Source organism: Lissotriton vulgaris, chromosome 2_1 (assembly GCF_964263255.1).
Source record: "Lissotriton vulgaris chromosome 2_1, aLisVul1.2, whole genome shotgun sequence".
Lineage (NCBI taxonomy): Eukaryota > Metazoa > Chordata > Amphibia > Caudata > Salamandridae > Lissotriton > Lissotriton vulgaris.
In genome coordinates this window covers 706,003,687-706,147,865 of record NC_141687.1, presented here as the reverse complement: position 1 = coordinate 706,147,865, position 144,179 = coordinate 706,003,687, and the positions used below count along the sequence as shown (strand labels likewise).

At 46.4% G+C, this 144,179-nt stretch overlaps 1 pseudogene; it reads left to right on the top strand.

Moving 5' to 3' along the window:
* The first annotated feature begins 87,321 nt into the window (after positions 1–87,321).
* On the top strand, positions 87,322–124,971 carry LOC147731011 (uncharacterized; annotated as a pseudogene).
* The last annotated feature ends 19,208 nt before the right edge of the window (positions 124,972–144,179 follow it).

The following is a 144,179-nucleotide window of genomic DNA, read 5'->3' as shown; positions in this document are numbered from 1 at the left end:
AGGGCGAAGGCCTCCTCTCCAAGAAGAGAAGATGAGGGAGCTACGTGTTAATCCATCAGCAGCTGTCACCTGGTGCCAGGCACCAAGCTGCTCTGGAGAGAAGGCAGCAAGGGGGAAGGGGCGTTTTTCAGAGACCATGTGGCATGAGACCCCTAGATGACACCATCTTGAACAAACCCAGAGGCATGTGCAGAGAGGAGGGAGCAGGGGCAGAGAAGTGATGTGTCGCTGTTTGATAGGGCAAACAGAGACTTCCTGCCAGCCCCCTCCAAATTCTTTAAAACGAGTTTGCACAGGAAGAGGAGCTCTCTCAGCGTTGTGGTCTGCCGAGGAAGACTGGTGCTGGAGCCTGGAGCCATGTGTAGCTGTAAGGAAGAACCTCCAGGATGGCCCACGACCCGGACTTGCGCCACAAGGGAGACCAGGACCAGTGAGAAGAAGCCTGGGCCTCTGCGAAAGGAGAAGAGAGGCCCAGGACGAGAGCCAGGTGAAAGGCTGGGGCAGGGAGCCAGTGAAGACCGCTCCCTGCTGAATTCACCCTTGTGAAGACCAATAAAGCAAAATAAAGTGCTCCCAGTGGCTGGAGAGCACCACCAGGAGCAAGAAGAGGCCAATATGGTACAGATCGGTACCCTGGGGGCTGAGATATTCCCCCTAGAATGTTGATGACCTTAGACCTCTACTGAGACCAACGACGAAGCACGTGGGGCTTCGCCGCGGGTCTTAGTTGTACCCCCGGGGTGGGTTAGGTCCCGGGGGCTGCCCCCAGAAGAAGTAAAGTCAGGGAGTGCCATTGCACTCCTTGTGAATGAGCTCGGGTGGAGGGGGCAGGAGCCTACCCTGGCCCGATGAAGAGAAAGTCGGGGTACACCGTCGCGCTCCCCGTGAAGGTGCCCGGGGGGGTACCAGGAGCCCACCCTGGCCCAAAGAGAGCGAAAGGAACGGAGCACCATTGTGCCCCATGAAGATAGCAGAGGGGCCTGGGTCCCCAACTCCGGGCCCCGGTGTGAAGGAAGAAGAGGGAGAGTGCCATCGCACTCCCCCACAGTGCAGGAAGCGAGGGGCCCGGGATCCCCAACTCCAGGCCACGATGTGCCCGACGAGGGAGGGATGAGTGCTGCCACACTCCCCCGTGGCAGGAAGAAGGCATGGGAGTGCCGTCGCACTTCCCTAAGGTCCCGCTGGATCGACCACAGCCTCTGCGTCTGCCCGCAGGAGCGGGCAGACCTGAAATGATGCCTCGGCTCCCACTGCAGCACTCAAGGGTGCTGGCCAGGTGGGGAGCCGGTGGGAGCCGCCGGGATGGGCACCACGCGTGGCTCTCCAATGATCATTGAGATGCTTGGGGGCCCGGGTGGGATCAGCCCCCCATGAAAGAAAGCGGAAGGAGTGGCCTGGGGTGAGCTCCCCAAGGCACGCAGCCTCATTTGCCATGAGGGGTCCGGGTGGGGCCAGGCCCCCATGAAAGAAAGCGGAAGGAGTGGCCAGAGGTGGGCTCCCCAAGGTGCGCAGCATCACTTTCCATGAGGGGTCCGGTGGGACTGGGTCCCCAACGGGATTCAAAGGGGTGTGAGACCGCCCGAAGATGGAAGCGCGGCTCTCCCCAAGCAGCAGGGCAGCCGCTGCTATGTTATGTATGGAGCCGGGGAGAAGCGCCTCATAATACTTTGCAGAGCCTAAAATAGCTGCAATGAAAATGGCTATTTTTCGGCTTGTGGTGGCCCCAGGAGGACAGGGTCACCGCCAAATGCATGAGCAGGTGCAGGGGGAGCTACAGGAGCAACACAACCTCCCCCAGCACAAAGAGTCAAGTTCCCCCTAGGTCTCGGGGGGATTCCCAAGAAATTACCCCTTAAGGGCTCAGTCAGCAATCAACTTTCTAACAGGCTGGGACTTTTGTTTTACAGTTGGGGTGTGCCTTAACACCTTGGCTGCTAAGCAGATTTCCCTCCTGTGCTGAAATGTTCAGAATGCCCTTTTACATGGCGAGCTCAGCTCGTCATGAGCACAAGAGAGGTGTACCTCATGACGAGCTGAGCTCGTCATGAGCATCGAAGGGGTTAAGATTGCCTTAATGTGTGGAAGGCTGTGCTGGAGATGTCTGGTGAAGGGCATCCTCTGGTGATGAAGAGATGCAAGTGCATGAGAAGTGCATTTACCAAGTTAATTTCTATGGTGGGACTGTAAGTCACATGTGTAATGTGAAATAATAAGCAAAGGAGGGCTCTGTCGCTGGATATTCCTGCTAGGGTGTCTGGCTGTATATGCTTAACCCTGTGGTTATAACTGTGATGCCTTTTAGGGACTGTGATTCCAATGCAGTACAACTGTTATCAGCTATGTTAAGTACCTCATTTAAAATGATGTCTAAACATGTATTCTTGCTGCTGCTTTAGGTGAAGAACAGCCCAGACTGTTAACCCCTACGAAGTAGAGGTGTATACTGTATGGACAGTATAAGATGCTCAGTCAGGGTTATGTGTCCTCAGGGAAGGTGTATCTATTTTTAATGCTTGTTGAGATGATGTGGGGGTCGCCACTGGGATTGTGCCAGTGGGCAAGGCCCTTGCTCCAGGTGATGCCAACCCACTGCATTAGGGGGCAAGATGATGTGTATACATAGGAGTGGTGGTACTAGACCCCACGCCCCCACGGGAGGGGTGGAAATGTTATGCAATGTCACAAAGTAATTCCAACAGCTTATGGATATGTGTAAATTGGTGCATAGTATTGAGTAGTGTGTATTTAATAAATGTACTCTTACTTTTATAAAGCAAAGTACAGACTGGACAATCAATTATTGAATGTTATCTCTGCGTACTTGTAAATGGCGATTACTAGCCTACACCACCTCCCTTGAGTAAGCCTTAGACTGCTCTGCAACGCTACCCTCTGAGAGTCACACACTAAAACAGGATGTTTGGTCCCAGTGAAGGACAAATGTGACATGTGATTTGTGCAATCCTCACAGATACTGCCTCGTATTCCAACAACACTCCTTCTCCTTTCTCGTAGCTAAAGACTGGAACCTCCTCCACCACCACCTCCACACTTCGACCTCACTGACCAACTTCAGGATGGGGTTCAAAGTCTGACTCTGTGAATGAGACCTACAGGAAGCACCTGGATACCCTCTCGGGTGACAAGACACACTTTACAAATAATGATTGATTGATTGATGAAAAAGTAGGCGAAATTCAGAATTCAGCAAGGGATCATATGTGTTTATCCTTCAAGGTTTTTCCAAAGAAACTAACTATTGAAATGAGAATGAAAAAATGGCCATTTGTGACAATGTTTTCATCTGTACATTTTTGTCACAATTGCCAATTTAGAAAAGGAGTAAACTATTACATCCGTTAAACCCATCTGGTTGCTGGAATGTATAGAGTTTGCAGGTTCTCCAAGTTCCCGAGGTACCCAGAGCCAACAACTGAGGTGCACCATACAATGGTTTTTCATTGTGTACCGAGTATTGGCCAATTCATATGGTGAAATATGTAGAGTGAAAAATGGGTATCAAGGAAACCTATGTATTTTTTAAATGGACACAAGATATGAAGTTTAGGAGCACTGGATATTCATACATCTCTGAATTTGTGGGTACCCGTACTAGCATATGATTTAGAGGATATTTTTATTAATGCCTTCTTTCTTACACACTGACTTACACTTGGAAGGTAAAAATTCAGTGAAATCCAATTGGTAATTACACGTGTTCTACTATTCTATGCTCCCACATGTCTTCAGATAAAATTGGTACCTCACTCATGTGGGTAAGCCTAGAACCTGTGACAGGCATGGGCCCAAAACGCAACTTGGACACATCACATTTTTCCACTCAAAACTGAGCTTTTTTTGCAAAGTGTGCAGCTGTGTATTTAGAGCCCTAGCTCTGCCGGCACCTAGAGAAACCTAGCAAACCTGCACATTTGAAAGAACTATATACCTGGAGGAAGTACCTAACTTGTGTGGGTAGGCCTAGTGCCCGCGACAGGAAAGGATCCAGAACGCAACATGGACACATCACATTTTTCCATTCAAACGGACCCTTTTCTTTGCAATGTATGTAGCTGTGAGCTTTAGGCCCTAGCTCAGCCGGCACCTAGGGAAACCTATCAAACCTGAAAAGATTTGAAAACTAAACACCTTGATGAATCTAGGGTAGGTTCACTTGCATGGCTCGCCCTAGGTTTTCTTACCCAGAATCCCTTGGTAACCTCAAACTTTGACCAAAAAAACTCACTTTTCTCACATGTAAGTGATGGAAAGTTCTCAAATCTGTGGTTAGCCACAAACTTCCTTTCACTGAGAATTTCCACCAGTCTCCTCATAAAAATGGTACCTTACTTGTGTGGGTAGGCCTAGTGCCCACAATATGAAAGAGCACAAAACACTGCATGGACACATCATATTTTTCCACTCAAAATTGACTCTTTTTTTGGCAAAGTGGGCAGCCCCATGGTGTGCAGCCCGCACCACTACATTTTCATTTTTTTTTTTCTCTGGCATCTAGTGAGACTAGGGTAATTACCTCCATGTGCCTCCCTGAGAGGGGCAGAAAGACTTGCCACATTTTTGGGGCAGCCCCCAACCCTGTACTTTATTTGTTTACAAAATGTCCCTGGTGTCTAGTGAGCTTTTTGCCTCCCCGTGGGTAGATTGGGGTAATCACCCCTTCTGTCCCCCAGGGGGCACAAAGACTGATGCTTCTTTTTTCGGGTGGCGGCATGGCCATACCATTGGTGGGCAGATTCCACACCTACATTTTTTTATTTTTTATTTCCCTGGCGTCTTTTGAGCTTTTTGCCTCCCTGGTAAGGGTGGGATGATCTATGTAATTACCCCCATAAGATCCCAGGATGGCAGACAGACTGATGTTGCCTTTTTTGGGGTGGTGGCATGGGTATACATGTGAATGGGCAGCCCCCACCTCTGTACATTTTGTTTTTTTACAAAATTTCCATGATGTCTAGTGGGCTTTCTATCCTTACAGCTGGGTGGGGGGCGGGGGGGAGTATTCACCCCAACTACTGATACCATGTTTTTTGGGGTGGGGTTACGGCCATGCCCATTAGGGGCATCCCATACTTAATTTTCTTTTTTTTAATTTTCCCTAGCATCTAGTGAGATTGGGTTCATTACCTCCATCCGCCCCTATGTGGGGTTACAGAAAGACTTGCCACATTAATTGTGCTGGGGGCATGGTCATGCCCATGATGGGCATCCCCCAAACATGTAAATATTTCTTTTTGCAAAATTTCCCTGGTGTCTAGTGGGCTTTTTGCTTCCCGGGGTAGAGTGGGGTAATCACCCCATCTGTACCCCAGGAGGGGTACAAAGGCTGGGGTAGAGGCATGGCCATGCCCATGGTGGGCAGCCATCACCCCTGCACATTCTTTTTTTACAAAACTTCGCTGGTGTCTAGTGGGCTTTTTGCCCACCGGGAGGAGCGAGTAGATTGGGTGCAGTCACCCGCATGCACCCTTTGGGTGGCCCGAAAGACTGTTCATGCATTTTATAGGGATTGGGGCAGGCCCATGCTAATGGTGGGAAGTCCCCACCCCTACCTTCCATTTTTTCTAGTTTCCCTGGTATCTAGTGGTCTCTCTGAACCCCGGGTGGCCCCATCATCCCCCTGGGTGGGGCCAGAAAAGCTAAACTTTTCAGAGTTGTGGGGGGAGCACGGGCCCTTGCATAAGAGGTTGCTCCCCATGTCTCTGGGGCGTAGAGAGTGAATCCCTGCTTGAGGATCAAGCTCCTGTTGCAAACCCAAACAGGGATCCACTGGGCAGAGGTGCCATTACAAAGGGGAGATTCTCCCCTTTCCAACAATACCTCTCCCAAAGCAATTAGTGCTCAGGGAGCTGAGCTATGCCCTCTAAGCACTGATGGCAGTGACAGTAAAATGAGCCAATGGTGTCAGGAACTTAGGTGAATCCGTTCCCTGGGGAAGAGTTCCTGTAAGAAGTTTAAGTTGTGGTAAAACCCTTGTGTGTTAATCCGTGGGAGTGACGTTGAAAGGATAAAACGCCATTACAAGATGACCACCAAAAGTACCTAGCATTTATAGTCAGTGGATTAGAGGCACGAAATCTCGTGAGACTTGAGGATTCGAGATTCGTGCGTGCGCATTCCACTGACTACTTCCATTTGCCTTTCGTGTGGAGAAGTTAGTTTCTGAGACGCTCTTCCAGATAACTACCTAGGGAATAGCGTAAGTTTAGGAATGTCCTTGTTTGTTCGGAGACTGAGGTTAGAGTATTCGTTGCCACAGTTTGGAAATCTCCCCTCATTTCACCAGACTCCTGAATAGAAGAGTTCGAGATTAAGTTCACCCCCCTTTGACCGGAACTCGATTTCAGCATCGGAACAGTGTTGAAGCCTCTGTATAGCCTGCCTTCACAGCGGGTCTCTGGTAGGCTTACCGTAGAGCGTCAGAGTGCTGGGCACTAGAGAAATGAAGTATAGATTCTTCAAACCTCAAGTAAGCGGTATTAACTCCAATTGCAGCAGCTCCGCTTATAGCAGCATATAGACTTCTTCAATTTGCCTACCCAGCGTCTTTCCTTTCTCTGTCCTCCCTCCTCTTCCTCCCTTAACCCCTTTTGCGCATTACCCTCCTTGAAACTGTGCCTTGGAAATTGTCTGAAGACAAAAAAGTGAATCTACAGTAAAATCTCTGAATAAGTGAGAGAAGGACTCACCCAAGTAGCAGAAAAAACTTTCACATAGAACTATTTAATGTAATCTGATATTCCATTGGGACATTTAATATGAATATTGCAAGAACCAGCATATTTTCAGCGGGTAGGAATATGTAAATGTTTTGTAGTTAGAGCCACAGAGAGAATAGGAGGGTTCACTTTGACATGATTTATTCTCTGTGTATTAGGATACACCAGTCAGAATAATCTTGCTGATGGTACTATCGAATGAATAGAAGAGGAGCAAGTACTCAAGTTGAACTAGGTTGGAGAGGGAAAAGTAGAAAAGTATTGAGAGAGAGTAGAAAGGAAAAGTAGTGAGTCCTAACCAAAGATCTCTCCTTCTGTGCATTAGGATTTCCAGTACTGCCAGTCCAGGTAGAAGAAGAAGCCCAGTTTGGCATGAGTGTCTCTTCTCTGTCCCAATTCCCCTTTCCCCCTTCCTAGAGCAGTTGCTTTACGCAGTGTGTTCTGGAGAGTGGACATTGGGAAAAAAGCTGCGTTCTGCCTCCGTGGAGATTCGGCACTTGACAAATAGTCTCATTTTACTTTCCTTTTACTGTAATGATGCTAGTGCACCCAGTGCCCTGATCAATCAATCAATCAAAATAAGCTTTATTTGATTGTGAGAAAACAATCCTAAAAGCAGAGTAAAATGCAAATTACAGGAGCAATTGATATTTAAAACTAGTTCATAGCAGTTAATTTACTCGTAATTTATAACATTTCCATAAAATAAAACTTTGCTAAAATCGACAAATCCCCCTATTGCCAGAAAATACAAGCTAAAACAAATTCAGATCAGTTAAAAAATACATTTAAAAAATTATTATGAATTTGAAAAGAATTAATACCCATGTCACATATCACCGGACACCATCCACCCCCCTCTGCTCCTTACTATCCCAACACATTGTTTTCCTGATTCGGAGCACTCTTTTAATGTATAAAGCAATCCTTCAGGCAATATGTACATTTTCTAAGCATTGCAAGCGAATTAGCGCTATACGACAATGTCTTAAACCTTACGCTTTTAAAACGGGTACAAGTAATGCTTTTCTTTGTGTCACATACCATTTACAGAAGAACATCACATGTAATGTTGTCTGAGTTGATTGGGAAGCACACGGGAAAGCAGATAAATTATGCGACCAGTCATTCATTGTAGGAAATGACAATAGTCTGTGAATGGATCCTAACCTAAATCTAAAAAGCAACATTCTGTCAAACCCACTAGAAACAAAGGACAGGTACGGCTCCATCCCTCCAGTTGTAAGTGTTACCTGATGTTTCAACACACTGGGTTTAGAAACTTTCCTAATGCCCTCTCTTCAGCTAGGTACGCAAGGCCCCTAGATTTTAACTTCTTTCTCAGTGCCCTGATCATTATTACAGTAAAAAAAAAACACTCAGGCTATTCGAGAAGCTCATCCCGAACAGCCTGAGGATAAAAGGATATATAGGACTCCTTCTGGTACACGGTCAATGAACGGCACACACACTCTGGAAGTAGTGCAGGTGTCGGCCATTGGCCAACACACTCATCTAAGGGGTTAATAAAATAACATCCTACTTATCTGTGCACTCATGCAAAAGTTTGAGATGCAACCAAGGACACTTTTCTGGATAGACCCGTTAGCTTGAAATCTTTTTATTGAGTAATCAACGAACAAGATGCAGTGAGAAATGAGGCCTAGGTCATAGGCCGGCGGCTGTTGTTGTGCTTCGCAGAGCATCAAAATAATACAAAAATGAACTTCCCCGCCTCCCTCCCTCCCTCTCCGCACCCTCTCCTCCCCCACCCGTCTCCTCCCCATTCCAGACATTTGAGCAGCAAGGTGAAAAGCAGACCCAGCACTCCATTACACAGAGGAGTAATGTTTAGTTTGCACTTTGACTCAATTCAGGAAAACGTAGCACCCATGGATATCTAGGGCAGGACAGCTCACAGAATTCAGTGTACAACAGGGAAACAAATGGCCGCCACACCTCAGGAAAGGAGGCCCCGTCCCTTTGAAGCCAAAAGGAGATGCGTTCCATGCCAAGAACATACTACAATCGGTGTAACCATCCCTGTACATTTGGTATTCTGTCTACGTCCCAGTGTGATATTATATTCTGTTGCGCCGCCCCTAGAGCTATAAACCTTATGCTTTTAAAACATGGTATTAAAGTCATGGTGGAGTGGTGTTGCTCACTGGTTAGAGGCGGCAGACCCGGAAGCAGAGGTCGGCCCGGGGCCAGGGTTCGATTCCCGACGCGGCAGGGTCTTGGGCCTTAGTCAGCGAACTTGATAATTCTCACCTCGGTGACTACTCCAACCATGGGTCCCACTCAGCAACTCTGGGCAATAGCGTGCTTAACCTCTACTAACGGCCCCATCAGCGCCAGGGATGCTTTTCTTCACCTTGGAGAAGCCCAGGAGGGACCATCTCACAGGGAAAGCCAGGATGGGTTCCCCAGCGGTATACAGCGCTGGGACGCCCCTTTGCTAGGGCAGCTGTGCGCTTTACAAGTATACGACATTTAACATTTATACCTACTTGCCTACCTTTACGGGACTTGAGGGGAAAGGTAAGCCTATCAGACACCCCCAGGACCACATATTTGGGGAAACGTAGTAGCGTAGTGTTGAAGTGGCTGTCAATCTCGTCCAGAACCTGCACCCAATAGGTAGCAAGAATAGGGCATTCTCATAGCAGGTGCAAGAGTGTGCCTTCAGCATCACACCCCGTCCAGCAGGTAGGGGAAAGGTTGGGGTTGCTCTTGTGGAGTTATGGATATGTCATGATCTTAGTGTCTGTTTCAATGCTATTTATATTACGGCTGAGTGTCGGGCTCTGCAATGAATATCTGTCCATTCTTTAAGAGTCAGGGTCCAACCTAGCTCAACCTCCCACCGTCTTTGGACCGCTGCCTTAACCGCCTGTTCAGGGGGACACAAGATGTGATAAAGTGCTGTGATAAGTCACTTTGTGGATTGTTTCGAGAGCAGCCAACGCTCTTACAATAAAAAGTTGTGTCACTTTTGGGGCTACGAGTGAACAAAACGTTTAATTAAAAAGGGCGGTGAACCCGTCTGGGCCGGGGGATTTAAGAAGTTAAGTCGAGCTATGGCTGAGATAACTTCTTTGGACTTGATGGGGCTATCCAGAGCCGCTTCCTGGTCAGCTTGGTGAGTGTTATGTCTTGACAGTACCTATATGGGTTCTGGTCGGGCAAAGACTGTGCGGAATACAGAGTTGCATAGAAGTCTTGAAATTTATTTGCTATGTCCTTACCCCGTGTGTTCTCGATGCCCTCGTCAGTCAGAATGAATGGGACTGTCACCGCCTGTCTCACCACGTGCAATTTGTGGGCCAATAAGCGGCCGCACTTGTCCCCCACAGTATAAAATGTATGCTTCAAATGAAGTGCAGCATATTCCGCCCTGTCGAGCTCAAGGCTGGCCAGATGCGCCCTGGCTGCTTTTAGTTTCCTCCATATTCGAGGGGCCCCGTCCTTTTATGGATCCCTTCTATTTCAAGTACTTGCTTAGAAAGTTCATCCCTCTTCTCTTGACATGCCCTGTTATCAGCAGCCGGCGTAGCTATGAAATCGCCCCGGGCCACTAATTTGAGCGTTTCCCAAAGGGAGACAATAGAGGTGTCATGAGTGTCATTTATAGCTAAGAAGTATTCTAATGTTTTAGTGAGGTGTGTGACTACTGCAGGGCAGTGGAGGAGTGTATCCCTAAGTCTCCAGGAGTATGGCGGTCTGGTGGTGGGGGAGAAAAGTAGAGTCGTAGTCAGGGCCGCATGGTCTGAGAGCGCTTGAGGTTCAATGTCTGAGGTCTGCGCTATCTGGAGGAGAGAATGAGTCGTTAGGAAGTAATCCAGTCTTGGGTAAGTCTCCCGGGCATGAGAGTAAAATGTATAGTCAAGTGTATGATGGTGAAGGTGTCGCCACAAATCCACCAATCCCAAATCATGCAACCATTGACAGCAGGCTTCAGAGAGGGCCCGTCAATCCCTGCCTCTGTGCGGAACAGTCAAGCTGACCATTGAACACGATGTTCAAGTCACCCCTAATAAGGATTTGTCGATCAGGTGTGGAGGTTAAGTTGCCTATCTCATTATGTAAAAAGGTCTCCTGTCCCTTGTTTGGAGCGTATATAGTGGCCAGTGTTAGGATGTGCCCCCCTATAGTCACGGAGTGCGCCAGGAGCCTCCTCTTAATCTCTGTCACCTTGGCTCCCACCCTCCCAGGAAACGTACGCGCAACCAGGATGGCTACCCCGGCCTTCTTGGTAGGGATGGAAAAGTAGTGTTGGTGCTGGAAAGCCTTAGAGCGCATTCTACGGGTGTCGCTGAGTATCAAATGGGTTTCCTGCAGTAAATAAATATGGCCCCCAGAAGCTTCCATGTAAGACAGGATAGCTCTACGTTTAATCGGGTTGTTATGTCCTTTTACGTTTAACGTAAGAATCTTAACACTCATCTACACTAAGTGGGGTGGGGCAGCCCTGTGTGGGCCCACCTTGTTGGTGTGATCCAGCTTGACAGGGAACTCCAGGGATTCCTCTAGGATGGAATGAAAAAGGCCTGCCATGAGGGCCTCCATATCACCATCACTGTTGTCGTGCACCATACCTTTGATGCTGATGTTGTTCCGCTGGGACGTGTTTTCTAAGTCCTTGGTATGGGCCTGTAAGTCCAGGGTCTGGTCCTGCAGCCAAAGAACTTCTTGTTGGAGGTTCTCAATGTCCTCATCCATTCCAGTTTCATGTTCTTCCAGCATGTGGACTCGTTCTCCCAGAGAGTCCACATCGCGACGTACGTCCCGCAGGTCCATCTGAAGTTTGTGCTTCATGGTAGCCAGATTGTCTCGGAGAGAGGAAAAGAGGGACTCCAAGAATGAGCGGCTGACTGGGGCCTCCGGGCCCTCGCTCCCCTCAGTTTCCTCTGCGCCCCCCGGACTCATCTGGCGTTCCGGCTGTTGAGTGGCTTGAGCAGTAGGTCTTTAACAGACCTGTCTTTCCTGCCTTTGGGGGCAGCCATGGCTGCCGCAAGTGTTGGGCTCAGTACCTGGATGAGAGCAAAGTGTACAGGGGTCCGATGTTGAGAGAGGCCATGAGAAAGCGTTGGAGAGTAATGTCAGGCCAGAGGGCCACAGCTGTACGTCCTCTCACTTCAGCCCCCCGGTCACCCCATCATCTCAGAAGCATGGTAAATGTCAGAGCCCTACTTCAGGGCCTCTTCTTCTCAGTGCTGTCGCGATGGCTTCTGGGATTTTGCTTTTCTGCTCCGGGGGCCCCCCTGCTAACAAGAGGTTTGGTCAGCAGCAACCAAGGTCTCTGGAATCTTTGTGGCCAGGGCGGTACGTGGAGATACCCCACTGTGTCACCCAACCGGGAATGGCTGCGCCTGCAGGAGATGGTTTGCTGGGGTCTGGACGGAGAGCTTTCCTGTCCTCTGGTGCTTTTCAGTCGAGTACCCACGGGAGTGTGCTGGGCTGATCTAGGGGCCCCATCAGGATGGAAGAGGCCGATGTCAATATTATGAAGCCCAGTTATCCTTCCCCGCTGGGCCGATATGCAGGAGGGCCCAACCAGATGCCCCCGTTGGGCGCGCTCACCTCCGGGCCCATAAAGAGGACTAGGCCGGGTCTCAGAGCCTCTCGAGTTTGACGAGGCCCGTGTATGCTCCTCTTCACTTCTACCTTCCGGAGCTACACCAACTCTGAGCAGGGGGCCAACAAGCAAGCATCTAGAAGCTCCCCCGAAGGCCCTTCAGAGAAGAGGCACAGCAAGTGATGCGAAAATTGCAGGGCGCCGTGTAGGCCGCAGGCACAGTGGCTCCTATCCCGCCAGGACCTTGAGGGTGAGGCATTCACTCAATTATGGTGCCGGGGCCTCGCATGATTGATGCACCCGGGTCCACTCGAGCAGCGCCACGTTGGGTTGGCCTCAGCTCCCCAGGAGATGCATTGCAGGAGGCCCCAGAGCACACGGGGGAATGCCGCGGGAGGCCGGTACCTTGCCTTCTCTGATGGAGTCGTCGTGAGTTCCTATGGGCAGTCGGCAGTGCCACAGTGTGTTCCCGCTTAGCATTGGAGCAGTGGTGCTGCCGCACCTTCTCCGTAGGGCAGGACTGCTCCGCAGAGGCTCTCTGCCTGAATTAGCACCCCTGCACCGCCGAAATTGCCAAAGAGCTCGGTGGGAGTGAAGAGCCCCGAAAGCGCGTTCTACCAAGATGCCATCTTGGACATGCCCCTGGATAGACCTTTTAAAGAAAAGAAAATAAGTGAACGACTACTGGACAGGTCATGTAATCAATTTTACAGTCATAGCTAGTTCAGTCCTCCAGTTTGTACCAAAGAGCAGACTTGAATAAAGGTCAGTACACCTCTTTCTGTTTGCAGCATTTCAACATAATACACAAGAAACAATTTCATGCACTATTCACAAAAGGTTTTCAACAAAACTAAAAAAAGTTACAAATTACTAGACCCAGTCAGTGCCATTTTACAAAGTCTTAGATGCATGTATATATTTAATTAGGCTTTTCCAAGTTTGTTAGAGATGAAAGTCCTGATTTTGTTAAAGACATAGAGGTGAATATTATATTGTCTTACCTTCTTGATTTATTTACAGCAGCCTTAAAACCAAAGAAAAGGAAAAGAAAACTTCATTTCCTAGCAATTCAGTGGTGTGAAACTACAGGATGATGGAGAGCATAACAGCCTCAATTCTAGTCTATAAAAAGTAGTCCTTGTCAAGCTGAAGCCTCTCCCTTTTCTTGATGCAAGGAAACTGACAATCAATGAAGTAAATGAAAGACCATCAGCAGAAGAAATTCCCTGAAGAAACAGGATCACTTCGATCCTGTAACTCTCAAAAGGTTCTTCAGAATCCAATTTAAAAGGTGTAGCTTATGATTCAACTTCTGTCCCATTCAAGTACTCTTTTTGCAGGACCTTGAGTTGTAGCAGCTTGGACTAGAATCGAACAAAGAAACGTAACAACAGACCAAGACAGGGGAAACATAGTCTCCTAATATAATGAAGACAGTGAAGTGATAGTGTTGGCTTCCTTGCTTTTAAAAGGTTTCGGGACTTTTCTTCACTAACTAGCTAGGAAAATATGTATTTTATGGCAAGAGAGCAGCTTGATCATGCTTGTTTAAAGCTACTTCTATCAAAATATGGGTGAGCTCACCAGCTTGCAATAAAACCTTCCAAATGTAGAAATCTAGATGCATTGGTCAATCTAAGATTATTCTCTAACCTTGCCCAACATGCTGTAGAACCCATAGCACCTCTTTCTTAGTGCTTAATTTGAGCCTGTGGTTTTCCGTGCTCAGCACCGGTGCTTTTCATGAGCATCAGTTAAGGACACATTAATTTACGTCGAGATTAAGTGACCTGCGCAGAATCACATGATGATTAAGTTCATATTCCTTTAAATACTGTCACACGCATAATTTTAGGTGACAGTAAAAATATGAATACTCAACTGAAATAGAGGCATTTGTTGTACATCTTGTAATCAAATATAACAACCCTGAAAGTCAATAGTCTTGCAGAAATTTCTAAAGCCCTTACACTCTTTTAAAAGAGACCACTCATGAAAAGGTAGTCAGCTTTGCAGACAACATCTTAAGGGATAACATTTTTATCTGGCCAAGTTTAGACTAATTAGAGTACTTGATTAACGCCCCATAAAGATGACTGTAGGGGTTTACACAAATTGGATTATCAAATGCCTTTTATTAATCTGCAGACTAAGGGATGTTCACCTACAGGTTTGCCATCAACCAACTCATGACAAAGAAAAGCTGTGGATCTGCATCTGTTGACTTTCCTAAATCATAGATTCCTGCAGTCAAACTGCCTAACAAATATAATTGTTGTGACATCTGCTAAAATAGGATCAATATTTTCCAAATGTAGGCTCGACCAAGGTCCCCAAGTTGACTTGTAAACTCTAGAGGTTCCTGGGGCTCATGAGAACTGTATGAAGCTAGCAGCTGAATCCAAAAGTTATGGAAGAAACCAGGCTGCCGAGAAAGGTTCAAATCCATCAACTAAAGGCTGCCCAACAGAATTAGAATGCGACTACAAGCGTCCAGATCTTGCAAGAAGGGGAGAAAGGGAGTTCACTCATTTTAGTTCCTTTTTTTTCAATGTTATCTTGGACTCTGGGAGTTGCAAAATCTCCTGATTTCTGTGCATCCTGCACCCCAGAAACTCTATCTCCTGAGGGGGGAATTCTTCCAATTTAGGATAAATCCCTAATCCTTAATCACACAACTTCAGTTACCTCAACAACAATACTTGGCTGTGGGCTAGAAAAACATGTTGTCAATGTAGATCAACATACGAAGTCCTCATCTTTGAACTACAGTTACCAAGAGTTCCAGAAGTTTTCGAAGCACCAAGCAGAGGACAAACCAAAAGTAAGAGAAGCGGACTAGATTTCCCAGTCTTTACTTTTTCTGCAACAATGAAAGAGTGGCACATAGATGTACGTATCCTTCAAATCTAATATTATAATTAATTTCCCTGTGCTATACTTCTTGTTCTTCTTCCTGACCAGGAATATATTGCTTACCATCCAATGAGAATGTAAAATACACTCTTCTATGGCTCCTTTGGAAAGCAGATTCTACAAATCATTTCTAACATGGGAACAATGATGCAAAAGTGGCACAGGGGGCTTGTAAATCTACCCCCAGGAGTTTAAGTGGCTTGTTGGAAAGGTGATGGTGTGACCTTGTATTATTAGGAATTAAGTACCCCCTGTCATACATAATAAGGATACTGCAAGTTACCTCAGAGTTCCATAACCTTATAAAGGAACTCCTTACCACTTACAATATTCTCATAATGTTTGGCGGGGGCTTTAACCCATATACCTTTAACTTGTTAAGCAAATAATAAAAAAACAAGACAGTCACACGGTTGAATAAAAGGCAGATTGAGTTTTACTGTTGGCTACCACCTTCATGGCTCTGTAAGGTGTTTGGGTCCACTTCCTTGGTGCGCTCGGGCTTGCCCAAACCATGACTTTGTGTGTTTGTTTGGAGTGCAGCCTGCACTTTCTGTGGTCCTGTTTGTGTTTGTTTATGGGGAGCATCCTGTCAGGGTTGTGTGGGTGGGTAGTTGCAGTCTGCACCCTCTAGGGGTATGAGTGTGTATTTGTGCATGTGTGTGTGTCTGGAATTTTCTGTGGCGTATCATTTTTCTAAGACCATTGACCTTTTTGCACTGCTGTGCAGCAGATGCACAGGACGTTTCTGGTTGGCTCAAAATCACTTTTGCTAGAAGTGACTGAGCTGTGTTTTCATTGCTGCTATGTGATAATGCAATTGATATTTTATTGAGCATATTTTAGAAATCTTAAATTCCATTTTCCTTTTTTCAAATGAGGTGTTATGGAGCATAGTATTGCTTAGTTACCACTAAGTATCTATGAGAGTTCAGGGTGTCGATGGGTGTTTACAATGGGGTACGATTGAGAACTCTCGAGTTGAAGGTGAAGACAGTGCAGGCCTCTCGCAATGCCTGGCACTGGATCAAAAGGTGTTCAGAATAAATGCTGATCAAATCCTATGCAGAGTGCAAATTGCGCCGGTCACGTATATGCCGATTGCAAGGGGAAGTATCTGGAGGAGGCACGCAGCTGCCCAAATATTTTCAGGGCCAAAGGAAAATACAATGTTCTGTTTACAGATGGGGTTTGTTAATGCAGAAGGAGGCAGTGAAAAGACTGTGATAAAGAGAAAGAAGACTGTGTGGGACACTGGCAAATGGAGGGACTTTACAAAGATTGCTATAGGGAAAAACGTGTAAGTGACTAATGAAGAGGAAGATGTCATAGTAGAGGGAAGTGATGTGAAAGGGAAATTAGGGGAGAGGTGCAGGGCGGGTTTGAGTAAATTCAATGGAGCATTCGGTGGCGCCTGCACGTTGTTTGCTTTCCTTCAGAGCAGAAACCTGCAGGAGGAGAAGAGTATCAGATTCCAGCTTTACCCATAACAAAGGCTGAAGTTAAGGGGCCATCAGGCCGCCTTTTGCTGGAGGGAGTATCCTGGCTGGGAGCTATGGGCAGCCTTAGAGGATGTAGCGATTGACCTGGAAGCTGGGCGACTAGTTCGAGTCTCAGCAACGGCGCTCAACGTCCTGTGATTCTGGGAAATTACTTTATCTCCCTGTGCCTCACAAAAATGAATGTGTTCATCTTTAACAAAACTGGTGCTCATGTAAATCACTCTGATACCTGATATCTTCGGGTCTAGTTTGTGCTTTATAAAACTCTACAAAAAAATGGGTGGGAAACAAAGGCACACAGCTTATCACTTCAAAGGAACTTGACAGAATCATGCTTTTGGCTTTGTTCAGTTCCTGTATTTAAGAGATAGGCATGCACTGTAAAAATGTTAGATGCGATGGTCTACCCCAGTATTTGCACAAATAATTTAAATACCACAATTTTGTTTCATTGATTTTATAAGGCTATAGTGATACTCATCCTATTGCAGGGTGTCAGAGCGCTTTACATCATACGTACACATCATACATTGACAATTAATAATGTGAATAAATCAATGTACAGGATGTGTTACATAAGACAGTCAGGGTTACAAGGTGTAGGAGCTACATGTCCTTCTTAGCTCACTGTGCTACATTAGAAGGATTACAATTTATGAACTTCAGTTAACTAAAGTATCTCTGGGTTTTAAGCAGTAACCCACTTATCCATTTACAAAAAATAAAAATCTGTAATTTGCAAGTTGTGCTTTGCAAGAGACATTATAACCGTTTATGCTACTAGATAAAACACATATCTCTCCACCAAATATTTTAACCAACAGAGTTATCTTACCATTATTATTATTCTGCGATATAGTTGACAAACAGAGTTAACTTAATCTTATTAGCATTCCCTGAGATTTAGTTGGCACACAAAAATCTCTGCAGCAGGAGCCTTAAACCCATAAGATATTTTAAAATGCAGACTTTGCAAACAAGAAATCAGAACAGTTTTACTGCTACATTTCTCCCTATTGCCAATTTCTTTATGGCAGTGTTTTAAAAAATAAATGTATAAAATGAGACCCAGAATTTCCATCTGGTTTGCATCATCGTCAAATATTTTAATGTGCTTAAATGTACTCATGATAGACCTTCTAAATACATGAGTATGGTCTTAAGTTGTGATGTCACTTCTTGTGATGTCACTTCTTGTGAGGTCATGGGTTGTGATGCCACTTCCTGTGATGCTACGTGTGATGTAATGCACCGTGATGTCCTGCATAGTGATGTCACGTGCCATGATGTCATTTGCATACTGCCTAACTTGGTTTGTCCCCTCACAGTTTTTTAGGACTTGTGCTCTGGAATGGCTCTCCTTTTGTCTCCTGGCTCAGAATTATTGGGTTTTGAGTTTGCAGGCCTGATAATTCCACCCCCAAAGTCACCTCAAATGGCAAATTGTGGTATTTAACCCCAAGTTGCCCACTTCGGGTGAAATACCACAACTCCTAATCAGGGCCTCAGTACACCCCTCTACCACAGACATTTGTATTGTTTAAATCAGATTCTCATATTTCCATAGGTATTTAGGAGTATTTCATGAATTTGTCAAGGATAGGATTTTTGTTCCCATTTTAGGCACTGGTCTTAATTACAAGCGACACGCTTCTTGTAAAGGATTTCTACATACGCGTATTTACCCGCGACCCTTTCAGAGACCTCCCCTCCCCTTTCATCCCACTAGAAGCACTGGCTCAAGGACAGCAGCCCTGCTTCTGCCCGAGATAATACCAGCTAGCATCCCGCCACGGTTCCTCAAGCTACCCTTGGGTTCACCTCTTCATTCCTGCATTTTGTGTTTACAGTGGGTTGGAAATATTCTCAACACATTCTGGGCAGGCCAAGGCCTTCATCTGCTGACATGCCAGGGATTTTGATGTAAGCAGTTAATAATGTGCTTTATCCGGACTAGGATTCATAATTGCTTTCAAGCAAGACCAATGTTTTAATGTTTCACAATAATACGGTATTGTATTTTTATCCGCACTATTTTAGGATTATATAAACATCTCTCGAGATCTTCCTAGCATCTAAATCCGTAACAATGCAAAAATGGCACATTACAGAATTGAGCAGAGCTGTCCTTTAGTATGTTTCTATTTCTGACCATGTATTATGGCCGCCTCCATTTATAGCGCATTATTTCAGTTACTTTAACTGCAACAGTGGAACAGGCTGTCCAGCCGACGTTTTCTGCTGAATCCGTGAGCTGAGAGCGATTATAATTCGTGCATTATGCTGGAAGCAGTCGACCTCAGGAAAGCAAAAGCTATTCGGCACCGTGCAATGTGGTGGGTGGTCTGCTGGTAACAGGCTTGGCACCTGCCTTCATATGGACATGCCAGCCCACCACAAGTGGGCTTCTGTGACACCTCTTGAAAAGAACCTCGAATTCAATATGTTAGAGAAATAAATCACTGTGTATGTAGTCCGAAGAAATCGATTACATATATAAAATAACCGGTTTTTTAAATAGAAAATAGTTGATTTATCACAGAAATGTTTGGATGTGTAGTTTATATGTAATACGCCACACTTAATATCAAAAGCAACACTTAACATCAAAAAATTATATTCTTAGAGAAGAGACTACATTGAAGCAAAATGAGCAATGCTCTCACCCTGCCCTTGACTCTTTCGAAAACTTTGAAGCTGCCTGAAGCAAACTTGTGTAATGTGCATGTTAGGGACTAGTGGTTAATTCTCAAGAGTTGAAATTTTGGGGGTCGTGCTGAGTTCCTGAGTGAGGGGTTGAATACTCCCCCAGAGGGAGCTCTAACCTTACTGGGCTATGGAAGTGTGGGCCTGGCCATGCTGGTTGTTCATGAAGCAGTGACTTTCCCTGTTGCTACCTGTGCCTGTGTGCCTGTACCTGGCCTGCTGTCTAATAAACGTGCCTGTGTGAGGCATAACACTGCTGTTGATCAGAGAGGTGCTGACACTGCCTACCCAGTCTGTACTTGTAGACATAGGTGGCTTGACTCAGGTGCACACAACCAAGTCAGAGATAAAACTCAATGAATACAAAATTAAAACAGATACCTCCATCTGAGAATTCCTCATTATTCGTTGGGCAACCCATTTTCCGCAATTGTAATTTGTTTGAAGTCTTATTTGAATCTGACATAGCTATAGTCCCACAAATATCAAGTCTGCTCATGCCATTTGTGTCTACTTAGGCCCTCTGTAAGAAACTGGGTTGTTGGTTGAAGAGGTTTGTCAGCCTTTCTCAAGCAGCAGCCACAATTCTTGTTGGGGTAAACTACAATAAATAACAAAATTAACCTGTGCTGAATCCTCTGGTAATATAGCACAAAGCAGTCAGGCTTAACTTAGAGGCAATGTGCAAAGTGTTTATGCAGCACACAATCAGCAATAAAGTGAAAACATAACGCAAGAAAAATTCCTCACCAATTCAGAAAAATAGAGCATAATTTAGTAATTTATTTGACACCAAAACGACAAAAAATCCAATCAGTTGAACTGAAGATGAGCAATTTTAAAGATTTAAGCTATGTATAGTGCTTAAAAGCAAAAAGTGCCACAAATGGTTGTCTAGTTATGCTGTGCAAAAGTCACAAGTTCAGGTAAACCTAGATGGAGCAGGGACAAAGTTAGTCCAGTTGAAAAAGTTACTTCTTAAGTTCAGCATAAAGAGTTCTGTTTTTGGTGGAGGAGTCTGCGAGGAGCAGGGAGAGTGGTGCAGATGGTCATCGCCGTAGAGTGAAGAGCACGCTGAGTAGCGTGGACAATTGTCATTGTAGGGCGAAGATTTTATCAGGCATCGTGGATGGTCGTTGCTGGAGCTTCATGTTGATAGTTATTGCGGGCTGTTGATGCTGTACTGCAAAGTGCAGATCTCCCGTCTCCGATCATCGTTGGTGGTTGCTGTAGTGTGAAGAATTAGGTTCACTGGAGCTTTGCATTGGCAGTCGGCAATGGTAGTAAGATCTTGACATGAACGGGCCAGTTCGTGGTCATGAAGAGCCCAAAGCTTTAGGTTTTCTCCTTTTCTTCAAGGAGGAACTCAATGGATGCAACACCAAGGGTCACGCACCTGGGAGGCACCTTTTGTTGATCAGGAACTCACTCCAGCAGAGGCAAGCAGGAATCAGGCAGGTACAGTTGCAGGGCCAGACAGGTCCAGTTCTCAGCAGGTCAGATGGACAGATGCAGAGGCCTCTGGAGCTTCTTGGGTCCCTGTAGCTCAGAACGGGAAGTCAGTCAGCTGACCCTTAGAGTCACTTCAGCCTGGGATGAAGGGTGCAGGTCTAGTTTTTCTTTTCAGACCGCAGGGCAGACCTGAGGCAACAAGGTAATGCTCTGACAGCAGGACAGTTCTTCTTCTGGGGGCACAATAGGCTAGTGTGTAGTCCTATGTGTGTGAGCTGGGCCAGAAGTGCAGGTGTGGTAGGTGACAACTCCGCCCTCCCCCTCCAGCCAGTCAGGATGGACCATCCTGCCAATACCCAGACCCTCTATTGTGATACTGTCTCAGAGATATACACTACGGCCTACTGCCAACTACACCATGTATTATATTTAATAAGGTTACCCAAGGTAATCCTATGGGAGAGGTAGGCCTTGCAATAGTGAAATCAAATTTGAGAGTTTTTCACTACCAGGAAATGTATGGTTTAAAAGTACAAGACCAACTTTAAAATACAGCACATCCAGCCCAATGGGTTGTGTATAGCCTACCCTAGGGGTGACTTATATGCCCTATGGGCTTTTTAGGGCCTACCCTGTGAGTGACATACATATTAAAAAGGAAGGTTTAGTCCTGGCAAAAGGCTTATTTTGGCAGGTCAAAATTGCAGTTTGCAGCTGCACACAAGGGCTGCATTGACAGGCCAGAGACAGGTTTTGAAGGACTAAGTAAGTAGTTGGCACAATAAGTGTTGTAGGCGTGGTAGTAGTATTTAATTTATCAGCCCTGGGTATATGGTATACCCAGTTACTCGGGATTTAGAATTAAATTAAATATGCCTATTGTGTGTAAACCAATTTTACTATGGTTACAGGAGTGAGCACAAGCATTTTAGTACTGGCTAGCAGAGATAAAGAGCTCATAGCCCTAGAGCCAATGAAAACGAGTTTTGCAAATCAGGAGTGAAAGCAAAAAGTTTGGGGTATAGGGTGCATGCCAAGGATGTCAGGTTTAACACCCTCATTGTGATTGCCCACTTAATTCTGATGAGGCTGTTAACATTAGTTTACTGCACCATACGAAGTATGAGAACTGTGGAAACACAGCAGATCTGTTTACTTTCAACCTGAGATATCAGATGCTGTAAGCAGCTAAAAGCCCAGGTGAAGTCAGTGGCAAAATGAGTTGGACCTAGAATTACTGATTCCCCCAATCATTTCTATTTTCTTAACAGACCCCCACCCCAATAGGGTCAGACTCATAAAAAGTTGGATTATCCCGACACAATGTTTCCAGTATCCCTTTATTGTTAACTCCATGGGTAGGAAAATACTGGCCAATATCCCTGGCAAGTCATAAGTCCTTAGCTTGAGTAAGGACTTTTGCATTGTGGTGGGGGTTGATGGGTACTCAGCAGTGGCTACTACAATGTGATCTATACAAGAGTATCAGAGTGTTGTATAGTGTTTTAGGATCCGAGCGAAATTTACAATTATGAAAAAATACAATTCACAAAAACATAACAAACATCATTAACATACAAAGCCACAACACATTGCGCAATGTGTTGTGGCTTTGTATGTTTATGATGTTAGTTATGTTTTTGGGAATTGTATTTTTCTGACTTTTTGTGGTTTTGGTATGTATATAGACAAATTGGATCTGGATTCTTTGTAATTGTATGAATTTTATGTATGGAATATGTATTGAAAAACTATTGACTATCAAATATATGAAATAATGATATATATATTTTCTGATAATAAAATACCAAAAAAGTGATTTATTTGTGATGCTGTCTGTGTGGGACTAGTTTAATGTTATCAGTACTGAGGGAGCTTCCTCTAATGTTAATTGTGTTACTGTTTCCCTGAATTTGCCCCCTGAGATTTGCTTTTCAGGGTCCCTCTTTTGTTTTTTATAAGCAGTTCAGTTTACTTGCATGAGAAAGAAGACTGTTCAATAAATCCTTTTATTGAAAACGCCCGTCTCTCTATTTTCTCTGCACCTCTAATGAAATGAAGCATGCACGATTGACTAGGTAAAATATCTATCTATTGTTTCCACGACTCTGAAGATACGTTTATTCTTGGGGAAACAAGTTGTCATGTTTATGCGGTTGTCAGAAACTAATCTCTTTTTGTTCATTCGAGAAAGTTTCTAGTGACCTCTGAGCTAGCTGGCACTCACAGTGAAGTCTAATATATCCGATAGAGACCTAGTAGACATAAGTCCTGCGTCAAATCTATAGGATATATTATTCCAATGTGCAGAGCCTATTGGCAATATAGGAACTACACTACATGGCACCCAACGTTTGGTAAGGCACTAATTTAACGCTAGATACTAGAGTAACTCAGTCGTGCTTTTCACAGAGATCCCCTTTTCCCTTAAAATACTCCAATAGACGTCTGGAGTGGGTAAAAGGATAAAATATCTACCATAACTGAGTAGGACGAAAATCCTTTGTATTAGTTTTCGGTTTGATTCAACGTTGAAGGATACAGTGTTCCAAAATACTGTGCACCGTATCTTTGTTTCCTTGAAACTTGCTCTGCAAAACTTTCAGCCAACAAAATGACTGAAAACGAGACCGGTGGAGCTGAAGGAACTGCAATTAATCCGGGCTTAGACGTTACAGGTTTCCAACAAAATGACCCGGATGCGATACTCATTCTGGAAAACCTAAGAAAAACCATCACTATAAAGCTTATAACAAATGGCCTATCATCAAGAGGTGGTAGGGTAATTTTTGTCAAAGAGGCACACGAATATCGGCAGACAGAGGTATTCTATTCATGGATAGTCTTCCCTGAAGCAAATGTAGTAATGCATGTGTTTCACTTCTACAAAGTAGAGGCTCCTCCAACGGAATACGTTCCTATCGAGGACATTGAAATTCCACTAACTTACCAAGAGCACCAGCTCTGCTTTAAAGGCGCCCTACAACATCAAAACCACATTACCAGGCTCGGTCCACTAGGTAGACCAGGAGGAACATGGCCGGTACTATCCAGTTATACACCACATCCTGACATTGAAGAAATGACAGGTGATGAACTATTAGTTCAACTAAAACAACTAATAAAAATACATAGACAGTTTGTTCAATATGTCATGTGGACTATAACAGTCCAACCTCCTCTAAGGATTCCACAACAGACCCCTCACCAGGGGAACACAAATAAAATCACACCACAGACTATACAATCAGTCATTGGTAAATTACCCGCAAAAAGGGAACAAATTCCATTCTGGCTAGCTCAAAGAATTACTCAAATCAAGGCAGTATTTCCTGACAGTACACCTTATGAGAAACACAGAATTTTAACAATCTGTATTCCAATGGGGATCGCACCACATCTGGAGGACTGTGATACTTGGGGTACAGTCTTTGCTGCAATCTACACAAAAAAACATGGTGTTCCGACTATGGCGGTTATACCAGATGTCCTAAAACAGATTCAAAATGAATATGGGGCAAAGCCTGCTTTAAATCTGGGTATGAAATTACTGAAAGATTTCAAACAGGTCTCAGCTATACAATTAGCTAATATTAAAGGTGAAGCAGCATCCAAGGCGATCCGGCAAAAAATAAGAGAAATTGATATAACTGAGCAACCATATGAACTGGCCAGAATAATTGAAAAATCCTATGAAGAACTAGGTAGAGATAGTTTGGGAGGGAAACCAGTAAAACCCCAACTAACAGAAAGTCCTGAAAAGGTCTTTATTAAAAACATTCCCACTACTCCTAAAAAGAAGTGGGAAAATACTAAACAAACTTCTAATGAGAAGCATTCTCAGTCCCGAGGAAGGTCTCATCACAAGGAGCCCTCTGAAAAGAGGTATAACCTCAGGAATAGGGATAATTTGAGAAAACCTGATAGATATCAAGATACTGATTCACGTTCCTCTCGTACCTTTCAGACTTCCTCACAGAAATCGGAAAGAAGAGGAAGGTCAGAACACAAGGAAGAATGCATGAAGTCCAAAGACGATCAACACTTTCCAAAATATAAGAAAACCCAATTCACCTAAAGAAGGTAGCAGGTCTAAAAATTAGACATGCCGAGGATCTTGAGTACACAACTCAAGAACGGGGAGTGGGACCAGACAATACTGAACAGAGCAGTAGAAGTCACCATAGCTCGCAAGATCTTGAAGGATCATCAGGAGACAGTGGACTTGAATGAGTACATTCAAGTAGAAACTGCCGACACCAGGGTTAGTGTACCCCATAAGTTATATGAAGTGGATGAAGGGGGACATAACTAGGGAAATAAAAGCACTCTTTTGGGAGAAGCTATCTAAGGGTTATGACATTCTTCTATCTAAAAAATACTGCCCACCAAAATCTGTCAGGGAGTGCCCACATGGCGAAGATATCATTATGCCAGCCTTCTCCAATCATATTCAGTTTCAGTTAAAATACACCTATGCCAGAAAATGGGCTGTAGCCCAGGTTCCAGCATTATATAAAAATCATGTAGGATGGGATGAGGATTCCCCTCACCATAAAATCCAGTTAAAACACAACCAACTGCATAGAGGCAGTATCCAGTAAAAGCAAGAAGCTAAAAAACAGGTCAGGCAGATATTAGATCAACTTGAATACCAAGGGGTGTGAAGTACCAAAAAAATAACATAAAGGGCTATACCTACCAATAGCCCCAATCCCATCACCAAATAATCAATCAGTTGGCAGTGAAGAAAGTTCAATCATTTATTAAGCAAATATACTCTATAGAGGAGCCTCTCCAACCCTCACCCTTCAGGTGCGCGGAGAGGACTGTTGGCTCGTATTCAAACATATAATAACTGTAAAAGGAAAAACACCAGTTGGCCCTCGAGCTCCAGGAAAGGACCATATATGGCACACATGATTAGTTCAAAGCGTAACTATTTATTACTGGGAAGGTCAGGAGGGGTGACTCCCTTTCGTCTTGGTGCACAGGAGTGTTAGGCACAGTGCCTCCAGGAATGCGCTTATCGCACCCAAAGCCAGATGCGACCTTGAGTCTCAGGACAGTCGAGTAGACAGCCTACGTTCAGCTGCTCCCAGTAATTCCGATGAACTGGGGCTTGACAACTGCTGGCAACTAACACGTGATCACAGCCTGTGTTCGAGCATAGGTGAGGAAAATGGCGTCTGTATGGTTCTCGGGCTACTCTGTTAGCAATAGATACGCAAAGAGCAAATAAACGTTTACCCCCTGCAAGCGCATATAAAATGTATACATATAGTTTTAGCAAAAGAGGGTACGTATAGATGCATCATGCTAACATAATATAAGTCTGATGCTCCTTATGTATGGGAAATCTATTTTTTATCTCTCAGAACGGCCCTTTTAGCATGATGTAGCTAACTAGAACAGCTCAATCTTCAAATATTCCCTCATCAATCATCATTAAATCTTTGCGCTCCTGCTGAACTAATTTAGCCTTTACTGCTGCTGGGGATGGACCGGCCATGGAGGAGGTGAGTTTAGTTGCGCAATAAGAGCAACATGCAGGTTCACATTGTACACAAAGGCAGCACGTGAATATGATACCGGCTATACATGCCAGCACTATCAGAATTTTCCATCCCCAAGAAGACAACAGACCTCAGAACCAAACAGAGAGGGACCATGTACCAGTCTCTACATGTATTTCGGAAGCCAAACGATGTAGCTTCTGGATAGCCAAATGAACGGAGGGGGGAAGTCAGGAATATAAACACAGCAAGAACTGCCGATCACAAGGCATGCTCCTCCTCGATCTGCCAAGATAACATCTAAAACCATACGATTTTGAAGCGAAACGAGCCTGGTCGCTTGTAGCTCTACTGTTGTATTAGTCAATATTCCTGCAGTAGTGTTAATTACCCCTTCAACTACTCTGGACAAACGCTGTACTTCTTTGCTGGTTATTATAGGCCCCCAAATGGGAAACACTCCTTTTATAATGTCAGTAAAATGCTGCAGTGGAGTATCTGTCTGATCCATATCAGTAGTATCTATCTCTCTTTTTTTCCTCCTTATAAGCACACTTCGTTTATCTAAGCGGCGATCCTTGTGATAATTAGAAGGGGCAATATAGACTGGAGGGTACAGGAAGAACAGGTAGCAACGTCCAGCTCAATCTTGTGGAAGCCAAGTATAGGCATTTTCTCCACAAACAAAATATACATCAGGAGGGGTTAACAATGGATGGCTGCTAAAAGTACGCATCTGATAAGTGTAATTACATCGGCTTTCTCCTACTGATATGTACCCTACTCCCTGAACATAGAACGCAGAAGTACTATTTAGCATAGGCACTGGAATAGCCCTATCTTCAGTAACATTACGGTCTTGAAAATGTCAAAAATACTGAGTGAAATTAAACTCAACAAAATCCAAAATCAAATTTTTCAACCAAGTGGTATTTTCATGCATTGTACAAATATTCATACATGCATTCGGATCTAAGGTTCCCTCTCCATTATTCCCCTCGGGGTTGAAATCCTGATGAACCTCAATATATGCTAAAATCATTTCATAATCCTTTTCCGAAAACCTTTGAGTGCCCACAGTATAATGCATATACATCATTGAAAGTAATTTAAACCAAGCCTCACAACTCCCCAGATGAGACAAGGGTAGGGATATGAATAAGTCGTGCTTGTGAATAACAGATGGTAAAAGACCACAAACCCAACAATTTTTAGTATTGGTGGCACTGTGTGTTTGATGAAGCATTTCAACAAATACATTTTTCACATAAGTCTGATGATGCCTTTCCTTATGTGGGGCTAAAGTATGAAACACGTGTTCCGGAGGTGGGGCAGTTGTACCTAAAATAGTATGCATAGGGTGGCGAAATTCTAAATAGATGAATACTCCCATCAATGTGATTAGTAATATTGCTATAATAACTATAAATAAAATTTTAACTTGTTGGGTCCAACTAGAAAAGACAGGTGCTAGAAATGGGGATTTCTGGTTGGCTAAGGCTTGCGCCAAAGCCAGGCAGAAACCACCACTCTAGTCAGGGCAAGGAAGTCATCCGCCAAGATAACCCCTGCTCACCCCCTTGATAGCTTGGCACGAGCAGTCATGCCTATCTCGGAGACAATGTGTAAAGCGTTTGCGCGCGCACCCAGCAACAACACCCAAGGCCCACCACAAAGGAAACTCCACACAAGGGCATATATAAAAATAGGCTTTGTATTATACCAAACACATTAGATAATAAACACACAATTTACACTGTGCCACTGGCACGGGCGGAATTTACAGCGGATTATATACACAGGACAGGGCCACATGGACCACTGTCAGGAATAAGCGCTTGGTAGAACTAGCACTTTGTAGAAATAGCACTTTTAGAGCATAGAATACTTGTAGCACCAAATAGCACATGTAGCACGCAACCAGTAACCACTGGTAGAAGGTAAGTACACCCTACGCAATCCTAAAACACCTTAGGCATATATCACGCAGGGAACCATGAACTCATGAGCATAACCCATACTAGGAAAAACAACCTCCTGAGCATAAACACATTTAGGGGTATAGACAAAAAGGAATTGTATAATATGCAGAAATCACATTAGGCAGGTAATCACATTTGCGCCAAAAAGTACACAGAACTGACACCAGGCCAACCTGGCCTCTCAGGGGCTTACAAGCCCAATGTCCAGAATGTCTGGGCTGGCTGCGCAGGCAGCCAAAGAGGATTCGCAAGGGCCTAAACGAAGCAGCTGCCTACTAAGTGCTGGGCAGCTGGGGATAGGAATGCGACCTGGGCTCTCTGTAGCCCTGTGACTAAATTGTGCCACGTTGGAGCCCTCTGGCTCTGGATGCTCACAAATGCCCCCAAATCACGTGGGAGCCACGGGGCTTTGAATCACCAAGGAATGCTCCCAATGGAGCCACGCAAGGCTCTAGGAATAAATACGCCCTTGGAGCCTTCCAGGCTCTAGAAATCAAAATGCCCCCGTTCACATTGGAGCCTTTCAGGCTCGAAATAACAATGTCCCCAGGAGCCTCTCGTGGGCTCTAAACAAATGCCTCCTTCGTTGGAGTCCCGCTCGGGGGACTCAAGAGCCTAAAAACCAAATGTGCCCCTTGACGTCGGAGCGGCCCGCTATCAAGTGGGGCCGCTCAAGGAACCAGCCAGAAAAACCCTGAGACCCTTCCTTACCGGTCTGCTCCCTGGAAGCGGCGGGGGACTCTGGCTATCTCTTCACCCATGAGTGGGGTGGGCACCCGTGCACCCATGCCGATAATCAAGGGCAGGGGGGTCCCCACGCCGGGGAATCCCTCAGACAGGCGATCGCAGATCCGGGCTGCAGTCAAAAGTAGAGGCGTTCTCAGCACTCAGGACATAGCGCTCCTGAAAATAGAAACAAGGCGCTTCCCAGGCAAAGTCCAGCCAAGTCCAGCAAAGTTCTTAGGAAGGCAGGGTGGGGCAAAGGCTGGGCCCATGTGCCAGCTCACAGGGCCCTCCAGGCAGGGAGGCAGTCCCCAGTGGCAGTCCTTCTGGCGCCCAGCAGCAGCAGGCCCCCCTCAAGGTAAGTTCAGGAAAGTGAACATTTTACATGGGGTCAAAGCTCCTTTTTATACACATAACTCCTTTGTCTCAGGCTGCAGGGTTAAGGGAAAACCAGACGCAGCTGGTTTTGGAGCACTCTGTTGTGCTCAGCCCCTCTCCCCATTTAGAGGACAGGCTAGGGTCATCAGTCGCAACACAGGGGGCGGAGCCAGCATTGTGTAGGGAGGGCCCTGCCCTATTCAGGTCCCAGGTGCACTCCTCCCACCCATCTGGCTGTCAATCTCTCTATTCACCACCGGGGCAGACACATCCTGACTCCTGGAGCCAGGCACATCAGCCAGCTCCAGCCAATCACAAGCCAGACAGTCATTTCACCTTTTTTACACAGACCTGCCAACTTCTAGAAGTGGGACTTCCACACTAGGCACACTAACGCTGCACACATCATCGTGCAGCATTTAATCACACGAGTTCGCACATACCAAACTTGACCCTGCACTCCCCACGCATCAGAAACTACCATGGACACATACACTCCCCATGCATTCCTATGGGAGGGCAGGCCAATCTCACCACACGCATTCAGAGTGCGCATGCACTTTACACTGGGACACAATGAAAGTGCGCAGAAGACAAAAACAACCAACACCAAGTTACATATCAAAGCAAAAAGGTTAGGGGTGAACCTGCCAGAAGGGCCAAGTCCAACAACATGCATATGCGCAGGGAAATAACGCGGTACAAAAGGACGTTCCTCTTCAGGAACGAAACGAGCAAAGGGATACATACTAACTAAAAGTCCAAAAATAAACTCGGGCGATGCAGTCCAACCTGCCAGAAGGTGCTTCTTTCCTGTGTCCGTTTAGAACCTAACAGGCAGGCTCCTATCATTCATCACAAATAATATCAAAGCAAGCTGCTCACGTTGGAGTTATGTTCTCAAACAACCCTTGAAGATAACACAACCTGGGCCTCTTCAAACAAGAAATTCAGTCTTTCTTTCTGAACAGAGCAAGCAAATGTTCAAGGCTCTCAGCGTGTTCAGTCCAGTGTCTCGCTCAGTACCCCAGAAGCGCATCTAACAGACATTTGTGGAACAGGTCTGTAACCTATCACTCAAGAGAACGCATTTAGCTGAACGGATAACCAAAGCTGAAAACTCTTCTAAGGAGCTTCACCATATTTTAAAGGAATTTACTTCCTTTAAAAGTCCACAATCAACACCAAATACTGAAGAATGGACGGAAGAGCTCTCTAAATTCCTAGAGGATAAAATCACAAATATATGTATTTCCTTCGGACCAGACACTGTATCCATTCAGCATCCAGATCAGGACTCATATATAAATGAATCTTCATATATAAACGAATCTTCCTCGAGGTGGGCCACTTTTGAATTGTTTGATAATGAAAAAATCATGCTAGTAGGGCGGAAAATTAAATCAGGCTCCCCCAATGATCAATTAACTTCTAAACTATTTGCCATCCTTGCCCCGGCGCTAGTGGATTTTCTTTCTAGCCTTTTAAATAAATCCTTGAAAGAAGCGGCGGTTCCAAAAATCTGGAAGGCGGCAAGAGTTAGACCGATATTAAAAAAACCTGGCGCGGACGCAAATGCTGTTACAAACTATCGTCCCATTTCCTTGTTACCATATTCAGGGAAAGTGTTGGAAGCATTTGTAAATGAACAACTGGTTAACTACTTGGAGACTAATGACCTATTTGATCCATCACAGTCAGGTTTCCGTGCTGCCCACAACACGGAAACAGCACTGATTGAGGTTGCTGACAATATTAGGCTTGCCTTGGCCAAACGTCAATCTTCTATTCTTGTCCTTTTAGATCTGTCGGCCGCCTTTGACACCATCTCCCACCAGATCTTGATTAGTAGTCTGTGGGAGTGTGGTGTCAGAGGGCAGGTATTGAGATGGTTTGTCAGTTACTTGGCCGACCGGACGACTACAGTACAAGTAGATAAAACCTTGGCCAGTACTCGGCCTGTCATAAGAGGTGTGCCTCAGGGCTCTATTTTGAGCCCCTCGCTCTTTAATGTTTCCATGGCCCCCCTGGCCAAAGTGATCACAGCATGCGGCTTTGACGTGCTGTCGTACGTTGATGACACACAAATACTGGTCACACTTGGCCCGGACGCAAATGAGACAAAAAGGCGTTTTGGAAACTGTATGATAGAGGTAAAAAACTGGATGGGCCAAAACCAGCTTCAGCTAAATGGCAGTAAGTCTGAGGTCATGTTATTTGAGAGAGCAAGTGAGTACTGGACCCAGGACTGGTGGCCTTCTGAACTGGGGGAGTGTCCTGTCCCAAAGGAATCAGTCCGCAATTTAGGTTTCCGCATGGATAACAAGTTATCCATGAAGGACCAAGTTAACCATACTGTGGGCACCTGTTTCGGAATTATGCGTAGTCTACGCAGGGTCTTTAAATGGATACGAGCTGAAGCACGTAAAATTCTGGTTCTGGGCCTGATTGTTAACAGACTAGATTATGGCAATTCACTACTCCTTGCCATAAACGAGTGCCATATCAGGAAACTGCAGGTTTTACAGAATACGGCTGCTCGTCTGGTCTTAGGCCTGCCCCAAAGATCTCCTTCATTGCCGTGTCTGAAAATCTTACACTGGCTCCCTGTAAAAAAAAGGATTACTTTTAAGACCTTATGTCTGGTTCACAAATACTTGTATGGACAGGGACCAAAATATTCGACCCAAAAACGTACATGGTATATACCTGGCAGGCAGTTGAGATCGAGCACTAAGTTACTGCTCACACCTTTCAGAGCTCAAACCGCCAGAAATGGTGGTCACACCTTTTCTTTTATGGCACCATCCCTCTGGAACAAACTACCTCTGAGTCTTCGTACTATCGTTGAACATATGAACTTTCGAAAAAAATTGAAAACCTGGCTTTTCTGCTAAATCTATTCTATGGCTCATCTCCTTCTCAGGACTGTCTGCATGCGCCATGAGACTACTTTGGACGTGATATGTGAGCAATACAAATGTCCAGACTAGATTAGACTAGACAAGTCTCTCCCTAGCTCCTACCATATTCACCTGGAATACTGCGTTGTTTTTCTGGGCCGCAGGTTGTATCGTTGATCAGAGAACAAAACAGAGGATGATGAATCTGGTGAAACAGGGGTAGTGCGAGCCTCTCGTTTGACTGTAGGGGAAACAGAATTTGGGGCAATCACTTGTGCTGATGACAGAGCCCCTTGTAAAACAGGGTGTGGCCAATCAAGCAGTCAATCAGTATTTCTTAAGCGTTGCTAATCACTAGTGGTGGTATCCACGCATTGAGAGCCAAGCTGCTTGGGAAGAATCAGTTGAATGGTCAGGTCTTGAGTCCCCTTATGAATTCCTGAAGAGAAGATGAGGTACAGAGGTGAAGGGGACTTCGTGGTGGGGTAGGAGAAGGACCATCCTCCACTGTAGCTTTGGCAGGTCTGGGGTATGCGTACGAGGGAGAGGGAGGTGGAGTGCAGGCGACTGGAGGGTCGATGGAAGCTCGGGCAGTGGTTGTTGTATGCAGGTCCTTGATTGTGCAGGGCTTTGTAGGCTTGGGTCAGCATCTTGAATTGGCATCTCTTGTGGACGGGGAGCTAGTGGAGTTTTTTCAGGTGATGGGTCATGTGGGTTCATTTGAGGAGGTCAAGGATGAGTCTGGCCACTGAGTTCTGTATAGTCTGCAGTCTCTTCAGTAGGTGAGTGATGACTCCAGTGTAGAGTGCTTTGCCGTAGTAATGGTGGCTGGTGACGAGGGCTTGAGTGGCGGTGAGTCTGGTGGTGACTGGGAGCCACTTGAAAATGTTTTGCAGCATGCGAATGGTAAGAAAGCAGGCAGAGGATACTGTGTTGATATGGTTTTATATGGTGAGTTTGGTGTTCAGGATGATGCTGAGATTTCGGGAGTGGTCTGTAGGAGCAGGCGAAGGTCCCAGTTCAGCAGGCCACCAGGAGGCATTCGACAGGGAGGGGATGTTCCCGAAGATCAGAACTTCTGTTTTGTCCATGTTGAGTTTGAGGCAGTTATCCCGCATCCAGTCGGTGATGCTGGTCATGCACAGGAGGAAGTTGGCCCTTATGGTGGATGGGTCTGCAGATAGAGAGAGGATGAGCTGGATGTTGTCTGCGTAGGAGATGATGTTCAGCCGATGGGTTCTGACGATATTTGCCAGGGGATCATGTGGGCGTTGAACAGGGTAGGGCTGAGGGATGAACCTTGTGGGACATTAGAAATTATGTTTTTGGGTTCCGTGGTGAAGGGTGGAAAGTGCATTCTCTGAGTTCTTCTGGGGAGGAAAGGTGCGATCTATTTGAGGGATCCCTCTTGGACTGCAATCTGATGAAGACTCTGGATTAGGATGTGGTAGGAGAAGGTGCCCACAACTGTGCAGAGGTTTCACGGAGGCCACTTTTCCCCAGCCTAGGAGGGTTCTAATGTCATTGGTGGCTGCGATCAGGGCATTTTCAATGCTGTGGTATGTGCAGAATCTAGATTGGGATGAGTCCAGCAGATTTTTGTTCTCCAGGTATTCTGTCAGTTGATGGTTCATGGCCTTCTCAAGGACATTGGTGGGAAAGGGGTGCAGGAAGATGGGCTGTTAGTTCTTGTGCTTGTTAGGGTCTGTGGACTATTTCTTGAGGAGGGGTTTTACTTCAGCATGTTTCCATTCTTCTAGGAAGGTGGGCCGAGGTGATGGAAGTGTTGATGATGGCTGTGAGCTTGTTGCTGACAGTCCTCTTTCTGATGTTGAACATGTGGTGGGGACTTGGGTCTAAGGGTGGTTCTGTGTGGATGGAGTCCATGATGGTTGTGGTGTTATGTGTCGAGAGCTTGCTCCAGGCGGTGATCCGGCGGTCCAAGTTAGTGTCTGTGGGGACAAGGGGCCTGAGGATGTTAGAGGCTAGGGGTTGGGTTCAAAGTATTTGCAGATGGTGGAGATCTATTCATGGAAGAATTCTGCCAGGATGTTGCACAGGTCTTGGGAGGGGTGATGTTGTTTTCTGTAGCTAGGGGGTTGGAGAACCCCTTGACGATAATGAAGAGTTCCTTGCTGTGGTTGTAGCTGGCTTTGATGTGGCCGACTAGGGTATTCTTGTTTCTTTCTTTCTGGAGTCGGTGGTAGTGGTTGAGTGATGTTTTGAAGGTGGTGCAGTCTATGGTCTCCTTGCTGGTGCACCATTGCCTTGCTAGTCGCTGGCAGTTTCATTTTGTGGTTCTCAGTTCCACGGTGTACCAACTGGCATGTCTGGTGGATTTCTTGAGTTTGGTGGGTTTGATGGGGGCGACTCTGTCGGCACAGTCAGTGCTCCAGATGGTGAAGTTCTTGATCGACTGTTCAAGGTTGATTGTGGTGTCAGAGTGGTAGGTATTGAGGACGTCGGTCATTTGGATTTTTTTGTTCCAGCTGTGGTGAGAAGGTGCTGGGGGCTGCTATGATGGTGAAGTGGACGATGGAGTGGTTTGTCGAGGTAAGCTCGGTGACATAGCTATACTTTACTCTGTTGCTGGCTGTAAAACTGGGGTCGAGCTTTTGTTCTGCATTGTAAGTGGGCTTTGTGACTTGTTGGGTGAAGCCGATATTATTCATGCTTTCACAGAGGTTGGCTGTGTTGGTCTCATTATGGTCGTCAAGGTGAAAATTGAGGTCTCAGAGGAAGATGTAGTGTTCGCTATCAATTGCTTGTGGTGCAATAAACTCGGAGATGGTGTGACAGAAGCTGGGGCAAGGTCCTGAAGGTCTGTAGGCGAGGGTGCCTCTGATGATGGTTTTGCCATCTGTTTTGAGTTGGAAGTTGAGGTGTTCCATAATCGGAGTGGTGTCATCTGTGGGATGGTTTGGGGATGATGGCAATCCCACCACTGTGTTTATTGATGCATTGGTGTACTATCTTGTAGCTGTTGGGCATGGCGGAGGCGATGTTAGGGGCGGATGCAGGGTTGAGCCAGGTCTCGGTGAGGAAGATGACATTGAGAGTGAGGTGATGGTGTTCCAGATCTCAGTGGCTTGCTTGCAGAGTGAACGGATGTTGAGCAGGAGGCAGTGGAGTTGTGCAGGGAGCAGTAGTGGTAGGTGTGGTGGTGCTCCAGACTTTCAGGAGAAGAGACAGTGGCAGCAAGCAAAAGTTCCCACTGTTGAGCGCTGAGAGGTGCTGTAGCAGTTGTTCTGGAGTTTGGACTCCAGGTCTTTAAGCTTGGCGCTGGTATGGCTGAGGGTGTTGGGAGATCCAGGGCTCCTGGCACTGGGCATGGCCCAGGCACAGATGGGCTTAGACAGGCTTGTCTGTGGTTCACCTTCTGTGCGATTCGAGCATCCACTGTGCAGCCTTGCTACAGCCTCTATTGAGTAGATCCTGGGAGTGGTTCTGTGAGGTGGGAAGCAGGTGACAGGATTGACAGGAAAGCTTGCGTCACGGTAGGCTAGCTTGCAGGCACACAACCAAAGCACAAGGAAACACAATATGCTAGGCATAAAGCCAATAAAACAGGCACAGATGACAAACTAATGGGGAGAGAAAATCCCAAAAGAGGTATACAAACAGCCGCACAAAGGAAAGTAACAAAATAACAGGCACAGCAACCATATAATGGGGCACAGAGGTCAGCAAAAGGGCAGAGGCAAACAAATGAAGCAGAGAGCTAGAGTGGCGAGGGGAACTGGCACAGAGACCTGTTCCTATGGTAGCACCCAATCATTTACAGACAGCATATTTTCCATTGAAATGGCCACTAAATTTGTACAGCCATGCAGTTTTACTACTAAACTAAAGATATTGTGTGGATATTGGATTTCATGAATATCTATAATTTGAACTTTACTAAGTAAAGTGCCTCAATTTGTTTTGATCACATTAAAATCTATATTTCATTCACACTTCAGAATTACAAAAAAGCACTTAATTTGGGCTTTGTGAACTATTGATGTTATTTGCATAAATTGTTACGCTAAATTGCAGGTATTTATATTTTTGTGTGTTAGAAAACAATTGACGCCCTACAGCCTTTCCGCAGCAAGATTGTCCCATAGTTCACTTTACAAAATACACTTACTTTAAAGTCAGAGAAAGAAAAGTAAACACCGATATCCATGTTAAAACAATTAGCAGCAATTTATTTGACAAAAGACATATACTGACATTCGACCTCTGTCTATAAATGCACAGCTGATAGGACAAGAAAGATGAAAACAAATTTTAAACACATCTTAACTGCTCATTCACCTTCCGAGCTAAAGTTTTTTGGCGGGGCTGGTGCAGCACCCCTACTTCCAGCACCTATGACTGGTGACTGAAAAGCCAAAAATTTCATAAATCACAGTGCCACTTATTAGACTTGTGAAAGGCAAAATAATATTTTGCTTCTGACTTTCTGTCCTTTTTCAGGTTGAGCTTAAGCAGCACCCATGCGCTGTCTGGAAGAACTGCTGTACTCACTATGGGTCATATGTATCATTCAAAATTGCGATTGCAAACGCCAACATTTCACAGAATTTCTGCGTTTGCGATCGCAATTTAGATAATGAGTGATTCCTTATTTTGCGATTGCATTAAAGGAATCGCAAATTGTTATTCCTTAAATGCAATGTAAGAGGCCCAGAAAAAGTGCAATTTAGCCTTAAGGAATCGCAAATTACCACCAACTTCAAGTTGGTGGTAATTTGCAATTTCTTTGAAAAATGCACTTTTATGCATTTTTCAAAGTGCCATGTAGCACACATACATGCCCTTAGGGCATGTATGTGTGCCACATGTTCACACATGTACATTTCAGGGGTGCAACAGGGTGTCCTTTTGACACCCTGGTACCCTTGAAATTGCATTCTCAATTTGCGATTCTCTAATTGAGAATCGCAAATTGAGAATGTCTTCCTATTCATTCCTATGGGCCTCTAGGCCCATAGGAATGAATGGGGAGGTATTCCTTAATTGTGAATTACAATTTGAGATTCGTAGTTAAGAAATATGTAAGATTCACAAAATTATTTGCAAATTCTACATACATAAGATTTTTGCCATTCTCAAATAGCGACTCTCTAAAAGTTTCATACATATGGCCCTATAAGGAGTGTAATCCCACCTGCTGTTTACCATTGACTCCAGTGTTATTCTTCTTTGGTGGCTCCTCATTGGTTTACTTAAAATTGTTGCTTTTCTGCCCATCACTGCTTATGTTCTTTTTATTTTTATTTTGCAATTACACAGGTATCGGAGAACTTTACATTAAATGATTTATGGAGACATTGAAGATGTTGTGCCTCTGAGACTCGAACCCTGTTCGCCAGCCTCACGGCCAGCCACTCTAGCACTTACACGATATCCACTTCCCTTGACTCAGCAAGTAAGATGTCTGATACTCCTTTGGAATGCACAATTATAATGCATTTTCATTATGCGTTCCAAAGCATGCCAACCATTTTGTTTACTACTGCTTGTCTGGGAAGGGGTGCTCATGGTCGTGTGGGTACTACAGTGTGGTAGTTTACCAGCAGCTCTGCTTGATACAAAGGTTTTGACAATGTGCCTACTATACGTCCATGTCTACGTTCATCCATTATAATTTACAACGCCAACAGCTCCTACTCTTGCAAAAGCGAGACTTATTGCATTGCAAATGGTTGTTTTACTTGTTGGCAATCAAGGGTTAAACAGCCAGTGGGTAAGAGGGCAGAGATAGCTTTCTAAATGCAAACAAGAGCATATCACTGCTAATGGGTTAACATTAATATGCCTTGGAAAATCAGCATGCTAACCAAATGTTATTTAACAGACCAATGCGAGCAACAAAAGCTGTATCTAAAGAGACACTGAGAAAGGAAAAACATTGTGTTGCTACCCCTCTTCCTAAGCCTATCCTCAGCACAGAAATTTGTGCGATTTAGGTGGCACTTGATCAAGGCTCCCTGCCTTTAACAAGCGAAGCACGGGCTGCCCTGCTAGTCCTTGAGGCCCTATCTGGGGGATATAGACCATGAGGTGGATAGGTTACCTGAGCATATACACCAAGATAAGGTGGGTATAATCAAAGAGCCGCCATAGAACAGATTGCATTGCAGTTAGTTTAGCAGTTCAGGAAGATTATCCTGAATATCAGGTTTCAAGATAGATCATTCAAAATGTATTGACCTCCGGTTCCCTGTGAATACCCCATATCTTGCGGAAATAGTGCACTGAATAATGTTTCCCTAGAAAACTTGGGTGTGAAATTACTGCTCATTTTGACGCACTTATATGAATGGAACTCATAACTGCTCTGCTCTGTTCAAAGATACATAACAGTTTTAGAACTCAAATTCGACCCTTTAATTCTACTGTTTTATGACACCGGAGACACTTTAGAGAACCAAGTTACCACTTTATTAGGTAAACTCCTTACTCATATGTTACAGGAGACAAGACTTACAATTGCACAATCCATGAAGCTACCTGCATCTTCACTCTTGAATATGTGGTGCGCTAAAGTATGATCTTTCTACCCAATGGAAAAGCTAACTTCAGTAGTTTGGGACAAAATTAGTCAATATTAAAAAGTACAGGCTCTGCTTCATACACACATAAAAGATGTTGGTCATCGCATAGGGATCCAGGGTCATATGCCAGTGGTGTTGCATAGATTAGTACTTAGCTCCTCTTCTGAAATCTTGTTGTTGAATGCATGAATATTTGCTTGTGCACCTCCCTTGCATGCATTAATAGTGATTTGTTCTACTGATGTTATGTTATGATCTTGCAATATAATTGATAAATGTTTGCTCTGCATACCTCTCTGTACCGAAAAATGTTACATACGTTTTTGGAGATAAACAATATCCAGTGAAAAAATGTAAGTTGCCATGTTATCTTAGGAAATATTGAGGAAGCAAAATATGGACAAATAATAATCATAAAACCAATGAAAAGAAATTATAAAATGTAAATGAACCAATTAAAAATATTTTCCCCAAAAGAATAATTGTCCAACATTACCTTAATAATCCCAGGAAAAATCTAAATTATGGTAAAATAGCGAACACCTTTGTAAGTGACCATGACCTAGGTAAGTAAGCTCTCAGACCAGCTTTTTAGCCCTTATGATCAAATACAAGGTTGGGGGTATTTGCCCTGGTGAAGGATTTCACTTTTGTACTTAAATGATTTGCACCTCTAACCTTTTCAGTTGAATGTATGACGTTACAACGCATACATTCACAATGCATGCCTTTACAACGCAGTTTTTACACTGCAACATTCCTTACAACGCATACATTTACATCGCATGCCAACACAACAATTTTTTTTAAATACCTTTACAACGCATTCCATTTGATCGCATCATACCTTCACAACACATACCATTACATCGGATACCATTACATTGCATTTAAAGTGAGTATTTGATAGTGTAGGGGTAAAAATTACTATTCTAACTCCAGGAGGTGCAACAGTAGGGTAAGTGTTGGATAGTGTAGGGGTACTATGCATTGTAATGGTATGCGTTGTAATGACATGCAATGTAATTCCTACGTTGCAGTGACATGCAATGTAATGGTTACGTTGTAGTGACATACGTTGTAAAGGATGTTGCGATGTCATGACTGTGCTGTAAATGTAGTGCAATGTGATGACTGCATTGTAAAGGTTGTTTCCCTTTTCAGTTGGACCTTTCTGGATTTGGTATCTAATTTGAATTCTGCCACACCAGATACCTCTTGCAGAAGCTCTCTGTCATCCCTGGATGTCCATATGAGATAAATCCACTTTCTGTTGAACCCAATTCAATGCAGGGTGCTAGCTAGAAAACAGAATCACCAGTTTAAGCATGGCCCTTAGATTGAATATAAAACTTTAGGTGAAGCAGTTTTCTTTTGACTAGTCATCTTGAAATTTTCCGGCCAGATCTCAATTGACCATGAGTGAGACCAGCATGTACGCTAGCTTAAGTGTCCTTCATAAACGGAAGCCTCTCCAGCCTACTCCTCTACTGACAGACCATGGTCTAGTTTCACCACACAAGTGGACATGCAGAGGGCCACTACTTTGCATAAGGGTCAAATAGGCCGGCTTTGCCACAAAAGAGACCAGAATGTACCCTTCATGGCTTCCCTTCCAAAAGAGGAGCACCCCAGGACTACTTCTGCATTGAAACCTAGACCAGAGATGTAGCCCCCAAAGTCACATCAAGCCCACTGAACGTCTCCATGGAGGGTCATGCAGGAGATTCCTTACACCTGCAACAGGAGTGTAGATTGGTCAGTAAGACTGAGGGGGTGTAAGCTCGGATTTCCCAACAATCACGCTGGAATATCTTGTTAAAATACATTACGATAAGCATGAGGCTTAAGAGGCATTGGGAAGAGAGAGGAGTGAGGATTGTTAGGGGGACCTAAAACACAATAGGTTTTAAACTAACCAAGTTTTAAGGCATAGATGAGAGAAAGTGTGTGCGTTTTTTGTCAGTGTGGGCATGTAAATATCTAGGGTGAAACCCGACAAATAGCTCACCATACCAATTATTTACTACATAATACATTTTAGAAGGCTGTAACATCCCCTATCACTGCCTCCTACCCGATGCTCTGCCCCTGACCTGTCCTTCAGTCGCTCTCATGTGGGAATCCTCAGCCACATGCTATGCTCCATGACCCATCCTTATGCCATCACATCGACTGTCTCTGAAGGTCCTACTCTAAGACCAGTCCTTCACCCCAGTGGTGTCTTTCAGAGACTGGATTACAGCATGGGCCATAGAAGGTGATACACCTTCCCATGCAGGAGTCTGCTTGACCTGGGTCTCCTGTTAGCATCCTTACGGACAGAACAGGCAGCATTTAGTCTCAGTGTGGTTTGTCGCTATATCATGCTTGACTCAGGAGTCCATATAAGAACCACCAATCCTAAATTAGAGTCTCATGTCACATTTACAAACAGACTTAATAGTGGCGGCTACACTGGGAAATTGAATGAGGCGGTCCCAATAAACTTTCTGACATACTCAATAGACAAACTCTATACACTACTCCTATAAAAGCCAGCACAGAATCTCATTCAGACACCCAAGTCTGATCACAGTAGGGTCGAGAGGGAATATTGAACTGCAGGCAATGCAAAGTGACATCGATGCATTAATAATGCTCATTGTGCTTGTTACGTCATTGCTATTTTCGTATGTAACTTACCACATTTAGTGAAACATCTAAAGTGCGAATACGATTGTAATTTCTCTCCTCTATTTTGTTTAACGCTAGTGGAAAATCAAACCAAATGGTGACATTAAAACAGAAAGCGTGAGTCGAAGCAATATGCTTGACAAAATTGGCAGCCCAAAATCATGAAATGGAAGCAAAGTAAATAATATGCCCTTTAGACTACTGTATTTACTGACAAGTACTTTATATTACGGCCTTTTACTAAAGCAACAGTTGTGCAATGAAACCTGAATTCAATATAATGCAAAGATTCGGCCTTTTATTTACCCTTGGTTGGGTTCTGAAAATAACCGATGCTCTTTGTTTGTTCCATCGCAGCGTTGGTGACGAGAGAGATTGCTTTTGATCGTGTCGTTTGGCAGGTTCGGTGGGATGGCACAGGTCCTGACTCATGAGGGTTTCTGTAGGTAGGTCACATGCAAATCTGCCTGCCTGGGTAGAGACATGCCTGCCTCTGCTTGTTTCTAGCTCTGCCCTTTGATGTCGTCAGGGAGGTTTCAAAAGGCCTGCTTACGAAAAGAAAGAAACGCACGGAACCTTCATTGTTCACAGAGCATGAGCACTCTGCGGATATCACTTGCTCTATGTGCGCATGCGCAGTGCTCATGTTGTAGAGTCAGCATAGTGATCAAGCTACCTCACATCAATAATGAATACTCGCATACCGATGGTCTAAGGACAGCGAGATCCATGAGAGCCTCATTACTCAAGCATGCATGCATGTTGCCATCAAAACCAGCACATCCAAGTATGAGTACTTTTCGTTTTTTCTACATTTATCATTTCCGATGTTGGATAGGGGTAACAATAAGGAAAACACTTTAGCAGTTGCTCTTTCTTAATCACTGCCATTTTAGGTGGCCTATAAGAGTAATTGCCTTCATGGCTAGTAATTCTTTCCACATCTTTTCTTCTGACGAAACCAAATTCTCATTGCTTCCTGGCGGTTTCATGCAGGTTTCTCTCCAAATCCCATGCCAGTTGATGTCACTGACATTGTAAACAAGCATTGGCATAGCCAATAGGTCTCGCCTTTGGGACCTTATAAGTGTTTAGCCAGAGATATTGTCTTTGCCTATGTGTTAAAGCTGTGCTGTACAGAAGTCTGCAGCATGCTGAAAAGTTATAAAAAGAAGTGTCAGAAGCATTTTTGTTACCTTGTATGCGACCAAGAAAGCATTATGTACAACTGAACGACCAAATTTAAAAAGTATTAACAATAAATATTGTCGATTTGTTTTTGTCCTTTTAATGCTGGTAACTTTTTATCTACCTGCCCCAATGGTTGCTTGTTATGGATTTTTTGTTACAGGGGGGGGCATAAATAACAGGAGGATGAAGGTCAGTCAGTAGGTCAGTGAGAGTGAGAGAGTCAGTCCGTCAGTGAGAGAGAGTGAGAGTCAGTCAGTCAGTGAGAGAGTCAGTCAGTCAGTCAGTCCACAAACAGCCCACAGGTTTATGCAGCTTTTCAAAAATGTATTTGCAGCCTGCTGATCTGAGCTATTTGTAGCTGCCTAAATCAATCATTCTTCTATTGTCGATGAAAAATGAAGCATTTTTGATTTTGTGATGTAAGCCTCTGTGATGCTCAGCATGTTAAAAGCCTGTCAAACATCAAGCATGGCTGCATTTGAGAAACCCCTGTCTCAAATCTAAAGGTGAACAGAGACTGACTGTCCAGACGTAAAAGCGTCACCGATACAAACAATTCTGTTGCTAGATAAGGGCTATTCAGTGCATTTAGTTTGTCAGTTTTCTCCCGCTGCAACCATGGAGGCCTAATTAATTTTTCAAATTTGCCATGAGTGCCCTCGCTCTGAGGATACCTATGGAGGGTTCAGCACCCACTTGTGAGGATAATCACACAAAAAAAGACTACGTTTCTTTCACATACTTCATTTTTGGCTCCTGTAAATTATTTCTACTTTTTTTGCTTCTACGCACCAAATCTCCCAGGTCAAAACTGTTCTTTGCTACACCAATTCTTCATCCTAAGTCTTAAAGCTGCATTACCCATTTTCCTGCATACTTGTGTGATGCTCTTAGCAAATGGTCATTTAGATTTCATCTCTTGCTATTAAATGTACCCTAACTAAAAAACAATAGAGCAATCACAACATGGGTCTCCTGAAGGGAAAGACTGTCGGTCCTGCAATGAGGAATTCAAACAGAATACGGAGACAGTTCACACAGCCTTAAATCAAATTATTAAAAGCACATTCCCTTGCACCCAGTGCGTAAAAAGTGCATCTGTTTGCCAGGTATATTTTCAGTTTACAAACAACTTTTCAGCCTGAGACTCACCACTTTGGCATGACTCACTTTTCATCTGGGTTTATGTGATACTCGGTTCTCTTTTGTCTGGGAATTCGATAATTCTGCGCAGTCGCCTCCAGCTGACGAGTGAGTCCCTCACTTTGTAATGCAGCCACATATCGTTTTCATCGAGGAGTGCAATGCATTTTATCTCCACGTGATTAAGGACATGGGTGAATAGCTGAACCTGGAAAACTCCTGTGATTGATGTCTGTGGGTTTAATCTCTTCCCGTCTCATTCCCTCCCCATCCCATGCTGGCACAGACAGCAAGCACCCGGAGCAGTTACTCATGAAACCGCAAACCCCACACAGGCACTAGGTGCTCATTAAGTGACACCACCGACTTCCTCAGGTAAACAGTTCAGGCCAGCGGCGGGAGTCTGAACCATAAACTGAAGGAGGCGCGGGAGGATGGATGAGGGGTTCAGTCAGGGAGCACAGACTATACAGCGAAGCAGGGTAGGAATGGTCGATTAGGACTCCTGTGGGGGCGAGATGCGAATGGAAGCAAAAAGGCAAGTAAAATAAAGCAAGAATCTGAGAGTGTGAGGAGCGAGAGATATGCAAAACCAACGGCCGCGGGTAAGATTTATAGTCGTTCTCGTTGTGATAGCAAAGAAGGCTACTGGAAATGTAACAAGCACGTGAGTGGTGCGCGCGTGCCACAGCGAGACATCTGTTTTGCATTATCGCGCATGCGTCTGGGCATGATAATTCAAAACAGATGGTGCCTGTGTGGGTAGCCACAAGCAATAGGGCGTCACACACGCACAAGCGTGTGGTGAGGTTGTTGAAGCCCCTTACAATAAGTCTCGCAGCGCCCATTCTAGGCTCGACCTAAAAATGTAAACAGTCATCTTAAAAATACAAAAGCAACCCAGAGGATCCGTACCTCCAGGCATTGGCGGCTGGCATGTACCAAGGGTGGTGGTGGGAGGACGCAAAACAAATAATAAATAAAACACACTTACCTTGAGACACAACATCTTTCTCCACGGTCATCTCTCTTTAAGGCAAGTTCCAGCATGGGAACGAGCCAACTCCCCTAACCAATCCTGGTGCTGCTCCCACCAGCATGAGAGCAGCCCCAGGATTGAAGGCAGCAGCCTCACTCAGCGCTCTCAAAAGCTCTGGAGGCCTGCACTTTCACTAACCCAGCTGTCTAAGAAAGCTAGGTTAGAGAAGTTTAAAATGTGCATGTCTTGCTAGGTGTCTCAAGACTGCAGGTCAAATTGACGTGCATTTTACAGCGCACAGCTCCCGGCTGCCACTTTACAGCACTGGTCCCACCCCGTCTTGTCACTCAGTTCAGGATGGGTCAGTTGCTGAAAAATAAAATGGCAATAAATTACCATTGTATTTTTCAGCTCTGGCCTGGGGCTTTTCTTTGTGAGCCGACGCTCCTCCACTAAAAGAGAGGAACCACCCTTGCCCCCAGGCCTCAAAAGATCACCTATTGAGTCTAGAGGAGTTTCATACTGTCTTCTGTCACTTTCAACCTCCACATGGAAACACTTGGTGCTCTACTCACAGATACAGGCATCACGATTCACCAATATACTACATAACTTTACTTGAATGTTTCCCCTGCTTCAGACATCCATCACCTCAAACACTTCCCTCACATTATCCAGACCTGCATATCCAGCAGCTACCTGAAGCTCAACCCAACCAATAAATAAGTCCTGTTATTTTGCAAGAACAACAAACAAGGAACAGTACAATCTTAGCTCAATGACATGAAGGTTGACAACTTCAAACCCAAACTTTCACTGAATGCCAAGTCACTTAGTTTCAACATGGACTCCAGCCTCACCCTCAAAAAACACATTTCTTCTAAAGAAAGTGAAAACATTTCTTTTAGAAAGTAACTTCAGAACTGCTGTTGAAGCCCTTATACTCTTGCATCAGGATGTTGCTAATGCCCTGCGCCAGGGCCTTCCAGACTTCAAGCTGTCACCCACCCCCCCTTCTACCTTCCCAACCTCTCATCTACACTCCAGAGAACAACTCATCCAGGGACTGAAGCAATATGATCTTATCAACCCAGCCGGCACCAACTTCAAAAACAGCATCTTCATCCACAAACCAATCACGACCAGCACTATTTACGTTGCAGACAAGCTCACCATTTCTAGTGGTTCTTGGCAGACACACAGAAGAACACATTCAGATTTCAGACTAAGAACTGTAAAAAAGAAAAAACAAGGCAGCAAGCCTTTTCCATATATGCACTCAGGATCTGGGAGTAAAAGTTGAAGACTCATCTCTTTAACATCTCAATGCATTAACCCGCCATAACCAATCCACCTCTCATATGACTCAAAAACTTTACAGTGGTCTTTGATCGTTTTGACCTACATTGACCTACCTAATCATCCAGACACAATTTCCCTGCTCTCTGATCTTCTGATATTAGGACTGAAAATCCAGAATAGTGGCCCAACGCACCTGGGTGGACATACCCTGGATCTTATTTTAACCAACTGCCCTAAAATAAAATGCTGTTCGCCAACCCCTGTTAGCTTGGCTGACCACTATATGGTAGGATTCACCCTACTAGGTCTTCATTTGCCACATCAAAAGTCACTCCCTGCAGTATGGCGTAGACAATGGTATAAAATAACCTTTGAAGGACTTCAGAAGGTTTGGAAAGAACCCTCTATCTCTGAGAATGACAATGTTGAAACAGGTCTCTTTAAGTTTAATAAAGCTCTTTTAGAAGCAGTGGATTCGCTTGCACCTCTGAAACTGCATAAACAGTATCCCAAAGGTAAGCAGGAAGTATGGTACTCAGAAGAATTGAGGGTAGAGAAACAGGGGTGTAGAAAGTTGGAGAAAGCCTGGAGAAAGACGCACACACCCAGTAGTAGAAAGTCGTACTTGGAGGCCCTAGCCAACTATCATAAAAATATAAAATTGGATAGGAAAAACAGTCTTGCTCCACAACTAACGGATGCAGGGAACTCCTCTAGAGAACTCTATAAAATTCTCCAATCATTTGTAAAACCTATGGCTTGTGAAAGCCCTGATGATTTCACTCAAATCTTATGCGATGACATCTCTGCATTTTTTCATAACAAAATAGAGTCTATATATGAGAAAATAACACAACCCTCAAACTTTAAGAGCAATGCTGACTCTTCTTCCTCTCGGAAACCAATGAATGAAAGCAGACGACTCACTACGATCCCGGAGGTTAGTTTGTCTGAGGTCACAGCTTTGTATAGTCAAATTAAATCAGGATCCCCAACCGATCTCCTGCCCGCTAAAATGATAACTCCTCTGGGAAGCCTGCTCTCCCCAGGTTTTCGAACATTAATCAACCTCTCTCTTAAGGAAGGGAAAGTGCCCAATGTCTGGAAAAAGGCGATTGTGAACCCTATTCGTAAAAACGCGGAGTTGCCATGGTCAGACTTGAAAAACCTCCGCCCGATCTCCCTCTTGCCCCATCTGAGTAAGATGACTGAGAAACATGTCAATACACATGTGTCCAAATACATCGAGGCAGCGGACGATCTGGACCCTTCTCAATCTGGGTTCAGACCTAATCACAGCACCGAATCAGCTCACCTCTCCGTGACCGATACCATCCGGATGGCACAGGATAGAGGAGGCTCCATGATTCTGGTGCTGTTGGATATGTCCGCTGCCTTCGACACGGTGTCACATGACATTCTTATCAGTCGTCTGAAGAGGGAAGGGATAGGCGGAACTGCTCTGGCATGGCTAGAAAGTTTTATTACTGGCCGCTCACAAAGTGTTCAATTGGGCTCCCACTTTTCCATCTCTAGGGAGCTCACCAAGGGGGTTCCACAGGGCTCATGCCTAAGCCCCACATTGTTCAATGTGTATGTGGCCCCTTTGGCTGAAATTGTGAGAGAATAAGGGTTCACACCAATATCTTACTCAGATGATACGCAGCTTCTGTTCCCTTTTCAAACATTGACGCCAGCAGTTAAAAACTCCTTCACTGCTGGAATGAGAGCTGTATCCACCTGGATGACCTCCAATTGCCTGCAATGCAATGTGGGCAAGACGGAGGCCATGCTCTTCGGAGAGGCCCCGCTCTTATGGTCACCTGAATGGTGGCCTCCCGACTTAGGCTCTGCCCCTTGTCCCAAAGAGATAGTAAAAAACTTGTGGGTCCGACTTGATCAATCTTTGATACTCAAAGATCATGTTAATCAAGTAACAGGATCCTGTCTTAGGGTCCTTGAACTCCTGAGAAGGGTGTTCCCCTATCTAGCGGACAGCTATAGGAAGACCTTAGTTCAGGCATTGGTTATCAGTAGATTAGACTACTGTAATGGGCTGCTTATTTCTGCCAATGAGGAGCAACTTGGCAGGTTACAGGTAGCCCAGAATACAGCTGCTAGACTGATCCTGAACGTTCCATCCAGATCCCCCTCTCGTCCCCTGCTGAACAGACTACATTGGCTACCTATTCGCCAGAGGGTGAAATTCAAGATATGCTGCACAATTCATAAATGCCTGTTTGGCACTGGTCCAAAGTACTTATCAGAAAAATTTAGACCTTATGAGCCAGCCCGCTCTCTGCGCTCTCAGAATCAATCTTTGCTTCAGGTACCACGTATCAAAAAGGAAAGACAGGGAGGCCGAGCTCTATCCTATAGAGGCCCTACCCTCTGGAACTCCCTGCCCCTCGCCCTTAGGCAAAATTCTAATTTAGCCACTTTTAGGAAATGCTTAAAGACACATCTGTTCCTGACCATACACTTTCTCTTCCGGCCCTGATTGTCTTTTATTTGGATATAGCTTTGGTAATGAACACAAGGGCGGAGATACCCCTCCGGGGGTCGAATTCCTGCGCTATACAAGCGATTTAATAAATAACGGCGCTCCACTACTTTTTGGCTGGATATTCGCTATTGTCACATTCATACATGCCCTTGAGACTCCCTGCCTTGCAGTGGCACCTCTAGCTGCTGCTCCTTCAGCCTCATCCGAACATGGTGATTATATACTTATCTTTGGCCCTGTACAGAGTTTGTGCCTGTTGACTATGTTCGTGTTATACAAATAACAAATACATAAATATACATAAAAAAATCCTGGGCTATGCCCAGAACACTTAAGCGCAAGTACCCCTTGGCAAACTAAACCTGGTAAAGGGTGGCTTGAATTCCCCCGAAACACTCTAAAGTGGACAATCCTGACCAATAATACACTTAATGCATTTAGGACCATAATACCTGACGCGGTCCGATTCGAATGGACTATCCTGAAAAAAACCTGCTTGTGATTGATAAAACTCTTCCTCCTCTGTCCAGGTGCTCTGTACTTTGGGGCTAATGGGTCGATTGCAGAATTCCTTATCATCTGTGTGACCACAATTAATGGACAGGGCAACTCTATATCCCATAAGGAAAACTCAGTGTACCTTGGACACAATTATTTCCCAATAAAGGTATTTAACAACCACAGAGTTTTGCGGTTTAGCTAGAGTCGTACTGTGTTAAAAATGAGTAATAGGCAATGAAGGCCATGGGTTTCATACTACTTAATACTACTTAACGAAGACGCAAGTTTAATGTGGTTTCACAGCTAGACTGCCCACTTTGGAGCTGGTAAAACCAAGGTTCGAGCCTGGGGGTCGACTCCACATCCTCTGATTCTGGGTAAATCACTTAATCTCCCTGTGCCTACCAAAAAAAATGAATGTGTCCTTGTGTAAGGTAACTGGTGCTCATATAAAGCGCTCCAATAACTAAAGATAACATATGTTAAGGTACCCAATGGAGGTGCAGAGTAATGCTCAGAGCAGTATGGGGGCTTTTAGAGAGAGGTCCACTGATCCCTTCAACATGAAAACAGGGCCTTCTTTCAACTGAAAGCAGGCGCTGGCGATGCGGTAAACTCCGCTGACAATACTCCGCTCTACTAATATATAATATTTATTACTAGCTCGCAGGAGGCTTCTAGCCGAACGGCTGCTGCCTACATGCACCTCCGAGAGAGGTACTTAGCAGGACCTCTACTTTACTGTAAACACGGCATAGTGCTGGTGCTGCGGAACGCAGTGTTCTGTCCTCGCCTATCCTTTCTTGAAGATTGGAGCCTGCGGATCAAGGGTTTCAAGAGGCCACCCAGTGGAAAGGGTGAAAGCTTCAGCAAACAGAGAGCAAGGGAAATATAGCAGCTGCACATAGGCAGTCAGGGAATGCCTAAGTGAAAAGTAACAAGCCGCGAGTGGTGCACGAGAGCGTGAGCGCACTTGTGTGAGGGAGCAGGCCATCTGTTTTGCATTATGACGCACGAGTCTGGGAACGATAATGCAAAACAGATGTCGGCTGTGTGGGTAACAGACACCAATAAGCCATGGGCGGGGCAAATGCAGGACATGCGCCTGCATTTTCTCAATTGCGTGCTGTCTTTGTTAGAAAGGCGCACCCAATGCCCAATATCCTGCAACGAAAACAAAACTACACGCACGAGTGTGTTGTCAGCTTTCAGAAGCCCCTACATGAAGTCTTGCTGCGCCAGCAGTGCTGCGCACTGCAACGCTGGGCGCAAAACCTAAAAAGGATGCACCTTGCACCCCAACATCAGTTCCCCTCACCCACAGGGAAAAAGTTCAAACATGTAATAACTGATTTTTATAGAGCATTAAATAGGGAATGGGAAATCTAGACTCCTTTGTAGGGTAAACCCAATTCTGGTCTTAAAGCGAACCACAGGAGAGCAGTCAGGATTGGAATGATAGGTTGGGCATGAGATTTTAAACAGTATAAACGCTCGGCAGACTGTAACTGAAAATGCCGGAAATAACTACAACAGCAATAACAGAAGAGATAAAAGCAATGAACAGTAGCTGGGTACCTTACAGTCCGAGCTATAGAGGTGGGAAATGTCACATTCTGACTTCTCCTGTAGTAGATGCCTTAAAATGCTTTTGAACTACCAGGATTCAGCCTTGTTGCTTGCAAGAGGCCAACATTCTCCTGAACGAAGAAAAGGAAAAAAACTTCAGCCACAACATCAAGCTATGATCCTTAAAACAAGGACACAGGGAAAACGCAAAAAAATTGAGGTATTTTCGTAGGGTGCAAACTGCTCTGAATGCCAAAGAACTACAACAAACTGGTTGCTTACTGAAACCTGAACGTGGCATCATGGCTAGTGAGGTGCCTGAGCATGTGCAATGGGTGCATTACCCACTTTTCAACACTCATCCTCCAAGTACCACACCTCCACATTTGCCAAAGTGTGGATGGAACTTGCCACGGGGTTCTTAGTCTCGATGCAGCTCCTGATAGCCTGCTACGTGTCAGATGAGTGAGTCCTGACAGATCCTAACTTTTAGTGATGAGTTTGGAGCCACAGAAGGCCAGAAAAGCTTTCCAGCAACTGTCCCTTGGAGTTCCTCAAACTTGTTAGTAGTAGTTGCCAAAGCACAAACGGTTATTTCCCTGCTCAGCCCGAATTATTGCTGTAGATACTATTATTATTTTATTATTCGACCAATAACATGATCATACTCAGCATGTAAAAATCTCATACTCTACTGTAGATAGTACCTTTGGGTGTTATATTTCATTTAAACATGTCTTCTGCTCTATATACCAATTCGACTTACATAAATCGAATACATATTGCCTCCAAATTGCACCCCAAAATTGAAATTGCTGTAGTGTGGACCTCCATCCCTCAAATCTAGCTGCACAAAATATCTTCCAATTTGTCTCCTCCAGATTTAAATGAGTATGTACTGTGTACAAAAGGTACAGCAATACCTCACAAATACAAAGGTCAGAGCACAACAACTCTAGGGAAACAATATGCAACCCTGTTTCTCGCATTAATTTTGGATTGCTGGTATCAAGACTACAACAACTCAACAACAATGGCATGTATGCCCGCTAAGGATAGTCAAACATCACATGTCTATTCTCAGGAGGGCTGGGAAGAGTAAGGGTGAAAACACATTATAACATTATCACCAACTTCAAAACAGGACATAAGGCATAGACCCCAAAAGGGTATGTTTTCATATTACAGCAGATCTCTGCATGTCCTGTTCATATGTGGGCAAAAACAGGTGAGTTATTTATTTTGCCAATCTGAGCTACCATTCACACTCTGTTGTTATGAGGCATGCAATTCTGGATACGCATGATCTGCACTAGGCTGAAATATTCTTAACCTTTTGCAGCACTCAATTTCTGACAGTGAACCAAAGTTGTGCCCCTACTCCCAAGGACACCAAGATTTTATTTACATTCTGCAGGTCTTGCCAACTGCTTGCATGAGGCAGCTCACAATAAAATCGCTAATCTGTTACCTTTCAGATTCAAATCTCAAATCCTGCCTGCAGCTTTCAAGATGAATTTACACTTTTAGTGGGTCTCAGACCTCCACAAACACTCTTCCCATCTTTGTACTGCTAGGGGAGCCTCTTGTGTGAATCCAGGTTTGCCTCAGGAGTCAGGACTACTCTAAAAATATAACTGTTTAGGAAGCATTGTACGGCCTCCTTCATATATTTCCCTTCAGTAGGTGGAGGCATCCACAAATGATGTTCATCAGAGCATTTTTCAAATGCTTGTACTTTGTTTTATAAAACGTAAGGAAGGAAACATATCGATTGTTTGTATATTGATGTCTTTGCGACACCTTTTCAGTACCCCACACCACCTTCTCCATTACAGTCATTTTTGTCAGAAAGCATTGGGGAAGCTGGGATTTTTCATCTAGATTTTCTTACCCAATTCTAGAATCCCAAACCAGGTCAACTGGACCTTTTTTCCTGTTCTAGAAGTATAAAAGGAAGATTTCACAATGATAACTTTAAACAACTGTACAACTGAATCCAAATTTTGACTCAAAAGATCACTAACTACGACTGAAATTTTGAAGATTTATTACAAAGCCAAAACTAGTTGAACATACAAACATCTCAGCAAGAGGTTCTGGAAATAGACTGGCACTAATACAAACATAATCCTACGCAAGATTCTCAGACGACTCAGAATAAAAAGCAAAGTCAATTCAAGTAACATTAAGTAACCGAGAATAGTCCCTGCTTGAAGTTTGGACTGCATTTACAAAAGGAAAGAAACATGATTAGTCTGTCCCTATGTTTATGTTTATGCAATTTTTATAGCGCGCAACTACCCGGGGGTGTCTCGGCACTCAGAATACAGAACCATAGCTATGTCAGAAATTTATAATGAAAAAAACCACACTATTCTAAAGTTACATCCCTACTTAACATTCCCATCAAGCAAGAGTAAAGGTGTCAGCAGTGAAGACTTCCAAAGAAGTTCATTCACTTTCTCTAGACAGATAGTCTAACTATCAAGCTCGTTCTACGATGCTCCTTCTTACTCCCCACTCTGCCCTAAGTTCCCCAAACTCTCTCTACAGCTACCTACATCCTGCTCTGTCAATCCCCTAACCAAAATCTGCTCTCCACCCTCGGGTGTGATGCCTAATACAAAATCCCAAAAACTGTTGACATGCCCAGAGGTACACCCCTCTGGCAGGTACAGATCTTCAGACTTTTCCATCATGACACCTTTCCATCAAGCGTCCATTGGTGTGTCCTTGGGTAACAGGCACCTTCCTCGCTAAATGTTGCACTCCCAAATTCTTTGGCAGCTCCTCTGCACTCTCGCCTACTATCCTAACTCCTAAACAATGGACCCTTCTACCTAACGAGCCTTGTGGCCTTGCACCTGTAAGCTGAGATACATGGGAACATCTCTGCAAACATTCAAATTTACAACTTAGGATTTGCTGAGGACAGCTTTTTTCCCAAAGAGAGAAAATCCTTCCTTCTCGACTAAGGCTAACAAAAGAGTACAGTTAGGCCTCTACTGGCTTCAGCATGTCCCAGGCCTTTGCACGTTTAATACAATATGACATTACATTTCACCACAATAGAGCATTGATTCTACTTTCGATGTAAGCACTATCTTTCATATTAAAAGCCTACGTTAATTCACTAATTAATAAGCATGTGTATGCTTCAAAAGCATTTAATTAGTAATACGACATTTCACATATAATCACATTTCTACATTAGGCAACACTGCATTTCGATTAAAACACTACATCAGTCTCTAATTAATAAACTCATCACTACATTGTGCTGATTTCCATTCTAACGTTATTTTTCTAAACTACATTAGTAAACCCTCTAAATATGTGGGTGCTGACTACTCAAGATTATGGTGCACCCCTACAAATTTCAAAATAACATGGCGCTCTCTCAGTTCCCCCCTTTGATGACCCATGTCATCACACACTACACCATCCTTAGGGAAGAACCGAGTTATACAGAGCTTGTTGCCATCTTCCCTCTCCTGAACAACTCCATGTTCTTCGGGCTTTGATATTGACTGTCCTGCAGTCTCTCCAATCGTCTTGCTTGCATTCTCATTGACCTTTCCAGTCGGCTTGACTTGTACCACTTGTATGCTCTAACTAATCCCCACAATCCAATCATACAAGACACCACTAATATTATGGGCTTCAAGATGTAACCAAGAATCCCTTTTCCAAGATTCGTAAACCAACTTCCAACCTTACCAAAACCCTTTCCAATCTTTTCCCACACAGTTTCTCCAGTCAAGTCTTCAATCTTATAATGAATTGCAGTAATGTTGCTTATATATTTCTCCTGATTCTTGCTAATATCTTTTATATAAGTACAACATTCTTGAACCTTTAAAAGTTTGCAGACTCCTCCCTCTTTAGGTAAAAGGACGTCTAAGGCAAGACGGATTTGGAAAAACCCTAGTCCTTATCGACAACATCTCACCTTCAATCAACACTAATGACTTAGCTGTAGTAATTGACGACTCGTCCACAACAGTCGCCAACCTTCTTATTTTCACATCATTCATGATCAGTCCTAAAGTTGGTACCATTGCTCCAAAAATATCCCCAACTATGGCTCCTGCACTTTCACCTCTCTTCCCTCTCACATGTTGTCCTCCCTCCAGCAGTTCGAAATCTTCTGTATGATACATTTTAGGGAAAATGATCGCTAAATAACACGTTCCATACCATTTCTCAGGCAATCGCACATTAGAATTCCTCCCACAGACAAAGTACACAGACGGAATCACTTGCACCACACTCTGCAAGAAATCCTTTGCATAATACTCCAAAGAAAAAGTATGCTCACACGTGGTGTGACCTACATTGACATTCTCACAATATGTCTGTGGTAGGTGAATGCACAACTTCCCTTTCTGTACCTCATTTAAAGCTATCGGACCATAACTCCCTTTAGACTTGTGCAACTTCTCTTCATCTGTCCAATCCACTTTGCCTTGTCCCGAAACTCGCAACTGTTTTTGTGTTCGATATCTATCTTCCACCTGATCAATGAATTTCTTCTCTGTATTTGACAACAGGCATGTCAGATTATGACGATGTGCATAAGCTGTATCCAACACCTGGGTCAGAATAAAATACGTTCCAAGTCTGTCCTCCGACTTATAATAATCATACTTGTTCGAATGCTTGTATGCCGGTACTTCAGGAAGCACTGCATCATAATTCGAAAAGAAATACTCGAAATGATTGCGACCATAAAACATGCTAAGCAGCAAACTACATGAAATTCCATATGCCAATGGAAGATGATGGTATCTAATACCCTCGTCTACAGAGCAGGAAATTGCATACACACATAGCAATCTTTCGCATCAATTTACTCATACAACAACTTCGCATACGCATTAAGCTTGAAATTACCCTTAGAAAGAACTGCATGTAATTTACGACTCTCTTCTAGCAGCAAAGCTCTGTCGTGTCCTACCTTGACCTCTTCTTTGCTAGGAGTAGTGGGTGCAGGTGTTCCCTCAACCTTTACTGCCTGCTCATGTGGTGCTAAATACGAAACTACAACTACTAGTATAATAAATAGTATCACTCCTCCTATAAGTGTGCCTACAATGCACCTAGCTCTACGATTCGGGTTTCTAGCCTCCATGGTCTCAGGACTTGCTTTTCAATATAGTCGTTCAACAGCAGTTTTCAAAAGTCTTTTTCTCCTTCTTCCTGCAGAAGCACTCGAACCACACCCTCAAAGGCTGAAAGTCCCCTTTCTTTATTTCAGTTTATTATTTACAGCGAACAATAGACTACCCTAACCCTTCTCCATCCTCTATGGGAAGTCCCTAAATTTCTTCTTCTTCCACTCGAACCTAGGTTTATTTACAGCAAGTATTTTCAAATGTCTCATTCATCAATAATAAGATTTGTTCCAACCGCTTCTAGCACATATTCCAAAAGTTCAAGACGAATAACAATAGATTCTTGAGCTGATATTTCAGGGCCAAATGTAGGAAAAAGCCATCTACTCAAAATCAGATGACAAATTCTGCTTAAAATCGGTGGATTTGGAACAGTGATAGTCAGTACACCTTCGATCTCAAGTCCCGGTACCAACAATAGCACGTCCAGTTTGATGCTAGGACGGTTACTGATCACTGTCACTACCCTCACCCTCCCCGATCTCAATATGCCTGGCATCAGTCACAGGGTAGGTCCACTCAGGAGTCACATACCTCTGACAAGGCACCCTCTTTCGCCTTGATCTTCTCAGTCCCCCACAAGCTTGCCCTTCCCCGTCTCCATCTGATTCTGACTCCTCAGACACAGGTGCAAGGTCCCTCTCAGACACCAGCCTCAGGTTCAATCACCTCTGTCTTTCTGGCCACTGCTCCCCTGCTCTGCTGGTTCACTTTGCTCACAGTTTTCTTCGGCTGAGTTTAGCTTCGGGTCACCTTCACAGTCACTTCCCCTTTCCGAGGCAGTCTCAGATTCACTTCCGTTGTGACCCTCTTCATTTTGATTTAGTGAGTAACCAGCTTCATCAGACACCCTCACAGCTTGGCTTGTCCCCTCCTGTGGCCCTGGCCACTTCAGCTGGATTTTCGTCAGGGAGAGGAGCTGTTTCTTCCAAGGGTGCTGGAACTCGACGGGTTTGTGAAGCATGCACCCAATTCGGTAGCCCTCCACACTTCACAGCAGTGTTTAAAAAGGATGACTTGGTAGGGTTCCTTCCAACGAGCATCCAAGCAGCTCTTTCTCACGTGCTTCCGAATCAGCACCCAGTCCCCCGGACTTGGGTCATGGAAGAGATCACTGGAAGCTGGAACCTCAGCAGCCTGCACCTGATGGGACACAGAATGGATGACATCAGCAAGTCCCTTGCAATAATCAAGGATCAGATCATCTGTGACACTCAGCAAGGCTGTCGATGGTACCGCTGGTAACCTCATTACCCTCCCCATCAGCACTTCATGAGGCGAGAGACCTGTGCTTCTCTCTGGGGTACTGCGCATACTCATTAGCACCAAAGGCAAGGCATCTTGCCATTTAAGAGACGTGGATGAACACACTTTTGCCATCCGAGCTTTCAAAATTCCATTGATCTGTTCCACTGTTCCAGAAGCCTCTGGTCGGTAACTACAATGGAGTCTCTAATCAATGTTCAGTGCTGTGCAAAGCATCTTCATGATCTCACTATGGAAGTGAGATCCTCTGACAGATTCCAAAGAGGTTGGGACCCCGAATCTAGGCACAAGCTCCCTCAACAATAGCTTAGCTACTGTAAGTGTGTCGCACCTGTGCGTTGGGTATGCCTCCACCCACCCTGAGAATACACACTACCACCAAAATGTACCTCAAATGATTGCATCTAGGAATCTCGATAAAATCCAATTGCATCCTATTGAACGTTTCCCCAGACCTCCAAATGTGACTCATGGTAACTGCAGTTCTCTTTCAAACATTTATTTGTTGACACGTAACACACCTTTGACATACAGCTTCTGCTACTGCACGAAACCTTGAGTTGTACCACGTCTGTCTGAACACTCTTATCATCGCATCTCTTCCCAAATGAACTGCACCATGAATTTGTCTCGCCATTGGACTCAACAGCTCATCTGGCAACACTGCTCTCCCATCAGTTGAGACCCAAATATCCACATCTCCTTTCATGCAGCCTGAATTGATCCACACATTTTTCTCATGGTCTGACACCTGTTCCTGCATGCACCTGAGCTCATCCCAAGTATCTGCTATGGCAAGCATCATGTCTAACTCGGTTCTTTCCCCGCATCCTTCATTATCTTGTTCAGTGAATGAATAACCTTGCTCGGCACAGAATCGTGCAACTTTGTCCGCATAGCGGTTTCTAAGTGACACGAAATCTGTCCCTTTACCATGAGCTCTGCACTTCACAACAGCGATCTCTGCGGGTTCCTGCAATCAATCAATCAATCAATCAGTCATTTGTTAAGCGCACTACATACCCGTGAGGGTCTTAAGGCGGTGGTGGGGGGGAGGTGGGGGCCGCTACTGATTGAACCGCCAGGTCTTTAGTATCCTCCTGAAGGTCAGTAGGTCTTGGATCTGTCGTAGGCTCAGTGGGAGGGCGTTCCATGTCTTGGCGACGAAGTGGGAGAAGGATCTCCCAGCGGTGGTTGTTCTTCGGATGCGTGGGACGGTGGCGAGGGAGAGGCCGGCGGAGCGTAGCTGGTGGTTGGGGGTGTAGAAGGAGAGACGTCTGTTGAGGTAGGCTGGGCCGGTCTTGTGGAGTGCCTTGTGTGCGTGGATGAGGAGCTTGAAGGATATCCTCTTGTTGACGGGGAGCCAGTGTAGGTTTCTCAGGTGCGGGGTGATGTGGCCGTGTCGTGGTACATCGAGGATGAGTCGCTGCAGTCTCCCCATTGTCTAGCAGGGTCCTGATGTCATCGGTGGTGGCGATGAGGGCGGTCTCGGTCCTGTGGTTGCTGCGGAACCCTGACTGGGAAGGGTCCAGGATTCTGTTCTCTTCGAGGTATCGGGTTAGCTGTCTGTAAACGATTTTCTCAATGACCTTGGCCGGGAAGAGGAGCAGAAAGATGGGTTGGAAGTTCTTGAGGTCTCTTGGGTCTGCCTTGGGTTTTTTGAGTAGGTCGTTGATCTCTGAGTGTTTCCAGATCTCTGGGAAGGTCGCGGTCTCAAGGGAGAGATTGATGACGTTGCGTAGGTGGGGTGCGATGGAGCTGCTTGCTTTGTTGAAGACGTGGTGCGGGAATGGGTCTGACGTTGAGCAGGAGTGGATTGTGCTCATGGTCTTGATGGTGTCAACGTCGCTCTCGCTGGTCCAGGCTAGCAAGGGGATGTGGTCGATGGTGTGCAGAGGGTCGGTTGTGTTGCTGTCTGTTGGGGCTGTCTGGGTGTTGAAGCTGTTGTGGATGTCTGCTATCTTGCGGTGGAAGAAGGTGGCGAGGGAGTCGCCCAGGGCTTGCAATGGCAAGGCTTCTAGAAGCTGCCTAACAAATTCTCCATTCCGGATTGGTGACCCTGACGAAGTCATGTAACCTCTCTGAGACCATAGCTGTCCATAGTCATGAACCACACCAAACCCGTATTGTCTGTCAGTGTAAATGGTAATCCGAATTCAGGCAAGCACGAGTCAAAGCTATGAGTTCGGCCACCTGAGTGGAGTATACTCCTTCCAGGCATCCAGCTTCAACAACTCCTGAAATGGTGCATACAGCAAATGCTGCTCTCAACTGACCAATACTGTCTCTTATGCACGAACCGTCAACAAAGAAAATCTACTCAGGGTCAATCAGTGGTTCATCGACAATGTCAGGTCTCGGTTTGGTGCAAAGTTAAGTCACATCAAGACAATCATGGGCCTCACGATCTTCATCAAGTGTGTTTGGCAACGGCATCAAGGTGGCAGTATTCAAAACAGAGCACCTCTTAAGGGTCATGTTCTCCGCAGCAAGTATAACCTGCTCGTAGCGCGTGAGCCTATTATTCATCAAGTGCTGTGTCTTGGTCCTGGTCATTACTAACTCAACTGAGTGTGGCACATAAACAGTCAATGGATGACCCATAACAATGCTTTCACATCTTTTAACACCTGTTGCAGCAAAGGATTTGAGACATCCGGGCAACGCTGAAGCTACTGGATCTAAAGTAGCTTGGAAATAGGCAACTGGTCTACGGACACCTCCATGATCTTGAACTAGGACTGCTAATGCACAACCTTCTCGTTCACAGCAGAACAGTGAAAAAGACTTGTTGTAGTCAGGCATTCTCAGTGCCGGAGCACGACAAACGTCCTCTGGCAACTCAAGGAAAGCCTTCATACAGTTGTTGTCCCATGGTACCGGATCACTCATGTCCTTGTGCGTCAGTCTCTGCAAAGGCTTTGCCTTTAATGAGAAGTAGGCAATCCACGGGCGACAGTAGCCAACCATCCTAAGAACATCCTTACCTCTCTCTAGCTTGAAGGCACCAGCATGTTCAATATTGCCTCAATCCTGTCTGGTGATACCTTCCTTTTGCCCTTCTCTCCTGTTCCCCAGATACTGCACCTTGTTCAAGCAGTACTGCAACTTATTTGGCGACACCTTGTGTTTGTTCTCTGCCAAATAGTTCAGTAAAGCAATGGTATCAATCCTGCACGCGTCCTCAGTCTCTGATGCAACAAGGAGGTCGTCTATGTACTGGACGAGAACAGAATTCTGCGGCAGTACTAGACTCTCAAGATTCTTTTTCAGGATCTGATTGAAGATCGATGGGTTCTCCGAGTACCCCTGAGGGATACGACACCATGTTAAGACATGACTTTCCAGCTTGAAAGCGAATAAAATTTGGCTCTCCTCATGCAAAGGTATCGAGATGAAAGCCTGACAGAGAACGATCACAGTGTACCACTCAGCTTGGCACGGGATCTGAAATAATATTACAGACGGTTTCGGTACCACTGGACAACAGGGAACAACTATGTTGTTCACTCGGCGCAAATCCTGCACAATCCTGAACTTCCCGTTCGGTTTCTGCAATCCCATGATTGGCGAGTTACATGGACTCCCCAATATCTCCTTCAGTATTCCCTGTTTAATCATAGACTCAATCACAGGCTTTATCCCTGCAATCGTTTCTGGGGTCAAATTTAAGGGTGGGCGTAAAATCCGTTTCGCGGGCGAATTTGCATTTCCGCGATTTCGCGATCCACGAATCTCGCGAAATCGCTGTAAAATCCGCAAATCAGCGGGGACGAATTTCCAGCCAAGCAAGGGTTACAGCAGCAGGTGCAAAAGTTGAACCTAATTTCTTTGTAACCTTTTACAAAAGGGTTACAAACAAATTAACTTCAACTTGGACACCTGCTGCTAATTGCTTCCTGGCGCCTCGTTGCCTACTTGCAACTATTCTCTGACCCTGCTCTGACCCTTGAAGCAGGGTCAGAGAATAGTTACAAGTAGGCAACGAGGCACCTGTCCAAGGAATTAAACCTCATCAGGAAGCACTTACAGATATAAAAAACAGGAAGAAGGGAGAGGATGGCAAATACACCCATTTTGAGTTGTCAGGAGGGGTTAAACTAAAAGAGACCTTTACAGCACAATTTTCATATGCATTTTGCTAAAAATAAAAAGCTGTATGTTCTGTAGGGGCAACTCAGGAATCTGGCCCTTCAGAGATCCGGCCTCTCTTTCTTTCTCTCGTTCTCTCTCTCTCTCTCTCTCTTTCCCTCTCTTTCTCTCTCTTTCTATCTATCTATCTATCTATCTATCTATCTATCTATCTATCTATCTATCTATCTATCTATCTCTCTCTCCCTCTCCCATAAACGACTGAATGGGTAACTTCGCTATGCAAGCAGCTCGCGAAGACGCAAAAAGCCCCGCGAACACACAAAAAACTCCGCGAACACACAAAAAACCCCGCGAACACGCAAAAAAACCCAAAAATCTGCAAATTCGCGAATTTTGCGGATCGTGAATTCGCAAATCTGCAAAGTCGGGGATCGCGAATTCGCAAAATTCGCCCACCTTATACTGAGGTGTTCGGGGGAAATCAACGTTCTCCTTGACTTGAATCTTAACTGGCTCAACACCTTTAATCAATCCTATGTCTTCCCCAGTAAAGTCCCACACCACCTGTGAAACTGAGTCTCTGAAATCAAAAGGAAGCTCTTCCACTATCAAGGCAGGGTACATTTCTATGCACACATGCTGATTCACGACCTTAAAGGTAGCGTTGTCATCATTAGTCTGTAATTCCACTCCCTTAGGGGTGCAATAGATTGTACAATTAAGCTTGCACAGGAGATCCCTCCCTAGCAAACAAACAGATTTGATTTGATTTGAATAAAATTTATATCACGCAGACAATAACCCGAAGGCATCAAGGCGCCTAACAAAGCATATCATAAACATAAGCATGACACCATTACAGATAAGCCTGCACAAAAAGATGCGTCTTCAGAGCACTTCTGAATGCCTGAAGAGTGGGTAGGGACCTTAGTTCCAGTGGGAGGGCATTCCACCACTTGGGCGCCAAGGTGGAAAAAGCCCTGCCACCCCATTTAGCTCTTCTGAATCGAGGGGCTGACAAGAGAAGTCTACTAGAGGAACGCAAATCCCTAGAGGGAATATAGCGGGACAAGATAGATCCTACACTAGTAGAACTATTTTTAGCAAGAGCTCTAAAGGTCATACATAGGGTCTTGAAGTGGATACGGTCCTCAACAGGTAGCCAGTGTAACAGCTTTCTGGCCACTGTGGCTGAGGCACGTTTCGGGAGATCCAGCACAAATCTGGCAGCAGTGTTCTGGACTACCTGCAAGCGCTGCAGTAGACTTTTATTCAGTCCCGTATACAGCGCATTGCAGTAGTCCAGCCGAGAGCCAATGAGGGCAACTGCAAGCTGTTTCCTTGCCTGCAGTGATAGATAGTGCCTGATCCTCCTCAGGATGTGGATGATGCCCCAACAGGTAGAGATGGTTCTGCTAACCTGTTTACCCAAGTTGAGGGCAGGATCAATCATAACCCCAAGATTTTTTGCAGAGGATGTAGGGGTAGGGCAAACTCCTAATGAGTCTGGCCACCAGCAGGATGACCATATGTCATCTTTCCCTCCAAACACTATCACCTCCGTCTTCTTTCCATCCAGTTTCAATGAGTTATGGATCATCCATTGTCCGACTGCCTCCATACAAGATCTAAAATTGGAGGCAGTCGGGGCACCTGACTGGGAGAGAGAGACAAGGATCTGGGTGTCATCCGCATAGGATACTATCTCCATCCCATAAGATCTAATGAGCCTGGCAAGTGGGGTCACATAGATGTTGAATAGGGTCGGACTAAGAGCCGACCCCTGGGGGACCCCACATTGCACAGGCAGGGATGGAGATAGATACTCCCCCAACTTTACTCTTTGCACTCGATGATTGAGGAAAGAAGTGAGTAGATCTAAAGCTGAACCCTGAACCCCAACCTCCCTCAGCCGAGCTGTTAACACTGAGGGAGAGAGGGTATCGAAGGCCGCCGTCAGATCCAGAAGGATCAGAAGGGTGGTCTGGCCCCCATCGACACACGTGCGGATATTATCCAACACTATGGTGAGGGCCGACTCGGTGCTGTGTTCCCTCCTGAAACCATGTTGGGAAGATTCAAGACAGCCCGAGTTCTCTACAAATGCGGCAAGATGTTTGTTAAGATGTGCTTCCAGCATCTTTGCTGGAGCTGGAAGCAGTGGTATAGGCCGGAAATTTTTTAGAACCGCAGGATCCAAAGAGGCCTTTTTAAGTAAAGGTTTTACCACCGCGTTTTTCCATTGGGTGGGGAAAAGGCAATCCCTCATGGCTCTATTCATTATGTCAACCAGAGGGGGCAGGAGAGTATCCCTACACTGTTTGAGAATCCTGAGAGGGCATACATCCAGGGGTGAGCCAGATTTAGTTTTATTGAGGAGGCTATCCAAATCCTCTAGAGAAAGAGGGGGGAAAGAGTCTAGAGTTCCCAAAGGAAGTAATTCTGCAGGGGCATGGTCCATAGTCCCCAGAGCAGGAGGCCCACTGATGAGAGATCTTTGCAGCTCCAAGGCAGAGTAAATGTCAAATATTTTTGACTGGAAGAAAGAGGCAATATTATTGCACAGCTCTTGGGATGCTACTACGGGATCTGGGGTTTGGAGGGTTATAAGGGAGTCCACTACCCTAAAGAGCTCTTTAGGAGAAGTCAGTGAGGTTGTCAGGGCCATAAAATGCTCTTGTTTGGCCTTTATGATTTCAGCCTTGTATTTCCTCAGCAGAGTCTTATGAGCTTCCTTATCCTTTATGTCCCAACCAGAATGCCATAGTCGCTCCCGCCTCCTCACTTCTTGTCTGAGGAGTCGAAGGTGTTCCGAGAACCAGGGGGCTGAGGGCCTTTTTCTGGCTCAGTGGCATAGTTGGATCGGGGCTAATTCATCCAGTGCCTCAGTCACTGTCTTTTCAAACTGTAGGACTGCTGTAGAGACACTTTCCCCTTGAGGTGAGGACAAATTGTGTACCCACGGGGTAAAGGAGCTATTTGAAATGTTCTTGAAATTCCTGCGGCGTTCCTTTTTGCTCGGAATATTTTTGGACGTTTGGATATGCGGGCAGGCTAGCTCAAATGGAACGGCCAGGTGATCGGACCATGACAGGGAGATAGGGTCCTTGATCGTCAGCCTCTCGTCATTGGAAAAGATTGCGTCGAGCGTGTGGCCTGCTCGATGTGTAGCCCCTTTAACCAACTGGGCAAATCCACAGGCTGACACGGCGTCAAGCAAGGAGATGGTATCCTTGATGTCATGCCTCTCCAGATGAAAATTAAAGTCTCCCAGAACTGTGAAATCTTTCCGACCAAAGTAGGGTTCTAGGACGTGGAGAAGCCGTTGTCCAAAATCAGTACGTGAGCCAGGAGGACAATATGCCAAGATTCCGTTGAAGAAGGCTCTATGGCCACTTTTTATGGAAAAGAATAGAGCTTGGAAGCTGTCCATGGGGGCAGAAATAGAGGCAGTGTGGCAATGGAAGTGGTCCCTATAAAGAATTGCTAGCCCTCCTCCCACCCGGCCCAGTCTATCTTGACGAGCCAAGCAGTATCCTTCTGAGACAGCTTCAATAAGATCTCGACCGGAGGAGTCCTTTGCCCAAGTTTCCGTAACAAAAACCAGGGAGGGCTTCCTGTCTGATACAAATTCCCTGAACAAGATGTTATTTTTAATAAGCGAGCGGGCATTTAGGAGGATGCAATCTTCCTTCAATGTCCTGACTCTGGGGGAAGTGGGTAGTTTAGACATATGACTAGATGGAGGGGGTGTGGCACTTCCCGTATCTGATATCCGGCATCCACACAATAGAGGGCGTAGAATGTCGTCAGGCGAACATGTATTAGAACATGTGAGTCTAGGTGGTTTAAGCTTGAGCAAAGTCTGAATGGGATATCTAAGGTACAGGGGGTCGGGGTTCCCTAAGCCATACGTCCAGCCGTCCAGCCCGTCCTTAGCGCGGACGGGCGCACACGGGCTGGACTCTGGAGTGACTCCGGCGTCACGGCGGCGCACTCGCAGCGCGCACACGATGCGCGCCATAGTAGTCGGTTTAAGTAGGGCTCTAGTCAGTCCACCTGACTGCTAGAGCGCGAGTCAATGCAGCGCTTCCCAACACCCACCCAAGATGGCGCCCACCGAATACTGAAGCGCGAGGGACCGGCCCGCCAAAATAGCGGTGATGGCACTATTAATGTGTAGCAATGCGATCCAGGGATAAAAACAGAGGAAAAACTGTCGGCAAAAGAATTTAAAAGATTCGACAAAACTAGAGTTTTTAAAATAAGCTAAAGCGTCCTAATGCGGGCGTAAATGCAGCAGTGATGAGCCTAAGCAGAGAGAGCCTACATCCTGCCTTCCTTAAGTAGTGAGCTCGGAGCAGCCTCTAGTCAGTCCAACTGACTGCTAGAGCGCGAGTCAATGCAGCGCTTCCCAACACCCACCCAAGATAACGCCCACCGAATACTGAAGCGCGAGGGACCGGCCCGCCAAAATAGCGGTGATGGCACTATTAATGTGTAGCAATGCGATCCAGGGATAAAAACAGGGGAAAAACTGTGGGCAAAAGAATTTAAAAGATTCAACAAAACTGGAGTTTTTAAAATATGCTAAAGCGTCCTAATGCGGGCGTAAATGCAGCAGTGATGAGCCTAAGCAGCAGGACTTGAATCGCACACTACGAATTGATGTCTATCCCTGAACGTCCCTATTTTCACAGAAATCGGTCCTGTTAGAGGATTTGTCATTCTCCTATTGGCAACACCTACAACTTGGATTGTCTGTCCCGAGAGGGGTAGGTTGGGGACTACTGCAGATCTCACAGTAGAACGGGTAGCACCAGTATCAACCGGAAAGGTTGTAGGATGACCATCAACATCAGCTTCTACTAATGGTCCCCTCTGGTCTACCTCCAAGACTGCCCCAAGAGTGCAGTCCTCCTCCCCTCTCAGGCACCGTCATGCCAATGAATCTATGTAACAATCATCACTCTCCTCAAAGAGAGGCATCTGCCGGTAAGTCCGAGTCCCTGTCGATATTCTTGGTGGCTGGGGAACCTGGACTCGAGGAGCTGAAGTCCTCCCTTTTATCGATTTATTCTTGGCTACTGCTGTCGTCGTCACCTGGGGTACCTGTTTCTGAACCACTTCCTCCTCCTGCTGTTCCTGATTTGCAGGATTATAGGGACACTCGCGTCTCCAGTGTCCAATATGGTGACACTGGTGACACTCAGTAGTCTTTTTCAACGTCGCTATGTCTACCATTGGCTTGGAGTCATCCCCATTTCCCTTTTTCTGACCATTCTGTTTCCTTCCTAAAGTACCACCCTTATCAGCAGATTGCATCTGGACCAGCATCAGCTTGTCCTCGAGCTTTTTGTGCTTCGAGTCGATTTCATCACTACAGTATCTAACATACCTCAAAATCCAGTCCAGCAGTTTGTTCTGCCAAAAAATCAAATGTTGGTGGATCATAAGACAAATGTCAGGCCTCAACCCTAGAACAAACTTTTTTTTTTAACAATTCTTTTTAGTAAAACATAGCATCAGTCAAACATACACAGTACAGAAAAATGATTGTCACACTCAACCCATTACCCGCGGGGGTAGAGGATATAAGAATACATGCACATTAGGAACGTTACGGGGATGGGGGTACATCAAAAATGGCATTACTAGGTGGTACACAGATCTCTCCTCTATATTTATTCCAGGGTCCCCATATTGAAGCCCACCTCCGAGGGCGGCCCCTTGCCACAAAAACTGTTTTTTCCCGGAACATGCTCCAGTTGAAGTTACTCTTCCAGCTCTCAAGGGTGGGAGGCTGTTCTGAAACCCATTGCTGGGCAATGTTCCTTTTCGCTATCATGAAACTCAATGTGACCGACTGTGTCTGTGCGTACTTAAGGTCGGTAGGTTCCCATATGTTAAGGAGGCATCTCCTCGCCTCTGGTAGTAAGGAAACACCTAGAACCTCATGAATAATGTTATGGATCTCACGACAGTACTCAGCGATATATCGACATTCTGCAGACTCCAGTATCAGACAGACCCATCTGTACGAGGCGGGGCCCCGTAACATAGACCCTATGCAATATTTTTAATTGAACAAGCCGTAACCGTGCAGGAATGACCACCACTTTAGGAGAAGACACAGCAGATTGCCAGTCCTCGTCATCAAGTTCTATTCCGTCTCGTACCCACTTATCTCTCAACTCTATAAGTAGTCCGCCCTGTGATTAATTAATTTCTTATAGATCAGGGAGATCGTTTTTTCGGGGAGGTGACCGTCTAAAATTCTATCCTCGAGGGGAGAGGCCTCCGGAAGGTCAGCGTCAACAGGCAGGGCCGCTTGTAGTGAGAGTACAAACTTTGAAACAAACTGTCCCTTGTCCCTAGGATCCATCACATCTAACCCACTGTACTGCTTAAAGACCTGCAATAGTCGTTCGTAATATTTATGCACTGTCTCTTTAGGCTCCTGAACCGTCCGATCTATCTTCACCCAGTCAATATCCTGTGGTGGTACCTAAGACTTCAACCAAGTAATCTCTTGTTCGTATTTTTTCATTACAAGAAGTGATGGTCCATTTGTGGCAGCCTCCCACTCTGGCTCCATAGTGGGCCATTCAACAGCAACCTTGCATGCTACCCACAAGTCGCCTGGAACCACAATGTCAAACAAGGTATTCAAATCAATCCACAGCACCTTTGAAATCTTAACCAACCTCTCTACCTGCTTGTACCATTCAACTGGGCTCTCTTGCAGATTTGGGAAATCATTTGTAAAGACAGCCAAATCTCCCCGACTCCACGGCACATGTACATATCCTCCATTGGCCACCTCCCGCAAAGGGTATGCTTCAATTCCTGCTATCCCTCCTCCCGGAGGGGGCATCTCAGTCGCACTCCTTCTAACACTCTATTTCTTTGACCACCTTTCTTCCCATTTGTCAAGTCTGCTCCAAGCTCGTATCCCTATAATCAGTTCTCGGATGTGAGTCTTTAGTCTGATCACCCGCTTCTCTTCTAAATCTTGATCAGTATATTTCAATCTGTGATTACCCTGCAGCATTTTTGTCTAAGACAAGTCCACATCATATTTATCTGCTAATTCAGTCAGTTTCTCATGGGTCGACCTAGCTTTCTGAGTCACATCCTTCGCTACAAACAACAACTCAACTGGTTCGTAAAGCTCAATCCTCTCTAAAGGCAAGTTTCCTTCAACAATCTCATCCACTTCTGCTTTTAATCGCATCACATCAATCTTTTTGCCTTTATTTCTGTACTCAAGGTACCTCTACTCGAGCCACTACTCCTTTCTTCACAGGCACTGTCCTGTTCTCTGCACCTATTCACTTCAGATACGCCTCTGAATGGCGTCCTGTTCTCGACGCTCCCCTTGTTCCAGTCCTCCCTTGGCATGTCACTCTGAGCCCCTTCAACTGTCTCCCTTTTTCTCAAATCTGGCTTCAACTTTCTGAAAGATTTTGATCTCGGACCCCTCAAGTCCATCGGACCCCTCGACGAGTCTGCTGTCGCTGGCAATGGGGTACTCCATTCTGTAGGCCTTGGCATTTGACTCACCCCACTGTTCCTTTCACTAATTATGCTCCCTTCCATACCCGTCCGTGATGGTCCTCCACTTCGCGTCTGCTCTGGATTATATGCTGACACTATAGGGCCAATGGTAACCGGTACTGTAAGAGCATCCGGCAACCTCTGAGAACTGACACTTTCTACATTCTGTCCTTCTCCTGTCGACAGCTTTCCCAATACTTCAGTTCTAGGAGGAACCTGCGGTACCCTCACTTCCTCTTCTGGGGCTGACTTCTCCTCCCCTGACTCTGGGTTGTATGGGGGTGGTCTCTCTGATAACAGCCTTTCTATCAGGCTATCATCCGTATCATTGTCGTCGTCCTCTGTGCTCTTTTTCTATGCGCCCACTGTTTTAACCAACAGTGGATACAACCTATCTCCTTCGATCGTCTGTATTCTCCATCTCTTTTCCAATGCATCCCACCTCGCGTCTTGGACTGCCCTGACTGATCTGTTCACTCTTTCCTGTCTCCTGTCCCTGTTTCTTTTGTGCGCCGCCCTGATCCATGCATTCAATGCCTCAAACTGTGTCGGCCTAGGTAGAGGTCACAAAGAAGCCATAATCGCTTTCAACTGATACAACACTTCAAATCTGAATGTTCCGCATCTAGGGAAAGCCAACTCCTCATTTCCATCTGTCATCTTAGCTCAATTCTAGAGCCACAATATAGTGTGCAACCCAACATTTGTAGCCATATAATGAGCTGGAGTATCCTCGGGCGGGGCCTCTTCTCCCCCCTGGGGTTCTAACCTCTTTTCTTTTCTGAACAAATCTCGCAAAACTTTAAAACATTTCATGATGAAAACCAGCGTCGTTCGCCCGCAGCGCTCTTTTACTTCCTGATGACTCTCCACCAATCCCAGCGTGGCTTCACACCAACCGACCTATCCCAGCACGGCAACTTCTGATGTCACTCGCCTCCGCTTCACAGCAGTTCCCTTCCTTTACACTTTGTCTCTCACTCACACACATGTCCCATACATACACTAAAATGGTCACTTCCGACCAAGCAACCACTTCGCTGACTGTAGGTCCACAGTCTGACTGTATGTCCACAGTCACGTAATTGTCTCCGAACTGGCAACTGTCTGTCCACGAAACGACCGGACAATCACCTCAACGGATAGGTTACAGACACACAGCAACTCACGATCAGCGTCAGTTACTCACACACTCACACATTCGTTTCCCCTATCTCGGTCCAGCGGGTGATCGATGGTACCTCACGATCCCCTTAACAATGGTCGACAATTACTATAGGTGTTCGATACAATTGAACCACTTAAGCTTCTCCTTGAGCATAAGATTTTTCCGGGTTGCCCACGCTCACAGGCTGATCTCCTTTCATACAACAGGCATTCCAACTCCGCAAGACATTACAACACAACACAACATAAAAACACCGCAATGTAACAACATATAACCCTATTGATATTCACTCTCCTACGAACTGCTGCTTTTCGCCGCACAGTCACTCTCCGTCGGTTTCCATGGAACGCTGTCTTCCGCTGACAATTCACTGGGCAATCATTTCCTAATTTCTGTGGGCCTTGGGAAATTCTGATCCTTATCTAGATCAGATCTTCCCTCACTCCAGAAAGGGAGCCATCCTTCTCTGCTACCAACTGGGAAAGCTGGGATTTTCATCTAGATTTTCTTACCCATCTCTAGAATCCCAAACCAGGTTGACTGGACCTTTTTCCCTGTTCTAGAAGTATAAAAGGAAGATTTTCGCAATGATAACTTTAAACAACTGTACAACCAAATCCAGATTTTGACTCAAACTACAACTGAAATTTTGAAGATTTATTACAAAGTCAAAAATAGTTGAACATACAAACATCTCAGCAAGAGGTTCAGGAAATAGACTGGCACTAATACAAACATAATCCTACACAAGATTCTCAGACGACTCAGAATAAAAAGCAAAGTCAATTCGAGTAACATTATGCAACCGAGAACAGTCCCTGCTTGAAGTTTGGACTGCATTTACAAAAGGAAAGAAAACTTAATAGTCTGTCCTTACACTATTCTAAAGTGACATCCCTACTAGGCCTGGGCGGTAAATTCCATTCCGCTCACGGAATTTGCGGAATTTGGGTAATTTCAGAAGTACACCAATGTGCCATAAGCTTAGAGTGAGACAGTGTCCTAGGTTTGAACCATCATGGGTACCACATTTGAAGGGGTAACCTGATGGGTCAAACCTAGGACACAGGTGGGTCAAGCCCACCTGGGGCCTCTCCCAGTGGAGACAGGGAGAGGCACCCAGAAGGATCGGCCCTGCTACTACGGGAGAACCTTCCAAAGTGCCCTCACTGATCTCATGAAGTCCTGACTTTAATATTAAGGGAAACGCTACTCCCTTCTACAAACTTGGTGGCACTGGTTAGTTCAGGCCGCCACTGATACTAAAATTGATCTTTCTTTGGTCCTGAAGAAGCCCTTTGAATCTCCTTCTGAGCCCACATACAGCGAAACATGCTGACCATTATATATATTCATTAGGGACCTATACCCAGCTACAGATGGACATAATATCCCCTAGAGCAGCACTACACATTTTGTTTTAACAATGACAGAGGACTCACCCTAATAAATAGTACCCACTCTCCCTCCAGTCATTTTTTAACACACCACTTTAGACTTCACTGCCACTTACCCCCATGTACCCAAATGGCTTCTCATCAAAAGATCTCTGATAAAAAGACCCTTCGGGGGACCCGTAGGGCATTGCAGCGCCGGCCCAACGAGGAGCAAAGCCCAATGATGAAGCATGACATCCTTCAGGGTGTCTGAGGGCATTATAATGAGGACACACCGTCCCCCACAGTTAGGTTAGCACACAAAAAAAAGTTTCTTCCTCTTTCATCCTCTACAAGGAACAGTGACTCTCTTTGTGTACTGGTAAAGCAGAGCTATCCAGCGCAATATAGCTGACCTAACTCCATTCTCTTCAACACTTTCACCAAATAGGACCAGCCAAGGGTGTTGAATGCCTTCTCAATGTCAAGAGAGTGGGCTGCGAGTTGGTGAGGTCACCTGTGAGTTTTCTTCTATGAGTCAAAAGAGACATCTTAAGTTTAAGAATGTATTTATCCATGGGATGAACCGTTCTGGTTGTGGTGAAAAAGAGTGGAGAGGTGGGGCAGAAATCTATTGGCAAGGATCTTCCTGAGGGTCTTATAACCCGCATTGACAGGGGTCTGTATGAGTGCGCCTTCAACGTATCCCTTCCCGGTTTGGGCAGGACTACGATAATCCCCTCTCGCATTGACAGTGGAAGTGTCCCCTTGTCCCTAGCCTATTGGTACACCCAGAGAATATTTAGAGTGAGAGTGGCTCTGTAAATGGAGTACAACACCACCAGGAGTCTGTCCATCCAAGGAGTTTTTTGTGTGCTGTCTGGGCGATAGTTAGACAGATTTCCTCCACAGTCAGCGCTTCGTCTAGGGTGTGACACAGTAAGGAATCGAGATGAGGAATGGGTAAGTTGCTCATGTATTCCTGCAATGAGGAACCCCTGAGGAATCCTCCTGATAAATCGTGATGTAATAATGAAAAATATCCTGGTTGATGTCAGGCTGTGTGCTCCCTGCTCCCATCCACCCCCAAACCTGTGCCACAAGTATAGCACATTCAAGATGAATAAGTTGCATTTGCAACGTACGTTGTACCCCATAGGATGTTTGTATGCACTTAGCCCGTATCACAAATTTAAAGGCGTCCCACACCAACCATGTGCTGGAGGCGTCCCCTTGTTCTCCTCAAAATAGTTAATAACATGTGTACCCTTCGTATTGCGTAATGCTCCGTCTTGCAGTGCCAGTGTATACAATTTTCAAGTGAGTATTGATGCTTTCCTTTTCCTTCTCCCCATTGCAGCGTCAATTTAAGGGGGTTGTGGTTGGATAGTGTGCAGCCCAGGTACTCTGAGGACAGGACCCGAGATGCCATGTGGGAGGTGGGCGGGGGCGGGTTGCATAGGAGTGCATCAATCCGTGTGTGTAATTGGTAGACAGGGGAGAAAAAAGAGTATTCTCTCATGGTGGGATGTATGTACCACTAAATGTTGCTGATTACTGTTGGGTGCATAAGGCACCAATGTAAATAGGTCGCTTCATCTAATATGCCGCAGATAGGAGTAGATCATATGGGGACACCTAGGTTTGGCAGTTCCTGGAATATTCCATGAAGTAATATTGCACATGGGCTCTCGTTCAGGTGGGCCTGCTGTTATGTTGTATCTATGTTTCAACATACAGCCTCCCTGCTAGCCAAACCCCGACAGACCCCGTGAAAGCCACCCCTAAACTGTGACAGTGTTATGATATCGTAATTCCCCTGTGTATAAACTCAGAACTCCCGTTCCCAAGTCTGGACAGGGGCTATTCCGCAACCATATAGAAACCATAACAAGTAAACAAACAGTTTGTTCCATTTGAAATTGGTTGGTGGGGGTCCTTGCAATAATTAACAGTTTGGTAGGTGAGTGTTTGAAATATGCCTGCATGTGGTTGTTACAGATGTCCTCTTTGATCTCTTGGCCACCTAACCTAACACCTTGGGAAGAGTTTACAACAGTCATGGTGCCGGCCCAGGGCTTCATATCAGTTGGTCAGATGTCATCGGGGTAAGTTCAGGGCCAGTTACAAGTTCTGCCGGGATGTTGTCCAGGGCAGGTGCTAGGCCCCGCTCAGGTAAAACAGTTACAGGGCTGGTGGACGATTGGGACAGGAGGTGCTGAGACTCCAGTTCCACCACAGCCATGTGTTTGTGTGCTGCCTACTCACTAATGAGCTTGCTCCTAAGCAGCCTGCGCAGTCGACTTAAGCACAATAGGCTTTAGCCTCCATCATGGCGCATTGTGCATGGCAACGGGGACACTACTTTCGACTCTAGCCATTCCCACGTATTGTGAAGAAGTGTGTGGTTCCAGCATCCACTACCCTTAGTTTGGCCAGGAATATGAGGGACTTTTTCAGGCTCATTTGCTGCAGTAATGGCTTAAACAGCATAAAGGACCCTCTAAGTTGCTGCACTTCTGCAGTGTTGCCTGGAGAAATGTTCACCAGTCTGTTATTCACTCTCCAGGGACCTTGTGTTCTTGCGACCTGCAGGATGTGGTCTTGGTCTCCATAGTTGAAAAGGTAGGCCACCAGCGGCCTTGGTGGGGAGCCAGTGGGGGGCCCGACCATGGACTCAATGGTCCCTCCCCACTGATAAGGAATATAGATATTTTGCACCACAGTACTGTTTGAAAGAGCCAGTCCTCTAGGAAGAGTTACAGATTGGGGCCCTCCACCCCTTCTGGGAGACCCACGAATCGGATATTATTCGATTAACCTTCCACATCTTCCACTCTGCCACATAAATGGGAGACCTCAGGCAGCAGAGCTTTGATGTGTGATTGCACTTCTAGCACCGCTGGATGCATCTCTTCAAGCATAGATTCTTACCCCTAAGGTTGGTTTGATCGGCTCATGAAATTCCTATGTCAATCACCAATGCGTCCAATTTGAGCTTCAGAAAGTTTTTAAAATCCATGCTGTCATGGAGCAATAATGAAATTGTCCCCCTTGTGCCTGTGCGACCAGCTGGGAGACACTCTGTGATCTCTCCATTGGGTGGAGTGGGTGGGACAGATGGGTATCGCCTCTGCTATCGCTGCAGCATTTGGTAGGACGCTATTTCACCACGATCGTGCCAGAAGGGAGAGGAGGTGGTGCATAGCACTCAGCAGGAGGTCCTGACTAGGTACAACAGCCCAGATGCTATTAACACCGCGTTGGGTCCACTGTTTGACAACCATAGAGCTATGCCTGGTCACCTTGGTCCCTCTTTACTTGTGCGGGGGGCAGCGTGGTGTCTGGTGTTGCTGTTGTCGCGGCCCTGGAGGATCGGCCGAGCCGCATCACAAATACAGGATCTGCGGGCGGCTGGAGGTTCATCAGGCTGCTGCTCCAGAACCAATTAGACCGCAGTCACCGCTCAGCAGGCACTGCACGACCAAACACCTCGGACTGGCACTCTGTCAGGGCTAGTTCAGGTGCATCCATGATGGATTTAGATCACCAGCAGCACAGGGGAGCTGTCAGGACGGTGCCGGGCAGGCTTTCAACACAGAACTCACCCCACACCCGGTCCGTTCCCATCTTTGCCATGCCCCTTTGCTGTATTTACCCATGATGCTGAAAATTATATATCTTAGCAGTATCGCTATGTGAGCAACTCTCTGTAGTCTGATACAAGCCTGGTATTTCTGAAACTGAAGCATAGCAACAATTCAGAAACTACTTGTATTTTGACACCTCTATTGGCTAGATAGCTTCCTCACGTATTGCAAATATGCACTCTCAGGATAATTTGTAAAATGTCTGTTGTATAACTGGAATAAACATAGCAGTCATTAATATTCTCAGATTCCTATCAACAGCAAAACATATTTCACTTGGAAGTCTTAATCAGCGCCACTGGATGTATTTGATTTTGTAGATTTGCTGCATTTGCCACATTATCCATCCTCTGCTGCATAATCTGCAAATTGTGACAAAATAAAATTAGTTTCTAGCTCAAACAGATCAAAATCCGGCAACAACACCACTTGCTGCACAGTGAAAGACCCTTTCCAAAAGTTAGCTGGGCACATTTCTGATGCTTACTGCTACATTTTGGTGTATAATCGGAACTAATGATGTAAAACCTGTGCCCAGACAGTGTCAGGTAGTCTAAAAATAGCAACATAAGGACGCAATGCATCACAAAATGTGCAGCATAATGCATCATAATTTGCCCTTTCTTGCTGCATAATTTATTCAGCCTTGCCACATAATTTGGCTCTCCCTGCCGCATATTCACAGGGTTTAGTTGTATAACCGTGTATAAATACAGAACCTTTGGCCCTAATAATGGTTTCCGTTTCTGCCCACCAGGTTGAATTTATTCTCCCACCGTGACGAGGCTTTAAGGTATGTCACGCTGCCCTTTTGCAAAGGAGTTGTCTACCCACTCCAGCGTATCGTACTACATGGTTTCTCTTATGTTATGTCATTACAGAAATTAACCATTGTGAATTAAATTAACATGGCTTGATGGAACTCTGTCTACCACCGAACCTGTGCATATCGGATGGTATAGACCATCAAGTGGCTTTTTTACATCTTTTGCCATTACTGTCCTTGTCCATAATGACCAGAACAGATCATGTTGGACCATGGGGCATTTTAACCAGTGATTTCTACTAGAACCATTGATTCGGTAAGTAGCATTAGAAGTTATGTCATGTTAGACACTTAATTTCGGTTCCCTTTGCTGGTGCGTATACAAACTTTCTTTATTTACAGCGAATCCCCTGCCCGTTTGTGCCTCTTTGACGTTGGAGCCAACAGGCCCGTCTTCTTCTGGAAACGATGGCCTGATTTATCAAGACATTAGTTAATGGTAATACATTCATTGTCCTTTTACCTAATCATCATTAATCTAACGTGTCCATCACCAGAATAATAAGATTACGTCCTTACATTTATTGTAGGTGTCTCCTCTCCTTCTTTGGCCTTGATGAAGACCCTATTGTAAGGATTAATCGACCTGTACAAAGCAGGGGGTCGAAACGTCGACGGTCCTTGTCAGAGTGGGCGAGTACAGACAATGGCAATTGATTATCTATGTCAAATGTGACTATGTTCATATGTAATCATTGCCTTTATGTGGCTGGATAGGTCTCAATCAGTCCACCGATGTAGTTAATTACACATTGCCTTTCCTTTCCTAAACCCTCACGGGTGCACACTGGCTTTTGAGCACTTTCTCCTCACTTTCTCTGGAGCACCTGTATTGTATATATGAATGCACATACTATCCATAATGTTTCATTGAATAAATCAGCATATGATGAAATTTGATACATGGTAAGTTTTGTTTTCAGGTCGATGTTGCCTTTTGTTTCAGGTTATCAACTAGCAGTTTCTCCCCCGCCGTCCAAAGCGCCAAGAAGCCGTTGGTGTATGTGTGCTAAATAAATTTATTTTTCATTTCATGTTACATTTTTGTTTATTGAATTGTGTTCCCTTGCGACCTTTTCTCTTGTTTCTGCATAATTCCAGTGGCCATGGCCTTAAATCACCATCATATATGCATTTCATGAATAATCATTTAGTTAAAGCAGGAATTCTTCCCTTTCTGCATTGAAAAAAACTAAATTCAAATGCAAGCAATTTCTAACGTCTAAACTGTATTAAATTAAATGTTCAAAATAGTTCAAAGTTCATTTTCCAACACAACTTGATTTCAGAATACTTCTCTGTATTCACAAACTATCAACTCTCAAGGAAGTAATTTTCCAAACTAAATATTGAATCCAAGGAGCAAAGGCATAGTTGCAGCAATATTGAAGCAACATAGCAAGGATGCTGTGACATACAAGGACATTTATACCCGATGATGCATGATGCAAGCTATACCCGGTGATACAAGATGGTTGCCACCATCTACAAACAATGGGACCGTATTGCACACCTGCCAAGCCATAAACGGTAAGCCATGCTTCCTAATATGTTTCTTGACAATTCTTTAACTCATTTTTAAAAATCCAACTGTTAAGGTCTTCCAAAGGACCTTCCACAGCAATCACACTAGTAGTCTATATTTATTATCTCTTTCTTAATACCTCAGCATTTCGATTTGAATCACTAAGAGGTTATCACCAATGCTACTTTCAAGAACTTTGTCAAATGTTGAGCACCGAAGTAAGGTCTCACAATTCATGAAAATACAATATGTGGAAGAGCCCCTTGGTAATACCCTCAAGTGGACTTAGCAAGCACATCTCCTTTCATTCTTCCATTGAGGGAGGGAAAGTGCCACTTCATTCAATTTCTTTCCTCTTAAATTACCCTGACATCTCTGACTGTGGGATATCCCAGACCTCATCCTGATAATTCAACTCTACGCCATTAATTATCCTTTTGCATTAATATCTCAAACCAAAGTCATTATAGTATGACCCCTACTACATTTCTAAAAATATCACTTCAGATCTTCCAACACAAAATCAACTCCCAATCTGGGGGGATATATTCATTGAGGATAAGAAATCTAGATGACTACCTATTTTGCTTAGCACCACCATTCTAAAAGATGGGTAGTTATGGTCCATTGCTTGACCTCAAGGTATCATTGGGATGTAGCAAGTATTACCAGTAACCCTTCCAGCTGGCCCTTTATACTGAAAGTTGACTGACTATTAACTGTAAATGTGTGGTCAAAGTCATACGTCTTCTGCACAAGAGTGCATTTATCGTACTTATTACTAAATCGGTTTTACACCAGGCCAGTTTGTTGTGTAGTGATCTTGCATTCCAGTTATTGGCCCTTTCTGCTTGGTGAAGCAGTTTTTTTCTGAGAACCAGCCTTTGTTATGACACAGGACAGAAGAGAGCTATAGCAGGACCTTAATTTTCCTTTTGTTGTTTTAGATACTAATGTCCCATGCCCTGTGAGTGTTATCCTTTTTGCTTCATTCCTCAATTTTAGTAGTACAATATAGGGCTGTGCGGTTGACGCCTATTGTCAGCCTCAACTTTAGCCTAGGCCACAAATAGATTCAGACTGTATTTCTAACCTGCTCAACTCTTCTATAGATCAGGTTAACAATAACGATGTTAGCAAAACTTGCTCTTGATCAAATGATGTTCTCCTTAACTTAAACTAGAATCAAAAGTCAAACCAATGTAATACTGCCATGCTGCTGATTTTTTTTTTAACAAGCAATCATTTTTTATTAACTAATCAATGTATTTATTTATTTGAATGTTGTGAGAAATTGGGTTGTTAGTTGAGGAGGGTGAAGTCCTACTCAAGCAACAGCCATGATTCTTGTCTGGGAGAATCACAAAAATCACTAAATTGACCTGTGCTTAACCCTCTGGTAGCTTTGCACAAAAACAGTCAGGCTTAGAAGCAATGTGTAAAGTATTTATGCATCACTTAAACATTTATAAAGTGAAAACAAAACAAAAAAATGCCCACACTAATTTAGAAACACAAAGTACATTTTATTAAATTATTTGACACCAAAACACATAAATCCAAATAGTAGAACTGGAGTTATGAATGTTTAAAGCTTAAAGTTTCAAAAAGCAGCTAAAACATCAAAGCGCCAACTGAGCACATCTCGTCGCCAGAGATCGGGGCAAAGTCGAAAGTTATGGCCAACAGCAATGCAGCGCAGTTAGGATACATGAAGTGGATTGGGACCGGTCTTCACTTACCTTTGGACGTAGAAGAAATTTCAAAGAAAAAAGGATGTGTTGTAATTGGGGAGCCGTGGGATGAAGTCACAGTGAAGATTTCTACGTTTGCTGGGTTTTCTGAGGGAGGTGGCTTTGAGGGTGTGGGGACCCCAGGAGTAGAGCTGGTTGGCCGGTGCTGGGGCCTTAGTGGCCGGGTGCACAGCGAACAGGTCAGCCGGGCATCGTGCTTCTTGAGGTCCTAGCAGACAGGAGAAAGGCAACTAGGCGGTCTTGGGACAGCCAGGCCACTCAGAAAGTGGGTTTCAGGTGCCTCGATGTGCCCCGATGCGTGCTTGCTTCTTTCTGGTGCTTCAGGAGACCAGAGTGGACTTTCCTTTTTAGGTCTCGACCTAAAGCATTGCTTAAGCAATGCTTGTTTGTCGAGATTTCTAGTAAGCAGTCCGAAAAGTCTGCCAAAACAGCGGATTAGACACAGTTCATGTGATGTATGCGCGTGCAAAACCAGCCACGTCACAAACCACCATTTGTCTGTGCCTCGCATCAGACTTCAAAGACTACCGCTCCCCCACTCCTCCCACCATCAGACTTTAAAGGAATGCGCTCCCGACCCGCCCCTGTCACAGCAATGCCGAGATCTTGTTTATTGAGCTCACTAAAATAGACATTCAACCCCAGTCACGGCTTCCACGTTAGCCCGCTCTCGCAGACCAATCAGGTGTTAGAACTGGGGGTCTCTAGTTGGCAGAGGTAAGTACCTTTGACCAAATAGGGACCCCTATTTCTAGTCAGGGTAAAGGGATACACACTGTAGATAACCCCTGCTCACCCCTAGGTAGCTTGGCACAAGCAGACATGCTTATCCCCAAGGCAATGTGTAGGGTAGTTGCACTTAACACATACAATAATTCCAGATTGCACCACAAACTGACACCACACAGGTAAGTATATCAGAAATATATATTTATCTAGTTTTAGGCAGTTCACCAAAGGTAATGCAGTTACACAAATCACTTGACTCTTCTTTATACTTGTACTTAGTTAGGAAGTTATTTGGGGAACTTGTCTCAGTCTCAGTCTTAGTCTTTAGCAAAAATTGCAGGCAAGATAGCTGTAGGCGGTAATACTTAAACAATGGCTCAATATTGTGCCCAGCGCTGTTCTAGGGGAGCGCTTCTAGCGTGTTTGCGCCAGAGAGTCTATTTGGGAGAAAAAGACCCTCACTCGATCTTGTTACTGCCACCGGGAGGCTTCTGTCAAGGCCTCCCCCTCTGACTCGGTTTCCCTTCGCCGCGCGCGGCTCCTCTCCCCCTTCTGCTAACTGGCAACAGCCGGTTTACCTTGAACGCGGGGAAGGAGGAGGGCCGTAACTTCCAGCAGCTCCCGGCGTCTTCGGACGATGGTTCCTTTCGCTGGTCAATCCTCTTGCGGCTCTACCGACGAGCCCCCTGGTGACGTCGCGGTTTCTTCTACACGGCCCAATCACCTCGCGGGCTGACTGGACGAGCCTCCCGCAGCCCGCCAATGACAGCGCGGTGCCTCCGGAAGCTTCTCTCGGCCAGCCAATCAGAGCGCGGCCCCTTCGTTTCTTCGGCCACAGCACCGTACCAGGGACGGTGTTCCTTGGATGATCTTGAGCCCGGGCGGCGACGGTGATTAGCGGCAAGGGCCGATATGGGGTGCAAGTGGTCGGCAGATCCCCCACGAGGCCACACAACCTTTGCAGCGATTTCTCATGCAAGGAGGCACCACGATCCTCCGGTCACCCTCAAATATGTGCCGATGAGCACATCGATCTCCACACACGGCCAGCAGTTAGAATAACGCACTGAGGGCAAAACACAGCACGATCTTCACAGCGTCTTGGAAATGCTTGGGAAACTTTTAACCCTGTGTTCCAGGACAGGAGGCCAGCTCTTCCCAGGCCCTTGGAGATTCTTGTAAACACAGCACACAGCAAAGTCTTGAGGTCAAGCAGGCAGGGGTCACAGCACACAGCAAAGTCCCCTTCTTCTCTCCTTCAGTTGAGCAGCAAAACAGGTCAGCCCCAGAGCGCACAGTAAGGCAGTCTTCCTTAGTTTCTTCAGTGGTTCTTCTTCTGGCAGAGGTTCCTCTTGATTGTAGGATCTGAAAATCTGTTGTCAGGGGTCCTTCTCTTATACCCCTAAAGGTCTTTGAAGTCTTTGTGCAAGTGGGTCCTGAGCCCGTTCTAAACTAGTTCTGGGTGTTGCTGGAGTAATTTGTTTTCCTGGCTTCTTCCTTTTTTTCAGAGTGAGGGGCAGAGTCATCAGCCACCCAGCAGGAGGTTTAGCTAGCATTGTGGCAGGCAGGCACAGCCCTATTCAATCCCAGGTGCTATCCCCTCCCACCACTCTAGTCGCAAATGCAGTCATTCAGCCTAAGGCTGACTCAGACAACCTCCTGGGGGCTCCACAGCCCCTCTCACCCTCAAACCAGACAGTCAATCCACAAGCAGGTCCAGGCACTCAGAAAGGTCAGACAAGAGAACAGACACTTTCTAAAAGTACTGTTCTCAAACACAGAATTCAAAAACAACCTTTCCTAAAAGACGTGTTATTAAATTCTGAGTTCAGGGAAATCAATCACTTATGTCCTATCTTGTTCCTATGGGAAGATAGGCTGGTAGCCATTGGGCCCAGTCTCCCCCATGTTAGTCTATGGAGCAAGATAACCTTGCAGCAGTGATCACACAAAATGGCTGCTGTTCACTACCAGAGCATGTTACCTGCACTAGTACATGCTCTACCTTTCATATACACTGCACCCTGCCCAGGGGGCTACCTTCAGCCTTCCATAGGGGTGACCAATGTGCACAAAAAGGGAAGGGTTAGGCCTAGCCAGTGGGGGCACTGACCAGGAGGGCATGGCAGTACACTGACTGCACACAGGCACTGCGGTGGCAGGCCTGAGACACCATTTTAGGGCTACTCATGTGGGTGGCACAATCAGCACTGCAGGCCCACTAGTAGCATCTGTCATCACCAGCCCTGGCACACCCAGTGCACTTTACTAGGGACTTCGCGGTGATACAGATATGCCAATCAGGTACATCCAATCAATATGATAATTTCCATAGGGAGCACTTACACTCCGGCACTGATCAGCAGTGGCAGAGTGTCCAAAGCATCTAAACCAGCAAAAACGAAATCCAGCTCAGCATAAAAAAATACAGGAGGCAGAGTCAAAAAGATATGGGAAACCCACGCAAAGGGTGTCAGATCTAACACGTGACCACTCCAGCTGAAAGTGGGGAGAACTACCCACCCTCTTGGGAGTTCTCTTCACTAAGGTGGAAGAATCTGGACAGACCATCAGCATTGGCGTGTTCTGTACCGGGGCAGTGTTCCACCGTAAAGTCTATTCCCTGTAGGGAGATGGACCACCTCAACAGTTTTGGGTTCTCACCCCTCATCTGCATTAACCATCTGAGGGGCCTGTGGTCGGTCTGAAAACGGAAGTGAGTCCCAAACAGGTAGGGCCTCAGCTTCTTCAGAGCCCAGACCACAGCAAAAGCTTCCCTTTCAATTCCACTCCATCTCTGTTCCCTGGGGAGTAGCCTCCTACTAATGAAAGCTACAGGTTGGTCTCAGCCCTTGTCGTTGATCTGTGAGAGTACTGCTCCCACGCCTTGCTCTGAAGCGTCTGTCTGCACTATGAACTCACTGGAAAAGTCAGGTGCCTTGAGCACCTGTGTTTTCAGGGCATCAAAAGCAGTTTGACAGGCCTCGGCCCAATTCACTTTCCTGGGCTGATTTCTAGAGGTTAGTTCTGTCAAGGGGGCAACAATGGTGCCATATCTTTTGACGAACCGTCTGTAATACCCGGTGAGTTCTAGGAAGGCTCTCACCTCTGTCTAGGTCTTGGGGGGTTCCCAAGCCAGAATGGTATCAATCTTTGCCTGTAGGGGTGCCACCTGGCCGCTCCCCACCTGGTGTCCCAAGTACACCACTGATCCCTGCCCTATCTGACACTTGCTGGCCTGCCTTTTGCAGAGCCTTCAACACTTCACAGAGGTGTTCCTCCCAAGTAGAGCTGAACACAGCATTGTCATCCAGGTATGCAGCACTGAATTGCTACAGCCCGGCCAGTACCTGGTTGACCAGTCTGAATGTGGCAGGGGCATTTTTCAACCCAAAGGGCATGACTCGGAACTGGAAGTGCCCCTCTGGCATTGAAAATGATGACCTCTCTTTGCCCCCATCAGTTAAGGCAATCTGCCAGTACCCTGAAGTCAAATCAAAGGTGCTGAGGTACTGGGCAGATCCCAACCGATCCACAAGCTCATCAGCTCTGGGGATGGGGTGTGCGTCAGTCTTGGTGACCGCATTGAGCCCACGGTAGTAAATCGTAAATCATACGTTCTTATATTGCGCCTTTCATCGTAAGGTCTCAAGGCGCTTGCTTTGGGAACCCGTCCTGGCTTTTCCCTGCGAGGTAACCCCTACTGGGCATCTCCAAGGTGAAAGCCAGGCATCCCATCGCGGTGGGGCCGTAGTGGAGATTAAGCAAGCTATTGCCCAGAGTTGCAGAGTGTGAACCCATGATTCGAGTAGGCACCGAGGCGAGAATTATCGAGTCCGTGGACATTTTTGAGCTCAAGACCCTGCCGCGTCGGGGATTGAACCCTGGTCCCAGGTCTGACCTCTGCGTCCAGGTCTGCCTCCTCTAACCGGTGAGCCATACTTCTCCACGCAAAACCGGAGTTCTGGAGGGCCACCGGGCGTAGCAGCTTTCTTTGGCACTAAGACCACTGGGCTAGCCCTGGGGCTGCTGGAGGGATCAATTACCCCTAGTGCCAACATCTTGGAAACCTCCTCCTTGATGCTGGCTCTGGCCTTGTCCGCCACCCTGTAAAATTTTGTTTCACAGGCAGACTATCTCCAGTGTCCACATAGTGGACGCACCAGTTGGTGACTCCTGGGGTCAGGGAGAACAGGGAGACAAACTGACCCAAAACCTGGCGACAGTCCCTCTGCTGCTCTGGGGTCAGGGTGGGCGAGAGGACCACACCATCCACTTACACGTCCTGCTCCTTGGCTGCCAGGAGGTCAGGGAGAGGATCACTATCCTCTTCCCCTCCAGCATCTGTAGCCATGAGCATTGTCACTTCAGACCTATCAAACTGGGGTTTGAGGCGGTTTACGTGCAACACTCTCAGGGGCTGCCTGGGAGTCTTCATGTTAACCAGGTAGGTTACTTCGCTCTTGCGCTCCACCTCCTCATACTGCTCGGTCCACTTGTCACGGAGCGCGCAAGGCTTCACCGGCGCCATCACCCACACTTTCTGACCAGGTTGGAACTCAACCAGAGTGGTATTCTGGTCGTACCATCTTTTCATTTCCTCCTGGCTAGCTTCCAGGTTCTCCTGAGCGAGCTTCCTGAAGCGTTTTGTCTTGTTGCGGATGGTCAGCACATAGCTGAACACATCCTGAGGGGTTTTCCCGCGGGATTTCTCCCACCCCTCCTTCACCAGAGTGAGAGGTCCTCTAACAGGGTACAGTAACTCAAAGAGACTGAACCCTAAGGATTTCCGAGGCACCTCCCTGTAGGCAAACAACAGGCATGGTAACAAGACATCCCACATCCGTCTAATGGGTTCTTCTAGGCCCATAATCATACCTTTTAGGCTACGGTTGAACCTTTCAACCAACCCATTTCCTTGAGAGTGGTAAGGAGTGGTGAACTTATAGGTCACCCCACACTCCTCCCACAGAGACTTCATGTACCTAGAGATGAAGATGGTACCCCGGTCGGAGACCACCTCTCTGGGGAACCCCACTCGGGAAAAGATCTCCATTAAGGCATGGCCCACCTCGGGGGCTGTGACTGTCCTGAGAGGGACTGCTTCCGGGTACCGGGTGGCATGGCCCACCAGGACCAGGATAAACCTGTTGCCTAAGGCTGTCTTGGGGTCCAGGGGCCCCACGATGCCGATGCCCACCCGCTCAAAAGGGGTGCTCATCACTGGAAAGGGTTGGAGGGGTGCCAGGCACTTCCCTCTGCTCTTGCCACTTGGCCTGACATGTTTGGCAAGACCTACAAAAGGCACCGACGTGCTTCTTCATCTGGGGCCAGTAAAAGTGGGTGACAAGCCTGTGATAGGTCTTGTCTTGCCCCAGATGTCCTGCGAGAGGCACGTCATGAGCTAGACCCATTAGGAAGTTCCTGAAGCGCTCGGGTACCACCAGCACACGGGCTGCACCGGGCTCACCAAACTTAGGCTCACTATAAAGTAAGTCATCTTCCCAGTAAACAAAATACTCCTTGGCCCCTAGACCTGCTGCCTGATCTGCAGCCTACTGCCGCACACCAATGAGGGAAGGGCATTCCTTCTGCGCCTGGTGGAACTCCTCCCTGGAGGGAACACCCTCTTCCTGCCAATGGGTCAGCTCAGGTAATTCCCCCAGTTTGGCCACCTGTTCCCCTGTAGGTTCCAGGGCATCCCCCTCAGGTTCTGCTCCTTCCTGGACAGTGGGAAAGGCGGGGGCTGGTTTCCCACGCTCTCTGCCTCTTCCTCTCCTGGCAGGTCCCTGGGCCATTGTTCCAGGCTCCAGTTCTGCTGACTCACCCCTACTGGCTGCCATAGCACGTGTGGTCACACAGATCCACGCAGGCAAGTCCAACATCTCCAAATGAGCTCGGTGCTCTACATCCTTCCATGGAGAACTCTCCAGGTCGTTACCTAATAGACAGTCTACAGGCAAGGCATCACTGACAACAACTTCCAAAAGACCAGAGACTCCCCCCCTTTCAAAGGGAACACGCCACCTTGCAGAGGCGTACTGTACTGTCAGCTGCCACCACAGGGCAGAGTACATTGGGAATGATCTGCTCTTCAGACACCCACTGACACCTCACATATGTCACGCTGGACCCTGTGTCTCTCAGAGCCTCTATCTCCTTCCCATTGATGGTCACCTTCTGCCCATATTTCTTAGTGTTAGGGGGCAGCAAGGTTTCCTGGACCAGCTCTTGGTCTCCTAAAGAGACAAGGGTCATCACTGCTAATCCCTCCTCCTCACTGGAAATCAAATCCCCTCCCAAAGCTACACTAGCTAACCCTGGGGCTGGAGCACCAGTACTTCCGCAAACCTGCCCCCCAACTCTTCTCAGGCACTTCATTCATGTTCAAGGCAAGCTCATAGGATCTAAACCATGCATAGATATCCTCACCCCTCTGATAATTCTGCACCAAATCTTTGGCTATGTACACCTTACCCACCTGCACTGGCTGTGCGCTGCCACCATTGGAACTGGACTCTGCTTGTTTAGATCTGAGATCCAGCTCCCTTAGACTCAACTCATGAGCCCACTGGAGTTTCTTTTCCTCCAAAGCGAGACCGCTCCTGCGCTCCTCCGCCCTTTTCTCAGTGTCAAGGCGTAACTTTCTCTCTTCTGCTTGAGCCTTGAATTTAAAAAGCTCTAACTCATGGGCCCTCTTCCTCTGATTCTCCTCCAGCTCCTCTGGAGAAAAGCCCCTACTGGAGTGGGCGCTGCCAGCACTAGAAGCTGGCCTATTCACGGGTAAATCATGGGACCGAAATCCATTCTCCTGTGCATCCCCCTCTCCAGTAACATCCTCTGGATCAGCTTGTTTGGCCTCCCACCAGGCCCTTAAAGCTTTTTGTAGCTCTTACTTGTTTGCGCTGCCCCTCATGGGACATCCAAGCTTTTTGCAGAATTGTTTCAAGAGCTTGTTCTTGTATGTGAGCAAATCCTGAATCTCAAACTCCAATTCCACCTCTTCACCTGCTTCCTTCTGAGACATGATGCTTCCTAGGCTTTCCAAAAATAGAATTAAAAAAATATAGGTGCAGTATGAGGCTGCGACGTGGTATGCGCTAAACTAAACTAATGGTGTACACAAAATTACTGTAGGTCAAGTGCAAATACCAGTTCAAATCCTTACCGCTGTCCAACAATGTTAGAACTGGGGGTCTCTAGTTGGCAGAGGTAAGTACCTTTGACCAAATTGGGAACCCTACTTCTAGTCAGGGTAAAGGGATACACACTGTAGATAACCCCTGCTCACCCCCTAGGTAGCTTGGCACAAGCAGACAGGCGTATCCCCAAGGCAATGTGTAGGGTAGTTGCACTTAACACATACAATAATTCCAGAATGCACCACAAACTGACACCACACAGGTAAGTATATCAAAAATATATCTTTATCTATTATTAGGCAGTTCACCAATGGTAATGCTGTTACACAAATCACTTGACTCTTCTTTATACTTGTAGTCAGTTAGGAAGTTATTTGGGGAACTTGTCTCAGTCTCAGTCTTAGTGTTTAGCAGAAATTGCAGGAAAGATAGCTGTAGGCGGTAATACTTAAACAATGGCTCAATATTGTGCCCAGCGCTGTTCTAGGGGAGCGCCTTTAGCGTGTTTGCGCCAGAGAGTCTATTTGGGAGAAAAAGACCCTCACTCGATCTTGTTACTGCCACCGGGAGGCTTCTGTCAAGGCCTCCCCCTCTGACTCGGTTTCCCTTCGCCGTGCGCGGCTCCTCTCCCCCTTCCGCTAACTGGCAACAGCCGGTTTACCTTGAACGCGGGGAAGGAGGAGGGTCGTCACTTCCAGCAGCTCCCGGCGTCTTCGGACGATGGTTCCTTTCGCTGGCCAATCCTCTCGTGGCTCCAACGACGAGCCCCTGGTGACGTCGTGGCTTCTTCTACACTGCCCAATCACCTCGCGGGCTGACTGGACGAGCCTCCCACAGCCCGCCAATGACAGCGCGGTGCCTCGGGAAGCTTCTCTCGGCCAGCCAATCAGAGCGCGGCCCCTTCGTTTCTTCGGCCACAGCTCCGTACCGGGGACGGTGTTCCTTGGATAATCTTGAGCCCGGGCAGCAGCGGTGATTAGCGGCAAGGGCCGATTTGGGGTGCAAGTGGTCAGCAGATCACCCACGAGGCCACACGACCTTTGGGGCGATTTCTCACGCAAGGAGGCACCATGTTCCTCCGGTCACCCTCAAATATGTGCCTATGAGCACATCGATCTCCACACACGGCCAGCAGTTAGAATCACGCACTGAGGGCAAAACACAGCACAATCTTCACAGCGTCTTGGAAATGCTTGGGAACCTTTTAACCCTGGGTTCCAGGACAGGAGGCCAGCTCTTCACAGGCCCTTGGAGATTCTTGTAGACACAGCACACAGCAAAGTCTTGAGGTCAAGCAGGCAGGGGTCATAGCACACAGCAAAGTCCCCTTCTTCTCTCCTTCAGTTGAGCAGCAAAACAGGTCAGCCCCAGAGCACACAGCAAGGCAGTCTTCCTTAGTTTCTTCAGCGGTTCTTCTTCTGGCAGAGGTTCCTCTTGATTGTAGAATCTGAAAATCTGGTGTCAGGGGTCCTTCTCTTATACCCCTAAAAGTCTTTGAAGTCTTTGTGCAAGTGGGTCCTGAGCCCGGTTTAAACAAGTTCTGGGTGTTGCTGGAGTACTTTGTTTTCCTGGCTTCTTCCTTCTTTTCAGAGTGAGGGGCAGAGTCGTCAGCCACCCAGCAGGAGGTGGAGCCAGCATTGTGGCAGGCAGGCACAGCCCTATTCAATACCAGGTGCTATCCCCTCCCACCACTATAGTTGCAAATGTAGTCATTCAGCCTAAGGCTGACTCAGACAATCTCCTGGGGGCTCCCCAGCCCCTGTCAACCTCAAACCAGACAGTCAATCCAAAAGCAGGTCCAGGCACACAAAAAGGTCAGACAAGAGAACAGCCACTTTCTAAAAGTACTGTTCTCAAACACAGAATTCAAAAACAACCTTTCCTAAAAGATGTGTTATTAAATTCTGAGTTCAGGGATATCAATCACTTATGTCCTATCTTGTTCCTATGGGAAGATAGGCTGGTAGCCATTGGGCCCAGCCTCCCCCATGTTAATCTATGGAGCAAGATAACCTTGCAGCAGTGATCACACAAAATGGCTGCTGTTCACTACCAGAGCATGTTACCTGCACTAGTACATGCTCTACCTTTCATATACACTGCACCCTGCCCAGGGGGGTACCTTGAACCTTCCATAGGGGTGACCAATGTGCACAAAAAGGGAAGGGTTAGGCCTAGCCAGTGGGGGCACTGACCAGGAGGACATGGCAGTTCACTGACTGCACACAGGCACTGCACTGCGGTGGCAGGCCTGAGACACCATTTTAGGGCTACTCATGTGGGTGGCACAATCAGCGCTGCAGGCCCACTAGTAGCATCTGTCATCACCAGCCCTGGCACACCCAGTGCACTTTACTAGGGACTTCGTGGTGATACAAATATGCCAATCAGGCACATCCAATCAATATGATAATTTCCATAGGGAGCACTTACACTCCGGCACTGATCAGCAGTGGCAGAGTGTCCAAAGCATCTTAACCAGCAAAAACGAAATCCAGCTCAGCATCAAAAAATACAGGAGGCAGAGTCAAAAAGATAGGGGAAACCCACGCCAAGGGTGTCAGGTCTAACATCGGGCTTTTGTTTAAATTAATGTGCTCACTAAAATATACATTTACCTCCAGTCATGGCTTCCCATATCTCCCGCCCCCCCCCCCCTACCCCCCCCCCCGCCATCCTACAGTGCCTGAATTCTCGGCCCCCGGCATCCCCTCCCGTTCGTGCATTTTTGCCTGCCCTCACTAAAATATACATTTAACTCCAGCCACGGTTTCCCGTGTCTCCTCGCCCCCCCCCCCCCATCCAGCAGCTGCTCTATGCTTTAGCTGCTCTTTGTGCTTTTGGTTTTATTAATAAATGTTACAATAAGCAGAAGCTATGCTCAGCTAGCATTCACTTTAAGCGCTTTTATTTTCATTTTTCACATTCGCAAAGCAATTTATTTATTTTCCGAACCCCCACAGCAGCTTGTTCTTCTCCTAACCCGCAATCACCTTCTCCTGCTGTTCACGATGATAAAACTTGTTATATAGAGCTGCAGCACTTCCCAGCTGTTCCCGGCTCTCCCCCCTCACCGGGACCCTGACGACCCCCTCAAAGCCACCCCTCTTTTCCCCAACAATGCCAGCTTTCGTCCCCACGGCCTCCTTTTTGCGGCGGGGGTCCCCACCCACCCCCGAATCATGGCTTCGTCGGCTCTGAGCGGGGCACACTCAGCAGCAGCAGGGACAGATTCAGCACAGATATGGGATATAGCAGGATATCACTGTGCACACAACAGTGCACCTCTCCGTGCACCATTATTCAACAGTGCACGTGGGTGAACCTCCCACTTTCAAGAAGGAAAGAACAATGGCCCAATCCTTTTCAGGCAACGCAGTGAGAATCTGGAACTCGTTTCCGCCTGAGCTCCGGACCACCGCCTCCTCCCAGGCCTTCAAAAGGGACCTCAAAGTTCTCCTCCTCCAGAGACACCTCCAAAAGTAATTCACGTCCTCTTGCTATTTGGAGGAAGACTCCCCACTACTGATATTTTCTACTTTCCATGACCATGGGAGTGCCTTCCCAGTGTTTTCCTGTGGTGGGAGTGTCTGCCTTTTTGCAGTATTCTCCATGTACTTGTGTTCGGTGCCCTTTTGTAACATGCACACAACACTTTGCCCATGTAACACACGGTTGCTACCTCTCACATGTTTTTACCTTTGATACTTGCACAAGTGCCACCTTGCCTACGTAACGCCTGTTCTTGTGCCAGCACTTATTGCAGTATTATACCTCAAATATACTCTGTTTTCTCTTATAACTGCACACTTGTCACTTTTCCTCTTGTGCACTTTTGACTACCTCATGTATTTTTGGTTGTTCACAATTTTTACTACCTCAAGTATTTTGTTTGCTCACAATTGTCACTATTACCTTTACTACCTCATGTATTTTTGGTTGCTCACAATTTTTACTACCTCAAGTATTTTGTGTGCTCACTATTGTCACTATTACCTTTATTACCTCATGTATTTTTGGTTGCTCACAATTTTTACTACCTCATGTTTTTTTGTTTGCTCACAATTGTCACTATTACCTTATGTAAGTAACGTATGTTTTAGTAATCTGCTCTTTTGTAATGTTTCTCATTATGTTTCATTTCTGTTCCTAATGTGAAGCGCTCTGACGCCTTCGGGTAAAGTCTGCGCTATATAAAAATGCATAAATAAATAAATAAATAAATAAATAAATAAATAAATAAATAAATAAATAAAACCCCATGTACAACTTTTAACTTTTTTTTTAGCTTCCTGTTCTCGCACCACAGCAATTTGTTTTTAACAAATATCAAGAGGTTCCGATCTTAAGTGAACATTCTTACGAAAGCGATTAAAAAACGTCTGTCATGTCTCCGGTTGCAAATTCCAAAGCGAGGCCATCCAAGTTGTTAACCAGCTATTTCTTTTTCTCCAAAGAGTCAGTACTCGAGGTATCTGCCAACGTATTCACTGTAGCCCTATTCGTCATCCCAGATTACCCAAGGGCAGACGTTTGAGGAAACATTCCGAGCTATGTGTCAGACTGGAGATTAAATGGTTGCAAGCAACCCCAGGGTCAGTGTGTCACAGAAAACTCCCTGCTTGGCCCAACAGTGAAACCCTGACTGCTTAGGTGTGCTCTCTAATTGACTACAAAGAAAACACTTGTTTACAATTTTAAAGTACCAGTAAAAAGGAAAAAAACAACGTGTAAATTTGCAAGGAAACTTTTTTTAAGCGTTCAGCTATTTTGTAACAAGCCTTTATAACAACACGGGTCCCTCCCTTGTATTTTCATCTGGTTAACACTTCTAATTTAAAATATAGCATACTTTTGGCAAGGCAAGGATACTGTTGTCTGAAATAGACATGACCATGTCATTGTCAGGTTAGCACCAGACCGTTGATTTTCAAACATTGATGGCAGATACCCCACACTGCAAATACTGTCCTCCACTTGCAAACAGTCAATAACTGAACGCACTTTGAATTGGAAAGGCACAACATGTTTGCTTCCAATGTCTGTGCTCCTGCAAAAAAAAAGGCTGTGCCACCATTTTGAAATTCAAGTGCTAAGACACTATTTTCGTCTTAATCTTCACACTGGGTTTACCAGTCCAACCTGTTTTTGTCAGAACCCTGAATAGATTATCTCAGATCTTGGCTCTCTCATATAAGAATGACTAACTGACTTGTAAATGCCCCGATTAGTAAATATAATTTGGCTTTCTGAGCATTGGTATCTGTGCTGTTATTGAACTATGAAGCATCCAGTGGATTTATTTTTGGATTACAAGCCTGCTAATTAAATTGCTGAAGCGTTGGGCATCCGTTAACTCACATAGTTATACTTTTTTTTCCTATTCACAACTCTTCACATTAAAACGCTTTTCACATCATCTGTATGAGTTTTGAAGTATAATTAGAGGATATATAAGGCCTGCTTCCTCCCACAGTGCCTTAAAATAGGTTACAACAGGGGTCTTATCTTGCTATGCAGTGAGGTCACACAAAAAAACCTGTCGGGCCTATTGTTCTTACACTGTTCTTTGGCCTCCCAACTAATGTTGATGAAGATAACGTAGCTAATTTGTTTTAGCATATAAAACATTGATGGCTTAATTTGATCGATTCTGCTTCAAAGCAAGTTACCCTATCGTGGAGCAATGTGTGTCTGCTGCTTAGGGTCTACGTACCTTATTAAGCCTGCTTTCAGAGCAATGCCAGTAATTGCAATTTGTGAGTGGGTTAAGGATCTTCAAATAGGTAACAGTGTATGGGAAGACCTTTTAATAAGTACAGATTGAATATTGGGGTCTATTCCTCCCCAATTGCTGCATATCCCCTCTTACATTTATATGAAAGGATATTTTTATATGAACATTTAAAAAAAAGATTAATAGTAAGGCTTCCGAAAAGTCTACATGATTACACTGCACTCAACGCAACGTACACTCCAAATACCACTCAGTGACACATAATTACACGCCACATAATAACAATGCACTTAATGCAATTTACACTCCAAATACCTCTCATTGCCACATAATTACACACCACAAATTACACTGCGCTTAACACAACATACACTCCTAATACCACTCAGTGCCACATAATTACACGCCACATAATTACACTGCACTCCATGCAACATACACTTCAAATACCACTCAGTGCCAAATAGTTACACGGCACATAATTGCACTGCACTCAATGCAACATACACTCTAAATACAACTCAGTGCCACATAATTACATGCCACATAATTACACTGCACTCAATGCAACATACACTCCAAATACCACTCAGTGCCACAGAATTACACGCCACATAATTACACTCTACTGAATGCAACACACACTCCACACAATACCACTCAGTGCCACATAAATATATGCTACATAATTACACTGCACTCAATGCAACCTACACTTCAAACAATACCACTCAGTGCCACATAATTACACGCCACACAATTACACTCTACTGAATACAACATACACTCCACACAATACCACTCAGTGCCACATAATTATATGCTACATAATTACACTGCGCTCAATGCAACATACACTCCCAATACCACTCCGTGCCACATAATTACACACCACATATTTACACTCTACTGAATGCAACACACACTCCACACAATACCACTCAGTGTCACATAATTATATGCTACATCATTAAAATGCAACATAAACTCCAAACAATACCACTCAGTGCCACATAATCACACCCATACAATTACACTCTACTGAATACAACAAACACTCCTCATAATACCACTCAGTGCCACATAATTATATGCTACAAAATTACACTGCGCTCAACGCAACATAAATTCCAAATACCACTCAGTGCCACATAATTACACGCCACATAATTACACTGCACTCAACGCAACATACACTCCAAATACCACTCAGTGCCATATGATTACACGCCACATAATTACACTGCACTCAATGCAACATACACTCCAAATACCACTCAGTACCACATAGTTACATGCCTCATAACGACACTGCACTCAATGCAACATACACTCCAAATACCACTAAGTGCCACATAATTACATGCCACATAATTACACTAACTATCTATCTATCTATCTATCTATCTATCTATCTATCTATCTATCTATCTATCTATCTATCTATCTATCTATCTATCTATCTATCTATCTATCTATCTATCTATCTATCTATCTATCTATCTATCTATCTATCTCCTTCACTCTATCTACCTATCACCCTCACTCTATCTATCTATTGCCCCACACTCTACCTATCTTCTGCCCTCACTCAATCTATCTATCTATCGCCCTCACTCTATCTATCTATCTATCTATCTATCTATCTATCTATCTATCTATCTATCTATCTATCTATCTATCTATCTATCTATCTATCTATCTATCTATCTATCTATCTATCTATCTATCTATCTATCTATCTATCTATCTATCTATCTATCTATCTATTTATCTATCTATCACTCTATCTATCTATCACTCTATCTATCTATCTATCTATCTATCTATCTATCTATCTATCTATCTATCTATCTATCTATCTACCTATCTATCTATCTATCTATCTATCTATCTATCTATCTATCTATCTATCTATCTATCTATCTATCTATCTCCTTCACTCTATCTATTGCCCTCACTCTATCTATCTATCGCCCTCACTCTATCTATCGCCTTCACTCTATCTATCAATTGCCCTCACTCTATCTATCTATCGCCCTCACTCTCTCTATCTATCACCCTCACTCTATCTATCGCCCTCACTCTATCTATCTATCGCCCTCACTCTATCTATCTATTGCCCTCACTCTATCTATCGCCCTCACTCTATCTATCTATCGCCCTCACTCTATCTATCGATCGCCCTCACTCTATCTATCGCCCTCACTCTATCTATCTATCTATCGATCGCCCTCACTCTATCTGTCTATCTATCGATCGCCCTCACTCTATCTGTCTATCTATCGATCGCCCTCACTCTATCTGTCTATCTATCGCCCTCACTCTATCTATTGATCGCTATCACTCATCTGTCTATCTATCGATCACCCTCACACTATCTGTCTATCTATCGCCCTCACTCTATCTATCTCCATCACTCTATCTATCGATCGCCCTCACTCTATCTGTCTATCTATCACCGTACTCTAGCCATCTATCTATCTATCTATCTATCTATCTATCTATCTATCTATCTATCTATCTATCTATCTATCTATCTATCTATCTATCTATCTATCTATCTATCTATCTATCTATCTATCTATCTATCTATCTATATATCTATCTATCTATCTATCTATATATCTATCTATCTATCTATCTATCTATCTATCGCCCTCCCTCTGTCTATCACCATCCCTGTATCTATCACCCTCCCTCTATCTAGCTATCGCACTCACTCTATCTATCTATCGCACTCACTCTATCTATCGCACTCACTCTATCTATTTATCGCACTCACTCTATCTATCGCATCACCACAGCATCACTCAGCACCACCTCAGCATCACTCAGGGGCACCCTAACATCACTATGCGTTACCACCGCATCACTGAATTCCACAGCATCACCCGTCGCCACCACAACATTACTCAGCGCCACCACAGCATCAATCTGTGCAACCATTCAACAACAACTGGTTCAAATATGTTCTCTCAATGTTTCAAGCTTTATTACAAATGTCACGAAAAGATGTTAATATTTCCCGTCTGTTCTTGGATTTTCGTCACATTAAAATACACTGAACCTAATCTTCACAAAAGTTATTCACAAAAGTTTAAGCTATTGCCATTATAAATTATAATAACTTTTATTTAGGTATTAATTATAAACAAAAATTAAAAGCCATTGTTATTTGTAATATCAATACATCTAAGTCACGTAAATGCAACACATATTGCATTACAAATGCTATCGGTGTGACATTTGCAAAAGTTATAACTATTGGCATTGTAAATGCCAAAGTTATTAATTTCGCTATTTTCAAAACCAACACATAAATAAAAAATTTGTCATTTACAATACCAATAGCTCAAACTTTCCTAATGCGAGACCTATTGCATTGCAAATGCTAGTTGTTGTTTGCCGTTGTGGGTCTGGTACCCCGGATAGTGGTGTGCCACAGATCTGGTAGGGCATGATGTCACCAAACTTGGTGGGGAGACTGATCTGACCCTCCGAAGCTGTTTTACCCTTTCTCGCTTCAGTGCTGCGTTGAAGTCGTTCATGTTGATAAACCGGACTTCACAGGATCGGTTCCTGCAGGGGAGTGATACGTTCACTCCAAGGGAGCTTCAAAGCAATCGCTAGAAGGCTGGAGATGCTCCTGGATTCTTGGAGTCCTTTCATGTTTCAGGACAACACAGCATCAGCAATTGTCGAGTCCTGGGAGCAGCAGGCAGGGTTTGGTACCTTTTTCTTCTGTTCTCGAGCAGTGGTAGATCTTTGTCCTGGTCTTTTCTTGTCCATCGAATCTGATGTTCATGTCTCGGGCACCACCTAAATACTAAATTTAGGGGCATTACAAGGTGAGACAGGTAGTAGCCAATGGGCTACTTATCTTAAGGGTGTCTTCACGCTTTAATTACCACTTCCTGTGGGAAGAGGCACTACCCTAGCCCTGATAGGAGGGTTTCTCACTATCCCAAGATGATGGAATTTCAGGAAGGGGTTCACCTTGCCACGCCCACCCTAGGGGTGGTGTAGGCTAAGTGCAGACCCTCCACCTAATTTAACGGCTTTTTCCACCTTTCCCCTACCCCAAATGGAGGAAGGAAAGGGTGCCTTGCATCCCCCACTATCTGGAGGTTCCTGTGTTGGATTTCAAAGGCGGCATTGCCTTTGAGGCTTCCCGCACAGGGAGGCCACCCTGTCCTGGAGCAGGTGTGAAGCACCTCTGCCCACAGCAGGCTTTATCTCTATCCTCTGAGAGACCCCATAAGGTCAGAAACATGTCTGGTAGAGGCAGGCTGGTGAAAACAAGTCAGGATCCACACCAGTGCTTAGTAGGTTTTCTGTGAACCCTCTAAAAAGGTCTTCTGTGTTAGGCTATTAATAGCGGGGTTTTCTTCTTTTCGTTTTTGTTGGCCCTGCTCTTTTATCATATCATATTTTCCTTTTAGAACTGCGTGGGCTTCAGGGTCGGATTGGGACACAAAATCGGCTCGGGCACCAAAATAAAAGAGGCCTCCATTAGCGCAATCCATTTTACCCCGTCGGCCTGCTTGGTCTTTGGGGGAAATCTTTCTAGTGGCCCTTCCTAGATAATTAGTTTTCAGGCTTGGCATATATTCTTTGGTCATGGTCACCATGTGGAATCTTCAATTTCCGGTGCTCCTCCTAATCCCTGTCACTGTCTAGCTGCTCTTGGTTCTTATTGTATTGCCTTCCAGTTATTCTTGCCTTTGCGGGTGGCCCTGTTCATTGGAGATCATACTTGGGACGTTAAGGACTTTCTTCTACTAAGCAGTCATGTTTGCTAGCCTGATGTGCAGGCTCAATTTTTCTGCCTTGCCTCTTCCTTTCACCTCCCCTTAATTAGGTTTGGCCCTCGTGATTCTGGTACCTTGGCAATTGGGCCCTTTTTTTAGAGAGTGATATTCATGCACTCATGTTTAAGGTCTCTGTTAGAAATGGGGGTCTCTAGTTGACATTGGTTTGCACCTTGACCAAGTAGGGACCCTTCCTTCTAGTCAGGGTAAGGAGGATACACTTCTAAAATAACCGTTGCTCACCCCTTGGTAGCTTGGCACAAGCAGTCAGGCTTATCTCAGAGGCAATGTGTAAAGCATTTGCACATAAATGACAGTAATATAGTGAGGACACCATTTTTAGAAAAAATAGCCAAAAATTATCTGTGCAAAACAAGACCAAAATAATAAGAATCCAACATACAGTTATTTAAAAATAACACTAAGGAAACAAATAGACTTTAGAAATAGTTACTTGAAGTTGATAGCTCCGTCCGTGTGCTACCATGGCAGTTTCGGTCAACCGTAGTGGTGTGGGCTGGCTGTGGCTTTGAAAGAACCTTAATCAGTACCTTTTATTCTGGCTGGCCATGGCGGTGTGGGCCGACTGTGGTGTTGAGCAGAGCGGTGCAGTGTGCAATGTCCTCAGGTCATGGTGCAGGCAGCTGCTCAGTGGCAGTCATCTAGCGGTGTTGGTGAGACCAGGGCTGCGGTGTGAAGTAGAGTGATGCTCATCATGATGCTGATGGTCACGCGCAAGTGGTGCGCCGAGTAACTTACGAGGGGTAACCCCAAACCACAGTGCTGGTAGTGGCAGCAATAACAGCTTGCAGCAGCGGCGCAGGTGAGACAAGGGCAGTGGAGTAAAGGGAGGTGGTGCAGAGTGCCATGGTCACAGGTCGTGGTTCAAGTAGTGGCTTGGTGGAGGCAGCGGACGGTATCATCGGTGGGACCAGGGTAGTGGTGCAAAGTGCTGCGCTACCCTCTGTGACACCTTCAGGTTACTTAGCCAGCAGTAGTCGCAGTGATGGCATCGGGTTGCGGTTTCCCTCTGTGGCAGCTGAGACCCACAGTCCCAGATGCAGTTCCCAGAGGAAAGCAACGTCTTTTCTGTTTCTGAGACTTCTTGAACAGGGGGCAAACTCTACTTCAAGAACATGGAGATAGAGGAAGAAGTTGTAGGAAGTTCAGTCCAGTCCTTTCCTTGCCCAAGACAGAAGCAGCCACTGTAGGCCAACACAGCAAAGCACGCAGCAAAGTGGTAGCTCCTCCTCACAGCTTCTCCAGCTCTTCTTCTTGGTAGATTTCTTAACCCTAAAAAGACCAAAGTACAGGGGTCAGGGTCCCAATTTTTATACCACCTTTCCCTTTGAAGTTGACACAACAAAGTTCCTGTGGCATACATAAGCCATCTCTGCCTGGCTCACGTGATGTTCACTCCAGGAGGGGGAGAAAGCTTTGTGAGAGGCAGCCACAGTCCATTCAGGTGCAAAAGACAACTCCTTCCACTACTCTAAATGCAGCCAGGTCTATTCAGCCTGGCTAGGAGTCACCCAGGAAAGGCAGTGCACACCTCAACTTCCCCCTTGTGTCTGTCTAGTGTGAATGCACATCCCCAAGTCCTGTCACTCTGAACCCAGACAGACAATACACAAATGGCAGTGGCACACAGGATAGCTCAGCAGGAAAATGCCCACTATTTAAAAATGGCATTTTCAAACACTTAATTTAAAAACTACCTTTACTAAAAGTTGTGTTATAAATTGTAAGTTCAGGGAGCCCAAACTCCATTTCTCCATCCTGTTCCAATATACAGTTAGGATTGTTTTATGTTACAATACAACCCCTGTGTTAACCTATGAGCAGAGAGCCTTGCCAAAGTGAAAAACCAATTGCACAGTATTTCACTATCACAACATGTAACACATGTAACACACACCAGTACATGTCTTATCTTTCACCCACACTGCACCCTACCGATTGGGCCTACCTTAGTGGTGTCTTACATGTAAGGAATGGGAAAGTTAGAGCCTGGCAAGGGTTGACGTACCAGGCCGACATGGCAATAAAAACTGTGTGCAGACCCTACATTGGCTAATTGTTTGGTTGGTACAATCAGTGCTGCAAGCCCACTAGCAGAATTTGATTTACAGGTCCTGGGCACCCACAGTGCACTGTACTAGGGACTTAGTAGTAAATCAAATAAGCCAATTATGTAAACACCAATCCATAAACACAACTTACAGCAGGAGCGCTTGCACTTTAACACTGAGCAGCATTGAGAAAGTGTGCAGAGACACTAAACCAGCAAAAATGAAGTCCTGCACACTAGCAGAACCAGGAGGTCAGAAAGCAAAAAGACAGTAAGTAACCGGGGCATGGCTCTTGGGTCAGCTGCCAATTTGACCTCAGAACCATCCTGCAGATAACAGAATCGGGATTGGTTGAAGTCCTGTTTTCCCTCTGGGCATGGATATAGTTAATTCTATTGTTCAGCGATGTGTATTTGTGTTGTGTATCTCGTTGCAGTGATGTCTTTTACCTAGCTTTTTCTTAGCCTTCTCCTCCAGTCATGTGTTTCTTTTTTTTTTATGTACCTGTTTGGCACTCTGCTCTTTCTTTTATCGGTGTTATGTTATTATGTTGCAGCCTTCCTTTTCCAATAAAGCGCCGGGACACTCTTTTTGAGTAGCCGTGCGCTATACAAAAGAATAATAACATAACATAACATAACAGTGTAAACATGCCAAAAGATGGCAGGTGTAACCGTCTCTGCCACTCAGGTAGAAGGTTAAAGGATTAAATCCACTGGCAACCTGGTCATGTGACTTCTTGTTGTCTTTTCCAACAGAAAGATTTTCCACAGATCGCTCAAGAAGTTGAGGTGGCCATAGTTTTATATATCCTTTCAGTTTAATGGACAAGCCAGCTACTGTGAAGTATGTTTTTGGGATTAGAGGGGCTATGGGTCTCTGTTGTGTCTGAAAGGGTCCTGTTTACCTTAGTCCTCCGGCGTTCTTAGCATATTTCATTTCAGTGGTGCGCTATCAATATCACTGCTTTTCTTTTCTTTTCTTTTCCCGTACTCAGGCCAAGGTTGAACGCAGGCCATATTGAGCGCCTTCTGCCTCCCTTTGCCATGATTATATGTGTGCTCATTAAATAAAAGTGGTTGTGCTCTTGTTCGTCCATTACCTCCTCGATAGTCTTCCTCGCCACATGACTTACATAGTGAGCTTCAGCTCCACACCAGAACCGTCCAAAGCAAAAAGTTAGCCTCCCATGCCTCCCATCCCTTCCCAAGATGGCCAACCCATTACCACCTGACCTCTATAAGAGGCGGGCCGGCCCAACCATCAGCCTGAAACCACCAAGCACAAACATGAAGCCGATAGCCAGACAGGGAGGGAGGGAGGGATGGGAACTGGAGTTCTGGACTTTTTGGTTCCGTCCAGAGGTGTCAGGGTACAACACCCAAAGACCCCGGAGTTCCACCTGCCTTGGTGCACAAATGAACAGAAACACGGGCTTCTCGATGGTGGCGTCAAAGACCAAAGGTTTATTACTGCAGGGACACAGAAGTCACAGAATCTACACACGGGCAGAGACTAGGAGCCTGTTCAATTTGTACAAAGTGGGTTGCTCCTTATATACGAAATTTTAAGCTGGGGGCGAATTCTTTACATGTAATACCTTCCCAAAACCTTTGTGTCTAAAACAATAAATATTTGGTGTTACACAGGAACCGTCGATAATATCTGAGGCCAAACATTGCGAAGAGAGGGGTTCCCACTAGTTTGTCACAATTCCCTGTCAATATTGCATTCAGGACCCGGACCGCCTCATCGTAAAGTTCGTTACCTCCCCCTAATAAAGATTCAGAAAGAAAGAAACAGAGCCAGGTGTGGAAGATAGAAAAGTGGGATAAGGGATGTTTGTGGGTTGTAAATGGGCAAGGCTACCGGCTTCGGCCGCCTAATCATGATCAGGTACAATGGACACGAAGACCAGTTTGGCAGGACTGGCCTCGGGCAGAGGAGGCAGCCTTTGTCGAGTCATGCAGCTACAGCGTGATCTGGTTTAAGGTGCACGTGTCATAAAAGAGGTGAATCTCCGGCTAAGGCTACGTGTCCTTAATCAAAGTGGAGTGAATGAAGTGATCAGAGGCTATTGCATATGTGAGGGCAAGGAAACACAAAATGGCGGCCATGATCTAAGATGGATGCCATGGGTATATCAGAAATATGTCAATGGAAGGAGTGCTCTTGCTCGTAGCGTAGCGAAAACACTAGGATATACTAAATGGATCATTTGCGGTTCACTGATACCAATATTAGGTATTTCCGTCGAACTTGAAAACACGGGTTCAAGTCGTCACGGAACCGTCACGGAACCTCAGACCCTCCTTTTGCCCTTACATAGGCAATTACTCAGTCTATGTCAGAATCTAGTTCTATGCTCATCAGGTCAGTGACATGTTGTTGTATCATCATCCTTTCTCGTGTCTTTTCTCCAAACGCAGGTGGTTTTCTGAGACAAGTCGCAGCACAAAGACTACACAGAGCAGGACCACACTGGATAATCAGACAACATGAGAATAGGAATACTAGGATGACACCAATGACCATTAGAACCTTCCATCCCCACGCTGAGATCAGAGTCCAAAACCACTCCATGAAGGACCAGTTTCCTTTGTCTACATGTATGGAGTCTGAAATCTTGTGCAACTTAGAGATCGCCTCATAGACTGTTGGAGCATTATTAGGAATAAAGACACAGCAGCTCGATTGGATCATTCTGCATACCCCACCTCGATCTGCAAGTATAACGTCTAGAACCATACGGTTCTGCAACGTCATGAGCCTATCCGCCTGAAGCTCAGCTGTCAGATTGCTAAGGGCACCAGCAGTTTCAGTAATAGTAGATTCAACTACCCGTGTTAGCTGACGTATGTTTCTACTATTGGCCATAGGTCCCCAGAACGGAAGGAAGCCTTTGAAGAAGTCTCCGGCTTCCTGACCAGCGGTATCTTCCTTGCTGAAGACACCTCTTGCTACTCTGGTTCGGTGGTAATCAGGTGAAGCAGTGTATGTCGGAGGCAATAATCGAGCAATATAACATGATCCTGAGAAGTCGGCAGGCAACCATTTATAAGCTCTGTCTCGACAAATGAAATAAGTACCCCTAGCAGTAAGAAAGGCAGGGGAAGAGTTAGCCGGAAACACATAAGTCTCTACGCACTCACTCCTCCCTAGCTGAGCTCTCGGATTTCTCCCATTACCTTGCAAACAGACCTGACCTCGGTGAGGTACGACCCAGATTGGAGTTGAGCTTTTACGCTTGCTTTCTCCTAAACTAAGGCGATACTCTGAAGTATTCCAACTTAAATATACTCGCAATTCGTCTCTAGGGTATGATGGAGTATTATTGACGTCCTTGACCATGTCAATAATTCCCTGGACTAAAGCTTTGTTAGCAGAGTTATATTTAGTGGAACGCGGTGGACGTGGAGGATAAGTTTCAAGGGCATAAGCAAAGATGGTTTGGAAGGCCTGAAATGATCCATTATAGCTGTAAGGCAAAACCAAATAGGGAATACCTTTATCCATAGTGTGAGGTATCAAGCCACACACCCAGCAGTCTGTAGTGTTAACTACCAGTTGGTGTTGGTGCAAGAGCTGTACAAAAGTGTTGTTGGTGAATTCTGAGCGTCTGGCTTGCTCATGTTCCGGAAATGAGTGAAAGGAGTGTATAGAAGAAACAGTAGAAATAGCAGGATCAAGGGGAGGTACTGTAGTAACTGGCACAAAAATCAAATTTATGCTAAAGAAGATTCCACCCACCAATGTTGCTAACACAATCAAAAATGTAATGGCACATTGCATCAGAAAACATTTACTGTGAAGAATTCTATTAAGTCTGTTTCTGCGAACGTAAATCACATTCTCTCGTTGCAGCGCAGGAAGTTCCATCTTCTACAATCCGCTCGCGACCACTGATGATGTGTACGTAGATGAAAATGCCTCTATCAGCCCTGGGAGTTCCCAGAACCAACAGAAAGATCGACCTTGTGTCAGACCCCTGCAAATTCAAACTAGGCACACAGCCACGACCCTACGGCTACCCAGACGGCAAGGCAATTTTAAAAACAATAAACAATAGCAAACTTCCTGGCTGGAGGCAAAAGTTCAATATATAAAAATCACAATATGCAGTTGCCTGCTTTATTTGTCCTTTTTATGGCTTCTAAGGTTGTATCTCTGCTTCGCTGGTACCGTCTGATCGGAAAATAGTGTATTACTGGCAGCTGTTGCAGAGTTTAAGTTCGCAGATAACAAAGTTTCTTCTGATGCTGGAGACAAATGTTCAGTGTTCAAAGGAGTCTTTTCAGGAGGAGAGTCAAGTTTCAAAGTGTCAGTAATCAAATCGGCATCGCTGAAAGGGATAAATTTCGGAGTGATTTCAGATTCGGAGGCACCAATTCCCTTTTTCACCCAGTCGTCGTAAGGCAGTGGCAACGGAACACGCTTTACGTGAGAAGCGTGAATCCAGTGTTTACGGCCAGCGACACGTACGGCTGTCCTCGTTGCCAGCAGGACCTGGAAGGGGCCGATGTAGCGAGGCTGAAGATTCTTTGTCCTCGCGAAGTTTCTGACCACCACGTGGTCGCCGGGTTTCAGCTGATGCCCTGGACTCTCCGGAGGTTTTGGCAAAGCATCGAAGACCTGTTGATGAATAAGACTCAATTTAGCAGTCAAGTCGTAAAGGTAGTCTATCAACATAGGATATTCAATGGAGCAAAATTGTTTAGGCCTCGGCACACCCCAGATATTTGCCGGGCGGCCAAACACAATCTCGTATGGAGAAAGCCCTATTCTAGAATGCACTGTTGCTCTCGTTGATAACAAGGCCAAAGGAAGTGCGTCTGGCCAAGCTAAACCTGTGGATGCTTGTATTTTGGCTATCTTAAGCTTGAGGGTGCCATTGTAACCCTCGACTAAACCAGCAGATTGGGGATGGTTTGCACTATGGAATTTTTGTTTCAATCCTAGGCCGGCACACACACTCTGCATAACTTTCCCTATAAACTCACTTCCGTTATCTGACCATACAATCCGTGGCATTCCATACCTAGGGAAAAATTCCTTGAGAAGAATTTTGGCAGTAGATAGAGCAGTGTTGTCCTTTAGTGGGTATGCTTCTAGCCACCTGGAAAAAGCACAAACTACCACCAGGACGTATTTTAAATTGTTGCAGCGTTCCATGTGAATGAAGTCTAACTGAATCACTTCAAAGGGGCAGGAAGGAGGAGCGAAATGACCAGCTGGAGTTGGGGTTCCCTTGCCAGGATTATGCATCAAGCACACCATACAATTTTTCACCACTCTCTCTGCACACTTACTGATTCCCTCATTCTTCCAGACCGGAGCCAACATCTTACATATCCCTTTAGAACTTATATGCGCCATTCCATGCGCCATCGTCACTACTGCAAGCACATATGCATCAGGCAACATCCAACGCTGCTGTTCTGTCAAATCAATCCAACATCCATTCGAGTCCAACTTGCCCGTACTTTCTCTCCATACACGTTTCTCTTCCTCAGTCGCTTCTTTCTGAATCTCTTTCACACTTTCCATAGTGTCCTCACACATTCCAGACTCAGCAATCCATCTTGCAGACGTAGCAACATACATTCTACTCATCGTGTCTCTAGCTGTCTGTTTAGCAGTTTCATCAGCAAAGGCATTCCCACGACCAACATCATCCGTAATTGCTTTATGAGCACTGCACTTCACAATCGCAACTTCAGTCGGCAAGGTTAGAGCTTCCAACAAGTCGTTAACTAGCTGACCATGTTGGATCTTAGTCCCATGGGACGTAATGAAACCTCTTTCTCTCCACAACCGGCCAAAACTATGGGCCACGCCAAATGCGTACTGACTATCTGTAAACACATTCACTCTCTTTCCCTCAGCTAAAACACACGCTCTCGTTAGAGCTATTAATTCTGCAGCTTGGGCAGAATTCTGACTTACTCTTGCAGTCTCCACAATCGTCTTCAAAGTCGTTACCGCGTAGGCAGCAGTCACATCACCATTCTCCAATTTAAAACATGACCCGTCCACATACAGCGTACCATCTGGGTCGGATAGGGGAGTATCTTTCAAATCGATACGTCCTTTTGTCTCTTCCTCCGTTTTAAAATAACAGTCATGTGGCTCAGAATCACTCGACTCTTGATCAGTCGGCAACAATGTTGCTGGATTCAATACATTGCATCTTTTGATCTGAATATGACTCGCTAGTAATGTCAGCTCGTAACCAGATAATCTCGCACTAGTAAGGTGTTGTGTCTTCGTTCGGTTCATGAGTGTATCCACTGCATGAGGAACCATGACCACTAGCATATTGTTCATCACTAAACCAGCAGATTGTCGAATGGAAGCCGCAGCTGCCGCTGTAGCCCTCAAACAACTAGGCAACGCTCTAGCTACCGGATCTAATGTTGATGAAAAATACGCACAAGGGCGTTGTTTATCACCAAATTTCTGCGTCAGAACACTCAACGCACAACCTTCTCTTTCGTGAACGTAGAGCGTGAATGGCTTGCTGTAATCAGGTGTACCCAATACAGGAGCTGAACACAATGCTTTTCGTAATTCAGTAAAACTCTCTTGACATTCATCAGACCATGGCACCGGACTCGGAACATTTTTTCCAGTCAAAGCTACCAATGGTTTCGCTAAAAGAGAAAAATTTGGAATCCACTGCCTACAATAAGAGGTAATACCTAGGAAGGCACGTACTTCTCTCTGTGTGCGTGGAACACTCATATGCGTAATGGCTTTTATTCTTTCTGGGGTCAACTTCCTTCCCTCCTTTGACAAGAGATGACCTAGGTAGGTCACTTCTTGGCAGCAGTATTGCATCTTGGAAGGAGACACCTTATGATTCAAATTAGACAAATGATGCAATAGGGAAATTGTAGCTGCTTTGCAAGTTTCCTTGTCATCGGCAGCCACTAAAAGATCGTCTACGTACTGTACTAGGGCAGAACCTGGAGGAAGGACAAAAGAATCTAGCTGACTTTTTAAAGCTTGACTGTAAATGGATGGACTTTCACAATAGCCTTGTGGAGCGCGTTTAAATCTGAAACTGCGACCTCCTAAACAGAAGCCGAAAATATCCCTACTTTCTTCGGCTATCGGAATGCTGAAAAAAGCATTCTTTAGGTCAATAACTGAGAACCATGTAGCTGTAGCAGGAATCAACGTTAACAAGGCAGTAATGTCTGGCACTACAGGAAACTGCGGAATTACAATCTTATTAACTTCTCTAAGGTCTATGACAAACCTATAAACTGGAGGTTTTGTAGGATCAGTTCGTTTCAGAATCGGTAATACAGGACTGTTACAGACATTTCCTCTAGTTTCCTCAACCACACCCTTTGTGATCAAGTCTTGCACAATCAATAAAAGTGCACGCTCACCTTCACTCGAGATTTTGTATTGAGGAATTCTTGGAAATTTCACATTCGTTTTCAAAGTTACTACATACGGTGGAATTTCTAGGAGACCTACATCGTTGGGACCAGTCGCCCAAAGAGAATCGGGGAGTGAACGTAGCTCCGGCGGGAGTGCGTCCATTGACAAGTACATCGGAGAGGTGATATTTTTACCCAGTGTAAGCTGTACTCCTTCCGGAGAACAGTACAATGTCGCATATAGTCGTTTTAACAAATCTAAACCAAGCAGATTTTCATTACAACCTGTCGTCAAAATCAGGGGTGCTTTCAATTGGCACGGTCCAACAGAAATAGACAAAGGACCAGATATCGGGTTGTACACAGGGGCGCCTGAAAAACCTACTGAAACATTTGTTGAGCCAGACAAAGGTGCGCCAGGGAGTTTCGCATGAATGATAGAACTTTTTGCGGCACCAGTATCCAACAGAAACGGTTCGACTACACCTGATGTTGCTACTGCGACATAAGGCCCACTCTGATCCACTGGAACTGATACTACTCCCTCTCTCTGTCCATGGCTGCCCTAGTACCCATTTTGCTGAAATCCCTCATCTATTTCATTATAGTCCTCAACAAGATATTGTTGAGATCTATTCTGCTGAGTAGATTGTCCATTTCGCTGATCAAAGTGATTGGAGGGACGATCATTCGTTTGTGGAGGCATAGCACCTCGTCCTCGTCCTCTAGAATTCTGCACAAAACCACCACGACCTCTCTGAGCTGCTGCTGCATTATTTTGCGCTAAGATCGGACATTCATTTTTATAGTGACCCTCTTTCTTGCAGTACGCGCACTGATTCCATTGATATTGAGGTCTTGATGTACTATAATCTGTCCATTGGTATGAGTTTTGCTGCGTATTAGTTTGATTCGCGCGAGGCGGATACGCCTGCTGCAAAAGAACTTTAGTTTTTAAATCTTTCGTTTTCTTTTCTGATTTCTCCTTTTCCTCTTTATCCCTATTTTCGTAGTACTGTGCAGTCGCAAGTATTTGCGCTGTCGTAGATACAGCCCACGCACTTTCTGAGTCTTTTAATTTATTGCATAATTCAGGTAACAAATTATGCACAAATTTATCTACAAACAGTCTTTGCCCTCCTTCTGTGCTCATATCCTGACCACTATGATCTACAAAAGTCTCTTCGAACCTCGTGAAGAAGTCCGAGACACTTTCGTCTTTCTTTTGCCTACATGCTGACAACTTGTCCCAATTAACACGCAATGCTGGCATCAGAGTCTTCATTAGATCAATTATTCTACCTGGCAGATTAGCAATCAAAGGTTCGGGTTTCGCACCACCTATTTGTTGACCATCTGCTGCAGTGATAGCTGCCCAATCACCACCTAAAGCAGCCTGATGATCCTCTCTACGAATTTTAGCCCACACTGGTTGCGGAACTACATTACCAAACAACATATCAATGTCGGCTAAGTTCATTATACAAGCCTCAACTGTCTGTGTTAATTCCTTATAATATCCGGCTGGATTCTTACGTGGATCTGGCAAGGCCTGTTTCACCGCTAACACTTCTGCTCGCTTCCATGGAATGTGTATCCACACTCGTTGGAACTGTGCTGGAGCAGCCGCAATACCAGCAACCGCATCAGCTTGGATAGCTTCGCGCCAAATCGGAGGAACTTCCCTCATCGGATATTGGCGACTTAGCTTCACTTTACCTTTCTCTAAATGTCTCGGTGAACGAAGAGATGGATCATTCCTAAAACTTAAAATGAGTTCCATCGCTTGCTTTATATTCTCACCCACTATCATTCCAGCAGCAAATTCCTTTTGAACCCTAATTAAATCTTCCAAATCTGATTCGACATCGTCTTCTTCTATCTCTTCACGTAACAACGAGCACATCTCATCAAAGACGTATCGTTGTGTTGGTTCTCCCCACTGCATAAATGTGTCTAACACATCTCTCGTACTATATCTTCTACCCTTCGAAATCCATCTGAGAGCCGTGGAATCTAAAACTCCCCGTTCCTCAGTACTTGGAAGCTGACTCCGTCTCTGAACAGAGTCAGTAGTAGGAGTCTTAATCAAAGTTTTATATAAAGGAGACAGCATATTAGTAACAGAATCAGTGATTCTTCGACGAACAGAAAGTGGAGTTAGCACACTCGCAGACATAGAGAATGCAGTGGAGGTAGGAATAGATGAGGAAGCAGTAGGAGTATCGAGGAAAATAGTTTCTGGAGCAGTAGGTACAGAGGTAGGTATAGGGGCTGGCAGTGTAGGAAGAGGAGGAGCTATAGGAACATTCACATTTACCACAGGAAGTACAGGAACTTGATTCTGAGGGATAAGAGCAGGAGCACCAGGTTGTCCAGCAACCGGTAACTGAACATTCGGGACAGGCGGAGCCGTAGCGCCTTGTGCATACGGTGGAGGTGACCGTAACAGATAAGATAGCAGAGGATCGTTTTCGGAGTCCTCCAGTATCTTAGCCATTTTCGATGGCAAGGCAGGATAGCACTTGTCAATCGCTAAGTTATGCTCTCTAATGGCTACATCTATGGCCTTCTCACACTCGTTAGCCTGCAACTGTTTAGTCGCTTGCTCTAGAGTTAACTCTTCTTGTTCTTTCTGCTCTTTCTTCAACCTTCTCATTTCTCTCTGTTTGGATTCTTTCCGCCAATAACGGAAGGAATCAAACATTGCCGGCCGGGCTTTCTTCTTGAACAATTTCGCTTCTAAGTTGTCGAGAATCTCTTGTTCAAAACTACCATGCAGTGGCCAACTAAGGACACCATCCTTCTTACAATAGCGGACCCATATCTCATTATAAGTTATAGGACCCACGCCATATTTGCAATATAAATCATATAGGGGAGTCCCAATCGGAGGAACCAGACAAGAGTCCTCCAATCGCGAGTCACTGTTGCAACTAAAACAAGACAACATTTTCCGACTTACCATTTTCAGTCCGGAACACAAAAACAAACAAACACGGAACAAATATGTGCACTCGAACCAAAAACTTAGGCCTACCAAAACGAACTGATGTATCGATACCCAAAACTAAACCAAATAGATTATCGTATCTAGAACAACCAGTGATAATCTGACAAAACCAAACCAAACCAAGAACCGATCAAGGATTTTTAACAATCCTCACAAAGTAACCAGCTAGCTATCACTAAATACTTAACTGAGTCACTGAAGACGTCACCAAGGAGAAACCCGTCACGTTTCGCCGTACTAAGGACTGCACCACTTCGGGTCCAAGACAGGGCGACGGTCAAGGCAACGGCCCACTGCAGCCGTCCTGAACGGGAAACCCTCGTGGAAGAGAACTTCGGGCCACTTTTGCGATATGCCGGGATCGATGAAGTGGGGCGCCTCCCTCAGGAATCTTCACACGAAGCTTCTCGAACTCTTCAGGCTTTTGGACCGGTACCGAATGACGTCGCCCCACGTTGGGCGCCAATTGGAGTTCTGGACTTTTTGGTTCCGTCCAGAGGTGTCAGGGTACAACACCCAAAGACCCCGGAGTTCCACCTGCCTTGGTGCACAAATGAACAGAAACACGGGCTTCTCGATGGTGGCGTCAAAGACCAAAGGTTTATTACTGCAGGGACACAGAAGTCACAGAATCTACACACGGGCAGAGACTAGGAGCCTGTTCAATTTGTACAAAGTGGGTTGCTCCTTATATACGAAATTTTAAGCTGGGGGCGAATTCTTTACATGTAATACCTTCCCAAAACCTTTGTGTCTAAAACAATAAATATTTGGTGTTACACAGGAACCGTCGATAATATCTGAGGCCAAACATTGCGAAGAGAGGGGTTCCCACTAGTTTGTCACAATTCCCTGTCAATATTGCATTCAGGACCCGGACCGCCTCATCGTAAAGTTCGTTACCTCCCCCTAATAAAGATTCAGAAAGAAAGAAACAGAGCCAGGTGTGGAAGATAGAAAAGTGGGATAAGGGATGTTTGTGGGTTGTAAATGGGCAAGGCTACCGGCTTCGGCCGCCTAATCATGATCAGGTACAATGGACACGAAGACCAGTTTGGCAGGACTGGCCTCGGGCAGAGGAGGCAGCCTTTGTCGAGTCATGCAGCTACAGCGTGATCTGGTTTAAGGTGCACGTGTCATAAAAGAGGTGAATCTCCGGCTAAGGCTACGTGTCCTTAATCAAAGTGGAGTGAATGAAGTGATCAGAGGCTATTGCATATGTGAGGGCAAGGAAACACAAAATGGCGGCCATGATCTAAGATGGATGCCATGGGTATATCAGAAATATGTCAATGGAAGGAGTGCTCTTGCTCGTAGCGTAGCGAAAACACTAGGATATACTAAATGGATCATTTGCGGTTCACTGATACCAATATTAGGTATTTCCGTCGAACTTGAAAACACGGGTTCAAGTCGTCACGGAACCGTCACGGAACCTCAGAACTCATGTGGCGAGGAAGACTATACTCGGAGTAATGAAGATTACCGGTAAGTAACCGGGGCATGGCTCTTGGGTCAGCTGCCAATTTGACCTCAGAACCATCCTGCAGATAACAGAATCGGGATTGGTTGAAGTCCTGTTTTGCCTCTGGGCATGGATATAGTTAATTCTATTGTTCAGCGATGTGTATTTGTGTTGTGTATCTCGTTGCAGTGATTTCTTTTACCTAGCTTTTTCTTAGCCTTCTCCTCCAGTCATGTGTTTCTTTTTTTAGGAGGTGATAGCATAGTCTCTAGTATTTGTACTGTGCTCTTCTGCAGTCCTCCCTTCAGATTATTAGTGGTGTGGCCTCGTCCATGTGGGATGTCTTCCACATGGGTTACATGTTTCGGATGGGTTTTATTAATTGTCTCCCAGCCATTTGCTTTTCAGTATACACTAAAATATTTTCCTGCTGTGTGGTTAGGATATTTCTTAGATGGATGTAATCGTCTCTCACTCTAGGTTTACGTTTGGTTGACTTCTGAGCACTATGAACAAACTTTAAGATCCGTATAGGTTGAGTTTGTTTGGCCAATATTTGGCGATACACAGCTGCCTCAGCTTCTAAAGGTACAAGCTTGGCTTGCTACCTTTCATATATTTTGAATCCAGCAGGTGGTTGGGGGTTGGTGTTTTTTTAAAAATAATTACTGTTAATTTTGTTGGCCTTAGTAGGGGGTGTCTTAAGTGTGACTTCTTATTATGCCGCTGTGTTTGTCTTCTTTAACCTGGCGTTATTGGGGTTTCCTGTCTGTGTTTTTGTTCTGTTTCTTAGAGGTCTGTATGTTTTCTAGTTAGGAATGCCAGTGTGGTTATTCTGTTGGAAATAGTATTTAGTACGCATGTCTATAACATGCTTATTTTTTTTTTACCCCACCTGTCAAAACTATTCAAGTAACTATTAATAACTTGGTAAGAAACAGGTTAGAAAAACACACAATATATTTTTCTCAAATGAACGCAATAATAATTATTTTGTCAATTATGTTAAGCAGGTTTGTAAATGGAAACCATTCCAATTGTTCATTTTGTGACTTTTAAAAGAATCAACAAATTGCTTAAATCTCATGGTTACATTTATTTCGAGGACTGAAACACTGAACTTATGACTCATTGGAGTGAGTTAATCACTTATCAAGTACTTGCAGAGGCAGAGTGATTGCTATTTGATGACTGTTGTGTTAAAGGAAGTACTGAACATAGCCACTCTGCCAATGCAACAGATTTGGAAGTTAGAGACAGGGTCAAGCAAATAAAGTCATTAGCCAGCGTTGGACCTGGCCCTTTTTGCAGGTTTATCCCCAACCTCTTTGCCTACTTCCTCCTATTTTCTCTAACCTGTTTTTATTGACTTTAGGACTCTAGACACATTACCACTGCTAACCAGTGCTCAAGTGCATATGCTCTCTAAATTGTATTGGTGATTGATTTATCCATGATTACCATATTTGATTTACTAGTAAGTCCCTAGTAAAGTGCACCAGGTGTGCCCAGGGTCTGTAAACCAAATGCTACTAGTGGGTGTGCAGCACTGAATGTACCAACCACATAAGTATCCCTGCAAACATGTCTCAGACCTGCCACTGCAGTATCTTTGTGTGCAGTTCTAAACTGCCATTTCGACATAGCTAGTGCACCCACTTGCCAGGCCCAAAACTTCCTTTTTTATAAAACGATTAGAATGCTTTATTGAGCTAATAAACAATGTAAAACATCAATACAAAGTCATGTAGCGAGAGGATAAGGTTAAGAACAAAGCATGATATGAAAAATAATATCAAGCAGTATCCTCAAAAATAAAGATTGTACTTAGAGTAAATGCATTTTAAAAGGTTTTAAGAAAAAGAGAAAATGGAAGGGGGGAAGAGGGAAGAGAGAAAAAGAAGAGAATAGGGGGAGATAGAGGATAAAGAAAAAAAGAGTCCTAAAAGTAATGTAAGCAAAAACATTTTTCAAGAAGATCAGGTACATGGAGAAAACGTTATAGTATACATCGAGCAGAATCAGTTCGGCACTATAGAAAGAAATGTAGTAAGTGGCATCCACAATAAATCTCTTTTAATCAACAAAGCAGTGGAGGTAGCATAAGCGCGATCCACCCTGTTTGATAAGAAATGTTTGCGGTGTCCTTCCAATTAGTGGTAATGGTCTAAAGCAAAATGGCAAAAAATAAGTTAATAAAGTTACCAGTACTACTGTGAATTTCCCAAGCTTGGGAAAGACTACCCCAAAAAACATGTGTAATATGAAAGGGGATATTAGACAATAAAATATCATTTAATTTCAACCAGATACGTGATCAAAAGGATTTAACAAAAGGACAGTAAAAAAACTTATGAAGAAAATCCCCATTTTCATTGGGACAGGACCAACATTTAGGAGAATCCAATAATTTAGATCTGTAGAGGTCACTGGGAGTAAAAAATAATCGATTGTAAAAGTAGTATAAGGTCTGTGTGGTGCTGGTGGAACAAAAGGTAGTATGAATTTTTGACCAGAGGGAATCCCAGGTACGAAGAGAGTGGTCAAGGTCTAAATCTTTTTCCCATAAGAGTTCCAAATTGGAGTTGGTTCTAATCGTAGGGGGCTGAGATTGTATCTTATAAATGGTGGCAGCTTTAAATTGTGTGAGAAAAATCGAAACTATGGAAAGAACGGACGATTATTCAGGTATAACAATGTGCCGCAGGGGTTTGCAAAGTGAGGCATCTAGGTAGATGCATAACTTTGTAAATATGGTGCAACAGGGCTAATTTTTTACGCCGTTGGTGCGTCACTGAAATTGATGCACCAGCGGCCGCAAAAGTGATGCAAGGACTATAAATAAGCCCCTAAGAGGCAGATCTACAAGGAAGTACGGCAGCGTGGCACCGCAAGCCCTTTGGCTGCGCCACACTGCGGCCCTTTTGAAGCACAGGCATGAGACAGGCACTTCCGGAGCACAGGGATGCAACATATTTACAAAAATATGTCCCATCTCTGTGATTCCCCCTGCGCTGGTGCACAAATTGCAGCCATGCGCTGGCGCAGGCACCCTTGCACCATGGTGCAAGGATACGAGCGTCGTGGGGAGATTGTTTTTGTGCAGGAAGGGGCACCTACCTGCACAAAAACAATCCCTACAGGCATTTTTCTCTGTCAATGCATGCTGTAGAATGCAGCATGAATTTAAAGAGGAAAAAATGAGAAGAAATTAAAACTTTTCTCCTCGTTGCGCCTCGCTACGCCACCTCTAGGGTGGCACAGCATTCAGACGCATCTCCAGGTTTACGATTTCTCGTGAATCTGGAGATGTGTCTTGTTCCATGGGTGTTGCGTTGGAACACCCACAGCAAAACCCATGGAACGCCCCTTGATGCAAAGTGCTGCGTGTGAAGGGGCCGTATTTACAAGAAGAGGAAAAGTCACACACGCTGGCTTTTCCTGTCCTTGTAAATATGGTGGAGCCCCCTGCGCCACCAATACGTCACGAAAAAAGATGTACTGGTGGCGCAGGGTGTTTGTAAATCTGCCCCATAGAATTTATCTTATTAAGGACTCACATGGACATGAGACAGTTCTGTAAGCAGTGGCTCTAATGTTACACATTATTTTGTGGTGTGTTCTTACTTCCATGTTCCAATAAAGTTTTATTCATATATTCTGTTGCCATAGTTTCTACTTCCCTGTGTAATGTAGAATGTATTAGGTCATTTAAGAATGCTTTTATGCCATTATTGGAAGGGACTAATTTACAACAAACAAGGGACCCGATGAGTAGCTAAGGCCCCCGGGTATCAATTATTTTCATAGAACAATGGTCCTCAGGCAAAGAGTATGAAAAACAAAAATAACATATAGACCTTGATGGGTACTATAACCATTCAGTGTCCAGCCGGACAGAGAAATTTAATGTGCAATATAGTCTAAAAATATTATACATAACGAGCAACAAGGAATGTAACGGGACACAATCCTGCACCCGAAAATGACAAAATAATGAACAAAACATAAAACATTTAAACAAGAAGAGTTTCAGGCAAAATTTGAGCTTTGGTGGCTTTTTGGCTGATCATAAAATAAAGCAAGCCAACCAACACAGTGATCACATGTTTCATCCAAATAGCAAAGTAGTGGCACTGTTTTAATTGTCGACATCGTTTCGATCCCAAGCTGTTAGTTTAATGGGATCATCTTCAGGACTACCAAAATGAAATGCCTGGTTGCTAACACAATGCCTCGTTCAGTTGGAGGGAGGAATTGAGGCGGTTAAGAGGTGATGCTTATGAGCCAATTCCGGGAAACAAGAATAAGGCTGATGGCGACGAGCGGTAGTTGCGGCTTCTATCGTAAAGGTCCAATGTAGGGAGCAAGTGCGGGGATTGGCACAAGTCTCCGGGGGGCAGGGAAACGATGTCAGATGGTGTGCTAGCAGTTCACGTGCGTGATGGCCGGAACTGAATTCCGGAATTGGCTCATAAGCATTGCCTCTTGACCGCCTCAATTCCTCCCGGGGGATTGCTCGGTGCCCAGAATTGCCAGTCCGGCCCTCCTCACCTCTTTTTCCAGTAAGGAACCAACGCATCATTTACCCTTACAGTTAGGAACCGATGCATCACCTCAACTCCATCAGGGTTACGGGCAGGGCTCGAGTCGGGGTACCACGCGGGTGGACGGCATCCCCCACTTATTTTACCGGGGGGACGCCGTCCCACCTGCCAAACAGCTAGACTTCACTCGGACTTCACTCTTAGGCCTCTGGGACGAGATCGGAGCGCCCCTTTTTATGACGTCACTTCCTTTCGTGACGTCACTTCCAGTGACGGCGTCTCCCCACTTCTCTTTTTAGGACTCGTGCCCGGGTTACGGGGTATTGTTCTCGATCAACCTGATGCAGTAAAGTCCGCCCGCTCTCTATATACCTGGCCCCAAGTAATGCCGGGCCCCGGGGGAAGCAAAGTCGCAGACTAGTCTTCCCCCGGGGCCATTCGTGCGAGATAGGACAGGCAGGGGAAGGGGTGGAGTTAGGGGGTGGGTATATAGGCACAGGGGAGGAAGGGAACTTCCTCTTCCTGCGCCTGGCACCATCTGGAAGGAAGGAAAGAAAGGGCCAGTTTAGGGCTTACAGTGCGAAGTCAGTGAAGTTAGTGCGGTAGTGCAGGAATTGGCGTCGGGTGCTGTTTCCACAGCAGCCGTTACATTTCTCACGCCGGAAGCGTGTGATTCATCGCCATGTCGGGTGTTACGTCCGAGGAGGTTCGGGCGGCCTTGCTGCTGTTGGCGCGGGCCGGCCGCGAAGATCTGTTACAACCAGGTGTGTTGGGGCAGGCTTGGGTTGGGGCCACCAGGGGAACGCGGGCAGCCTCGGCAGGGGTCAAGGCCACGGTCGTGGCATGTCTGGATGATGAGCCAGACGCCCGGGGGCAGCCAACCGACCGGAGGAGGGGCGGAGCGCCCAAGGACCCGGCGAGCGGCGGGAAGCGTAGGAGCCTGCCCCCGCGGGCCTTCCCTCAGATCGAGTTTCTTCCTGGGGCTTCTGGGGCTGCTATGAGGGGCGCGGCCCCCCGCCTCAGTTGCTGGGGCCGATTCAGACTTCGTTGGTAGAGGGGGAAAGGGTGGGGCAGGGAGACAGCCTCATGCGGCCCCCTTTGCCGGCACTGGGTACAGGTGGGGCGTCCAAGGTCCTTGAGGCAGAGGTTCAGGCTGATTCCAACCCTATCGGGGAGGGCCTGCAAGGGGAGACTGAGCCTGTGGAGGAGGGGCAGGGTGAGGAAGCCCCAATTGACCTGTCCACCTGCTCCAGGGCAGCGACCCCTGCCCTGGCGAGGCAGGAGCCGGCCGGGGAAGCAGTGGAGCGGGGTGGGGCGTCGGTTCTGGTCCCCATGGGAGGGACGCCCGGGTGGGCCCCCGGTTTTGGTCAGGGTAGTTACTTCCCCCTGGGGGCCGAGTTTTTGGGCTACTGCCCGCCCCCGCCCCCCCTGGTCTGGGGCGCGCTATCTTGGGAGGACAGGGCCAGGGAGGAGAGGATCCTCGATCAGATCCGGGAGGTCAGGTGGGCTGAGCAGACTAGGGCCAGGGTAGGAGCAGTGTGGGGTCATGAGATTGAGGGCCCCCCACCCCGACCTCTGAGGAGGAAAGGGAGGCAGAGCTGGAGGAAGAGCGCAGGAGAGTCAGGGCTAGGAAGAGCGTGGTGGAACCCCCACCGCTCAGAGTTATGGCGGGCGTAGGGACGGCCAGGACGGCTTTGAGGCCCGATGGTGCTGGGGCCCACTCAGGCTGGAGCGACCTGAGGGGCGGGAGGGGATCCAAGCCGGCGGCTGTCGGCAGAGCCCGGGGGTGCCTGGCGGGGCGCAAGATGGCTCCAAAACGCAGGACAGAAGCAGTAGGGCAGTCTGCGGTGGCTGTCCCTCCACAGAGGGCTCGGGATCCTGCAGCACGTGTGGAGACTGGCATGCGTGTGCCTGGGGGTGTGCAGAAGGGTGTGAAGAGAGCTGTGAAGGAGGTGGAGAGTATGCGTGTGGATCTGGAACCGGTGCTTGAACTAGATTATGGCGCAGAGAGTGATGAGCTGGAGGACCGGGAGGTGCGGGATGACTTGGAAGGCTTAGGGGGCGCTGCGGACAACAGCGACCTTGGTGTTTTGCAGGCCCCGACGTCGACGAAGACCAAGGCCAGGACGGCGGCGGTCCGGGTGTCGGTGCCCAGAGGACGGCCCATGGAACGCAACGAGACTCCCACAGGTGAGGGAGCCTGGTGGGCAGCCTGGGATGACGGTCCCCGGGGTGGGGAGGGGCGTAAGAGGACTTGCAAGTCGGTGGGAGTTGGCGATGGTTCAGTGCGGGAGAGGGAGAAGCCATCGGGCGGTCCACCTGAGGATGGTGAGAAGGTGGACGGTAAGTCAGTGACTTTGGGGGTGCAGACGGACGAAGGTGAGGGTAAAGAGGAAAAGGGAGTGAAGGTGCCGAAGAAACTGCCATATATGGGGCTGGCTATGCCATTGGGTTCGCATCTCTCAGAGAAACTAAAGGATCGGATTTGGAGGCATGAGTTTGTGGATGTCTTTAAGTTGCTACATAGGGAGGTGCAGGCAAAGGAAGGGTCCAAAGAGGAGGAGTGGGAGCTGACGAGGCGCCCCAGGGTGCCGGTGACGATAGAGAACTGGACGTCAGCGTTCTTGATTTATGCCAGTGTCTACTGCCAGAAGTATTTGGACAGGGCGGTTGCGCTTTTCAAATACATGGACATCATTCGCAAGGCCCAGATGCAGTTCGGGGGGGTTTGCCTGGCTGAGCTATGAGGAGGAGTTTAGAGCCAGGGTCAGCGCAAATCCTGAAAAGAGTTGGGGGGAAGTTGATCAGGAACTGTGGGTTCAGTGGATTGCGTCTATGCACTCCACTGCGTCGACACACACGGCCAGTGGCCTGCCGGTTCTGTATCGGTCTTTTCTGCCGCGTCCCGCCCAAAGCGGGGCGGGTGGAGGAACGGTGCCCAACACCATCGTCTCGGGGCAGCAGTCCAAGCCGGGGGGATATTCCACGGGGGCCTGTTGGAGCTACAATAAGGGGTATTGTTCCCGGTATCCCTGTAAATTCAAACACGAATGCTCGAAATGCGGCGGGAAACATGCCCTTACTCAGTGCCTCACCCTCACCCTCACCACACCCTCGGAGCAATGGAGGAACGCTAGAGGGCGGGGCCACCCTGGACCGAAGGGTGCCTACACCGGTTAGGGTGGAGGCGATGGCCCCATGGCTCTCGTGCTACTTGGATCAGGAGGCGGCGGCACAGCTTATCTGGGGTTTCACTGAGGGTTTTAGAGTGGGCTACCAAGGTCCCAGGGAGCGCCGTTGGGCCGACAATTTGAGATCTGCGAAGGAGCTGCCGAGTGTAGTGTCTGCTAAGTTGACGAAGGAGGTGGAGGAAGGAAGGGTGGCTGGCCTTTGAAGGATTTGATCATCTCTCCATTGGGGGTGGTGCCGAAGAAAGAGGAGGGGGAGTTCAGGATGATACACCATCTATCATGGCCGGAGGGCCAGTCAGTGAACGACTTTATTGCAGAAGAAAATTCTAGAGTGCTCTATGCGTCGGTGGACGATGCGATCCGTCTGGTGAGGGTGTGTGGGACGGGAGCGGAATTGGCGAAATGCGACATCAAGTCTGCTTTCCGTTTACTGCCTATTCACCCGGCGGATTTTTCGCTCTTAGGCATGCAGTTTGGAGGTGCCATCTACGTGGACAAGGTTTTGCCCATGGGGTGCACCATCTCCTGCGTCTCTTTTCAAGCGTTTCAGCACTTTTCTGCAGTGGGTCATGTTTGCGGGTCAGTGGGTGCCGTGAGGTCACTCACTACTTGGATGATTTCCTCTTCCTGGGGAGGGCAGATACCGGGGATTGCGGCAGGGCCCTGTCGCGATTCCAGGAGATGGCCCTTCAGTTTGGGGTGCCTCTGGCACCTGAGAAGACGGCTGGTCCCAGCTGTTGCCGCACCTTCCTGGGGATCGAACTGGACTCGGTGCAGTGGCTGGCGCGTCTCCCTGCAGCCAAAGTGGCGGAGATCCTGGCATGTCTGGACTGGTGGCGGTTGGGGAGAAGCGGATTCCTTTGCGAGCGGTGCAGAAACTTCTGGGTTTCCTTAACTTTGCGTGTAGGGTAGTGCGTGCAGGGCGGACGTTCTGCAGGCGGCTCGGCATGGCCATGTCGGGGCCAGTGATTCCACATCACAGAGTCAGGATTTCCATGGGAGTGAGGGCGGACTTGAGGACATGGATTACTTTCCTGCAAGACTTTAACGGTGTGTCCCTGGACTTTGACGAGGAGAGGGCGGTCTGGCAATGCCAAATTTACTCTGACGCGGCTGGGTCAGCAGGGTTTGGTGTTTTCTGGGACGGCAGGTGGTGTGCGGAGAGCTGGCCAGCCTCCTGGCTCAAACAAGGGAGGATCATTGCTTTCTTGGAATTCTTCCCCTTGCTGGTGGCGCTGGAGGTGTGGGGGGTGGAATTTCGTAACAGGTCTGTGCTCTTCCATGTGGACAATATGACGGTTGTGGAGCTGGTGAATCATCAGAGGGCAAGGGACCTGAGAGTATTGTGGCTGTTGTGGAGGTTCATGTTGGCTTGTCTGCGGTTGAATGTGGTGTTTCGGGCTAAGCATGTCCCTGGAGCGAATAATGACATTGCGGATGCTTTGTCTCATTCACAGTGGCAACGGCTTCGACACCTGGCACCGGGAGCGGATACATGCAAGAACGAGCTGCCGGCCGGCATCTGGGCCTTGGGGGAGTGAGGATGACTGGACTGCTGGAAGGTTCACTGGCAGAGACCACAAGGAGGACATATCGTTTGGCATGGTCTGAATTTAGTGCTTTCATGGGCTGGAACCTGGATGGCGTTGTGGGTGTTGAGTCTGAAGTGGAACAAGGGCTGAGAGGTTTTGTGTTGGATTGTATTGATCGGGGTTTGACTGCGGCTACCATTTCTTGTAAATTGGCAGGGATATCTTTTTACTGTGTTCTGTTTCTGGGTTTTGATCCCACCAAAGATGTGATCCTGAGCAGGATGTTGCGGGGTTGGGGCAGGGAACGGGGGAGTGGGGGGGGGGGGGGCAGGCTGAGGGAAGCTGTAACTTTTGAGTTATTGGTCCAGCTGGTTGGGGTGTTGCCGGAATGTTGTTACGACCTGGTTGAGGTTGGCCTTTTCCGTCTGTGCATGGTGTGGATGTTTTTCGGGGCATTCAGGGTGTCAGGGTGTCTGAGTTGTTGGGTACAAGGAGAATGGCTGGCAGGTTGTTTGAGGAGATTCGGATGGATGGGGGTCGCTTGGGTATTTGGTTGCGGTGCTCGAAGACTGATCAGTTAGGCAGGGGTAAGTGGGTATGGCTGAACGAGATGGAGGGCGGGGCGGTGTGCCCGGTGTTTGAATGGCGGTCTTTCCTGGGGACGGTGAGTGTGGCGCGTGGGGAGATTTTTTGTCACGCATCTGGCGCGAGAGTGACAGCAGGCCAATTATTGGCAGTGTTGCGCAAGGCTTTGCGACGAGTGGGCTTGGATGCGTCTGGCTTCGGGACTCAGTCTATCAGAATTGGGGCTGCGACAGATGCGGCCAGGTTGGGGTGGTCCTGGGACAGGATAAGGAGGATTGGACGTTGGAAGTCCCGCTGCTGCGAGAAGTATGTGAGGAAGTGAGGTGTTCCCAGGCAGGTCATTAGTTGAGTCATGTCGTTGTTTCCTGTTTCTAACATCTTTTTCTTCGTAGGTTGCGTGGGTGGACCGGGCAGTAAGTAACCCTGGGCGAAGAACTACGCTCCGTTCGCGGAGTTTGCGGAGTTTCGGCAACTCCGCGCTCCGCGGAGAACGCGAAGTTGTTGAATACTCCGCAAACTGCTGCGTAGCGTAGTTCTCGCGCGCTCAATAGCATTTTCGCGTGCGCGAGGATGCTTGTCGGTAAGATCGAGTTGCCGAACACGCAGAAACTGCAATCTGGCACAGAATAACTCGCGAACACGTTAGTAGTGACCGGAAATAAGGGGACGCGAGCGGGCAGGACAAACCTCATGGGTAACTTCGCGCGCTACACATCCCGAGCATGCAGGCAATCAATCAATCAATCAGGATATTTGTATAGCGCGCTACTCACCCAGAGGGTCTCAAGGCACTTGGGGGAGGGGGGTCCGCTACTGCTCGAACAGCCATGTCTTGAGTTGCTTCCTGAAGCAGAGGTGGTCTTGGGTCAGGCGGAGGTGGATGGGGAGGGAGTTCCAAGTCTTGGCTGCCAGGTAGGAGAAGGATCTTCCTCCCATGGTGGATCTTCGGATGCGTGGCACGGCGGCGAGGGCGTGGCTGGTCGCTTGTACCTGGCGGGTGGGAGTGTAGACGGTCAGGCGGTTGTTGAGGTACCTGGGGCCCAGGTCGTGGAGGGCCTTGTGTGCGTGGGTGAGGAGTTGGAACGTGATTCTCTTGCTGACGGGGAGCCAGTGAAGGTCTCTCAGGTGTCCGGAGATGTGGCTGTGTCGGGGGATGTCCAAGATGAGTCGTGCGGAGGCGTTCTGGATGTGTTAGAGTCTTTTCTGGAGTTTGGCTGTGGTTCCGGTATAAAGGGTGTTTCCGTAGTCCAGTCGGCTGGTGAAGAGTGCCTGTGTGACCGTCTTCCTGGTTTCGGTGGCGAGCCATGGGAAGATCTTTCGGAGCATGCGTAGGATGTTGAAGCATGATGATGAGACGGCGTTGACTTGTCTGGTCATCGAGAGGGAGGAGTCCAGGATGAAGCCCAGGTTGCGTGCGTGGTCCGTTGGTTTGGGTGCGCTGCCCAGGGAAGGGGGCCACCAGGAGTCGTCCCAGGCGGAGGGTGATGATCCAAGGATGAGGACTTCCGTCTTGTCTGAGTTCAGTTTCAGGCGGCTGTTCCTCATCCACTCGGCTACGTCTTTCATCCCTTCATGTAGGTTGGTTCTGGCGGTTCCTGGGTCGTTGGTGAGGGAGAGGATCAGCTGGGTGTCGTCGGCGTAGGAGATGATGTTGAGGTTGTGTTGGCGTACGATGGCTGCGAGGGGGCTCATGTAGACGTTGAAGAGGGTGGGGCTGAGTGATGATCCTTGTGGTACGCCGCATATGACTTCGGTGGCCTTGGATCTGTACGGGGGGAGGCGGACTCTCTGGGTTCTTCCCATGAGGAACGAGATGATCCACTCCAGTGCCTTCTCTTGGATTCCGATGTTGCTGAGGCGCTGCACTAGGGTGCGGTGGCAGACCGTATCGAATGCTGCGGAGAGGTCCAGGAGGATGAGGGCCGCTGTTTCCCAGTTGTCGAGCAGGGCTCGGATGTCGTCAGTGGCTGCGATGAGGGCGGTCTCGGTGCTGTGGTTGGTGCGGAAGCCGGACTGTGAGTGGTCGAGGCTGGTTGGGTGAGCGCAATTGGTGATCCACTGTGTGAGGTTGTTGGCTGCTTGGTTGGGGTCCGTTGAGCTGGCGGGCGGGTTCTGGCTCAGTGAAGTGGTGAGCTGGTCGGTGGTGATCTTGTTCCAGTTCCTGCGGGGAACCTGTTGCGGGTGGTGGTGAGTCGTGGTCTTTCTGAAGCTGAAGTGGACGCAGCTGTGGTCTGTCCAGTGGAGCCCGGTGGAGTGGCTGAAGGAGATGTACTTGCTGGAGGAGAAGACTGGGTCAAGCGTGTGTCCGGCGTAGTGGGTGGGGGAGTTCACCAGTTGCATGAGTCCGAGGTTGGCGAGGTTGTCCAGCAGGGTGGTGGTGGTGTTGTCGTTGTTGTTCTCCAGGTGGAAGTTGAGGTCCCCTAGGAGAATGTAGTCAGCGGAGGCGAGGGCGTGCTGGCTGATGAAGTCTGCGATGTCTTCGCTGAATTGTGTGCGAGGTCCTGGGGGTCTGTAGATGAGGGTGCCTCTGAGTGTGGTCTTGGGGTCGGTGCGTATCTGGAAGTGAAGATGTTAAGCGGCTGTGAGGATGTCGTCTGAGTTGGTCTTGATGCAGATGGTGTTCTTGTGGATGATGGCGATGCCTCCTCCTGTCTCGTTGACGCGGTCTCTCCGGGTGATCTTGTATCCGTCCGGGATGGCGACGGCGATGTCGGGCGCTGAGGAGGCGTTCATCCATGTTTCCGTGAGGAAGGCGACGTCTGGAGATGTGGTGTCGAGCAGGTTCCAGAGTTCCACGGCGCTCCCGAAGACGAAAAATGGCTTGCGAACGGGTCAAGCAAGCTACTACGCATGCTCGCGGAGCTATGCGTAGTTCGCGGAGTGCAAGTGCATCTTCGCGTAGCTCGCAGAGTGCGGCTACGCGAACTACGCCCAGGCTTAGCAGTAAGACGGTGACATGGATTGTTGGGCACTCCTTCGTGCATTGGGCGTCTAAATATGCAGAGCAATAGGTTTACGGCCGTAACCTGGGACTGAAAGGACACTTGCACGAGGTACAATGGTGGGGCAAAGGTGGCATGCGATGGGGGGCACTACTGCCCTGGCTTGCGAAGATGATCCCACAGAGGGGATGCCCTGATTTGTTGATAATACATCTGGGGGAAAATGACCTGGTGCAGCTGTCCGGATTGGCACTTTTACAACTCATGCAACGGGACCTGGATGTGTTGAAAGCTAGGCTTGTAGGGACCTGCATTGCCTGGACAGAGTTGGTCCCCAGGAAAGTGTGGAGAGGGGCTATGAAGCATGGGGCGATCGAGAAGGCACGAAGGAAGCTTAACAGGGCAATGAGACTTTACTGTGGTGACAAGGACATTAAAGTGATTGCACATGGGGGGATTCGTCTCGAGGAACCTTTAGTTTTTAGGGATGACGGAGTACACTTGTCCCAGCTTGGCAATGCTTATTACATGATGGAGATGAGAGATGTGGTGAGCAAGTTATGGAATGAGGCTATTTGGTGCCGCAGGGAGTGAGTGCGCGTGTGTTTGGTGCGGGCGAACTGACCTGAGAGGGGGGGTGGGACAGGGAACCGCCATACAGGAGGTTCCCTGGTTGGTGGTACTTGGAAGGGACAGGGGGGTCAAGAGCGAGCACACCCATCCCTTGGGGGGGGGAGTTCGAATGGCGGATAGAGGCATGACTGGAAGGACGCAAGGAGTGAGCTGGATGACAAGTGATTGAGGGGCAGGAATAGAGTATGGTATGGAGCTTCTAGGGATTTGTGATGAGGTGAAACGAGTGAAACGAATGAGAGGGGAGTGTGAGTGGGGGTTTGATGTTATTTACTGTTTATGTTTACTGTTATGTACAGATTACGCAGTTCTGGTCTAATAAAATGGCCTTTTACGCTGACACTGCGTGGTCTGTTTATTGCGCGATGCCGGGCCCCGGGGGAAGAAAAGTCGCAGACTAGTCTTCCCCCGGGGTCATTCGCGCGAGATAGGACAGGCAGGGGAAGGGGTGGAGTTAGGGGGTGGGTATATAGGCGCAGGGGAGGAAGGAAACTTCCTCTTCCTGCGCCTGGCACCATCGGGAGGGAAGGAAAGAAAGGCCGCCCACCCACCCGGCAATTGGAGGTGTGGTTTTTGGGTTGGTCTCTAGCACTGCCAGTTTAGGCCAGAGCTGCTATAGGCGGTACTTGGAAGGGACAGGGGGGTCAAGAGCGGGCACACCCATCCCTTGGGGGGGGGAGTTCGAATGGCGGATAGAGGCATGACTGGAAGGACGCAAGGAGCGGGCTGGATGACAAGTGATTGAGGGGCAGGAATAGAGTATGGTATGGAGCTTCTAGGGGTTTGTGATAAGGTGAAACGAGTGAAACGAATGAGAGGGGAGTGTGAGTGGGGGTTTGATGTTATTTACTGTTTATGTTTACTGTTATGTACAGATTACGCAGTTCTGGTCTAATAAAATGGCCTATTACGCTGACACTGCGTGGTCTGTTTATTGCGCGACTGCACAAATGCACATCCATGAAGAGCTTGAGAAAGTAAACTAAGTTGAGATTGTGGTTTGTGTCAATGCAAAGTTGTGAAATTGCGCAGTCTGAAGGCAAGACGTCCGTTGCCCAGCTGTGCTGTTGCCTTTAACGTCTGCTAGGACGTAACTGCAGCTCTTTATGGCAAAGACCACACTGAATGTGTGTGGACATAACTGTGGCAGTTGCTTCTGAGTCTACGTTGTACGCACACTGCAGAACACACTGTGGGGGCTTCACTGGATAGGGGTGGGATTGGGTCCCTGCATAACATTGGCCCATTTGATCCTATCATTTTTCCAGCATCGAAAAGGCAGTTAAGTAATTGCTGGTTGTGCCTCTAATATTGTCTATCGGACACACTTTTCTTGCTAGCACACATGTAATTTCCTGAAATGATGAAATACTGTTCATGGTCACTGATGCAGACCCTGAGATCCTGGACTGTGGAGTAGTTCAACATCAGAAGTACCCGTAAGATCTATTTATTTTTAGTAAAGCATATTTTGAAGAATTTGCTGCAAAACAAGTTACCGCAGATTTTACAAAAACTTGTTAGGGGTGACCATCCCACGCCCCTACTTACTCACTCCCTTTCTCCCCTTCCCCACCCACCCCCACCCCCACCCCACTCGATGTCTGCCTGCAGTATGGGCCGCTGTGAACACGTTTCCAAGCCTGCGTGTGGTTCTCAGTTCAGCACTGCCAGGAGCACAACGTATGACCATATGGTGTATTGAGTGCATTGGAAGAAAGCCTTGTTGGAGGGGTGGAGGGGTGGGGAGGGGGGGGGGGGGGTTGGGGGGGGGGGGGGTTGGGAGATTTTGCTTTTTACAGACGATCGATAATGATGACAAGACAGTACAATGTGGCAGTTCATTTAAATTAAGAAGAAATATAACAGTTGTAGTTCCTGCATCATTTCCGCTAACTTGGTTGTGTGCATTAATAAAGAAGGACCTCACACATAAACTTAATGAATCTTAACGACGTGAAATGTGTCTCCCCCAGCTCAGGAAGTGACGTTAATCATAAAGTAGAAAGAAAAACAAGCGGGAGCATAATTCACCTCCTCGCTCTCCCCATCGGACTCTCTGCATCAATTTGCAACGAAATTAGCGGCAGAGCGGAAGACATTATTCACTCACTGACGTGTATCTATCTATACTCGTGAGAAGTGTACTCCGTACAAAAGGCTTTTACTGTAAATACTCCAGATCGCCACATGATGTCCTCCTAACGCCGCTTACGCATTTGCAGAGCTGAAAGACACTCAAATGTAAGCATAATAGAGCTAAGGTTGGGGCGGAATGCAAATTTACAGCTATTGATTTTGAACTGATTGCATTTAAGCCTGTGAGTAATGCATTGCCTTTTTGACTGTTAAATCGTGTGGTGAGAACCTGAAGAATTTCCTCTAAATCTTTATATTACAGTTCTTGTGGTTAGTCTTAAGAAATACACAACGTTTGCATTTTCACATATTAAACATTCACCTAAGCATGGGCTTGTCTTCCCTTTTTCAAAGTTGCATGTGCTGGACTTTAGGAAACCAAGCTATAATAAACACGTAGTACTTCACATCAAATCATCTGTAATGGCGTCGAATGTCATTTTGTGAGTTTTAATGGATTATTTTCACTGTCCCCACGCAATTTCCAAATGCTCAAGGTAAGAGATAGACCTCTGTATGCGCTTTCTCTTATGTAATACGTATTTAGAGCCCCGCCCGTAAGAAATCACAGCATGAGCTGATAGAGGATGTGACTTAAAGGCAAGAGCTGCCGAATTTGACCATGTAAATGTAAATGTATGTGTCTTGTAAAGCGCACTGCTGCCCTGAGGCGTCGTGGCGCTGTAGACCGCTGGGGAACCCGTCCTGGCTATCCCTGTGAGATGGTCCCTACTGGGTATCACCAAGGTGAAACCAGTCATCCCCGGCGAATGTGGGGGGCCGTTGTAGAGATGAGGCAAGCTAATGCCCAGAGTTGCCGAGTGTGATTCCTGGTTAGAGTAGGCACCGGGGCGAGAATTATCGAGTCCGCTGACCCTGGTCTACGGAGATCCAGGTTCGAGTCTCGGCGTTGGCTCAATGTCCTGTGAATCTAGCCAAATCATTTAATCTCCCCTTGCCTACAAAAAATTAGGAGTAGACAATAAATTCTACTGTGCTGGAGGAGGGCCCGTAGTTTTGGCTACTCCGTGTCACGCTTGTAAAGCTGAGTTCCGGCCAAACTCCAACAACCGCAGGTTGGAGGAGTTTTTCTCACGCACAACTCGACGATGGTAAATTGGTGAGCGCAAGAGAGAATTGGCGTCCCTTCCCACCATTTTTGGCAAGATTATCTCAACGTGGGCGGTCGCAGGCGGTTGCAACCATTCACAGTGAGAAAGCTGCTGCCGTGTAGAAAATCTACTTGAGTGGCAGCAAAGAAGTAGCATTCTCTGGCGCGTCGTGTGGGGCCGTTCTCATTAATTTTGCAGTGTGGCACAAGCTCCCAGTAATAACACTCTCTGAACTCTTCAGAATCTCGCAGAGTTTTCATGTAACACCGCAGAATTCCACGAGTGAAACACTGCATGTTCCAGACTGTCAGCCTCCGACCGTTGTTGTTGGCCCAGGCACCCACTCGCTCCCAGCCTCGCTCAGAGTCCAGCCAGGGCCGTCAATCACTTGTAGCGTGCGCGGCGCGCGCTAACGCTACCAATGACGACCCTGTATGGACATATTTGGCCAGCCCTAGCCTCACGATCAGCAGAATGTAGCAGTGACGCATTATGCGCTCACCGCTACGATCTCGTCGTGAGGAGTCGAGGAGTCATTTCTATTACACTGGCCTGACAGAGGGCGCCGGCGGGCAGTGCAGTGCTTTATGCCTGCAGGCACTCAGCAGCACTGAGGCACAGGCAGCTTTCAGATTGAGACATCACCTTGATATGGTGAGTTTTTTAGCGTTTTTTTATTTTGGAAACACATGAGCGTGCTTGTGAAGAACATGTCTGTTGCCAGAATGTGAGCAATAAATAATGCCAGCCTTTGCTTCTTGAAAACAGGCCATATAAAGTCTTAGCAGAGATACATTTGGGGGTAAAAGACGCATTTTCTACTCTAGTGAAACGTTGGTGTCTTATTTTACTTAAAATATGGATCTATCGAATGATCAATCTATTACGCAGCTTACACACTTGAATTTGTCCTTTACACTGTATTGATACACGTCTGAATGCGTGTGCTTTTTATGACAGTTCTTTAACCCTTTCGATGCTCATGACGAGCTCAGCTCAGCTCGTCATGAGGCACGGTTGAGCTGTGCTTATGACGAGCTCAGCTCGTCATGAAACTATAGTATTCATAAAAGTTCAGCACAGGAGGGGAAAAGCCACAGCAGCCAATGTGTTAAATAAAGTGTTATTGGTGCACATTTATTTTCACTGCCATGACATAAATATATATTTCACTTAGCCAAGCTGTGGTATTAAACACATACTTAGACAAGTATTACAACATTGTAATGGTCAAATTCAATGTTAGCATTACAGTACCTCAACGACACCAGCAAAACACTGTTTATAGGTTCACAGATTGCATGTTACAATGACTTTTTAGGGTAATAAAAACATGTTTCACTCTCCCCTCCTGCATACACCTGCACATATACAAATACACACATGCCACGGCAGTAAAAATAAAGGTGGCCAATAATATGTTTTTGGCTGCATGTCTCGATAAACGCATGTCACTACAGTGTAAAGGTAAATGTGAGTTTGACACAGTATAGCAAATGTAGCATGAGAAAAATACTTTTTACTGACTTACAGATTGCATCTAACAATTACTTTGCACAAGGAAACCCTACTCCATGTGCAAAGTACTCATTACAAGTACTCACAGGGTCCGTTCAATGTTATTTTATCATGCATTCCCTTGCATCCCCTTGCATCCTTGTTAAATACCTTTTAATAGAGCAAGCACTCGTGAGACCTTGAGATAAACCATGCATTCAGATGTGCAGAGTACAATATTCTATTTCTTACCCTTGTTGAAGGAGGGAAGGAACATCATGACTCGTTCAGAGTTTTGACTATCGTGAGTCATGACATCTATCCAATCATTGCAAATATAAAACTACTAGGGCGTTTTGCTGAACATTAAGACCCCGTACTGTATAATATTACACCGTACTGTATAATATTATATTATAAAGTACCGTATTCTAATAATTTCTAGTTTTCCCATTGGTTGAAATCTACAGTTCATTGTGATAAATTAATTCCTAATATTCATTAACATATTTGACAAAATGAGGGACCTGCAACCTTTTTAGTTTAATTGTTTCAAGTCTACATGTGCATTATGTATTTACCTATTTCAGAGAGAAACGAAACCTACCCTGAACATGAGTGAAGTTTTAATTTGACCCTCTGTGTATGTCAGTTTACCAAATGTATTTCACCACGGGTGTAGGTGCACTCCCATGAGTCATGACCTGTGACTAAGACTACGACCGAAACGCGTTGGGGGACTGAACTAGTGCTCCGAGTCTATCCTTAGCACTCTAGGTGGCCTGGAATAGTTCAAATTGTCACACTTGTGGGCCCAGGCACCTGACTTTTTTACAAATTAACCACTACTTTAAAATACCTTAGTTGGGTATCGTCCACTTTAACCACAGAGGGGGGAGAGGAGTATTATACCCATAATCCCTCCTATGCAGGAACCTTTTCAATTCACGAGGAAGGGTGGAAATATTTACACAATCTGGATCTCAGTGGTGGGCTTTTATGAGCTAGATTTGTGCAAGTTGTTCCCTGTCACCCTCCCTTTATATCTTAAAGGGCACAGTAATATTGTAGGTCATTCCAAAATCTCAAAATCACTTCACCTTACACCCTAGTTAGTGAACTCCGTGTGTCTATAAAACAGGACTGACTCATGGAAAGGTCACCGGTGTCACAATAACACCAGTCATCCAATCAAGGCTGCAACACTGCTTCCTGGTCTGTTGTTCTTTAATAATAAGATGGCTGGCACACAATGGCGGGACCTGGTATTTTGTCTCTAAATTGTTCATTACTTCTTTGTAGTCATGTGTTTGGCGTCACTTACACCTTTAAGTTGTTCACTTAACTGTTTGTCAGGCTGACCTCCATTAAAACATGGGTGTTGTGGTTTGGGCCCTGGGAACGGTTCCCGCATCTCCTTGTCAGGTGTATTGTGTTTGCAAAAGCTGACAGCACTTCCTGATTGTGGTTACAGCACAGGGTTTTGCAACTTAGCAATACTACATAACTTTTGGACATCTTTCAAGTGCTCACCGTCCTTTTTCCCCAGCACCCCCCACCCCCCTCCTCTCCCAAGGGGCAGCAATCTGAGGGATAGCCCCGGGCGCCACAAGCTCTAGCTAAGCCCCTGTTCCACTCACTGCTACAAAAAATGAATGTATGCTTGCGTAATGTAACTGGTGCTCATGTAAAGCGCTCCAACACCCTCTGTTGAGTTTGCAAAAACTAAATATGCTGCAAAAAGCAATTTTTTTCTGCTACACCTATGGTTTCATGTCAAAGATACCAATTGTCTAGACCTTTCCTTTAATAAAAGTGAACTTTTCCTTAAACAAAAGCTCATGGCCAGAAATGCAGTGTGCGAGTGACATGCGGTCATTTGGTAGAGCAACCTATTAATGTTGTCCTATCACTTCCAAATACACATATACCTACGCCACTCGGAAACCCAAAGTCAAGCACTGCATTTTTACTATCACAACAAAAAACAGACAAATGCCTTTTTAGATATCAATGAAAAATTTAATTTTCGCACACATATAATAATATTATTCCAATCAGTTCATTCTACAATTTTCATCAATGATCCAGTCAAGAATTTGTTTGAGTCCATGATTTCACCTTGTAACCCACAGCCCTTCAAACAACTCCCCATCAGACTTCCAGAAAGCCCCACGCATATCCACAAGCCTGGCATCTCACACCTCCAAAAAATCAGATGCTTGGTACTCTGATACACCAATGTCGCTAAACAACAGTGACACATGGTTTCACACACCCTCACCAGATTCACAACTCTAACTACCTGTCCTTATTCCTGTCCAGTCCTCCTCAGTTCCCTCCACTCAGCACACACACCTGATTTCCTACCCTCAGTACCAAATACACAACCATGATATTCTGCATCCTAAGCCTCTATAGGTAGCTAATTTCTGGCGTCCTGTCACTCCCACCCACCAAAAGCCCTTTCTTGTGTCTGCATACCTCCCAATTCCTCTGATGTAGCCAGTCTTAATTTATGAAAAGTTGCAAATGGTGCTCTCCTGCCCTTTTGCTGATCCATGTCCAAACATTAAAGTCTACAAGCCCCTCCACTATGTTATGTGCCTGTTCTGGTCCCAGACATTTCTTGAAGCTGAGGTGTACAAGTAGTATGGAAAAACATGTGAATACAGGTATTTCTTTGGGACTGCCACTCAGCGAGATCTTCTCAGTTGGCCAGAGGCACTGTTCAGTGTCGTTGGTACATATACGTGACATGATAAATGGACTACTGTGCCTGCTCTGGGTGCATCACATCATGCTGTGGTGGCAACATACTGAGTTTAGTGAATCTTTAGTGATGCTAAATTAATTCTCTTCAATAGAGAGCGTGTGCTCGCCTGGCTCCTCTTGTGTAACGGTGTACTGTAATGTGAACTCATAGAACCTTGCCCTGATATCCTGTATGCATGTTGTCAGCTTGAGGTGCTGTGAATGTGTTGCACATGTATGGTAGTAGGACGCTGTGTGTGGTATAAGTCATGGTGCAAGAGACAATGTGATCCATTTTGAGTGCCCCTGGTACACCAGGGTACACAATGAAGGATGATGACAGCTCCCCAGACAGTGGAATTGTATTGCCTTCAATCCTGTAGCTGAAAGGTGGCGAAACAGACAACGAAGTGAAGGAGAATGTTGAGAGGGCTTACCTTAGAAATTCACTACAGACCTTGTAAGCAAAAGGCTGCTGATTAGTTGTTGCTAACCTCTGTTGTTTGGTAGAAGATAGGGGTAGGTGTGGGACTGTAAATGTCATTGTTCAAGGTGAGGAATTTTCTAGGCAGGGCTGACCCTTTGTTTATCCTTGATAGTTGTTTAAGGAAGGCTTATGACAGCCACTTTATTGTGCCTTTGTTTTGGATACTCCTGCCGTTATTCAGCCCCATTGCTATCTGCTTTGCAAGCCATCTCCTTTCACCGAGGCTGTGTCCGAGAAACAGCAATTAAACAATATTTAAAGGAGAACCAACACAAACTGGGTCTGAAGCCTTATACAATACAGCCACTTCCTCTGTCGGGTACATATATATGTAAAACTGGTGTCCCTATCGCCCCACTTTGTTCCATTTCCAAGTTCTTCTTGACCAAGGAAGGGAGTGCTCTTCAGAGTACTTGAGGAGTTGCAGTGTTGCCAAGGATGGCCTTGAAGTGACAGGCTGTCTACCATAGGTGAGAGTACATCACCTGAAGTCTGCAGTTTCTGCTGGACGAGCTGAAAGTTTGCCTTTTGTCTAGAAGCCTGTTTGCCTGCTGCGAGAGAGAAGGAGAGTGCCTGGCCCTGCGGGAGGAGATACTGCACAGGAAGAAAAGCCCAGAATGTTCTCAGTGTGAGGAATACCTAGAGAAAAGCTGACTAAAATGGAGGATGATGCCAGAAGTGACCTATAGTGTGAGGGGGTTCCTTCGTGTCTCTACTTGTTTCCCGCTGCGAACTGCTCCTAAACTATGTTAACAAGCATCACTTTGTTATCTGGCAATCCAAAATGATTCCAAGAGACTTGTGCTTTTACTGCCGACATCAGGTAGAAGAGCTGCATCACCTTCGAAGCGGAAACTCTGGTTGGCCCAGAGGACACAACTACTGAAGACACACTATAAAGGACGACTTAGCCTGGAAGCCACAACTGCCATACCTGAGCATCTCTCTCCACTCAGCTGTGGAGGCCACGATGGCCAAAGAGGAGTGGAGCTTCACAGGCTTGCTGTACTGAATCTGTCTTGTGTTCCCTGTGCCACTGCTAGCTTAGTGCCATGGCCCCAACAGAAGTATAAGCTGCCTCTGCAAAGGCGGGCATGCGAGGTACACCCACTGTACCACCAGAATTGCAGTACCATCCAGTAGGTAAAAGCATGACTTAGCTTGCAACTTGAATGAGAGACTAGAACTAGAGGGACATTATAACTGTCAGATCCAATTTTTTACTTACAATCTCGCACTTAGCTTTAGGTCATTGATTGTTCTTCAGTTCGCAGAGGGAGCGCTGATTAGGGAGACCATTTTTCTTTCTCAGGGCTGACTAGAGGCCCTATTTTGGGTTCGGCTGCACTCTGGTCAATCTAGGAGTGTAATCAGCAATCCCCTTTAAAGGAGGTCCATGGCGCAGAAGCACCCAGTGAAATGATAACTGTCAGGCCCAAGATTTATACTCAGTTTTATATCACTGCGTACTTTTATTTGGCACTAAGAATTAACTCTTCTTAGCTTTTGACACCTGCCTTTTAATTTTTTTTTACTTAAAAAAAGTATATGCGGCTGCTGGATAAGCTACAGGGGGTTATGAATGACGCAGCCCGGCTGATTTACAAGAAACCTAGGACTGCCCACTCTTCCCCTCTGATGCAGGAGCTACATTGGCTCCCGATTCGGCAGAGGGTTGTATTCAAAGGATTGTGTATCGTACACAAGGCGCTGTATGGTAATGCACCAAGATACTTGAAATCCCGCCTATCCCCATATACACCGAGCAGGACTTTGCACTCGTCGGACGCTACCCTCTTGTCCCAATCCCGTTTTAAACTGGCCACGGTGGGGGGACGTGCTTTCTCCAACACACTCCCAGGTTTGTGGAACAAACTGGCCCCAGAACTAAGGAAGGAATGCAATCTGTTATCCTTTAGAAAAAAGTTAAAAACTGTACTGTTCAAGCAAGCATGGAGCAGCCTCTAGGCGTTGTGTTAAGATCAAGTAAATACCGAACCCCACTACGTAATCTGGACAAACAGCGCTTAGAGACCCCAGTGGTTATAACGCGCTATACAAATTAAATAAATAAATAAATAAAATAAATATCAGTCTTACAACAGTTTGGACGGTAGATCCCAGGTTATACTGACAGTACACATTGCATTCAGTGTCACTCTGGGTCCCGGTTACAACTCATCTTCTGCATGGGTCGCACTTCAAAATTGTAGCTGATCGATCCTGTTCCTTCCTCCTCGCAGTTCATCTGGGGGGGAGATACATATTCCACCCCTACACGCGTTCCATTTAGCCCACTTTTGATCCCACTTCTTTGGGCAACCTCTGTTTTTTAATACCTCTTTTTCTCCAATCATGGATCTATCCATGTCTTTGTCCCATCCCCCCAGTAATGGCTTGTCCTCTGCTCTCCATTTTTGAGCGATGTTCCTTTTAGCTAGGGCCAGCCCCAGGGTGACCCAGGATTGTTCAATGTAGGTTAAATCGGTGGTCTCCCATATATTAAGCAAGCAGAGTCGTGATGAGTTAAAGATCTCTGTCCCACAAATCTCTTTTAATTTAGTTATGATTCCCTCCCAGTATGGTTGCATTGTGAGGCACTCCCAGAGCTTATGGAAGACATTCCCTCCTGTGTACAGAGCCTGCGGCATTCCGAGTCTGTCCTCCTCCCCATTTTGATCAGGGTCCCCCTGGGAAATATTACCTATGCAGGATTTTGAGTTGGATTAGCCTCAGTCTCATTGGAATATCTACTTCTTGTGGGGAAGAAAGAGCATCCTGCTTTTCACCGTCTTCTAAACTCCCTAAGTCTGCCTCTCATTGTTGTTTAAGGCACCCAAGTTGGTCTGGTCGGTTGTTCATCAGTTTCCGATAAGTAAAGGATATTGCTTTGCACGTCATAGGTTCTGTGAGAAGCCTGTCCTCCAGTGGGGACACCTTGGGCAGAGCGTCCCCACTGGGGACAGCAGACTTTATGGCGTGACTTACTTGTAGTTTCCTGAAGGCCTGTGGGTTTGCCAGCTGGTATTCTGCTTGTAGCCCAGTAAATGAGATCACCCGTCTCTTTTGCACAGATTGCCAACTGACGAGATGCCAAATGTGCCCCATCTGTCTAACCCGAGGTAGTTACTTAGTGTGCCCAGTTGCTCTGATTCCCACAAAGGTGTCGCTTTTGTTATTTTCTTGTCCCAGCCCAGTTTCATGGTTCCTTGATGCCAAATTGCTATGATGTGGGCCGTGGGGCCTGTGAGAACCTGGTGTTTAGGGTCTGTGTAGAAAGCTTTTTGGTAGCCGTCCGGCCTCATTAACCATTTGTCTATCCAGTAGGCCAGCTTGAGTTGCGGGCCGTAAACCCATTGATTAATTACTGCTAGTTGGGAAGCCCAGTAATATTGTCAGGTAATACGTTACAACGCGGGGATTTTTCCCGTCCCACAATAGGGTCCTTACTGTTCTCTCTATGTTAGTAAAGTATGTGTCTGGTACCCTGTAAAGGGTATTTTGTAACACGTATAGAAACTGGGGCAAAGTCAACAATTTAAACAGGGCCGCTCTACTGAAATGGGTCAGAGGGAGAGCTTGCCAGTGTCGCTCTTGGTATTGGTATTATAAAAGAGGAGTGGGCCAGGTGTTATGTAAATTCTAGGTATCGGAATCCCGCGGCAGTTACAGTGACTTTACGGTCTAACGGTGTTCGCGGGGCTGGGCCGCGGATCATATACAATGTGGATTTTGACCAAATATAGTATAGTATAGTGTTTGCCGAAGATCGAGAATATATGAAGAATCGTATGGATCCAAGCTGCAGGGGCCACAACATATAGCAATATATCGTCTGCATATAGGGACATTTTGTCTTCATGTTGTTCTTTCCATTTCAGCCCTCTGATCAGGGGTCTCCCCTCACCCATGTCGCCAAAGGATCAAGCATCAAAGCGAATATGAGAGGAGACATGGGGCAGCCCTGTTGGGTTCCCCTTCCCAATCGGAATTGCCGAGATGTGTGGCGATTGACAACTATTTGCGCTGTTGGGTCGGTATATAGAAGTTGATCCATTTTATGTATGTAGGGCCGAAGCCCATACGCTTCAGGACAGCTCATAAATAAGGCCATTCAATCGTGTCGAATGCAATTCTTGCATCAAGTGATAGCAAAGCCACGGCTTCTTGGATTGTATGTACCCTTCCCAGCTCTCCATGTAACCAGCGTAGATGAAAGGCAGTGCTCCATCCGGCATAAAGCCTGACTGTCCAGATGCACAGATTTGTTAATGATAGGAATCAGTCGGTTGGCCAGTGCTTTGGCCAGAATTTTGGTTTCTGCATTGAGCAGTGAAATGGGCCGGTAGGAGCCACGCTCCTCTGCCGGCTTACCTTGCTTGTGTATCACCACAATTGATGCAAATCTTAGGTCGCTTGGAAGAGAACCTTTCTGGTAGCTTTCTTGGTACATGGCCTGGAGGGGAGGTGTTATCTTAGAGCCTGTCAACTTTAGCAACTCTATTGGGAGCCCGTTGGGTCTCATGGCTTTTCATGATTCTATACCCCGTATGGCTACCACTAACTCCTCCTCTGTGATGTCTCCCTCCAGGGATTTTCGGTCCTCTGGGGTCAAGAAAGTGGCTGGGATAGTGGCCAGCAAGTCTCTGGAATCCACGGCTGTAGTTGTGGTGGCGGGTGTATATATTTATATATATATTTGGGAAAAATAAGAGGCAAATGCCTCTGCGATATCCTGTGGATCTCTCAAATCTGCTCCCTCATCCCCCTCTAAGAGGGGCACCCAACTCTGGGCCCGTCTCGCTTTTCCAGCCAGGCCAACACTTTGCCTGTTTTGTCACCTAGCCTGTATATTTTGTGTTGTATGTATGGCCTTTTGTTTGGACCTGGCTGCCCTGGTTAATAGCTGCATGTAATCAAGCCTTTTCATATTAAAGGCGTGTCTAGCTGAGTCGTCATCTGTGTTTGCTACCTTTGCTTCCTCCACCAAGAATTCCTTCTCAAGTGTCTCTATGCGTGCCCTCAACTCTTTCTTGTGGCCTACCATTAGTGCGAGTGCTCGGCCTTTGATCACAGCCATTAATGTGCTCCATAGAGTCTGTGGTGACTCTACTGTGCCCGTGTTCTCGTTAAAATACCGGTCTGTGGGGGGTGTGGCTTGCTGCCGTCTAAAATGGGCGCAACCTAGAGAAGCTCCGTGGGAAGAGTAGATTCCCCTATCAATCCGGCAACTAATCCGACCAAAAATCATACCTTGAGGAAGACCAAATGTAAGCGGAACCTGCGGTGCATCCAGCAATCTCCTTCCCGGGCGTGTGCAACCACCAGAATGCCAGAGAGATCAGGAGGGGCGACGCGGCCTATTCACAAGACTGAAGCCGGTGACTTGCCTGGTATCTGGACCCAGTGGGGAGCGATCAGTGCCCGGACCGACTGCCGCAGTGCTCAGAGCGGACGGCGTGGAGTTGGGGCTAGGCAGGGCTGTCGGATGCCGACTGAAGAGAGTGGTGGCCCCCCCAGGAAATAGCAGCGGGCGCCGAGTAGCGGAGGGACGCCCGCGGCACGGGTCTGCACACGATCTTCGGCTCGACTGCCCTGAGGTGTTCTGCGAGAGGGGTGGTCGAGCTGCCTGCTGCTGCTGGGACCTGTGCGGAGTCGGTGCCCATTGGGAGGTGAGCGGGGCCCGACTCCAGTCGCGTACTGCCGGCGGGGGGAGTGAAGAGCGGGAAAGAGCCAAAAGCGCCGGCCTGACACAGACTAGGGCCTGGGAGATCCAACAGAGACTCCGCCCTCCACTAATCCTGGGCCCCGCGCACAATTGCCTCCTTCTGGGTCATTATTGAGTGCATTGATCCCGGAGAGGGCCCTAGAGGCATACAGTGGTGCACGAGGTAGGACAGCGCCGCACATACACTAACCTGCGCAGAGGGGCGGCGACCCCGGAGGAAAACACCTGCATCCGCACCTAAAGCCCGCGGCCAATCTAACCTAATACACAGATTTCCTCTGGACATGGTCGCTGCTTCGCACATACTGTCTGTCTATAACCGCGAAGTTGCAGACAGTGATAACTTGGCCCCTCCAGAGCTAGTGGGCCTCTTGGACGTGCGACCATTGACCCTTGGCCCCAGTACCTCTCAGCTACTTGCGCGGTGGGAAAACCAACAGGACGTGCGTGGAGGAAGACGCCGTGGCTGGCGGCAGTGAATACCGGCCGGCGCAAAGTTCCTCAGATAAGAATGGGGGTCAGGGGCCCACGCACGACCATCCAGGGCAAACTGGACAAGTATGCATATGCAAGAGACTTCCCAGCGCTACCGAATCACAAAGAAATGCTGGACAAGGCCCCGGAAGGAGAGGGGGTGAGTAAAGTGACGTTGGATGACATTATGGCTGCCCTCACAAATGTGCAGCCGACGGTGGGCACCATTTCTAGGGATGTGTCTTTCCTATGGGCGGACTTCCAGAAAATTAATGCAAGGGTCTTGGAGGTGGAACAAGTGACAAAAACCCTGTCCAGGGACACTGCCACATTGCTTAAAAAAGTCGGGCACCTGGAGGCGGAAAACAAAATAATGGCGGCAAAGCTGGATGAACAGGAGGGGCGCTCTCGCCACAACAATGTCTGACTCATGGGCATTCCTGAAAGTGAAGGGGGCCCAGCCATGGATCTCTACGTCGAAGAACTCATAAAGACCAAACTCCGACCAAGGGGGCTCTCCACCTTTTTTTCAGTGGAAAGAGGACACAGGGTTCCGGGGGGTAAGCCCAAGCCCGGGGTTCCTCCCAGGCCTGTCCTGGCACAAAATTTTAATTTCCGTGACAGGGATGCGATACTACAAACTGCTAGAGTGTCCCCACCGATTCGCATCCACAACTCAGTGGTATCCTTCTTCCCGGACTACACAGCGGCGGTTACCAAGCGTCGCAGGAGCTTATTCGAGGTTAAGAAAGAACTGCGTTGCAGAGAGCTTGCTTACTCCATGCTGTTCTCTGCAAAGTTACGAGTAGTGGTGGATGGCAAAACCTGATTCTTTGACACGCCAGAGGAAGCCCACAACTGGCTTGAGGGGTGGCGACGAGTGGAAGGGTCCAGACGATCGAAGAGACGCCAGCAACAGCGGAGGGTGGAAGAGGACCCCAAGGAACATAGACCGGAGCAGGAAGACGACAGCACACAAAGGTCGGAAGCTGAAGAATGACTAAGGAGACGTGGCACAAACGGACCTTGCTGTCCTTACAGAGAATGTACAGGATCTGCCAGCAGCAGAATAAGGGAAACGCCGCCAGTGGGGGATTGATTAATGTGACTGTCTTTCGCAGATGACGGGCAGGCCCAGGTCCGCTCCTAAATGACTAGCCGTACAATTACGGCAAGACTCAATTGTACACTAATCTTCAAGGAGGGGATGGACTACAACATTCCACGGACTTCTCACCCCCGAAATGCAAGTACTATTAATGGGATGGGTATAGAGCGCTCTGCACTGTTGGTGTTGCGGGTAGTTTTGAATCCGTCTAGCAGGGAGGCAGGGGGGGATGGAGGGTAGGGGTATGTTGTTTTGGTTATGTTTTTTCCGGTTAGCATGCACCACACAGGCACTCGTATATGACACCTTCCAGACATAAATCGGTGGTGGCAATGTTCATCTGAATCCGTTATACCAGTTACGTACACTCACAATAATGATGACGCCAAACTCACAGTCATCTGATCGAGGGCAGTCCCCAAGTACGCGGATGGCTTCCCTAACATTGATTACATGGAATGTGCACGGTCTCAGGGACACAATTAAAAGAGGTTTGGTCCTACAGTGCCTTAAAAGATGTTCCCTAGCAGTGGTCTTACTGCAAGAGACGCACCTCACCGGTACCACCTGTGAGGCATTGGACAGATGGGGGTTTAAAATGGTAGCCCACTCAGAGTTCTCCTCAGGTTTAGAGGGTTGGGTATCCTAGTTCGGAAACAATCACCACTCATTATACATAAGACAAAGCCAGACGCAGGCGGTCGCTTTACAGCACTTATCGGGCAGTGGGAAGAACACCCTATCAATATAGTGACAGTTTATATTCCCCCAGCTTTACATGCGATCACTCTCCCGACCCTCAGTGATTTTCTCCTAGATCTCCCGGAAGGGGAACTGCTGATTGGAGGGGACTTTAATGCTACTGTGGATGGGACCTTGACCAGCCCCCCGCGAGGGAGCGGACAATGGGGGCATCACATCTGGGGGGCTTTCTGGGTGCGCTAGGACTTACAGATGTATGGAGGCATCGCCACCCCACGGTGCGCCAATTCACTTTTCATTCAGGGGTACATAACAGTTTATCCAGAATAGACTACTTTATTGCATCTCCGGATAGTTTAAAACATGTGGACAAGATTGAGATTAGACCTAGGGGCATTTCCGACTACTCTCCGATACTGTTAACATACACATATTACCAGAGGGGGTGGCAGCGAATAGTTCTCGTATTCCCTGGATACTTGAAGGTTCCCAAAATTAAGAACGCTGTAGTCACCACAACACAACACTACTTCCAAGAAAACGTTTCGTCGGTCCACTCTCCGACCAACTTATGGGAGGGCTATAATAATACCGTTCTAAGGGGACAGGCCATCACCTCTATTACAGGTCATAAGCGGGACCAGCAGCAGGAGATCACTACCATAGAGTCAGAGTTACAGGTGACTGACGCCCAACACTCTCGCAATCCAACGCGGGCCACGGCCCAATGCTTGTGCCTTAAACAACAATTGCATAGGGAATACCTTAGGGAAAGGGCCAAACTCAGACTCCCAGCTACGCAACATAAGATATACGAGACCGGCGATAAAGCCGGTCAGCTACTGGCGTGGCTAGATAAAAAGGAGCGGGACAAAAAGTGGATAGTGCATCTACGGACAGGTGATACTTCAGTAGCGACTGACCCGCGCGCAATAGTACATATGTTAGCACAACACTTCCAACGAGTCTACACATCTCTGACAGAGATGACCGTAGAGGAGGCGCTGAACTATATAAAAGATATTGCAAAGCCTAAACTTACGCCGGAGGTGGGCCTTGAACTGGAGGTGGACCTTACAACTGAGGAGCTGCAGGTGGCGATTGGCTCATTACAATCTGGAAAGGCAGTAGGGCCTAACGGCATTTCCATAGAATTTTATAAAAAGAAGGCGGCTATAGTTATGTTATGTTATGTTATGTTAATTTCGATTTATATAGCGCCAAATCACGGACAGGTCTCTTAGCGCTTGCTTTGGGAACCCGTCCTGGCTTTCCCTGCGAGATAACCCCTACTGGGCATCCCCAAGGTGAAGACCAGGCATCCCATCACGGTGGGGCCGTAGTGGAGATTAAGCTAGCTATTGCCCAGAGTTGCATAGTGTGAACCCATGATTCGAGTAGGCACCGAGACGAGAATTATCGAGTCCGTGGACATTTTGAGCTCAAGACCCTGCCGCGTCAGGAATTGAACCCTGGTCCCGGGTCTGACCTCTGCATCAGGATCTGCCTCCTTTAACCAGTGAGCCCCACACATGCTAAATATGTACAGCAACAGTTTGCAGACAGGTGAGCTCCCATTGGATCAGCGTCTGGCTACAGTGGTGGTGATCCCGAAGCCGGGGAATTCACCAGAGGATTGTACCTCTTATTGCCGCATATCCTTAATAAACACTGAGGCCAAAATTCTAGCAAAACTCCTTGCGATCAGACTGACCCTACACCTGGCAACCTTGATTCACCCGGACCAGTCCGGGTTCATGCCCAATAGAAATACGGCGTTGAACTTGAGACGTTTGCATGGAGTGATGGCCCGCATGCCCTATCTCCAGGAGCCGGATGTTCTTCTGTCATTGGATCCTCAAATGGCATTCTATATGGTGGAATGGCCCTTCTTGTTCGCTGTGTTGCAGAACTTGGGCTTTGGCCCAAAGTTCTGCGTTTGGGTGCGTCTCCTGTATACAAAATCACTGGCGCACGCGACGGCTAATGGACATATATCCCACGACTTTCCATTGACCCAGGGATGCCCGCTGTCACAGCTGCTTTTTGCCCAAGTGTTGGAACCGCTGGCGGCATGGATCAGATGGGTGCCAATGATCCGAAGTATTAAGTGGACGAGAGAGTGGTAAGACCGCATCTCGTTGTATGCGGACGATGTTTTACTGTATCTGGCCTCCCCTAAGCGGTCCACTCTGGTACTCCTGAATATATGTGAACTTTTTGGGCGAGCATCAGGGTACACAATAAACTGGTCAAAATCGATACTTTTTCTGCTCCATGGTCCACCGCCGCAGCTCCTAAAGAACTGTCCGATGCAGGTCTCTGAAGATGTCTTTAAATATCTAGGTATCTATATCACAGCAGACCCAGGCGAGTTTGTAAAAAGGAATCTAGCACCTCCCCTGGAGCGTCTTAAAAGGGATTCAGCTCATTCGGGGACTTGCCGCTGTTGTTGTTGGGAAAGGCGGCACTTTTTAAAATGATGGCGCTGCCTCGTTTCCTGTATGTGTTAGAAAATACCCGTACCCAGTGCCAGCGGACTATTTAAAAAAAATAGCGGCTCAGGTTTCCGGGCTGTTGTGGGGGAACAGGCCTGCGCGCATAGCTCAGCGTAAATTGACTAGAGGGTGGTATGATGGCGGCATTGCACTCCCCAACATACAGCTATATTATTGGGCGGCCCAACTGAAGGTAGTCAACCAGTGGATACATGCCTCACAGGCAGATCCTGCTTTCAAGGCAGATAGGAGCGGGCTGGGGGTGAAGGCATGATGTCTGCACTTTATAACAGGAAGCGTACACCAGCGGTCGTCGTCCCACAAGGCAGATGGTCCTCCTATGGCATGAAGCACACGCTAAATTAGGCTGGAAGGGAATAATAACTCAGCTTGCCCCTATATAGGACATACAACGCTTGGGCAGTGTTAGACCTGGGGTTACCAGTCCACACAGGGTAGCCTGGCACAGAGTGGGTAAGACTAATCTCCAGAGCAATTGTGCTGTGCTTGCGTCACACTTCGCATACTAACTCAGCGCCCATCCACAAAAAAAATGACACTACACCAATTTAGAAAAATACGGTCTGTTTTATAAAATTCTTTGGTATGTTTTTGGTTTTTAGCCATTAACAATACTTTTCTCCCTCAAATGTAAGCAACTCAGTGATGA